At 37.1% G+C, this 132020-nt stretch overlaps 1 protein-coding gene across 1 annotated transcript; it reads left to right on the plus strand.

The window, feature by feature from the left end:
- Positions 1–24654: 24654 nt before the first annotated feature.
- On the plus strand, positions 24655–120358 carry rtn4r (reticulon 4 receptor). Its single transcript, XM_002932103.5, has 2 exons — positions 24655–25376; positions 118417–120358. Exons 1-2 carry the CDS (start codon positions 25355–25357, stop codon positions 119853–119855), a joined length of 1461 nt encoding a protein of 486 aa, XP_002932149.3. The 5' UTR covers positions 24655–25354; the 3' UTR covers positions 119856–120358.
- Positions 120359–132020: the final 11662 nt, after the last annotated feature.

The following is a 132020-nucleotide window of genomic DNA, read 5'->3' on the forward strand; positions in this document are numbered from 1 at the left end:
AGCTGTACTATGTTACTATGAATTGCAGAGGAAAATGCCACTGTTGAGCCCAAGGCAATCAATGCCCCTTACTCTCAATAAACTTCCTTCTCCCACCTCCCCATGTCAGTGAATCTGTGTGGAGAAGGGATGTACATAACTGCCATCTCTCCTGGCACAGTGGGTAGAACAGCACTCTCAGTGCTCACAGGCAGACAGGTTAATGTCAATATGCTTTCTGCTGAGAATGGGGGGATCTATGTCAGTTCTATTATCTGTTCTCAAGCAATATCGTGTAACAAGATTATCCTGCTGTACTTCTTGTGCCTCGTGTGCTGGCTCGCTCGCACCAGCCCTACTGGTGACACCCTAGGCTTATACTCGAGTCAATAAGTTTTTCCAGTTTTCTTAGGTAAAATTAGGCACCTCGGCTTATACTCGGATCAGCTTATACTCAAGCAGCGCCGGATTTCTAAACGACGTGCCCCGAGGCCGCCCCCATTCGGCGCCCCCTACCGCTCCCACCCGCCGTGCGAGCGCGCATGCGCAAACCACCTCCTCCTCCCCTGCCGCCGCGCTAACGCACATGCGCATGTGCCAAAGTTAAAACTCCCATACAGAGCAGTGGGGAGAGGTCCCCATTGCTCCGTATGGGAGCAAAATTTTTAAAATTTGCGTGGGTGGGGCGGCATGCCGCCCCTATGTTTATGCCGCCCTAAGCCCGGGCCTTTGTGGCCTCGCCACAAATCCGGGCCTGTACTCAAGTATATATGGATTCCATTAATCCATGATTACATTCTTGGCATATTAAGGCTGGTTGTATGTGTGGCCAAATTTCTACAAAACGTAACTTACACTACATTTATGCAGTAGCAGTTGCAAAGTAATAATTAATTTACTATTTTTTCCCATTGCAGCTCATTGTGTTCATGAGGGGGAGATTGACCTTACACAATCGCAGCAATGCATAATAATGTGAGCACTTTCAGCATGCGTTGTCAAAATAATATGCGCTCAATCCTTTAGGAGGAAGTTCACTGAGTCCATTGTAGCAGGATTCCTCTGTATCAATGGACGTACTATGGACGTAATATTTAAAGCTGATTTCTATTAAAACCTTATAAAGACAAATTTATCAACTTAAAAGATACCACCTTAGAATTTGGTCGTTTAAAAATTAGTGATGAATGAATCTGTACCGTTTTGCTTTACATTAGAAAAATGTACAAAATGGAGAAAAATTTGCAAAATGCTGCTACAGCGTGACTTTTTTGATGCATGAACTTATTTGATGCCACTGCAACTTTTTTGACACAACGCAACTTTTTTTCTTCACTCGGCTATTTTTTGTTGCAGCAATTTTTTTCACCCGTTTCGTGAAACAATTTGGGAAAAGCAAAATCCATGCCTGCCAAAAAATTACGCTCATCTCTAATCAAAATGAATAACAGTGACTGCAGAAGACACAGGGACTGATGAAACTATTTAGGATACACACAGGTCTGGGAATTGTGGGTCTAAAAAGATTTTGCTGGAAAGAATAGTATTTTCAAGTCATATCTTTAAATAACTAAGCAGAGTGATATAGAAAAACTAAGGAATCAAATATAATCATCTGTTTTTTAGTTTCATTCTGATTTAAACACTAGCTGCAAGAGTAATGGGGCAGGAGATGGATGTCAGTGATGCACACTTCCAACAAAGCATTTGTGTCACCCTCATACTTTTGTCTACATTTTGGATTTCCTGCCATAACTGAGTTCCTAGTCCCTCACCTACAAGGACTGAACAGTTAATTCTTAATCATTAAAAACTGGGAAGCTGTTTGATGAGGTGCACGTTTATAAATCATTGTTTGGGGGTCCAAAATAAATGAGGGGGCATAATAATTTACAGCAAAAAATGGTCTAGGGCTTATATTTCCCTTTCCGTTATGTTCCAGGGATCCCAAGCATTACACACATGTACATACATGCTGTAAAAATATAATAAGAAAAAGTAGAGAAGCCTTTAGTTATTCCTCAATAGCTGCCATCTTGGTAGCTTATTACACAGCATTTACAGCACTATACCCTCCACATCCTAAAAGCCTTAGCATGCTTTACACATTCACAAAGTAACACAGGATGTTTTACATTTAGATCCCTTGACTCTTCACTATAAATCCAATGATCACTAACGCAAGATAAAATTATAGACTAGATTATATTGTGTGCATGTACAGTATCCATACATACTTGCTTATCTCCTGGCCGCCACTAAAAATTTTAAATGGATCAAAAAAACATAGTACAAAGCAGCACAAGTCGATGCACTTCATCATGAGATGTTCATGCAGTTTGACTGTGGTAAGCAATATCATGCGCTTCCATGACATCAATCACTACACATGTGGAATAGCTTTATATATAGCAGATTACAGTAAAAGACTGTGCTCCCTCATTCATAATGAAACTATACTCACTGAAACAAACTCCATAAACCTTTCAAATAGTTGCACTTTGTACCACAGTTTCAAATAACTGATGTATGCATTTTGTAATCCATCAGTGAAAGGCAAATTGACCAGCTAATGCATATTTCATCCGCAGTCTAATTTAAAAGGAATCCTCATGTGCAACACATTCCATTTCTTGCATAAGGGAAATGTTGTGAGTGCAAATGTATGTATGTGATATACTAAATATTAGATATGCAATAAATCCGTAGTAACTTACTGAAGCAAAGTAAGAAAGAAATGGGGAGACACATAGGGGCCGATTGACTAAAGGTCGATAAAACGAGAGCTATTTATAGCATGTGTTAAAAATTTTATCACTTCTTATTTTTTGCGACTTAACTAAAAGAACACTTGTGCTAATTAAGAAGCAATGTTCTTTGCGTTATTTATCTCGCGATGACATATTTTCAAGCGATATATTACACAGCGCACAACATATTACGCAGCGCGTGATATTTTACGCAGCACGCAATATATTACGCACGTAGCAGTTACTTTCTGAAAATCACCATTTCCCTGAAAACTGGAGGATGTATCGCTCTAGGGTCAACACATACTTGAAAAAATATGACTGCAAACTCCATGTTGTGTTGCCAAAAGCTCACGAACCGCAATTTTCTTTAAGTACTGACTGCCCCAAGTATGCTTTTTTTGCGTATGCGATATGCGGATTAACGCATATCGCGTACACATGCTTTTTTGCGTATGCGATATGCGGATTAACGCATGCGAAATGACTTTGATAAACCAGTACTTATTTATCGCATGCTTTTTAACGCAAAAAAGCATGCGATAAGCGTTATCGAACTTTAGTGAATCGGGCCCATAGAAAGAGTTGCAGTAGGGGGGAGTAAGGACACCAGAAGTTTGAGATACTACAGATTGTATGTGAAGATTTAACCACTATAAATGCATAGACTATTGGAAACAAGCCTGGTAAAACATCCAGCATACAGTAAATACCACATAGTTTGCACACATATTTCATGATCATCACAGACAGTGAATCATCTATTAGACAGATAAATAATCGGATAGATAGGATAATAAAATTATTACTAGTTGAAGTTATGAAAAATTAGACAATCTAAAGTATGCTTAGTATTATTATTATCTACGTAAATGATTTCTTCTTACCAAAAGCGTGTATGAATCTTTTTGACAACACTACAGATGTTAATATAATTATTTTCCTTTTTCTTTTAAGCCACTTGTAAGCAGTGTCAGGCTGGGCCCACTGGAAAACCCGAGATAAGGGCCCACCCCCAAACGCCAAATCCCTTGCCGCGCTGATGATTTCCACTGCTGATTTTCACCCGATGCATTCTGCCCCCATCCATTTTCAGAGCATTATATTGAACTAATAAATATGTTACCTTCATTTAGCTCAGGGAACAAATAATCAGAATTTTCTAAAACAATTGTTTAAAATTACTGTTATACCACTGGTACAAATATGGGATCTGTTATCCAGAAAGCAAGCAAGTTGCAGTAGAATTCTTAATGAATCAGATGAAAGTGAGTGTAGGACGGGGGATGACTTTGACATGATTGGCCAGCTTGAAGTATATTGCAATATATGAACACACAATCTCTGTTTTGTTTGAAGGGGAGGGCATTTCTTGGTAGTTTAAGGCACAGAGGGCCTGATTCACTAAAGGGCGATAAAACGTGCGCTATTCTTATTGTGCGCTAAAATTTTTACCGCCGCTTAATTTTGGCGATTTTTCGCACGATTCACTATAAGCATACTCGCGCTTTTTTACGCGCGGTATTTCAATGCGATAAATAGCGTGTGCGGTATTTTCGCATGCGCTAATTGTCGCGACAAACCTATCGCATGAAATACGCGACAATCGGCAGCATAAAAATGGCGACATTTTGCCCTGGGAGAGCACAGAGTGCTAGAGAGGTGCTGTATAAAAGTTTATTTGCAAAAAAAACCCCCAAAAATTATAAAAATCTAAGTAAGAAAAAAAAAGAAGTGCTAGAGATAATAAAATGGGGGGGGGGGCATTTAAGAATATTTAGCCAAATACTTAGGGGTCTGTTTGCTAAAGTGGCTTAAATTAAGTTAGAGATTTTAGACACAGAATAAATGGCAAATATGTTATGGGCACTTTATTAAATGGGAACAAATATAATATTGCAATTATTCTGGCAACAAAACATTGGATTGGCAGTTATCACACTCGCCAGAAAATACGCTGCGTACTAATTAACGCAAGTTTTACTATTCAGCAAAATGGGCTAACATTTAACCCATATAGCATATTGATGCTGTTACTGATAAATGTAAGAGTGTAGGGGAAACTACATGAAAGTATAGAATACCATATCAAGGAAGGATAAATAATGACACATTACTCAGTTCAAAAGTAGAAAAATAAAAACTTTTACTTAAAATACTAAAATAAAAAAGGGGGGGAAAAAAACTTAGGGCTTGCTGCCCTTGAGTTCTCGCACGTCCCTCTGGATTTGAGCCACCTCCCCCCGGAGCTGGGCCAGCTCAGCTTTCACGTTGGCCAGGTCCTCCTGCACTGATGGTCCCGCAGGAGAACCTGGCGCCCAGCGCTTGGCCTGGGGGGAGTCCGGGGCCTGGGGGGAGAACCCAAGGGCCTGGGGGGAAACTGAGGGGAAACTGGGGGAGGAAAGAAGGGGGGGGGGTGTCTGGGGCCTCGGGGGACCCTGGGGCCTCGGGGGCATATTCACCCAATGGTCCTGGGGCCAGTTCTTGGGCCTCTGGGGCCAGTTCTTGGGCCTCTGGGGCTGCAGGTCGGGCCTCTGGGGCCGCAGGTGAACCCCTGTGAACCCTCACATCAATACAAAGGACACACAGACATTGTTAGCCAGGGCCCCCTAAAACATTTATGGCCCTTCCCCCAAATGACTCACACTATGGGCCGCTCCCTGCTGCTTCCCCCCTGCTTTAAACTTATTTATGCATATGTATTTGAAAATAGATGTGTATATATATATATATATATATACAATAGGAAGTGCTGGGAAGCTGCACACCATAAGGAACAATAACACCTGGGTGCCTGGGGCAAAACCAAATCTAGACAGGCATGGGGTGCCGGCACACACAGGATTTTCACAAGGAGTCACAAAGATGTGAAATAATATTCAGAGGTTTATTGTGAGCAACGTTTCAGTTCCTCACTGGCATTATGGTTGAACGTGATGGACGTATGTCTTTTTTCAACCCAACTTACTATGTTACTATGTTACTTTCATCATCCCTGACATTTCTTACATTTGTACCTTTAGTTCAAATTACTTGCTAAATCTTTTACTGAACGTATACTATAAAAGCATAATAAAGTACAATAATTACCTTCTCTAATTTCAGCGACCAGTTCTGGGCTCCTGCGCTTAAGGTCGGACCACAGCCGCCGGAGCTGGCGGGGGCCCACATCAAGGGCAAACCTGCCGAGCAAACCCTCTCTTAGCTCGGCCAGGATTGCCCTCTTCCTCTCGTGGACCCCTAAGTCCCCCGGAGGTGGGTGGTCATATCCTGCACGCAGGAGCACGCTGATAATATAGCGCCTCTCCCCTGGTAGCAAGTCAGAAACCCCAGGCATGGTCCTCTCAGTTTGGCTGAATGACACAAAATGGCCCCAAGTCGCACATGTCACGAGATTACAAAATCGCCACAAAATGTCCGCAATTCGCGAGATTACAAAATCGCGAAAAAAAAATATCGCCAAAATATACATAGTAATGTATTTTGCGCGAAAAAAATATTCGCCGCTACAGTACAGTATATTTTGGCGACAACATATTCACCTATATAGTACTGTATATTAGTAGCGAAATTCCATACATGCCAAGACTTTAGTAAAATTGAGTAAAAAGACACATACTTGAATAAATAACACTGTAAGTCCATATTTTTTTGGCAAAAAATCATTTACTGTACTTTTGTATAATTTTTCGCCTGCCTGTAGTAGGTGTTAATTTTCGCATAGCCGAATGCGATATTTAGCGCGCAAAAGTTATAGTGAATCATGCGATCGTATTCTTTTCAGAGCGGAAATTAACGCAAAACGGTAAAACTAGTGCGAGAAATAACCCATGCGAAAATGGCGATTTTTCGCACGCGATAATACTATGGTGAATCGTGCGCAAATTATTTTGCGTTTTTTAACGCGAAAAAGCGTGCGATAATTTTTATCGCCCTTTAGTGAATCAGGCCCAGAATGTCTTATAATCCTTAGCATATTTATGATAGGTGAGTGCAGAGGATTTCTTGTCTTTGTATGAATTTTGCGGTCACACCCTCATTGCACTCACGCCTAAAGGTTTAAAATTTAGTGATGAGCACAGCGCTCCCTTTATTTTTTGATAATGTCTCCTATACCTTTAGTAATTTTCTGTTTTAATTAATGGTGCAATCTCAAGTTATGTTTTGCTTCCTTAATGTGCTGAGAGCAGGCTCTGAGTCCTGCTACATGTAAACATATATATTGCTATGGTGCTCATTATACACCCTAGATATAGTAGTGGACTTTAAACAGTTTTCAGGGAACACCTAAGAGGCCAATGTTTTAGCAGTTTAATATTAGTGATTATGATGAACACACCTGTTTCCAAGCATCAATATTAAATCCTGGCCAGTTAGCATTCCCTTCAGATTGCTTTAAGAACCACTGGAACAGAGGGCATTGAGCTGCGTCTATTTTCTAACTGTATTTTGTTCTTTTATCAAATGGCTCTGGGGTGCATTGATACAGAGCATACGTTAGCATCTTTTTAAAGTTCAGGGCAGGGTCATGTTATATTGAGTACAGAATTCTGCATGCTTTTAGATAGTTGTAAAGTGCATGTAAATAGCATATTTACAAAGCAAGGCTAAACAATCTGATCTTTGTAAGGCATTCTCTTAATCTGATAGTTGGCATGATAGATATAGATAGATAGATAGATAGATAGATAGATAGATAGATGATAGATAGATAGATAGATGATAGATAGATAGATAGATAGATAGATAGATAGATAGATAGATAGATAGATAGATAGATAGTACCGCTCATGTGGGCTTAGTGCAAAAAGAAAAAAAAATTATTGAAAGAAATCCAGTGTTTCGAGCACTAGCAGTGTTCTTACCCAGGGACAAACCAGGTCCAACACACACATTAATGGCTCTCGCCAGTGGGATGGCACACGCTGCGCAGGTGATTTCGGCAAATCTCCGAAATTGCCTCGCAAGGAGATTAATCCCCATGTGCCAGAGCCCTAAGAGAGAATTGGCACCAAAAGTGGCCACAGTAACCAAGGAGGCCAAGTAAACAAAAAAGTGAATCAAAAAGTAAAAACTAGATAAAAGATAGAAATCTACATGTTACTGCCAACCAATAAAATAGTGTTGCTTCTTGTGCAAGGTTTCAGCAGATTACAAAGTGTCAAAGCATACAAAACACATTACAGTGAATGACAATGTTGCAAATGATAGTAAACAAGCAAGTTGTAACAGTGTGAACAAGCACCGGACCTGCAGGCCCACACAAGGTTACAAAGGCCCGGGGTTAGGGCAGCACAAAGTAAGGGGTGGCATGCCACCCAGCTGCACCTGAAGTTTGCTCACACCCAAAACACTGGGGTCATACTTTTGCACATACAAAGTTACTTAATTAATGAACACTTTTTAACACATAAAACTATGCGTTATGTGTTAACAACCTGTAGTGAATAGGCCCCATAGTGCTGTAGTGTGGAATAAAGTAACTATATAAAATTATTGTCATATCATCTGTTGACCATAGGAGAATAAAAAGAGGTAAAAAAGGGTAATTTAATTTAAAAAAAAAAAAAAGTCATTTAATTTAAGCAACAGGCAGTATAATAATTGAATGTGGTGTCACTAAATTATTTTATTATGCTCATGTTTATATGAGTATCTGCAGTAGTACCCAACTGCATCAATCAATATTGCACTGCTTATGGCCCATGAAGTAAGGATTTGTAACCATCCATGGTGATTTGCCATGTGTGTGTGTACATTTCACAAGGTACTGTATAAGGTACCTGCCTACATTATTGACCCTGGGTGCATGTAATATCCCTTTTGCCTATTATATACCAAGTGATGTCACTCACTTTATTAAGCTTTACCTGTTATTGTATCTATAACCTAGTATAGTTTTCTTACTTTGTGTGCACTTTCCCCCTTTTCTAGTGATATGTTTACTTATTTAGAATTAAGGAATAGAATCTGTCATTTGGGATAGCTGCCTGACCATCTGCAACTGCGCTGATTTACTCTTTATATATAAATCCTGTGGATTTTAAATGAATAAGCCCTTTTCTAATTGTACCATATGTCACAGGGCATATTACAAATGCCTATGAACTTACTATCCTAGCTACTGTACCAATTAAAGATGTTACCAGTTAATAGATGAATGCATTTACAGATAAGTGAAGAATGCTAAGTGAAGAAAATAGCCACATCAGTCTGTCTGTGGCAATAGCTTTGTACAACATGCCTGTGACACATGACTGTGATAAGATTCTGTGCTTCTGCCTGTCTCACTGCCTCTTAGCGACTCAATGGCTAGCTCGGAGGGAGGTAGCCATTGAGTGAAGGTTGTGAAGCTGTATATATGAGGACATACAAACATTGGTTCAAATCATGACCAATCACAAAGGGTCACAAAACCCTGCTGAATAATGAGGCCCTAAAATAAAAGTCTAAAGTATGGTGTGCCATTATTATTATTATTATATTCTGCATCCTGAAGTGATAATGTCAGTTATATGGTTGATGGATTTTCCGATCAATGCAAATAGAAATGAATTTTGGTAGAAATCTTTTAACATTGTATTGCCTTGATGCTAATCTTCGGGTAATGGTCTGCTTCATTATAAGTATAAAAAGGTGATGACTGTTGGACATGAGCCTATGTATACCTTGATTTTACAGCATTGCTCATTTTGCTTGCTCCTTGATATTGGAACCAGCTGGGAGCTATATGTTATAAGTGAAGCTTGTACTTGGAAACAAAATATCAAAAATAGCATTTCTGGCTCACTCAAAATGGCTTCTAGTATTCTATAATATAGCTTTCCTAGCCTTCATCCCTAATAAATACCCTGTCTTTACCATTAGTTGACCAGGATCAATCACTGTTCTCGAGGTGAGATGTAACAACTAGAATATTTTTCTTTTACACTTTATGCAGATGCTGTAGCTGCAGTTTAACAGATGCTGTGAAAGGCACTGAAACAGTTTCAGTAAAAGAATAGTGCTTTCTCCCCTTACAAATCCTTCATCAGTGTTATACATAATAAAATGTTTGGTATTCTGGACAACAGAAGCCAGTTTTGCGGGCTATAACATAAGCACATTTTTAATGTGGAACATATTCGCACAAAGAAAAATCCAGCCTGCAGCAGTTCATCTTCTATCTGTAGTACAAATCTTTTTTAAATTTATAATTTAAAAGGGCTTGCAAAATGCTCCAAAAAGGCTTCTTTTCTATTAATGATTAAAGGAGTCCTTTGACTTAATGGAGAAGATTAAAATATGCTCAGCTATGATCATACCATCTCATTTATGCGATCAATGGTTGAGTGGGGAACAAAGCGCGCCCACCTGATCAGATAATTGTCAAACACCATATTCTGGGTTTGTGTTACCGAATTGTCCAAATGTTTCTGTGCACAAACATAAAGAAAGTCAGTCCACTAAGCCAGGCCTGTTGGCAAAGGGGTTTCTTCATGATAGCACATGCATTATTATCTAAAATGTAATGAATTTTTTCTCTCAGTTTGTCAATGCATTACTACAAGTGTTATTTTTATAAGTGTTTCTTCACAGGAGCTAACAGAAGCTTCATTACATTAATATAATATAAATGACAAACGCGACATAAGCTTTTAGTTAGAAAATATAATTTGCCCTCCTCTACTTTTTTAGTCGCTTTGTTTGTATTTGTTATAATACTAAAGGTTTAGGTTATATTGCAGATCTGTGCCTTTATATATTAGCTTGTGGCTAATGAGTTTTGCGTGTAGAGGATGGGGGGTCAGGAAGTCCCCTGTTTAAAATGTAATTGGCCAAAGTGGTTATTGTTAATAACCAGGGTCTGCTCTCCTATTGTTTATTGTGGTTTATAACCAAGGTATATACTAGGCTATATAGCTAAATGCCAGCAACAATATAATAGCCTAGAAACATTTCTTTACTGCAGCCTTGCTTCCCTATACATCTCACTAATGAATGAGTGGTTCCGAGATAATTATTTCTAAGGTAATACATTAAATTCTTGCTGTCAATTAGCTATCTCTCTCCTTCATTTAAAGTAAATCAATTTTCTGATGGTGAGCATATGAGAACTAAACCAGTACAAAAAAGAAAGAATAGGTAATTGTAAAATCTAGCTAATTAAACAGACACTGACTAAAGTACGGTGACATGCTGAATGGCAGCTTAAGGTGTAATTGAAGGGAAAGTAGTTTTCTAAATGGGCCCAAGCTACTACCTATCTTGAATGTTTAAGATGTCAATTAGGAGAAGCCTCCTTTCTAATGCTCATTGAAAGTGTGAGCAGACTGGGGAAAAAGCAATTAAAATGAAAACACAGTAGTGTTGCTCATGGGGACATGTTTCAAGTGCATGCAGTTGTGTGAGCTTTCACTTACTCTGCACTCATGGCCATGTAAATGGTACCCTAACACCTACAACTAAAACAACAAAACACTACCTGCAGATTTGGGGGCATTTTTTAACTCCAATGCACTGACTATATGACTAATTAACTTAGGGTGACAGCATACAGGGGGATTTGTCAACCATGGAAAATATGTGCTACCCACAGGTGATAAACCACCTGATATACCTTAGCACCTGGAACAATGAAGATCATGGTATGTAAAACACATCGAGTAGGCAGTCGCACAAGTTTCAACTCTGAGCGATTATCTGATTGGTGTGCTGGCAACATGACTCTTAAAGTGACAGTTGTCATAAATGGCTTGGGCAATAAAAGGCACAGTCTGGGTAGCACAGGATAAACAAATACAAAATATAAGGCAGCCTGCATTCACTTCTGGGAAGATGATCTGCTTGAGACAGTATAAAGGGAGTTAATCCTCTTCATAAAATGCCTGTCTTTCAAGATGAAAAAGTCCAAAGCTGTCAGTTTCTTAACCAGTCTTTTGCATGCATTACACAAGTGAAAAGCCATCTGTCAAAATCCTGTAATCAGACAGAAACAATGAGACTGCAGGTCAGCTTTGTAAGTTAGTATGCAGCCTCATATTAAATATACTGAATTACTTAATCAGCATATTCTAGGGCATTCTGATAATTTTCCTCATTGTTGCTATTTTAAAGTAGAGATCTGCATATAAGTTCTTCAACAGCATTGGTATATAGTTTTATTCCACGTTGGCCATTATTATAGCTCAGGACACAAGGGCCAAACATTTTTGCAGGACCCCATTATTGTCACACCAAGGGGAGATTTAATTACCTCTATCCATCAGTGGTCGGGCACCCAATTGATGATGATCTGAGTGAGTTTTTTCCCCAAGCAGATTTTGGCAAAAATGAAAAGCTTTTAATATTCTAAATGGTAAACTTTGGATTTTTGTTCAAAACCCTCTTGTGAGAAAAAAAAACAATCCATAGCAATTGGTAAAAACCTATATGACATCAGAAACTTACTTGTGTTAGTTGACTGGCTATGGAGGGCTAAAGGTAAGCAAATGTGCCCCTTAGAGTTTTTTTAACGTAGACCTATTCATCATTCATCATTCATCATCCTCCTTTACACAGAAAAATAATGTTTTTTTCTTTTTAGAAGTTCCAACTAAGCTCATGAGGGGCCTCAGGGCCCTGGGCGCAGGTAAAGTTGGAATCCCTCTAGTTACAACCCTGACTGAAAGATGTACTTTATTTATAATAAATATTTATCTGACTTCACAGGTACTACCACAATTCTTGCTGAATATATAAGAAATCCTATGAAAAGTTAACAGAAACTGTTTCAAATCACTACAAAAGCCATAATAAATGATAATACGAACCTCCGTGTTTTTTCAAGCGCTTCATGAAGTAGTGCTGGTAAGTCCTGTGTGACCATAAAGACTTTATGTATATATATATATTGCATTTCTGATGATTTAATGTTGGATCAGACTGTACACATATACATAAATATTTAATACTTTGCCATTAGAGGTGTAATTAAGGTGCATCAGGTACATCAGGTATGCTCTAGGGGCCACCAACATATAGAGATGCTTTTAGCTCTGACCACATTATGTATATTTAAAGCTATAATATAGATGCCTACTGCTACATTTTCTTAAAACACAATTCATTCTCCTTGTTATGCTTTTGTTACTTTTAAGGAGTGTGCTAAATTACCCTGATAAGTAGGCGCATATCAGCACAAGTACCTTCTTCCTAATACAATGGGGATTATGTTTTCTGCATTGGGATTCAAAAAACTGCAACTTTTCACAAAGAATTCAGTTAAGTTCTTACCCTTTTGTTATGTAATTGAGTCCCTTAAACTTGGACCTTGGACAAGGTCCATAAATAACTGCATAACAAATCAATTGGAGTCAATAGGTGTTTTTTTAATATACCCAAGTCATCAATTTTGAGTATTCTAACTGTATATGCATCCTAGATATTAAGATAAAAGTTTTCCCATAGGGCCAAATGCAAATGAAACTTCTCTAAAATAATCCTCTCAGCCAGGAGGGGGTCACCAACTACTTTCTAAACTATAAAGACTGGGCTCCCACCTACCTATTTCAGACTGTAGTGTTATGTCATGTTACAATTGACATTCATTTGGACACAGAAAGCATCAAACTCTTTTAGTGACCACATTCTCATCTGGTAAGAGGTCTACGACTACATTTTGTTCACAAAATACTAGTCCCACCAGTCTGTCTGAACAATTAGTTTTAGGCATCCCATAAGGTAGAACAAATGTAATAAAACATATAACTAGCGTTGCCGAGCTTTAATCTGTTTACAGAAAAATCAAAGGTCAAAGAAATTGCACAATTCTATAGCGATGGGGCACCATGGCATTAGACAAAACATGTACCAAAAGGTGCTGAGCTTCATCTTTATCCAAAAACTTACAGGACTGCCTATCTGACCACTAAGAGTACATGGCTCTGTAGTGTCAGAGAATTACTTGCAAGCACATAGTTGCTAAGGAGAAAATATGGTCTAAACTGACCAGTGATACTGCAGTATTCATTACTATAGTAAAACTATAGTAATGAATATTTTTCAATGCAGATTATTTTAAGACAGAACATCAAAATTTCAGGCCAATGCCAGCTACCTAAGCACTTCTATTAATGCTGTTTTAGAAGACATTTTAGGGATTTGTTCTTCTTCTAATGCTTTGTTTTTCAGTTTTAGATAGTCTGAACATTTTGGGCCATTTTATTATAGCCCTTGTACTTACTGAATGATGGCTCTCTCCCTTCTGATTTTAGTAATCTAAATACCCTCTTTTTCCTGCCTTACCTTTTTATTTAGGTATATTGATTTCGCTTTTTTTCATCTCTTTCCCTTGTTACCCAGGTGTCTTCCCTTATAAATATATTAAACAAGGGTTTATACACTGACCATTTCTTATCAGTGTCCTTGGCAGAGAAGATTCAATATCGAGCAATGTGTATATCCTGTAGAGCTTCATTTAGAAGGCTACATTTTACTTTTCTGAAGTTTATGGCTCTAGTAGACCTCATTTAACACTGTTCTTAAAGTTTCTTTCAATGTTTTCAATGTGTCTTAACACAGCAAATACCATTTTTTTCCCATTTTGTCCAACATATTTGATATATAGGTATTTCATACTTAAGGAATAAATACGGGCTTTGTTATAATAGATAGCTTGCCTACAAGATTATATATATATTTAATAAATAGGTCCAATCCTGGAGCACATATCCTGTTTGCAAGTGGAATACATTTTTTTGTAACATAACCTAACATTTGTTCTATAGGTTGTTGTTTTTTGAGTTGGAATTTATACATCCTGCTTGTGCAGCCGTGTTGAACACAAACATTTGAATTGAATTGTTTCTCTGGCAGACAAGTGCCTTTTATACACAGGAAGAAATGACCTTTTAATAATTTATTTGCTTCAATATTCTCATGTATTGTAGGGTGAGCATTATCTCTCAGAATTCAAACGTCACAGTGAGTCACGTAATATGTGACATCACTGGGCACCATTATACATTTATGACATAACTAGACACTATTTATAAAGATATATTTTTACATTTTGTTCATGGTTTTCATGTGTTATAATATGTATAAAGTTTAAATCAAATCCCCATATCCCCATATTCATTAACACATATTATTCCTAATATTATTCAATTCACAAATTCAGATACTGCACTAGATTAGAATGATACCTTTACATTTCTTAAATTGTATTATTGTTATTAATATTTCATGGATGTATTTTTAGTATTAATCCACCTCTGACATTATTTGGATTTTTTCTCGCTCAACTTACCAAAATTTCTTCAGTTGCGTTGTTGCCAATCTAATTTCCAGTATGTAAATGTTTCTATATTGTGTGTAGTTACAAAATAGAACAAAGAGGGAGGTTTGGAGAGATAGCCTTTTGCTTTAATAGATATTCCTTAGGGCAATTGCAGTGATTTTTTTTGGTGCGCATTCAAATGTGGATCAATGCCAGATATATCAATATTGACTTCTGACACTGTAGAGCTCAAAGGGGTCTGGAATTTGTATGGAGCCCGGGGACCGGCACACAAACAGGTAGGGACATGCCAGTCCCCCAAAGCAAAATGGGACAGTTTCGCTCATCACTAGTATTAAGCTCTATACTCACATTTTGATAAATCTGCCCCTAATTTTCACCCATTGATAAATACACTTAATCCCATAGGAATAAATAGAAAGTAGCTGCATTTTTCTGTGGTGAGCTCTGTTTCACAAAATCTTAATGTTTCGTCCTTTGAGATCAGCATGTAACATGCATGTATACTGCATGTTGTCTTCTGTTTCTCATGTAACAGAGTTAGATTTAGATTTCTAATAGCTTTGTTTTATCATTGGTGTGTGCTTCCGTTGCTTAGACAATAAGTCAGTAGTACCCACATTGTTCTCTTAACTGGTGAGAAAAGGCCAATCTCCTTCCATCAATCCTGTCTTGTGTGTGCACTGACAGACACAGCATAGACCATTCAGTGGCACACATGGGATAGATTTTGGTGCAAATAGCATTTGTTTCAGAGTTGAAATCTGCCCCATGTGTGTGTTGCAGGACCAATGCCGTGCCTGTCTGTGTGCACAAAAGAAGGGGCTGATTGGAGAATATTGGCATGCCAATTAAACAGTGTGTGTCACTTACATTCGAGCTAGCTGTGTTTAAAGACTCAAGCTCCTGCATGAAAAGAGACAAATGCTGAGAGGGGTTTAGAGAAGAGCCAACTTGATTATTTCAGAAATGGTAAAGTATTTGTAATAGAACATAGAAAGCTTCCATTACATAGCTCATGTTACATTTTGATTTTCTTGATAGTTACCCTCAATTTGCAATTGTTCTCAAGGGAGTTAATCATGGGACTGTGACTAGGTGCCCTCTTAGGAACCAAACTCAAAAGGTTTATGCTTTTGGAATGTTTTCCTTAAAGGAATACTGTCATGGGAAAACAAGTTTTTTTCAAAACACATCAGTTAATTGAGCTTCTCCAACACATCCTGCATTGAAATCTGTTTTCAAAAACACAAATAGATTTTTTTATATTACATTTTGAAATTTCACATGGGGCTAGCCACATTCTTTATTTCCCAGGGTGCCACAGCCATGTGACCTGTGCTCTGATAAATTTTACTCTTTACTGCTGAGCTTCAAGTTGGAGTGATATCCCCCCCCCCCCCCCCAGTTACATGGGAGTAGGAGAAACAATAGGTTACTTGGAAGCAGTGCTAATATGTAGCGCTGGCTCCTTCTGAAAGCTCAGACTCAGGCACAATGCACTGAGATGGCTGCCTATACACCTATATTACAGGTAAATAAAATACATTTTTTGGTCCAAGAATAACAATTTAAATGGTAGAGTGAATTATTTGCTATGTAAACAGTGTAATTTAAAAATAAAAAACACCCCGAAAAAATCATGTCAAAATCCCTTTTAAACTGCACTGTTTGGACACTGATTTTTAGGGGATGTGTAGACACTATAACAGTCTGTATCAGGGAATTAGCTGCTTCTTTTGGCAGAAATTATTCTAATTTCTTATACTATGGAGCACACCCACCCATTTTGATCATGATCACTACCAAATAGAGCCTCCTGTAAGCTGATAGTGTGCATAGAGGCTACCTAATAGCTACTCTTAGCCCTTATTTGGCACCTCCATGAACTTTTATGATGCTTGTGTTGCTCCCCAAGTCTTTTTACATTTGATTGTGGCTCAAGAATAAGAAAGGTTGGGGATCCCTGGTCTATAACATACATACTGTACATCCTACAGAGATGTCTGCCCACCACTGCCATTTCCTACTGTTTGACCGATCTTCATTTTGTCATTTGGATCAAGATTTTACCTACAGCAACTGGCTTTCTAGGGCAGGGGACATTATTTTTTTCCAGGAAAGACTCTAGTTTTCCTATATTTGTGGAGTTAAGTATAATTCTTTCCTCCTGGAATTAATTGAGACCACTTCTTAGGTCATGGTCTGCAGCATATGCTTGATAATCCTCAAATGTTAGCTATTGTATAAGAAAACAAAGCATTACATTTCTGCAGAGCCCTAATGTAACTTAGAATTTCACTGCAGGAACAAACCTGGTTTGTTCATCTAGTCTGTCTATTAAACATTTCATTCTGCATTGTTTATGTCCTTAGAATTTTTGCTATCGGTCCATGTATTTGTATCATTCCCTGAATTACTCCCCAGCCTATCTGCAGGAAGACTATTCTGTTAAAAAAAGATTTCTTTAAAAAAAGGTTCAAGCCATCATTTTTTCTATATACTTGAATAAATATATTATATGGCCCCTCTTTAATCTTTCTTCTAAGATGCAAACATGGATCACAATACTCATTTTATGCAGACCCCCCCAATTCATCCTAAGTGCCCTTTTCTAAGCAGTTTCTATTTTATTAATACCTTAATGCATACTGGGCCTCCAAAACTGAATGTGAAATTGAAGGTGCTGTCTCCTGTATACATACTGTATACAGTGTTAATATTCCTACTACTTACTAAAACCATTCCCCTGTTTTCTGATCTTTTTCTTTACATTTTGTATATGAAATAAAATGTTTTTACAGTGTGTTTTATGATCTATGCATTTATCAAAACTGTGGTTGTTATTACTTGTGGTCTTCAATGGAAGTAAAATTACTTAAATGGTGTGTTTTTTATTTAAATGTATTGCAGTAAAGGGAGCTGCCATGCAGTACCAAGTGTATATTAAAACACTGTTGTTCACTGATTCAACGCTGGTATTGAATTCTCTGATTTTCATCTGGGTTTTCCAATGCCTGGCAGGGACATGCAGCATGAGTGATTTGGTTCCACAAGGGAAATTATTGTTAGGTCACAGTAATGAAACATTAAATAACCAATAAACTGAAGGAAGAAACAGATATTTGACAGCAGCAGTTATTTTTATTTTTTCACATTTCATGAAACAGAATAGGAACTTTCAAAAGTTTGCAGCATTTTTCAGATTATAATGTACAAAATATCTAATAGCAGTCAAGAATGAACAAGATGAGTGTTTATATCACTGGAGGCCTCTCCTATCTCACCCTATATAAAATGATTTTGCTGGGGATAGGCAGCCTGCATTGGTCAGTAGACATTTTTATAACTATAACAACCTGATTTATTATATTTGCTTTTTCAGAGGAAATTATGATTGATAATACATGGGGCTAAGTTCATTAATGTGCACTGTTAATTTAGTGTTTTTGATGTCATACATGAAAATCACAGAATACAGCTTAACATTTGTATTCATTCATTTATTATAGGAATAACAACAGGAATAAGGCATTAAAGCTTTGTTTATTATGTAATTCTGACCCTATTAAAGGAACAGTAACACTAAAAAATGAAAGAGCTTTAAAGTAATAAAAATATAATGCACTGTTGCCCTGCACTGGTAAAACTGGTGTGTTTTCTACAGTAACACTAATATAATTTATATAATAAGCTGTTGTGTAGCCACGGGGGCAGCCATTCAAGCTGGAAAAAAGGAGAAAAGGCACAGGTTACATTGCAGATAACAGATAAGCTCTGTAAAATACAATAGTGTTTTATCTGTTATCTGCTATGTGCCTGTGCCTTTTCTCCTTTGAATGGCTGCCTCCATGGCTACATACCGTGTTTCCCCGAAAATAAGACACTGTCTTATATTTTTTTAAGCTCCAAAATATGCACTAGGACTTATTTTCAGGGGATGTCTTATTTTTCCATGAAGAAGAATACAGTACACATTTATTCCATTGTTTGGGTGGGTGTCTTATTTTCGGGGGGTGCCTTATTTTCCGAGGGGGTGAAAAATCGGGGGGGTGCCTTACTTTCGGAGGATGTCCTATTTTCGGGAAAACAGGGTAGCAGCTTATTTATATAAATTATAGTAGACTTTCTAAAATAAACACACAACTTTTACCAGTGCAGGGCAGCAGCACATTATATTTTAGTTACTTTTATACACTTTCATTTTTTGGTGTTACTGTTCCTTTAAACCAACTTAGATTTCAAGCAGAATAGTATACATAAATGCAAACTAATGCAGATGTCTATGAAGATTCTCATTCATCCAGGTCATGATATACAGTATCTAGTAGAATTAAGTCTAAAACAACTGGACTTTTCTGAGTTTTTCTTGAAAACGTTTCACCACTCATCCGAGTGGCTTCTTCAGTTCAAATGACTGGTAGGGAATTCCCCGGTATTTAAACTCTTGATGGTAGTAGAGTCACAGACATCCAATCACAATGGTTCCATTGAACTTGTTCAGTTAGGTGTTAGCTGAAACTGACAGGTGTAAGAAGGTATGATCCAATCACAATGGTACCAAGATTCTCATTGATGAAGGTGTTAATCCTTCAAAGTACATGACTGGAAGTGTGAACTGTTGTGAAACTGCCGGGGTAAGGATGTCAACGCGCCATTGTATGTTGGTGACAAGCGGTGACCTATGTCTCAATACCACTTACTTCAAGCACAAGGAAGTTTTCTATAGACAAAAACATGGCTGTGCCATGGGTTCGCCTGTGTCTCCAATTGTAGCGAACCTTTACATGGAAGAAGTGGAAAAGAAAGCCCTGGACACCTTCAAGGGAACAACACCAAGTCATTGGTTCAGATATGTGGATGACACCTGGGTCAAAATTAAAGAACGCGAGGTTCCAGCCTTCACCAAACACATAAACTCGGTGGACAAAAACATCACGTTCACAAGGGAAGATCTGAAAGACAGCAAACTGGCTTTTTTGGACTGTGCTATAGTTATCAAAGAGGGGAGGGACCTGGATATTGAAGTATACAGGAAACCCACCCACACAGACCAGTACTTGCTGTTTGATTCCCACCACCCTTTGGAACATAAACTGGGTGTAATTAGGACTCTAAATCATCGGGCTGAAACTGTGGCATCCAATGCAGAGGCCAAGGAGAAAGAATATAAACATCTAAAAGGAGCTCTGAAAACTTGTGGGTACCCAGACTGGGCCTTCATCAAAACCAAATCAAAGACCAACAGAAAGACCAGACCTACAAACAGAAGGGAGGAACACAGCAGGCGAAACAACATAGTCATTCCATATGTTGCTGGAACATCAGAAAAACTTAGGAGAATTTTCAACAAACATCGCATTCCTGTGTTTTTCAAACCCAGCAACACCCTGAGACAGAAACTGGTGCACCCGAAAGACCCAACACCCAAGCACATGAAAAGTAATGTGGTCTATGCTGTCCAGTGTAGTGAAGAGTGCTCAGACTTATACATTGGGGAGACAAAACAACCTCTCTGTAAGAGAATGTCCCAACATAGGCGGGCAAACTCCTCAGGACAAGACTCAGCGGTCTATCTACACCTCAAAGAAAAAGGTCACTCTTTTGAGGACAGTAACGTGCATATTTTGGACCGAGAGGACAGATGGTTTGAAAGAGGTGTGAAAGAGGCCATTTATGCCAACCTGGAAAAACCATCCCTGAACAGAGGAGGGGGCCTGAGACACCGCTTGTCACCAACATACAATGGCGCGTTGACATCCTTACCCCGGCAGTTTCACAACAGTTCACACTTCCAGTCATGTACTTTGAAGGATTAACACCTTCATCAATGAGAATCTTGGTACCATTGTGATTGGATCATACCTTCTTACACCTGTCAGTTTCAGCTAACACCTAACTGAACAAGTTCAATGGAACCATTGTGATTGGATGTCTGTGACTCTACTACCATCAAGAGTTTAAATACCGGGGAATTCCCTACCAGTCATTTGAACTGAAGAAGCCACTCGGATGAGTGGTGAAACGTTTTCAAGAAAAACTCAGAAAAGTCCAGTTGTTTTAGACTTAATTCTACTAGATACTGTAAACTAATGCAGATTTTCACATTATTAATTCAATATAATCACCCCCTTAGTCTTGTTTCAGTCTGCTGCTCTATAAAAATGGAAAGCATACATCTTAATGATTTCCAATGGGCAACCTCTGCTTGTAAAACAGCCACCATGTATACCAGCCATACATGAAGGATAATTTATTGTTGGTTTTAATCATCTAACATTTCTCAATATTTTTCATTTAAAAAATCGAATCAATTCAATTCCACGATTGTCCATGATTTACTAAAATGTCTGAACTAAAAAATGTCACAGAAAAGTTGTAAAACTCAGAATTTTTCAACTTGTCACACCGAAACCTCTAAATTTTTGTAGAGCTTCGAAGCAAAGAAGGATCCTCTAGGGCAGCGTTTTTCAACCGCTGTTCCGTGGCACACTAGTGTGCCGCGAGATGCTGACTGGTGTGCCGTAGGCAGGGCCGCAATTTTTACTTTCAAAGGGGGCCCGGCGATGCTACAGTTTTTCTTAGTAGCTCGGGCCCCCTTTAATAAAATCCGGGCCCTGTCATTGGTTGCGCCCCGTGTGTACGGGTGACGTCAGTACGCACGGGGCGCAACGTTATAAAAGGGCCTGTGTGCGGTGGCGTGTAGGCAGAAGTGCAGAGGCGGCGCGCCTGAGGGATACGAAGATGCTGCTGAAGCCACCGGAGAAGCCGCCGAAGAGCAGAAGTAAAATGCTGCTGGGCACCAATGTATTAGGGGGGGCCACGGGGCACACTGACTTATGGGGGCACTGCTGCTGGGCACCAATGTACTAGGGGGGCTGGCTCTTGGCACCAATGTACTGGGGGGCACTGCTGCTGGGCACCAATGTACTAGGGGGGCACTGCTCTTGGCACCAATGTACTAGGGGGGCACTGCTGCTGGGCACCAATGTACTAGGGGGGCACTGCTGCTGGGCACCAATGTACTAGGGGGGCACTGCTGCTGGGCACCAATGTACTAGGGGGGCACTGCTCTTGGCACCAATGTACTAGGGGGGCACTGCTGCTGGGCACCAATGTACTAGGGGGGCACTGCTCTTGGCACCAATGTACTAGGGGGGCACTGCTGCTGGGCACCAATGTACTAGGGGGGCACTGCTGCTGGGCACCAATGTACTAGGGGGCACTGCTCTTGGCACCAATGTACTAGGGGGCACTGCTCTTGGCACCAATGTACTAGGGGGGCACTGCTCTTGGCACCAATGTACTAGGGGGGCACTGCTGCTGGGCACAGAGTTAAATTTTTTAACATTTTCTAATGGTGGTGTGCCTCGTGATTTTTTTCATGAAACAAGTGTGCCTTGGCCCAAAAAAGGTTGAAAAACACTGCTCTAGGGAAGGGCAGAGACATCTGCCATTGATTTCTACATGATCTTGGCAAGTTTTAGCTGGTGAATTGCCGGAATCCGGATTGTTAGCCTTTTAGGGCTAAAAAATTTGAAGTGAGTAAGTAAGTAAGTGAAGTGGTCCCCTAAGTTTTCATCTGAAGCCCCACACACACACATATAGAGGCCCATTGTGACAAAAGGAACCAAATATTGATTTGCAGGGCTGTATGTAAGAAAAAAATCAATTTTTCTACTGATAGAAGAACATATCAGTATAACTATGAGAGCCCAATAACATTAAGAGGACAAATACGCATTTTCTCCTTTTTTTCTGTCTTCCATTTGTTATTGTTTAATTAATTGTATCACATTGCAGTAACTGAATGCAAGTAAAATTATGTTACAAAAAAGATAATTACCATATGCAAGCTGCAATTTATTGAGAGTGCAGACTGTGTGACTGTAACTACACTATGCTAATAAAACAATGTCATGTAAAACATTAAAGATTTTCAATAAAATATGAACAGTCTCACACAAAAGCGATATAGTAACCATTTCTCATACTTGTTCCATTAAAGGTGCATTAGACAAGGGGTTATCTTAAAAGTGTGCCGGACAGAGCAAGGAAACAGGTTAGAGAGCCTGTGACAAGTCTCAGGGCACTGGCAGCAGTGGTGTTGTTGCCTCGGTTCTGCAGAAGCACTTGGGTATTCTGAGATCCTATCCTGATATTCAGGAGTTTGCCCAACCAGATTTGATTTCATATCCTAGTAGAGGGGAACCTTGGGCAGTAAGTTGGCACATTCTGACACACAAGCGCCTACAAAATACCAACTTACATTGGTACAAGAACTCAAGGTATATTCCTCTGTTTGTCTTCTAACCATTTGATGTCCTTGCCAGCTTAAAGGTCATTTAACTTGTCTATCAAAATTAGCTATACTGTATATGTTCTGACCTATGTAGGAGAAACCACTTTATAGGTAAAAACTCAAATCTCAGAACATAGATGAGTGATTAGGAAGGGCCCAGTGTCTGACCCAGGATGCTCCCTGCAACCCAAAGCAGTTTTGGAAAAACTGGAACTGGGATATCTAATTGATGGCACTCTTCTTCTGGTGGAGACTGAGTACTTATTAGTGAAACAGCCATGATTCTGCAAAATGGGGAACAAAAATTGATACTTTGGGAAAATGTAATAAAAGGTGCAAAGTTTGCTCAGGTGTAGCAAACCATAGCAACCAATCAGCTGTTTGCACAGACTTGGCACCTTTTCACATGATAAACCATAAAAAAGGTGCACTCATTGATTTGTGTCTGGCCCAATAGGACTAATACAGAAACACAACAATGCAATGTTTTTTCCAAAGAATTTTTCTATCATTAATGGCGTCTGCTAAACATGTGCCACAATCGTGTGTGATACCGATACGAACAAATTAGCGTCCTCTTTGATGAATCCTTCATTTTTCTAAAAACAATTTTGTGCTAATAGCTTAATTTCTGGTTGGCAAAGGTACAGGACACCGGCGCTGGGCCAAGTCATTCATGCGCTCAAGGCAGAACATGCTCATCTGCAACTCCCCCCATCCCTATTTGGCAGGTCAGCGCACACATTCCCATGGGGGTACTGGGTGGAGGAGTGTCACGAGACAGTAGACAGGTTGTAGAGCCACAGGAGCTATAAACTAGGGGGTAGGCAGAGAGTATTGATAAGTGCCTGTCACCCCCTCCCCGTTGCGCCCTAGGCACAACCCTCTTCTGACTACCCCTAGTTCCTGCCCTGCAGAGCAAAAGGGGCACATTTCCGCTTGCTGCAAACTTCTAAGGAGTGTGCACAGATGCTAGTCCCTGTGAATAGAGTTAAGAGCGATTGAGATTGCTGAATTGCAAATTTTTCTTTATTTTTGTAGTTTATTTTTTTGCAAGTTTTACATTTGCTAAGATTATCAATCATCTGAGACTGCAATAAAAACAAAATCCTCTTTTCCAGCCAAATGACGGTTTAGTATTTAAAACATAATGCTGTCGCAATATACTAAAAACCTTGCCACTTTCCTTTTGTTGCCATTGACTTTATTGTGTAAGTGCAGTAAGTTGCACATCTGTTGAGTGTTTCAATCAGCCTGCCCCTGCAGAGCCCAATCCTGTGTGTGCATCAGCCACATTGGATTCTATTTGCTGTCCAAAAAAAGCTGTTTCCTAGAAGGGGAGGCAATTAATGTCATGCAAAACTCAGTCTGCCTGGTAGATCCCATGCTCTGACTGTGCAGCTCACTCCACCAGCTCTGATTTGCAATGTTTTTCATTATCCCAGTTTGTTTGCCGTTTCTGTGTTCGTTCCCTCCCATCTGGTCTCTCTGTCTCTTGTAAATCGGATCAAGCCTGATTCCCCTCACGTCAAACCACATGATCCCATAAAACATTCATCACCTCTCAATCCCTGATCCAGCTCCATAAAACATTCATCGATGCTTTTCCTCTCGCTGCTTTTCCCATACAGTAGAGAGGCAGGCGAGGATCAGTGATTTCAGCACAGTGTCTGACAGCCACGGGAAGCTCCCTGCACGCTGGAGCAGTGTGGGAAACACTGGGACTGGGACATCTCATTAATAACACTTTTCTCTTCTTCTGGTGGGGATTAAGTACTCATTAGAGAAACAGTTATGATTCTGCAAAATGAGGAACAAACAATGGATACTTTGAATGGATTCTGTGCATAAGCTGGGAAGATTTTAATACATTACATTTGCACCTCCAAAGACTGAAGGAGACTGCTGAATGGGGAATTTTCTTTGCAAGATTTCGTTTTTGGAGTGTGATTAATTTTTTTTTCTCTAATAAGTTTGACATTTTCTGGGATTGTCATTATTCTATTTTCTCTCCCTATATTCTGAGCCTGCGCACTGAGGAGCATTTTAAAGAACCTAAAAATGAAGAGAATGCTTAATAAAGGTAGGGTGCTTTAATGTATAAGTAATGACTTGCTCTCTGCTTGTATCTGATGGCGTTTGATGATTTTTGTAGGTGCAGTCTGTGTATTCGTGACTACTTTGCACTGTCCATGCTACTAATCCATAGGATGCTCGTGGGATATGTATTTGTTTTTTTATTATTTTGGATTATTCTAGTGGGATGTGTGTTGCATAATCTGAATTTGGGTTACTTACCAGATAGGGAGCATAATTCTATTTGTTTACTTTTTCTTGCACGAAAAATGACTCCCCCAAGTACTTTGGTTTCCAAAAGGCTGAATATGTATTTTATTTCATTGGTATTATTATTTTGTGGAGGAGACTGCTGTGACTTACTTAATGCAGAGGTGCTACAGTGGTAAGAAAACAAGCCTGATTATAAGATAAGGGTTTCTAAAATGTCTTGTTGTGCCCTGCTCCACACAACTCGAGTGCAATCCACAGCACAAAGTAGGTCAGGATTCCAGAAGGACGCTAGGCTTTTCCATTTGGGAGAGACGTTCTGTTTCTTGCAGTCTATCTATCCCCTGGGTGCTTTTGCCTGTAGTTCCTTGCTTTATGTAGCATGATTAACTTGTTTTTATGTTTGATGATCCAGCCTGGGAATGAAATTATGCCATGCAACACTTTCCTGAACATAGCCGATAGAGTGAGGGAGTAAGTGGCTTGTTTTGTGTCGTGTCCTCTACGACTACTTTTAGCCATTTTTTTTTTCAGTGTCACACAAATTTTTGCAGTTCGGGTGCTAAAAAAGAAACTAGAACTTGCTAATAAACTGCCTGGTGTCTCATGCATAAAGATAAGGGAATGCTGGATATCACATTGCTGTATGTCTTTAAATGAATGCATTACTAAATAAAAAGATGGTAAATTTAATGTATTTACTTTCAAAATTCTGTATTCAACGGGGGAAATGCCTCTTTTTCGAATGCAGAATTAACAGCTTTGTGTTTGTCCATACAATATAGGTTTTATTTGGGAACCTGTCTTACAGACATAGAACTGAATTTCATTTGCAATATATATCCCCCAGATTTGCAGACTGAAGCCTATTTCTGATTTGATATCTTACAGATTAGGAGTTCTGCAATTTTGTGGGTTATGCAATAGTTCCCAGTCAGTGTACTGTAGGGCTGCATATTCAACCTGATTGATTATGCACAAGGCAGACTGTGCACTCAGATGGGCAGGATTCAAGAAGTCTGGATGGCTGTAATGTAAATGCACTGCCTAAATAATAGAGCCAACATTGACACGTGCCTGAAAGTTGAATTTTGTAGACGAGAGACAGACTTCAAGGATTTCGTCTATGCTGAGATGTCGGGTAACTTGTAATACAGTAGTGATATATATATTTGTGGGGGGGGGGGGCAAAGGTGTATATGGGTATATATATATATTACTGTGAGTGTACATTCAGACATACAGTTATGATTACTGTGAGTATACATACAGATACAGACATACAGTACATACATATTATGACTGCTAGGATGAACATCAGGAAAAGATGGTGTGTGTGTGTGAGAGAGGCAGGGAGGAAGTATACACACCTTAACATGCAGCACTTTAATGAGGCATCAGCCTTCGTTGCCTTTAATAAAATACATGCTCCATTAAGGCTTTTTAAATCCATCTAAAACTTTACTTTGCCTTTATTCATTATTCCAAAAATGTGCAATGGAGCTGGAATACTGTGTTTATTATTTTATGGTATTATTGAAACCAGACAACAGAGCTATACAACAAATTAAGTTGCTACGTGCCCTATATTTAGAGAGTCATTAGGAACTCATTTTTGAGATAAGTCATTTTGATTTCTGGGTGTAAGGGATTAAGTGGTAACAGGCTGGAGAAGCCTCCAGAACCTGCATTTAGGCCTAGGGCATGTTACTCATCACCATTCAATACATGGGGGTGTTCTTGGTGTAATTACACTGTGGCCATTCAGTTTAATGTAGCTAATATTACTATATTATTTCACTAATTATTTGCTTTCAATGTTCAGCAACACATTTGTAGTCCAAAAGAGCATAAGACACCAAATGAACATAGGTATCTTCTTCATTTAAAGAACTACAACTCCCGACAACCAGTGCTGTGCCTACTGAGAGAGCAGAACATTTTTATCTGCAATATTTGTATTCAGATTGAGGGGTTTCTTTGTGTACCTCCCAGAGCTACTATGTGCACATTTAGCCTATATGCAGGTTTTGTGCATACAGCAACAGAACAGACTTATTAGGAATGCTCTCTGCCATGACTTGCATATAAATAACAATATGCTATGAATGTTAAGCGTTCGCCCACACTGGCCTGCCTGACTTCATGTTATAATGCTTTCTATTGAACTTTAATTATGCAACATTTCATATTATTGATTTGTCATTTGTCTGTATGAAAAGGAAATGGGACGTCAGATTAAGAGTGCTGGGTGTTTGAGTTTATAAGTAAAGCTCTGTATTTTTGCTATATGTGTGAACTAAAGCACAGTGACAGATTTTCCAGGTCTTATTTATCACTTTCTAAGTGCAAATGAAGCGCTGTACTAATAATAGTCTAAGGGAAGCCTGCCCTTTATAAACTTCAAGGTTTTTCTCATGTTGCTGGTTAAATTGTGTTCCAGTTGCAGTAAAGGCTTTATTTATGATTCAGTTCAATGCTTTTTCTGATTCCATAACCTAGCATTATCAATAAGGCAGCAAGAAAGCCAGCTGCAGGGGAAGTCTCCCTAGAGCATATATTAGCAGTTTGACAGGGCAGACATAGTGGGGAGACCCTTCTTTCCTTTCTCGGGTTTCCTTTAAAGGTTTAGTTCTTCAAAGCTGTTCATGCACACATATTTTTTTAATTGATTTATGATGTTTTATGATGGAACTAAATCATTATCTATGGATTGATCAACCAATATGGATAAACAAACCAATCAATGGCCCAAATACCAAGCTAGCCAATAAATACACAGGTATGTGACCAGCTTCATTAATGCACCTTTCCAATGCCTCTGGTGGGTTTACTGATTTACTATAAATGCTGGAGCAGCACATTTTTACATATAGGCAGCCTCAGCCAGTTTACCATTATCTTTTATTTTTTTTTAATTGCCCCTTTATCCTTGCACGACTTTACTTAAAAAATGTGAGTTACATCAGTGAGCCACCACTTGTATATCTGGCAGAAATCAGGGCTTTCTGATTTAATATTAGGGCAGTGTAATTGGATGCTATTTTACAGATACTAGGTTAAATGTGATGGGGACACAGAGGACACTGTGATGTACTTTTGAAAGTTTGAGGACAAAGGTGTTCAGGACACTGCTGATACTTTCCAGTGCTTTAGGATTTCTTCTGGGGTCAGATAAGCTGCGGATCAAAGCCTTTAGGCCCTCCATATTCCGTCAATGACTATAGCATTATTACTGGGGTAAGTAAGATGTCCATATTACACCAGTAAAACATTAGAATATTTTACATGGTATATTCTGCCCTCCATTCTCTAGCTTAGCTACCTGCATGTACCCTGTGGCAACTGAATCAATGACTAGCTTTCATCTTATCATACCTGCAAAACAGTTTAGGCAAAATAATGTATAGGCCTACAGCTTAGTGTACTGGGAGCTGCCCTTAGTGGGATCCATCTGTGTTAGACACCTCTGTGCTATGGGCTCCCCAGAACAGCAGTTAAACCTAGATAAGGGTGAGGCTCCTTAACTTCCCAAATATTATCTTTTGGCTGTGTAAGCATCCCCAAGCAGCAATAAGAATAGTGTCTGGGAAGGAACAATGCTTGCTGGATGTCATGTAAAGTAGGGCATGATGGAAACTGCAGTATTAGGTACTGCCTAGCCTGCTGTATAGCTAACAGCTAGTATTTACAGGTAGTAGGTGTTAATGGGCTATGCCCTAAACAACCATATCTTGTTTGAAAAATACAGACCCTCAATTTACTCCTGGTTGTGTTTGTGTTTTCAGTTAACCTTAAGGAAAAGATATCTATATACAAAGTCCCTGAAACAGATGTACCTTACATAAACTAGAGACATACAATATAATGTATGATCAATAACATGAAACCTATGATTACCTTTCAAGGAAATAATAGTCAGGACAGCAACCTAATCCTTTAGCAATAACATATTGCTTAGCTGCAAGACCTATAGACTGTATGTCCAGGCTTGACTGGAGTTTGGGGATCAAATTTAACTGGTTGCTGCAAAAAAGAACAATGTTGAATGTTCAGTCCCCAATAAACAACAGAAGCAGAATATCTCCTTGCTCACTGGTGCGTTTTCAAGTACTAATCGCCTGTTGGGAAAGTGCACCGGATGCAATTATCATTTTATCGTTAAAATGAATGGAATTACAATTTTGTACATCATGCCCCGTGCTCAGTGAGCTGCAAAATGGCAAGGTAACTAAACACTCAGAATCTCTCCATGTGTCATTGCTCTTGTAAGCTGTGTTCTTTTATCTCTAGTCTAAACAAAGCCCCACCCTGTCTACTGTATTCAGTGGAATGTTAGAAATAGATATTTTTCAGAGTTTGGTATGGATCTTGCCCACCTAGGGCAGACTGGTAAAGGAATGGCATGTTTATAAGTGAGCTCCATTGAGGACTGAATGTTCGATGCTCCCTATCTGTTACTGCTCCCACACAAATATAACCTGCCTTAACAAAGGCATCCTAATAATCAAATAACCACACTGAACACAGAATCTTGTGGCAAATAAGAGGGACCAGAGGCCGCAGCTTTATTAAGCAACATTTAGAGTAAGTCTCCTCCACCAAATGCGGCCCAGTTAACACACATGTACGGTTTAAGAGTATCCACCAAGGAAGATTCCCTTTCCCTGTCTTCTTTCTTCTCCTTCTACCCCATGGTGGTCCATGGCAACAGGTTTCCACACAAGCCTAACCGTACAATCACAGCCTACTAGCCTGGGCATAGCCCCCACCCTCTGGCGCTTTGTCTGTCCTACAGCATTCCGCTGCTCTGCATTCTGATGTACATTAGGTAACTCTTGCTAGTGACCTCTGGCCTGTTAAAGAAGACTGAAATCTGTATAACTTCAAAAAGGGGCTTGGGAGGATGGTAAAAAACACAAAAGCAAAAAAGTTATCTGGCCCATTTCCTCCCATCATCAAATTTTAGCCCCTGATAGCCCGCTCCTTTCACACCTTGGGCCAAGGGACTGGGGGGGCAGCTCCCAGGAGCATTCAGCACCCCTTCCCCTGGCAGTCAGTAACATTTAAATCCCAAGAACAATAGGCCTCAGGGGCCTCAGGGGCCATTTTGCAGCATCTTTAGATCTGTTTTACTGTATTTCCTCTGCATATGCCATAATCATTTTCTTAATCTATCAGCCAAAAATACGCATTGCTGTAATGTTTTGGTGGATGGATGGAGAATGTTTCAACCAAGTTGGTCAACATAGTAGCTCCCAATACCTTATATAACTGGAAATGTCCCCACATTGCACCATCTATTTAAATAGATATAAAAAAGATAAACTGCATGAGCTTTAAATGAATTTACTTCTCATACTTTTTTTTGCTATTAGTTGCTTTCCAACAAATGCACAGATTCAGAAGTGCTTAATAAAATACTGGGCCTACCATGGCTCAGTAGTTCTGCAGTGACGGGCTTTACAAAACAAGAATTACAGAGCAGATTGGACGCCTGTGTAAATCAACTACAAGCCGCTAAACATCTTTCCAACATGAGGTTATGTAAACTAATTTGCGATCTGACATGCAACGCTAGGTTAAATAACTGAAATCGGAGACAGGGCTCTTTGTTTTAATACAGAGAATTAAAACAACAGATGTTGAATATAGAATAAAAACTCCTTAGTGGGGGGCTTGTAATTTTGTGGGTGTATTTGCAACTGAATTGCACCCTCACTTAGGCTAAGTGCACATCGTTTGGAAAATCCTGATTTGCAGAAAATATAACATAGACATAAAGCTCTCCCAATAGAGAGCTTAGTGAGTTGGTTCTTTTTCAATTTCCAGCCCCCTGCTAGAGCAATAGGGGTCGCTGACAGACCAGGACCTGGAAACTGCCTTCTCTGTATGAGAGCAGGAGGGCGGGTCAAGACGTGTGACTGCCACATTAATAGCATGACACTAGTTAGCACTGCACATAACATACAACATGCAAGCAGAGTAAGCATCAGTTGGTAAGTACAGTGCATAGAAAAGCAAGGACATATGGAAAATTATGTCGTTAAAAAATCTATACATATGTGGATAAAAAGACCTTGTGTGTGCAAACATTCTGCAAGCAAATGACTAGCACAGAAGCCTGTTTTGCACATTAAACAACAATGAACACAATGCTACACTGGTTGCAGGGTAAATGGCTTAGCCTTTATAGATTTCCTCAATGTTTAAAATCACTTACAGTGCATTAGACAATTCCATTCAAAATTATGTGTGACTGTAAATTTGCATTATGCATGAAAAATGGTTTAGAAAATGGAAATAATGCACAGCATGTCAAACCACTTGGTTTTTATATTGGAATTAATCAATCTTTTATATTTGTATTGCCATCTTTTAAATTGTAGCTGGATTTGTCTACAAAGCTATATTGTGTAAAAATCCCACTGGCATTCTTTATCCATTTATCTGGCCATTGAAGCCACCTAGTGTTCCCAGATATATATAGTAGTCAGGCAATGTGCGCTTTGTACTGTATGTCCTTATTATTGAGCTATCACTGTTTAATGCAATAAAAAACCCAAACAATGATTCCATAAATTGCATTCAATTACATAGTAATACACTTCCACCAGCAGGTAAAATAACAAGGACGTGAGTATGCAGTATGCTTGTTAGTAGGTATGCATTATATCATTAAAACTGCAGGCTTAATTTGATGTTTACATTCTCCTGAATAAATTAAATAAAGTATTCTTCTCTCCTCAGAATCTTTCATTCCTATCATTCCACCATGCATTTCTCATTACTGATACAGAAAGAGCTGAAATTTAATTATGTTTAATGATTACTTAAAGGATCACAGATTTAGCAAGCAGTCATTGCCTGGTAAAGGGAAAGTTTACTGTTATGAGTGAAATGTGGGGGTTAAAAATGCTCAAAACAGAAAGGAAGGTTAGAGATGTAGGGGATACAGATAGCGTGAAGGGAGGAAAAGACCTTAGGGAAAATCCTATTAGAGAGCAGAGACGAGTATTGACATGAGAAATCCTCTGTTGCTTGTCTGAAGGCAGAGGAAACTACATGGAACTAAATTAGTGTAGGGTTCTGGTGGGCTTCTTTCCACAATGGTAAGCAAGGGAAGCTGGGAAATACCGCCTTCAGTCAAAACCCTTATAATTTAGACAGTGCAGGGCCCAATGATTTATTATATGAAATATGATATATTTGTTAGTACAGACAGGAATGGTATCCACTTTAGCACTGGTAACATGCAGTGAATGTTCATGGTTTAAAGGCCAATGCCTGCCCCATGATAACATTTAGACTTGCCAGCTACTCCATCAACAAGTTCCATATCATCTGCTTATTTACATCCATATAGTCCAGTAAGCAGGCTCCACTGATATTGGGGTCCTTCAGGCCCCAACTGGGATTCAAAATAGGCCCTGGCATAGTACACAGAGGCCCAATCAGCCCCCCACCAGCATAATAAATAGTTACTGTCTATGGCATCTTACAGCAGCCCCTCTGGCATTGCCCCTAAGTAACTAAGGATTTTCCTGCCGGCAAAACATATGCACCTGTATAGCTGCAGTCTACCTACACCGTGGGGACCCTGAAAAGCATTTATTGCAAATAATATGGCCCCAGTCTGGGGGCAGATAGGAAAGGTACCTTGCAAGATAAGCTGGTTGAGAAACACAAAAAGACAAAATGGGAAGATGGCTTAGAGTGTTTGAGGTGCAAGACCAAGGAAATGAAGTATCATAGCAGCTGGAAGATTTGCGTTGGATTTCTAAAGATCACCCTTAATGATGAAGCAGCAACAACCAGTCATTGGGCAGGTGATAGAGAAACAATTGTATTCTTAGCAATTAGAAGGAAATTTTGTTTATGAATATTTTATCATGTCTGATGGAGTGGAACTGAGAATCCTTTCCATTTGGATATACATACACACATACTCTAATACTGCTAATGGAGAGCCACCAAGAACTAAGGAGAGATTGGGATTGTCTTTCTTTTATCCACTGCTTTCTAAATTTGCTATCTCCACTTTTTAGCAATACATGCCTCGCCTCTCTTCCATTGTTTGACATGTTTTCTTTTCTTCTTGTCTCTACCTTCTCATACTTTCCATTTCCTTATTCTTCCTTTACTGTTTCCCTCTTATATCTTTTTTGCTGTTTTCATTTTCTTTTGTATCCTCCTTTTCTCACCTCTACGTTCTCACTATTCATGTCCCTAGTTATATTAGAATAACATTCCCAGTCATTAGGGGATATTCATGACCCTGGGCAGGGTCGGACTAGGGGGTGAAGGGCCCACCGGGGCCCGTGCCCATAGCCGCCCATATGGCCCGCGCCCATAGCCTCCTCCCCCAGGGGCCCCCCTAACCCCCCTCGCAGGGCCCCCCACCCGACGTCCTTCCCCAAGCATGTAAATTTAACGCGTTGGAGCAGGAGCGGTCGGGCAGGGGGAGCGCCACAAGGGTCGGGTCTAGTCCAACCCTGACCCTGGGGGACAGAAGTACAAGAGCACTAAGAGGTACAAGAGTATGCCCCTTAGTGCTCATTTCACAAGTACTTTTGCCGCCTACCAGCTGCACTCTCCACTGAGTGCTGGATGACAAATTTGACACTAGGTGCACAAATCAGCACCAGGATGCACATCTCAGCCCTGCAGACCTGCTGCTCAGGAGGGGGGGCACCCATGTACTGCCTTTATTGAATATTGAACTTTGCACACTGGGTCATAGTAAATGACCCCTTTTGTGTTCTCTCAACACAATAGGGCTCATTTACAAGTGCAGATTTCAAAGTTGCCATGGTTTTTTTACCCACAATGCAGCGGTTTCCCCACAATTATTGTAGGAGCGCCATGGTTATGCATCGGACACAATTGCGGCAGATACCTTAAAAGAGAAATCTCAAAATGTCATAATTTCTTAAGATGAAGTCTGTGTTATGTTCTCTTCTTTGTTGTCTTTTTTTTTTTTTTTTAAATGTAAGATTTAGAAGTGAATTTGTATTCTTTTCCTTCTTTAATGTTTCCCAGTAGCAGCTCAGTAAACCAGATCAATGTTTTTAAACTGTTACAGTCTAATACATTAGCCCCTACTGAGCATTCTCTTGGAGCTTTACTAAAGTCTGCAATAGGGCAACTGTTATAACTGATACATTACTCTAAAGCTTCTAAGAAATGTATCAGATATTAACTGTTTCGACTGCTAATCTATTTTACAAATTTCAAATGATATGAAAGAAAATGAAACAATTTCATTTTAATACCCAAATATGAGAGAAATGTTAGAAAATAGCAACAGAAAAAGAGCCATTATATGAGGTTAACAGTTGGAAAATACATTTTGTGAAGGTAGATTGCCCCTTTAAAATTTAGGGAGAATGTAGAAGATGGAAGATGAAGAAGATGAAGAGGATTATACTGCCCACCAAAATGATAGAAGTACTTGTATTACACTGATACTCTATAGTGTTTTTGAACCAGGTCTTTCTTAGACTCTGCGCACGGTGTCCTCTGAGAATATAAAAATATCTGCACAGCATGGATGATGGACAAAATTAGCTTTTTGTAATGAAAAGAAGAAGCAATACTTGTTGGCTGATATAATATAAACATGTCCAGTTGCCCTGTTGACCAGATTTCAGTGTCCCTGATTACCATATGTACTTGGAATTCTCGCCCTGTATTAGTTGTACTGGCAGATACATAAGATAGCTTCAAGAAAGGGATAGGTTCCTTTTTAGCAAGTGAGGAAATACGGGGTTGGAGTCAGGAAGGAATTTTTCCCCTCAGGCAAACTGGTGATTGGGTTTTTGCCTCCCTGCTATCAGTTGGACAGGTTATATATTGACATTAAAGGTTGAACTTGATAAACATTATTATTATTATTAACATTTATTTATAAAGCGCCAACATATTCCGCAGCGCTGTACAATAAGTGGGTTTCATACATTGGACATACAGAGTAACATATAAAGCAATCAATAACCGATACAAGAGGTGAGGAGAGCCCTGCCCAAAAGAGCTTACAATCTACAAGGAGAAAGGATTGAGACACAAGGTATGGGAATGGGCATGACCAGAGTTGTGAGAGGTGTGGCACAGGGTATTGCTAAACTAGATTAGGGTAAGCCTCTCTAAATAAATGTGTTTTTAGAGATCTCTTGAAGGCAGAGAGATTGGGAGAAGGGGGGCAGCCCTTGCAAAGTCTTGAATGCGAGCGTGTGAGGAGGGAATGAGAGAGGAGTTGAGGAGCAACATGTCTTTTTTCAACCTATGTTCCTGCAGCAATAATTAATTCTCTCCAAACATTATTATCTATGGGAAGATTTTACTACTGGGACTACATAAAAATACACTAGGAAAAATACCTTATGAGGAAAGGATATCTTACAGTCTTCACAGCAGTGTCCCTTGTCCACAAGGAATGCAGAAGATCCAGTACCAATCTCACTCCCTAACGGGTGCAGGAATAACTTCTCAAACAGTCACCAATCTTTTATACTTGGCCTCATATTAAGTGCTAATACCAGAAGTAAGACTGTGTCCAAAAAGCTAAAATTTAGTATTTGAGCAATATCCCTACATTGTGTTTTATCTCATTGTAATTTGACTAAAATGAGCTTTCTCTTTGTCATCCTTCTGTAATGCTTTGCCCATAATTTCTATTGCTCTCTATTTTACAATCAAAAGAGCACACATTTTAACCATATTTGAAGGATTTTGCACTTGCAGTACTTGGTAAATGGTGTTATCCTTTCAGTCTTACACTAGGTGGCTGTCTTGCCATTTTTCTCATGATAAGCAAGTTATGATTTTGAAAAATAATACAACTCATTATAAGGTAAAAATAAAAACCGCCTGCACAGTGAAAATATAATAACCTACATAATTTTTCAGATCAAAACAATCTGTGGAAATATCACTTCATCCTTACTATTTTACAATCCACACCCCCACGCACACACTCTTGTTAGTATCATATTTAGTGATAATACATGCAGCTAATTGGCTTGATAGCCTAAGCATATTTGGAGGATCTTGTGCTAAATGAGATCCCATTTCATTTTATATCTGCAGTTTTTTCCACATTGCTGCAATGTACTTGAACTCACAGATGAAGCAGAGTTTACTGATGTAGCTAGCATCCATGGCAAAGCGCACCCACAGTATTCATTCAGTTGGTAAAAGGATGTGGATATTGGATGCTTCAGTAAGGTTTGCTCTATTCTACACACATTGAGCAATTGATGGACATGTTTTAATCAGTGTGTTACCCCTGTAAAAATGGATACTAACAATTTTGAGGTCTTGGGGTTTAGTGGAACCTTACATATATTTTTAACCACAAAATGTCCAGCATTCCATGTTCCACTGACAACCTTTGCTGGATGGTGTAGTTCAGTATAACCTGAAGGTCTCCAGGTTAACCAATAGCAGCATTGTTTATCCAAAAGGTAAACATTTTGCCCCCAAAAAATCCTTGTTTGAAGTTACAATCTTGCCACTTCAGAGACTAGGGATTATTAGGCTACATTCTGTGACCCCTGGGTTGTTCTGCTTCTCGCAGTATGCAGGTCCAGGGGATGCTCTAGACCAGTGATCCCCAACCAGTAGCTCACCAACCTCTTGGATGTTGCTCCCAGTGGCCTCAAAGTAGGTGCCCATTTTTTGAATACTTGGCTTGGTGGCATGTTTTGGATGCATAAAACCCAGTGTAAAGCCAAACAGAGCATCCTGTAGACAGCCAGTCCACATAGGGGCTACCAAATAGCCAATCATAGCCTTTACATGGCACCTCCAGGTACCTTTTTCATGCTTGTGTTGCTCCCCAACTCTTTTTACATTTGAAGGTTGCTCAGGGGTAAAAAAGGTTGGGGATCCCTGCTCTTGACCCAAGCTCCCCAACAGTGTCAGTATGACCCAGGATATTATCTAGACCAAAATATTTTGATGGGATGGAAGAAATCTTCAATCCCAACCTTATAACATATAAATATCTGTCATTGCCAGATATACTCACACAGTATACAATGTGGAAGGTGAGATTTAGATTACACTTTCTATTTTTATCAATTGCTTGCACCTCTGGCACCCCTGGCACCTCTTTTGTATTTGTGCTAATGTCAATGTGTTTTGTTGCATTTTTTACCAGTGGCTAGGTACATCTTTACTGTGGCTAAAGACAACCATCTTCTGCCTTTCTTACATGTTGAAATTGTATGATATAGTCATGTTATCCGAGTATTCAAGAAATGGTTGACTGATACACATAATGGTTATAGAGCTGTTATGACCACCATATATATATTGTGAGACACATGCAGACATCACCATTTGTTGGAAACTATCTCATATATCAATATAGCAATTTATCTGTTTAATGTTTCCCATCAAATGCTTTGCATAGGCTGAGAAAGTCTGTATTGGGGTGTCATAACATGAGATGGAATGGATGCATTCATTTTCATATTTAGTAGCAGAGGGAAGCTTCAGGCAAATTACCTGTAAAATAATTTATAAGATCTGTGTTTTTGTTGAATCTAGTTTTTGTGTTCAATTATTTTATGAGATTTCCTTCAAAATGGCTAATTCTGCTACTCAGCCAAAAGAAAAGTCTTAAATAATGGGGTTATTTAATAAAAGGGGAAACATTTGCTTCGTCTTGCTGCCTATAGCAACCTGCATGTAGCATTTACTAGTCACCGGTTTTTAAAGAAAATGTCTTATTGGTTGCTATGGGTTACTGCACCTACATATGGGGTTTAACGTGCTGCTACTATTCTTAGATATAAACTATAAAGCCATAGAAATAAATGCAGTTAAATAGCTAAAATGCATAAAGCTGAATCATGAATTAAGCTTTACATGGAATAGATAATGTTGTTTCCTTTTTCTCTGGAACTGTACATTTTGTACAACTATCATCAGGAAGAATAGGAGAGAATGAAACACATTTCTCTAAGTGGTATACAATATCTGAGATAGTGACAAAGGAGTTTCTATATATACATGCATGGTCAGAACTATTTTGGGATGTGATGTGCAGTGACTAGATATCATTGTGTTCCTACATTGGAATTACAATATTGAGCTTTCCAGAATAGGAGGAGTGATTCAGTGTAAGTCAAGCCACAGGGCTAACAGGCTAAACACAGGTTTGGTTCCTGTATCAGCTGTCTGACCATAAGCAATTACTGTGCTCCAGGCACCAATTGTGTAACATCAGAAAGGCAGATACTTCTATGCTGGAAACCATCCGTGTACAACACTTTGATAAGTATTGCATTGCACTCTGTATCTTGTTATTATGATAACTATGTATCTGAATCTTCTGTGGCATTTAAAAACCTGTGTGTGGAGTTTCCATGTTATGTAGTTAAGAAAGCTTTCTTGGGCATTTTAACATATTAATAACTAACTAAAGAAGATAAGATACTATAACTCCATATGTTACTCATTTTATACAGATAATCAATCTCTGCACTGCAACATTTCAAATAAACAGGTTGAATTATAAGGTACCCCTATTGTATTTGCACTGTACAAGCTCATACATTGTATTTATTTGTTATAAATGTATACTTACTTTCTTTTGGAAATTATGGGCCAGATTCAGTTCCATGAGAAAACATTTTTTTTGTTTATTACATGAAAACTTATACTCCAATCAATTCATAAACAGTGACGTAAGTTTTTCCTCATTGAATTGCATCTGGCTCTATGGGAAAATCTGGAACTGATTTATGAGAGCATCAAATTGAATGTGAATTATGCGTTATAATATATATATTAACGGAAGACAGTGAAGGGGAGCCACTTTGGTGAGTTTTGGTTTTAAAAGGACTGATCTAGGAAGGAATTCTTGCAAAAACACCCTGTTATCTATGCTCATATAAAATCATAGGGTACATTATGCTGTTCCTTGTCAGTGACATGCTATTACCTTACTATATAAAATATTTCCTATATAAAAGACAAGAGGAATGTGTACTCTGTAAATGATATCCTTATAAACTGTATTTAGTCATGTCATGAGTTATAATCATTTCATTGTCATGTAATTTGTTTCACATGACTGAACCTTGTGTATTATAACAAATAATATACACCCTGTTGTAAATATAATATTAGAAGTCCCCTCGGAGTTCCATTACCACTCAGCCTTCAGCCTTGTGCCTTTATTTGGTCATGGGATAAATTAGCGACTTATAATAGCATTATATTTTACAATAGGGCATACTTTATTCATACTGTAAAATATATGCTTATAAGCAGTGCTTAGTGATGTCATCGGTCACACTTTAAGTGATGTCACTTGCATTCCATTTCTACTTTATTTAGCATATATCTCTTTGGACAGCATAAGTTATTTTTGTAGCCCAATAAGAATTAATGCTAAATGAAAAAAAACTCTACAGGTTAAATGAACGCAGCATTTAGAGGGACGTAGTTTATCGTTTTCTTCTGTTCTTGCTACAACGTGTACGTGTGGTGGTGCCTGAGTAGCTGTTACAACTGGGCCTGGCTGCTGACATTGTACAGTACTTGTATACATATTATAAGCTTGCTCTGTAGGCAGGACATTAAAATAATTCTCAGAATCATATATACAACAATAACCATGCCCTGGGCAAGGTGGCTGAACTCATGGGCTGAAAAGTTCCCATTTTTCCCTGACAGTTTATTCAGTTGTATGCATACACTGCTGGGTGCTAATGAAAAGGCTAACTGCATAATGTAATGAATCATTGTATGCAACACATTACAGTTACCAAATATGTTTGTACTGGTAATTAATGTGTTTTTGCTACTGAAGACCTTGTAGATTCAAGCAGCCGACACAGCAAAAATACCTTATTATGAAACCTGTACTGTTCCATAGATATGAGACTTTTAGTGCAGTTTGCTCATTCTAAAATGTTAATTGCCATTTAATTAGCAATTGGTACAGGTATGGGATCCTTTATCCGGAAAATTACCATCTCCCATAGACTTTATTATAAGCAAATAATTCAAATTTTTAAAACTGATTTCCTTTTCTCTGTAATAATAAAACAGTGCCTTGTACTTGATCCCAACTAAGATATAATTAAACATTATAGAAGGCAGAACAATCATATTGTTTTTATTTAATATGTAAATTATTTTTTTAGCAGATTTAAGGTATGGGAATCCAAACTACGGAAAGACCCTTAATCTGGAAAATCCCAGGTCCCGAGCATTCTGGATAATAGATCCCATAACTGTATTACAATAATTAGTAGCATAAATGCAACTCAAATACCTTGGCACATTTCACTTTCACACTTGTATTTATTATTTTACTGCATTTTCCAATAATAAAACAAAGAATGAAATATTCCAGCCATTTGTTTGCTTTGTTTTGGCTGAGGTCTTGAAGACAAGCAGCATTGTGAGTTTCAAAAGTTGACTTCAACTCTGTGTTTTTCATTAAAAGGAATCTGATAACCTGTATCTTTCAAACATTTTTTCAATAAAAGGAATGTTGTAACCTGTATATTTTAACCTTTTAAGCCTTGTGGCTATAAACTACCTTTAACATAAATTCATCCCTTTCATATTGATTTTAGTGGCATCAAAAGCCCCTCAAACACATAAACTCTGCACTGTGCTCGGAGCCTGTGTGTATTCCTAACTGTATACCAGCAGCTCTCTGCAGGTTATCAGAAATGTAACAAAATCCCTTCTACAAAGAGGCATATTGACCTCATGCATGCTCAGTTTATACCTTTACTGACTGTGTGTGTCACTGTACTTGTTGGCTTCCAGTATATCTGTATGTCTGTCTTACTCTGGCTGAGACTGAGACCCATAACTACTGCATAGAGCTCAGGCATATACAGCATCTCACTCAATAAGCTGTGGCTGGCCTGTATGCTAGTTTCTCACACCTACACCATACTTTTTAAGCTAAATAAGTTAACTGCTACAATATTTATTCCCAGTGATGTCTAAACTGCAGTTCTCCAACTGTTGTTTAACTATGATGCTAAGTTCCCACCTGCTTAGAATCACTATTCCATTCATGGCAAACACCTGGTATAACTGGGACATTTCCAACCCTTTTTACAGTTTTATCTTTTACAGACCATTTTCTTGATTGATCAGACATTAGTGCATCATAAATAACCAATTCCTTTCTATTTTCCTTATGTTTCAAATGTACCCTGACCCTTTAGACTGTAAGCTCTTGCAAGTAGGGCCCTCTAATCCTATTCTTGCTCTGTTAACCCTTGATCGTTACATTTTTGTAAGATCCCTGCTTGTTACAAATTAATGTAAAGCTCTGCTGTATTTGCTAGCGCTATATAAATAAATGATGATAATGATTTGTAATGTAGAACAGACATATCTCTAGTGGTTGGATCACCATTTATGATTACTTGTATGTATGTATATCTTTATTTATAAAGCGCTACTTATGTACGCAGCGCTGTACAGTAGAATTCATTAATACAGACAGGGGGTTAAAGATAATGGATAAATACAAAAGAACAATTCTTTATATCTATCTATTTATCTATCTATTGAGAGAGAGAGAACTATTGAATTAAACATAATTAATATACATATTTAGGGTACATATAGAGAATGTACGTTTGACCAAAATCTTTACACTGAAAATAAACCTTTATTGGCGTAAAACTGCATTTTAGCTTCCCAGGTTGCAAAGTGGCTTAAGGGAAATTTTTGAACAGTCTGTGAATGGATTACCTGCTAAATACTCTTGCAGGGTGAAAACTGAAAAAAATGTGGAAAAAAACATGACCTTTTCTTATTGTTGTACAAATGACAGCGTCAAAAAAACCCAGAGATCTCTAAAACCACGAAGCAAGGAAAGATCAACCAGCTGCCAAAAGGACATCGGCCATTGACTTCGACATGATCTCAACAGGTTTTAGTTGTTGTTATTTTTGCTTTTTGCTTTTGAAAACCCACAAATCATATAAAAAAAATCAAGTGTTAGTAAATTTCCCCTTTAATGTCAATGCCAACGGCTGAAATTATGGTCTTATCCCCAGAAAGGGTAAAGAAATAGAAGGCAAACTTTGGTCCTGTTATAGCAACTAATATCAACCATTAAGATAATTTTTGTTAAAAACACCTAAGTAATAAATGTTTTCTGCCCACTGGTTGCTGTGCATTTCTAGAACTGGAGTACACTTTGCCCCAGCCTCCCCTCTCCGTGCCGTATTTTGCCAACAAATTTCAAAATGCATTCTTATCGCTTTACCTCTGTGTGAATAATTGTGCATATTGCCATTTTTTCAGCTTAATAGAATAAATCCTTTGTGCCCATTATAAAGCAAATGCATCCCCTGTAATTATTCAAGTGGCAACTGTTATTGCTTTACTGCACTAATACAATGTACAGACCAATGTACAGACTCCCCTCTCTGCTTCCTTTTTTCTATTAAGTAGAAAAGTGCCCCTCTTTGGAAAGCTGGCCTAAAAAAAGTTCATAGGTGCCATCTTTTGGATCTTCGGATCTAATTCTTTCTCTTCACTGACGGAAGGAGCTTTCTGCATAGTTTGAACTGATCCCAGACTAGTTCCAACTGCACATGCACCAGAAAGCTCAAACTTGCTGAAAAAATTCCAAAGACCTAGAAGATGGCACCTGGGAGGAACCCTGTGCTACTAGGCATCTATAGGTCATTTTTCCAGACAGGGACACTTATGCACTGGGGAATAAACCTGGACATTGAGGGGTGATGAGTGAGAAGCCATTTTTCAGCAGACATTCCCAAGCTGTTTTCCTTCCATTACATTATATAATTCTACTTTGCCAACCCTTGGTGAATGCCCCATTGAAACAAAATTGAGGTCATACTGCATCTACTTCCAGCCAGCTACTAAACTAAAAGAAACACTGTGGAGTAAAGTAAAGAAATAGTACGCCTGAAGCCTGGCTTATTCAGACTTTATAAGGGAAAACATAATTGTAGGCACTGAGATTGGCTGTCTGGTGGCATCATTCGGAGTAAGCAGGACAGGCTAAAGCTGAACAATCATTATTAGTTATGATTTTCAAAACAATTCAGCAATTAAAGGTTGACATGTTTCACACACATAAATAAAAAATATACAATGTAAATTTGTGAAAGTGATTTATTAAATATTTACAACAATCATTACCCTTTAAATTTGAGTATTTTCCATCTAAGACAATTTAAAGTATTTAGTATTAATAAAATGTAAAAATAGCTTTTATTCTTGAGGATTTTCTATGCAGTAAGCTTTATAATTTATTTACAGTATATTCAGGGTTATATTGTATCACAATATCAGCTTTACTGCACCTTAGTACCACCCCACCGTGTTAACTCTATTAAACTATTACCTTGCTCATTTGCCATACCCCCTCTGGTGCAGCCGGCCTCATTACACACAACCCACTGTGGCTAACCCTTAAGCTCACAGCAACCACCGAAAATAAAAAAACTGAAAAAACAACACATACACAACTATAAAATACTCATAAAAATCATGCATAACAGACATTTGTAGGTGCTACTGGCAGTTTAAGGGTACTGCAAACTTGGTGCATTTGGGAGATTTCAGCAGAGCCAAGAAAGCTGCAATATAGTGCCCAATAAAGTCCCCAATAGGCTTGCACTGAAATCACCTGAAATCACTTGTTCCTGTACTTGTCATGCTATAGTTCCCTGAAAAACAGTACTGGCACATGTCCAACAACTATTGACTGGCAAGCACTGGCACAAGTAATTGTCAGGTGATTTCAGTGTAAGTCAAGGGTGCTATTCCGGAAACTTTGGCACATCTTGCAAAGCGCCAGACAGTTCCTCATGTGCCATGTGCCTGATTGTGATTGTGTGGGTGGATAATATATAATAATAAATATAAAATAAGTTTTGCTTTCAATGCACTTGTCATATATAATGAGAAGGGAGAGAGAGAGAGCTGTGTGCAAACATAACTTGTAACTGTCAGGCTGTCACTTAGCAGTAAAGCAAGTATCCATTAATGCATGAGAAAAATAAGAATATATTGACAACCTAAAATCATGAACAAGCAGCAGAAAACCATAGGTGTAAAGGCAACTCTTTATTGCACTATACTTAATTTAGATATATGCGGCACATATATGATAAACTGTATTTCCCTGACATTGATACATCACTGAGACTAAATGAAACCATGAGTTACAACAGTGTCAGTGTAATTCTTTTTTATTGGCGTTATATCAGGTTACAGGATATAGATAGTCCATATGCCAAGCTTTAAGAAATTGGTATAGATTTTGGCGAGGCATTGAGATAGATGTTCTTCTAATAGCCAATTATACCTCACTCTTTACAGTGATTTATGTATTTTATTATATATCAGTATTTATTTATGACTTTACACATTATATTTTGTTTAGCTCCCTGTATTTTTAGTCATATCCAATGGCATGATAATCATTAGAATATTATTCTTTGAAAGACTCCAAAATTGTATAGTGGGAAATTTTATCCTATCTAGGCATGTCGTGCCCTATTGCAACCATGGTATTCCCTAAACTCCACCCATTTTCCAGTGTCACTCCTTTTTCAGTTCATGGCAAGGGAGAGCGCCACCCAAAGTAGGGCAGATGGAAATTCCTCTTTAACCACACTGACCTGTACAGCCTCTGTATTACAGTGTAGATGAAAGACTTTTGGGAAAAATATTGCAAATAATCAGTGTATGATAAATCTCCTTTAATATATATGTGGTAGAGCTCTAAATCTTATAGTACTGATTAGCTATATTCTGAATAAATATTTGTCTTTTATCAGACAAATACAGCACTTTTCTGGATTGAAAACTCTTCACAACCACACAATTATTATTTTGTTTAATTTAATGTATTTTAGTGAAAAAAACATTATAAATATGCATCAATGTTTACTTATTGTAACCAGAATCAAAACTATGCTAGTTAGTAGTCTGTTGTAATTGTTGGGATCCCCAATTCTCCTATGAAAAAAAGGTGCTTATAGAGATGTCCTGTTTAGGTTCACTATCGTGCATCCATATGGACTACTACCAGGACAGAATCATATTCACACAACACTACATAAAGTTACTCATAGGTGCTCTTTTGAAATCCCTCTGCAATAATATTGAGTAATATACGACCAAATTGAATGTTACCCACCAATAATTGCTATAACAATGACAAATTGACTTTCTTCAGTACAGAATCAACTTCCTTTCCCTTACACAGTAGTACAAAGATGACCAACAGACTCAGGATATATGTTTACAATACATTTAAATCTATAAAACTTTGATGTGGTAAATATGGCTAAAAGGGAGGTTGCATTCTCTCATATTCTTGGTATTCTTGGTATCTTCCATCTAGACAAGTAGCCATTCAGCAGTTCCTCCAGTTAGTTTATATGGGCTAGTCTGTATGGCTGTATGCACATGCAGAAGTCTACATAGTGGAGAATAGACTGACAAAGGGATTTATAATAGATTACATTAACATCCTGGTGGTGCTTACATTTGTTAGTAAACCACTGTACAGCTAGTAATACTGTAATTTAATATATGACTTTCCCAAACATCATGGAGCGAGCATAAGTTGGAAAAATCTCCCACACAGAAATGTTTAGCTCTGTAACGAATATTGCTATTTCCTTATTTAAGTATTGGGGGAGATTGCTAAGGGGCATATTTATTATGCTGTGTAAAAAAACGTTGAGAAAATTTGCCACACATAATTATGCCATGCGTAAAATCTGGTGTTCGGAAGACAATGTTCTCCATTTATTTTACATAGCTTTTTACGCCATTTTTTTCAGCGAATTTGTTTTACACAGCATAATAAATATGCCCCTAAGTCTTATGGTACCATAATTGGTGGACACGTTTTATTACTAGTCAATTACATTGTGGATCTAAAGTTACAGGAAGACTTACAAGCCATATATTGAGGTGAAGGAGTGTTAAACTATAGTTTACGCTCACATTAAAAAAAAAACAGTGGGTTTAATTTATGAAATAGAGGAACAGACTAATCACAAAGTTGCAAAGATTCCCTGTTTGCCCAAGTGATTGTGTCTAATAAATAATAAAATAGATTTGTTGAAATTATACTTTTTAGTTAATTTATGAGTTAAAATTATTATCATTTTCTCTTTTGTGATGGTTTTTGTTATTCTGACACATTCTCAATATGGAGGGGGGACAGGTTGGGCTGGGCTATCAGTACAATGTATCAGTATGGCAAGATTGCAACATTTTCTCCAGAGCTCAAATGCCAAATCAATACAGTTCTTGAATTCTCTCGCAAAAAATAACTTGGTAGCTATTGTGTGCTCTGAATAAATACATCATTTTATCGATCTGCTACTTGAGCTCAGAATAAGCCAAAACATTCAGCTGGATTGTGGGAGTATTTGCTGCTAGCATGCTAAATATAAATAAAATAATGGGGGAGTGATCTGTAATTAATTTTGAAAGTTAACAAAATATCTATTCTATGTAAAATGACCTGTTGTATCCATATATGTTGTGGTGTTAATTGTGTCTGCTACCACTGCATCTTCATTTTTTAGTATACAATGTCAAGAGAGGTTATGACACGAGGCATTCTTATTGCTGCTTTTATTTGAGCCTTGTCCCATAAAGGATTTTTATATTACAGTTATATGTTTCAGTTTTCTGGTAGCAGTAATTAATAATTAGTGGATACATTGACTCTTGGTGTCATTCAGTGCCACAAGGCTTCCAGACACTTTCCTTTTATATGTGTGGCTTGTATGCTTTAAGACCTCTTAGAAAGAGACATTTTGTAAACGTTAACTAACCATGTCCAACCCTTCCCAAAGCCCCCATTGCACTACCCAATGGCAATGACAACTTCTCCTCAATCAACATTTCTATATTAATTAAGTAATTTCCCCTCTCTTGACCTTTGCAGTTTCCAAGATACCATGCAGTAGTTTCCCTTTATTTATTTATTTTGTTTCTTGTATTAGTACTTGAAATCTAGTAACATCCTTTTTATGAAATGGTAACCATTACTGCACTCTATACTCAAGGTCGGAAAAACACAACAATAAAGCATAAAGGAAACTCAGAATGGCACTCTATTTAGTGGGACATTCGCAGGAGTATTGTATTTCCCAAGTGCATTAAAGCTTGCATTCATCAATACAAAACCACATCTGCCATTATGCCGTGCAGACCACTGGTTTATCTAAAATGTTACTGGCTTGCATAATGTGTTGTCTGCAAACACAGAGAAATCATTTTCTTTGCCAACTTCAAAGATAGTAATGAATACATTAAAAAAAGGGACCCAAGGAAAAAACCCCTGAGATAATCCACTTACAACATTGTCTGAACTAGAAAATATTCCATTAATCACTACTTTATTCCCTGTATGCTTCATTCATATTCCTGTCCAATTAGTTGGCCACAAGCATGCAATCCCACAAGCTTTACAGAAATCTAAATAGATGATATCCTCTACAAATCCAGGTTTAAATGTCTTAGAATTTCAACAGGGAAAGCTATTAATTTGTTCATTTTATATATCCATGCTTGTTCAGGTATAATATTGTTATTGAAACTGTATACCAGAATACAATTTCTAATAACATTTGTAATAGCATTCCCATTGCAGAATGTCAAGCTTACAGGTCTATAGTTTCCTGGGCTAAAAAATATATTTATATATTTATATATTGCCAGATCTGCAATTTGTCTTTGTGACATGTCTGTTCTACTTGCTACTTGTACTATATTTAGAGAATTACATGTATAACATGTTCTCTTAAAAAAAAGAGGGCCCCATGTCTGAAAAGGAATAATAATAATAAGGCATCAGAAAAAGCTGTTTGGAGAGGTTTCCCCATAAGTGCTAGTTTTCATATAACATTCATATATAAATGATTTGTACCCCTTTCAAAAAAGTTGCTCTTTGTGCCTTTACATTCCTATGCCTCTAATGTTACAGCCCTTGAGATCCATATCTACATTTTGCAGGTCAAGTATTAATCAAATATTTTCAAAATGTTTCATCAGCAGCACATTTTGCAGAGCTTTTGTATTAATTTATAACAAACAAGCGTCTTACAATAGTTTTAACAAGCAAGAGTGACACTGTAGAGAAGTGTTTTGTTTTGTTTTTTGTTTTTTTTTTTAAATATATATATAATAAATATGTCTCTTGGTCACAATGCCAAATGAGAACACTATTCCTTTAATGTGTTCTTGGTAGAAACTTGGACTATTTGTGCAGATCATTTTTGGGGAGGAGGTGGCACCTGCTTAATACACTGCTATTTGCCTTCTTTTTTAATTAGTTATACTCTTTATGGGATATTAGATGCTGAGCAGTGATAAGCGATTCTGTCCCATTTTGTGTTGCCAAAAAATCTGCAAAACTACAAAAAAAGTTCGAAACGGCAAAAAATTCACCAGCCGCGGGTCTTTTGTTGCGCACAACTTTTTATTTACGCGACCATGCCTATTTTGGCACAACCATGCCCATTTTGACCCGACCACATCTATTTTGATGTGACTGCAACTTTTTTTGACGCACAGTGGTTTTCTTTCGCTGCAAATTTTCGCGAAACAATTCCCCAATGGCGAAATTCGGAAATTCGCTGCAAATCCATGCCTGGAGAAAAAATTCACTCATCACTAATGCTGAGCAAATCATTGCTACCTTTTCTATTTTCCTTCTCCATTTGTTTTAAAAAATGAGTTTCTTAGCCGTTATTTATAATTGGAGGGTTGCAGCATACTTCCACATGATTTCACATTTTAGACCTTTTTTAATTCCATGTGGATCTCTATAAACAAGTCCTTTTTAATAGTCACTTTAACCCCTATAATGAGCAATGAGCTTAGTCTTACTACTGCAATGGTACAAGCCTTAGAATATAGAAATACTGTATCTGTATGACTTCTAGTTATTTTCCAATGATTGCTCTTGTCTGGTCAAAGGCCAACAGTCATCAGATAGCTAGGGAAGGGGAAAGTAGAGGGTCCTGCAGAGACAGGTGGTGTCCACAAAAGAAATCATTGGCTTATTTCTAGGTGTAATAAAAAAAAATGGTATTTGTAGAATAGCTTAAATAATAGTACATCATAATGAGAAATGAAAGACAATATCTATGTATAATACTAACTAGTATCTTTAAAAACAGATATATAAGACTCTGACCTGTGGTGTCATATAAACTGTATAAACTAAGCAGGCTCATCTTACTGGCAGCAGCTTCCTTCAGGGCTAAACTTGGCAGCAAATGACCTCGGCAGCTGGAGAAATAATGTATAGCATTAATGTGCTGTTTCTTTTTATGAAATTCACTCTCAAAATGAGATCAATACATCTCCTGAAAGAGTCACTCCTAGGAGATGGGTGCTGATGGTTCTTTGTGTTGCATTATGTTTCTGCTGAATCAGTAATATCATTAATCAATATTTTTATTCATTTTTTAACACAGACAGCGATGATGCACAAAGAAACACCTGTATTCTCTCGCCACACTACCCAACGGAAGCTTCCGCAGCTTTGCACTTGTCTTTTTTTTAAACCACTAACATTATTATTTTTATGCCACTTTGGTTTTTTAAAAGGTGTTAATGGGATCTTATTGACAGACCACAAGATGTAAGTTAACAGAACAGTTTATTACCAACAGGAACAGCAAATGGAGCTCACAAACTTGAACGTAGTCCAGACACAAATTTTCGATGTAAAAGTAAATCTTTCAGAGATGTCTGATGGTGAAATGGAATTTTCCCTCTTTGCACCTTCACATGATCAGTCTATATATCTATCTCGATCTATCTTTCTACATAAAATGGATACAGCTTTCACATAACCTACAAAAGGGGTCTCACATTTACACTGGTGGCAGTACCATTTTCCATTTTCATTAAAGTTTATTTGTACAAACAACACATTCTCAGTACAGTAACTGTATATTTGCCCCTCTGATTCTTTCCAAGGCTCCAGTTTGCTAGAACACTGACAGAGATAATTGGTGGATACAATTCCACCATCTTTCCATGTAGGAAACATCGCTGCTGCCATTATTATTATTTGTTTTAGTTTTTTAGAAGATCAACAAAAAAACACAGCTGTCCAAGAAGACCTAGGGGCCCCCTTTCAAGGGCATTTAAGGAATCTGGGGACATTAAAGGAAAATGGTGTACGAGCATGACCAGGCAAAGTAATTTATAGTTCTGTAGTCTAAAAGGGATATGTTTTCTATTGTTTGTTTCTGTGTGCAGAAAAGGTCCCCTCTCTTTGTTTATAATCCTGTGTATTTGTAAGTTATCGTAGTTCCCCACAAACCATTTTATGATTTGAGAAAAAACACAGCAAAAAAGTGAACGCGAATATACTTGAGAATATTGTTGAGAACCAAGAATAGTCTGTATTTATTAAAGGAAAAATTCTCAAAAAAGTTGCAAGAAAAACCTCAGAAGTAAAAGCTGGCAAGGTTCAGTGAGAATGGTCTCTACCAACTTTATTTATTTTCCCAGTTATTAAAACAATTATTTTTTTTAGCCTCATTGAAAATGAATGGAACAATGTGATTCTCACCAGCGTGCGACTTTTTTTCCTTATACAAAAAGCCTGTGGGGAAAAGCCTGTCGTGTTTTTCTTAAATGAGCTAGCATTCGAGAAGAAAAGTCACAGTTTTGTTATAGCGATGCTGAACCTTTAGGCTGGTGCAGTAAATTCAGTATGTTAAATGTGGCATTTTTAGCCATATTCATTTTTAGGGTTTAGTTCTTCTTGTAAGAAAGGACTTATTACCGACCAATGAAAAGGCTAAATTGTGTGCTTATCCCTTTTCCAATAAGATTATAACTAGCACTTATATTGTTTTGTTTGCTTGGTTATATATGGCCAGAATACAATAATCCTGTATATATAAATTGTGCAGGGCAAAAATATACTTTCCATTTAATGGTCTATTACTAACCTTCTCTGTAAATACATTCTTACATTTTAGTGAGGCTGCAGGAACCCAGTGAACGAGGATCAGTTAGTGATAGCATAGCTCCTGTTATAGTACATCCCATGGGTGTAAGATAGTCAGGACTAATGAGTAAGAGCAGCTCTGTGCTCCACTGAGGAGAAGTAGTGGAGTTAGTATTCCCCTGTGTGGTCGGGCTTAAGGTATAGTATATTTATAAAAATATTCTTTTTAATGCTTCTATAATACATATATACTTTTAGTTTTGATCATGTTCCCCTATAGAAGGACTTCCTATATCGTTTCACTCTACTTTATGATTCTATCTGAATTAATAGTAGTGCAAAATCTACTTTGGGCCAATTACGGTGCAGCTATTAGGCAAATGGCGGCTTACATACATAAATGTTCTTTGTAACTATTTGGAAATATATGAAAAACTCTATGACAAAAGTATATATAAGCATTTTCCTTTAAAAGTTCTATGATAGTATTTATCAAGAGGTATTTCTTTATACAGTATAAGATATATGAAATATATTGCTCTGTTTTTCTTAGCCAGATTCTTCTGACAATCTATCTAAATTACTTTTGTGATGAAAAAGCCCCTCAGCGAAACATAGAAAGACACATTATTTATTGCAAGAGAAAAAAAAATAACAGTTTACAAAAATTCCCCCTTAGTCATTTCCTGAACAATCAAAGGGTAATTATGGAGTTATATCAATTCCTAATGTAAGAATAGCAAAGGGAAAATGTTTCATGCATAAAAACATATAATGAAAATAACATATATAAATATTATAGCCAGTTAGACAAAATACAACATGAAGGCATATGGAATAATTCATTGAAAAGAAACAATTATTAAATGGAAAGAAAGAAATACGATATTTACATGCCCTTTACAAATGATTAGATTAGTCAAGGAATTGTCTGAATAACAGTCTAGCATTAAGGCGAGGATCTGTAATTCTACAGCTTATCTACAGCTCCCAGTCTTTTATAAATGCCTAACTCTCAAGAGATTGTTGACAATGGTAGTTTGGATGGAAAATCCAGCTGTAAAAGAAATGGGAGTAAATCTTTATGTGTCTGAGATCTTCTACTGCTAAATTGTCTGCAATGGGATATTCCAAGACATTGAAGAACTGTATCTACATTTGTGCTAATGGTTAGAGAAGGTAACAAGATTGCTGAGATTAACTGTGGCAAACTGAGGAGGCAAAGCTATATCAATCTGTACTGTATATACAGTATAAGAACAGGTGAGCAAACTCTTAGACTGTCAATTGAATCATTCCTGCACTGCCATCACTGTGGGAGACAATGACACAGGCATAGGTTCTATTATCCAAACTCTTAGGAACCTAGGGGTTTTTCCAGATCTTTCTGTAATTGGAATCGCCATAATTTAACTTTTCTAAACATTAAATTAAACAAAACCCAACAGGATTGTTTTGTCACCAATATGAATGTATGCATTTATATGCATACAAAACTTCCGAAATTGGGTGGGTAAATGTAAAATGGCCCTGGGACATAGCCATGAACACTTAAAATAAAAAAAACAAAATATGTGCCAATCATGTGCAATTAAAAATAATTTTGCATAACCAAGCAACCTTTATCAAGCACAAATAATTGTGCTCTGTGCTAATTTTATATATTACCCCCACTGACTTTCTCCTATAGTTCGTTAAGGAAATTGTTGGAACACAGTGATCTGAGTGTTCCTTGAAATGCAAAAGGGACCCAACGTCGCCCTCTCACAGCAATCACAGTAATCAATGTAACGCCACCACTGTTGATTGAATAACATGTGGTTATACACAAATTCATATGCATACATTCATATTTTTTTTTAAAAATGTTTAATTCTTTGCTTATAATGGAGACTATGGGAGATGGAGTTCCCATAATTTGGAGCTTTCTGGATAATGGGTTCCTGGATTAGGGATCCCCCACCTGTAATACATATATTATTATAATGTTGTAACAAATTATGCATTTGTAATATTGTTCCTAAATGGTTTACAATGTCAAAGATGTTGTGGCTCTCTCAAATCTCCATAAATAGTTGTTATAGGGGGGGCCTATGTCAAAAGCACATTTAATCAAACATAAAGTAATTAGCAACATCGTAAGGGTTATTTATAAATGCAGCTGCAAGTGTGGTTATGATTAAAATGGACTCAAATTTGCACATATTGATGACATTCATTAAAAGTATTTGTGTCCAAATAGGCTTCTTGCTCCTATAGCATGTATAGCTGTGCTTAGTGCCATTGTGTTTATCCCAACTTTACTGCTGTACAAGAATAACTATTTACGCTGAGAAACCCAGTAGCTTCTGCCACCCAGAACATGGCAGTAATTCCAAACTGGCTAAACTGAATACATTTGTCCTAAGTAGCAACCACAGTAAAAAAGATGGTCGCTCTAAAGCAAGTAATTATTTTTTTACCATTTCAAAATGACTCAAAGGCATGCAAACAATCCCGTAGCTAAAATGGAAGATGTTTGAATATGGAAATCAATTGAAAATCATTGTATTTTGTAAGACTGTCATTTAGGGAACTTTTGATTGAGAAATTGGATTTAATTGCACTGGTTATAGTTTTGCAGTTTTGAAGAAATATGAAAAATGGCAATCACTCTGTGTTTTTTTTAATTGTTGATGATTTTATTTGACAGACTAAATATAATTAGAGTTTTCAGTAAGTTATGAAAATTGTTCTGCTGATCATTGAGCGATATGGTGTTGGCAGCCTTCCCTAGCTGTATCAGAAACTCATTTTCATAATCTATGGCATTAAGATGTGAATATTATGCTTTTCCTTCTGCATGACAAAGCTTAAATGGTCGTGTTTCCTACCCATTTGTATTCTAACCTTAATGAAAAATTTACCCACAGATGGTTTGATCTGGTCTATTGCATTTGTTTCCAGAGAATAGATAGAAGGAATGTGGAACAGAAAAGTGCGGTTATGTGGAAGCTGCTATAGAGTTCCATTTATATGAAGTCTCAGTTATAACTTTACAAATGGAGCTTCTGTGTGTGCCCTTTGCTAAAATGCTATAATGCTCTAAATATGTGCTGAGTGATGCTTTTTTTCTGCATTATAATCACTCATATCTGATATAATACTGTTGGCTTTAAAGGTACACTTTTTACCTAATTGCTACTAACCCTTAACAACGCAGTTTCCCTGCACAAAGTATGTGATCATTTTAGATCATGATATAAAAAGTCGGCACATTCAGAAGAGTTGAGCAGCAATATTGCTGAGATCTGGTATGGGTTTATGATGTTGAATAAAAACCTAAATGTTTGAAACCCCATATATAAAACAAGTTAGCACTACTTACTATGCAGTACTGATTTTCTCTGTAAATAAATATAGGCAGTTGTGCATATTTTGCTTCCATTGACTTCTATATGACCTTGCAAGCTTTTACATGCTAAAGTTTTACATTTACTATTTTCGCTTAAGAAATACAAAAAATAGCTTTTTTTAAAAAATCATTATTTAATTTCATAATTTTGAATGCAAAAAACACTCAATATCTTTTGGTGTGTCCTATAATTTGCAGCCCTTCAGTAAATACTCATCTCATTGTTGTTTCCTGCCAAAAATATAAAATAGAACTTGCAGGGAAAAGGATGTTATAGATAGTGTATAATCCAGGGAAATATTTGCCTGAGCATTGCAAAGAAAATAAAAAATCAGAAACACTGTTAATATGTACCACTAGGGTAATGAGAGAGTATCTAAAAAAACACTTAATAATAATTTAGGGCAATGACATATAAAGAGATTATATATCACGGGGCGACTAACCTCCCCTGAATGCTTTCCAATCTCTGGTGTAAAAAAATATACGCCATCTTGGCTTTCCGAAGTCGCCCGAAGTTTCCTTATGAGGAAACTTTAGAAAGCTGAAGTGGCGTGTATGGTTTTTTCCACTGGCAATTTACATTATTACAGGGGAAAAGCAATCAGAGGACATTAGTCGCCACCACTAAAGAAGAATAATTGCGGAGCCCTAAAACGTGACTAAGGGAAGCCGTGCATTGTGCCACTTTACTGCCCATAGGTATTTAGCTGTCACTTCATAAACTGAAATACAGAAATAAGTGCCTTTAGAGAAGATAAGGGAACTTGTCAGTATAGTGGCTAGTGAATCCTCATTTAGTAGAAATGTGCAATAATAAAAAAAAGTATAGTATCACTGCCCTCAGTGTACCTCAATACAGAGGGAATTACCAACTCCTGTTTATTTTGTAGACTTACTTATTGGCGAAATAGAAGGTACATCCAAATCCTTCACTGATCAGGATTGTACAGGAAAGAATCAATATATTTCCCTTCTTAAAGTTTCCCTTTTCTCTACACACAAGGACTCCAGACTGCCTGGCAACTTCCTTTATTATAAGTATTTAATCCAAGTTTTCTGTTTGGACACCTTTCCAGTGTATATACAGGTATATATATATATATATATATATATATTATATATAATCCAGTATATATATATATATACACATAACTTTTGGTTCAATAAATTACCACTTTTTTCACTTTGCAAGACCTGTACAATCTTATATGACATTATTTATATATATATATATATATACATACATTATCTTGTGTATTTTGATTTATCCCACCCTAATAACATCAATACAAACTGTTGTATGATAGCTCCTTATATGTTTAGCATTAACATACAACACAACTCTCACGGGGCTTATTATATAGTTTATTTAACCAATGTCTTGGTCCCCTGAGTCCTTTCTCAAGGTCTTTGGATGTCACTGCTATAACTATCTTACATTAGAACTCAGTCAAGTGCAACATCCTGTGCTAAGTCTTTTATACACCTAGATGATTATGTATGTTTTCTCCTACCATAATATTTGTTATACAATATCTATTTTTAGATTTTTAGATGTATCTAGATGATGATTAATGATTGTTCTGGGAACACTCATAGAGTATCATGTAGCCTTTTAGCCAATATTTGTATCTTTCGATTTATCCCATCATATCTCAATAAAAAATATCATAATGACATAATGATTATGTATGTTTATTATGTATGTCTTACCCTTTAGAATTTTACTTACATTTATGATTAATGATTGTTTTAGGATCAATATTCATAGAAAACCGTGTGCCCTTTTTGATCAATATTTCTATATCTTTGTTCAGTAATATATTGGCGAAAGCAATAGAACTCAGCTTTTCATGCTTTCATTGTTCATTTTCTTAGTAAGTTTGACCTTTAGTCCTTTTAGATGCTTTATAAAGCTTGCTTTAAAATGTATAAATACTATATTCACTATTAGCATCTCAAATGGATTTGTGATCTGTTAATAAGGCAGCCAGTGGTAAAATCCAAATAATAAATATTCAAAAATGAGCCTGTAATGTTTCATGTACAATTACTATTATTTTTTATTATATTTAATGGTCTGCCAACTAAAACTGACTAGAAAGAATTAGAAAGCAGGGTGTTAACATAAAAATGAATCAGGCTACTATATAACTACTACAGGCTACTATTTAACAATGGATTTAAGTAGTTGTCAGTGAGACTTTGCATAGACATGCTTTTGTGTTATGTTTTTATGTTCACAAAGGGATCATACAATCTACATTTTAACCCCCCTTGCTCCTTCACACTTTGTATACACAGAGTGTAGGAGGGAGCATGCAGGATGGCAATTGGGCTTAACAATATACAGTATAGCAGCTGAATACAGCTTGTAACCTTAGCGCTATTAGTCAGTGCAGCGGCTGTGTGGAGGAAGCAGACTCATGCCCAAAACATGTGCAACTGCAGCAAGGTAACTGCTAAGTAAGTTGGGGCAGCACAGCACAGAGTTGATACAAGCGGACATTCAAAAAGCCGGGTCTAAACCAGGTAAGCAGTCACACAACACGGTACCAGGGAAAATACAATTAGCAATTGTCTACTAACAAACCTACAGTAGGTCATTCGCTAGTAGAAACCAAACAAGCACTTCACAGGAACATACACTTCAAACCAAAATTCACTGCACACCAAATTGATCTGGCAGTTAGTCAAAATTCAGCTGAAGGTTTAAAAAAACCTTTGCAGAATAGCTGATCAGCAGCAGTGTGTCAAGCTAGACCATTAGTTAACTCAAGCAGCACTAGTCCCCATTAGCTGGCAACCCTGACATTTTGTTACCTTCTATCAAAATTCTGAGTCTTTATTACCTGTGACAAAGAACAAAGCTGTCACATAAGTCTAAACAAACCCCTGGGGGGTGACTGAAGACTGGTCTAGGTGTGCCTATAACATCCACCTTTGACTTTGGGCCTGGCCTTCAGCTACTAGGGTGCCTCCAGGTCTTACCACACAACTACCCAGCGATTCCCATAGGGGTAAGCATGGTGCCAATCAGAAACTCAGAGAAGGAATTGGCGAAGACAAAACTAGACATAGCCAAACAGGTTGGGTCAGAACAAGGTAATAATCTTAGAATTGTGAGGCAAACTTGAAAATAGGAACAAGCCAGGGTCAAAACCAGGAACCATCACAAGGGACAGGACCAGGGAATCAGGAGTCAGGGAACAGAGCACCCAGGAACAAGCTAACTTGGCCTACCAGGTTCAGACCTGGGGATTAAATAGATGGATAATTTTGAGCACCTGTGGTCAAATTAACAAAAACTGAAACAAGTCATGCCAGCCTGAAACCTCAAGGATACCAAATCATTGAACCAGGACCTTAGCTATCTGCTCATATAGAGCAAAGCTGTTACAGACTGCACACTCCTGATTCAAGTCTAGGCAGGATAGTACAAGGGCATTACAAACATAATTAAGTGCTATTGGAGTTGTTCTTGTATCAACAACCGAATTGCCATAGACTGGACAATACAGATTAAAGTGCTTTTGTCTATAGCCAACCAATCATCAGTTAACTTTATACAGTGTACTACAAGTTAGAAAATTAGAGCAAAGATCTGACTTGTTACTTTTGCCAGTATGCTTTGCTAGACTTGCTATGCCTACCTAAGGGTGAAGCATTGTCTATTTTAGCAGCCACGTCAAGTAGCTGCTACTAGTAGCTCCGTGTGTCTTCACCCTAAAACTGCTGCTCTCTAGGTCTCCAAAATCTTTAGGGACCAGGGCTCTAGAGCAATTGTCACTATTTGCACCCATTTAAGAAGAGTTCTGCTATTATAAATACATTTTCACTTTCCTGCAGCTAGTAAAATGTTTGACTTTACAGAACTTAATGACTCTGTACTAAAATATATATATTCTGTAGCTTTGTTCCAAAGTAATGGTTTTTCCTTATGTCAGCTTCTCCAGTATAAAGCCACTGTTTTCTTTTATTCTGCTACATTTGTTTTCTTATAATCTATTATTTATATGTTTTGTATGTGTAGAGAAAGGACTGAGGTTGAATATAGCATAGTCATTGCTATTAGTGAGACTTGATGGAGGGGTAGAATTTTTTGTATTTTAGTATTTTTAGTACAGGTCCAAGAACATTAACCTTTTCTGCATGATATGCATATACTGAAATCCCTTCCTTTCAAACTAAAGGCAGTATTCCTTAGCTGTCTATTCCAAAATGCACCAACAATGGATTTATGATGATATTCATTACTTGATCTTTGAGCTTTGACATAATTAAATCTCTTTTCAGCTGCTTTGGACAAAAGCGTGTCTTTTACTTATCAGGAAGGATAAATAAATTATAGAGCATTTTACTAGAGCAGTGTCTAAAAATGTCATCATTTGATACCTTGTACTGGATTTAATGATCTTGAGTAGAAACATACAGAGAGCAAAACTGTTTTCAGAGTATCAGTCAGACAAACGAATGTGTCGCAGTATTTGCTGTCTCTGCATTTATACGTGTGTGATCAGATTTAATTACAGGAAGATGGAGTTCATAAAGAGTGTCTTTTTCCAGATAACATGAGAAAAACAGGAACTAATCCAACTGAAATATTACTGCCATTTTCATAAACAGGAATCTTTTAATTATAGATTTTCCGCTAAGCACATTAGAAAAAAAAAAAAGTGGTCATTTACGACCGCAAGCAGAGTTGAACTCAAACACTTTTCCTCATAGTGAGTTGCAGGTTAAACCCCATTTATTAAAGGTACAGGTATGGGACCTGTCATCCAGAATGCTCGGGACCTGGGGTTTTCCGGATAAGGGTTTTTTCCGTAATTCAGATCCTACCCTAAGGGGCACATTTACTAATCCACGAATCCGAATGGGAAAAATTCGGATTGGAAACTAAGATTTTGCGACTTTTTCGTATTTTTTTCGTAAATTGTCGTGACTTCTTTGTAGCCGTTACGACTTGCTCATATATTGTCGCGACTTTTTCGTAGCCGTTACGATTTGCTCGTATATTGTCGCGACTTTTTCGTAGCCGTTACGATTTGCTCGTATATTGTCGCGACTTTTCCGTATTGAGCGCTCGTAAACGGCAGGCAAACCTTTCAGACTTTGCATGATTTTGGAAGCCTCCCATAGGACTCAATGGCACTCTGCAGCTCCAACCTGGCCCAAGGAATCCAGATGCTACCATCACCTCCTGATACGGTAGTAGCTCCAGGGTTCCCTTTGCACCCAGCATCAATAAAGAATCAGCGCAGACATCACACACACCAAACAAGGGAAATTACGCCATGTGAACTGCTATACAACAGAGTCCGATTTGCAACAAAATGCACGCACACATGTTTATTTTGGCAAGTCAGACACAACTGCAGCAAGCACAGTGCAACTGCAACCACAACAGGAAAAAAACATAGTCATTGCGCTCGATATTGCACTTTGCTCAGTACAATTTCTGTTGAGAATTACTCTAATGTCATTCTATACAACTTTCTAATACACATTATTTAAAACATGTCAGTGGTTTGATTGTTATTTGCAAATGCAATGGCTATTGAAAATGTGTAAGTCCCTTTCTATTCTCTGCTGGCTCTCTCGTTGGAAAGAATGTTTAAGAAAAGAATTGGAGTCTTGATTGGAGGATAGCTGGCTTTTCCTATATAGTTTCAGAACAAGCAGTGGCAGCCTGCCAACATACCACATATGACTCCAAGTTCAAGGTAACACTATGGGAAAAACATGTTGCCAAGCAACTTGCTTTTCCAGAAATGCTCTTAAAAAATTGTCTATAGGAAAATGGTTGATGTAATTAATTACATTCATTAATGAAAATTTCTTAGAACTAAAAATTCTATATTCTAAAAAAATCAGATTGAATTACAAAAGAAATATATTGTAAAGAATGGAAAATTGACTATAGAGTTTACATAACACTATGACTAAACAGTCCCTTGAGCCCAATGCATTTAAGCTTCATAGACCCTTCCACATGGGAGGAAGATGGAGGTAAAGGAGCCAGCAGTCCATCTAATTGTCATTACTATGGAGTAACCCGGATTATATATTATTTTACCTTTAACTACTTCTTTAGGAAAATAAACTGAAAAATAAACTGATAAAAAGAAATAGAAATCATTTTTTAAACAACTGTTCCACCTAAAGCAATCGCTGCCATAAATCAAATATGTTGTTTTGACAGACCAGCAAGTTGCAGATTCTATTTAAGAGAAATGAATTATTCTTGTATAAATGTTCAACAGATTGGTTTAGAAACTGCAGATGGTAAAGGTAATTGGGCCACTGTTAAAAGTAGGCTGTAAAAGCTCAGTCTTTGTGCTGCTTAGCTGAAAATAGACTTGAAAAATGCTCTTATGGGTCTAGAAAACCTTTATATTCCTGCTGGTAAGCCTGAAAGATAGTCAGACCTTTGTAGCTGCTTTGAATTTTTATGGATTACACTAGCAGAAGACAAGTTTATACCTTGTAAAATTAACTGAATCCATCCTTGTTAGTATATGGAAATAAATACATGGATGGGCATTATATTTACTACCTGCCTAATTATGCCTTGACTGATTGTGCTCATTTAACAGTCCTATGGGGATCTAACTAGAAAGAACCTGACAAGCTTTCTATTTTTTCAAAAGCCAGGAACAAACAAAATTGGACACAGAAAATGTGTTAGTTTGGGTTTTTTGGCATCAGGTTGCCTGGGTATGATCCTCTGCCCTAAATGTAACCTTGATACCTAGGAGATTATTAATTTAAATACCCTATTACAATTAAACATGCAAACCATTAAACTAAATGTACGACAGCTTACAATACTAACAGAAGGAGCTTAATTTTTAATATGATATTTTTCATAAATACTGAATTTCCAAATTGCCTGTATCCTGGTAAAGAGCATTGACAACCTTAGTTCTTCTTTTATAGAAAACACCTCTCTATAGGAATCATTGTAAGCAATGAGTACAAACCCTTCTACTCACTGCTTCCAACGATTCCTATAGAAAGGTGTGCTCTACTCATTGCTTCTAATGATTCCTATAGAGAAGTGTGTTCTACTCATTGCTTCTAATGATTCCTATAGAGAGGTGTGTTCTACTCATTGCTTCCAATGGTTCCTATAGAGAGATGTGTTCTACTCATTCCTTACAATGATTCCTATAGTGAAGTGTGTTCTACTCATTGCTTCCAATGAGTCCTATAGAAAAGTGTGTTCTACTCATTGCTTCCAATGATTCCTATAGAGAAGTGTGTTCTACTCATTGCTTCCAATGAGTCCTATAGAAAAGTGTGTTCTACTCATTGCTTCCAATGATTCCTATAGAGAAGTGTGTTCTACTCATTGCTTCCAATGATTCCTATAGAGAGGTGTGCTCTACTCATTGCTTCCAATGATTCCTATAGAGAGATGTGTTCTACTCATTGCTTCTATTGATTCCTATGGAGAGGTGTGTTCTACTCATTGCTTCTAATGATTCCTATGGAAAGGTGTGTTCTACTTATTGCTTCCAATGATTCCTATAGAGAGGTGTGCTCTACTCATTGCTTCCAATGTTCCTATAGAGAGGTGTGTTCTGCTCATTGCTTCTAATGATTCCTATAGAGAGGTGTGTTCTACTCATTGCTTCCAATGATTCCTATAGAGAGGTGTGTTCTACTCATTGCTTCCAAATATTCCTATAGATAAGTGTGTTCTACTCATTGCTTTCACCTCTCTATAGGAATCATTAGAAGCAATGAGTAGAACACACCTCTCTATAGGAATCATTGGAAGCAATGAGTAGAACACACTTATCTATAGGAATATTTGGAAACAATGAGTAGAACACACCTCTCTATAGGAATATTTGGAAGCAATGAGTAGAACACACCTCTCTATAGGAATCATTAGAAGCAATGAGCAGAACACACCTCTCTATAGGAATCATTAAAAGCAATGAGTAGAACACACCTCTATATAGGAATATTTGGAAGCAATGAGTAGAACACACCTCTACACCTCTCTATAGGAATCATTAGAAGCAATGAGCAGAACACACCTCTCTATAGGAATCATTAAAAGCAATGAGTAGAACACACCTCTCCATATGAATCACTGGAAGCAATGAGTAGAATGCAGATATCCTGTAACAGGGAAGATTGGACATGTCATGCAAGTGTTACCCAAATTCTCATATTGGGGGTCACGCATGTGAGCCTCTTGACTTGCAAAAAAATTCCTTCCTTAATTCCGGAATATCATCAATTTATAATAAAATTACGCTCCGGAAAAAAAAAATATTCCCTGCTTACTTGCACGTAATGACGATATAGTTAGTAGTGTGGAAAAGGAGATTACAGCAAGCATAATCTGTAGACTGTGAACTCACATCCTTGGCTGCCATCTGTATTATGTACTGTGCCTCTAAAATAAATACTGCATGAGCCTGAAGGAAAAAGTAAGCCTAATATTCTGCTTAAAGACCCATAAAATCCTGGTAAAATAGAGGAAGATTAGAATGAAATGTGAATGTGTTCACTTACTTGCATTACATGTCATTGTTCATCAGAAATGGAATTGTCTGGCGTCAAAATTCTAGCTCTGTGTGATCCTTTATCAGATACACTGTGAGCTGTTTAAAAGTAAAAAATGCATTGCTATACAGCAAAATGGAATTGTTATCACCAAGTGAGGACATTTATAAATGAAATGACTAACCAAGGGTGTAACCTCTATTAGGTAATGATCTGGAGAATCCTACTAAAATCTTTTCAGAACCTAATATATAACAGTAAAACAATGACAGACCTTTGCAAGGAAACTAGAGGGATCATTTACTGCCTTTCACTTCTTCCTCTGTACAAATGGATTGCATTAAACGCAAATAGATATCTCCTGATTAGGCATAGGGCAGAATAGATAAAGACTGCGGCACATTCATGCTACTCCTGCCAATTTAAAGTTGAACTTGCTGCTTAAAATTTCATACAGGAAACCAGTCCAGTTGGATTTTTCATGGATAAAGATGGTAAATGCTGTAAGCTACACTAGCTGATACATGGGTGTCAAGCACCAGCCATTAACTATTCTTTGTACATCACATTTCTCTTAAGTAGAAGCAATTAAAAACCATGAGGATAATTAACATAGGGCCTAAAGTGCATCAGTGTAGTTTGCAGTTAGCAATTTATTTCTATAAACCTAGAAAATTAAAGCAAAAATCTCATTGGTTGTTATGAGGAACTGCCCTGGTGGTTATATAGTTATTTATTTGGTAATAGTAAATCAGCAAATGTGTCTTGCACAGGGAAAAAAAAGAACTTCTACATCAGAAAAAACATTATATACCTACTATATAGCATAGAAACATCTGGTATGATCATATGATATTAATCCTTGTCATTCTCTTTTCTTTGTTTCAACATTTAAATATTGGTTTTATCATAACAAAGAAAGAGTTGTTCGTAGTGTTTGTCCACTGGTGCTGGTATAACTATTCTCATTTTTCTTGTTTCACTGGTCCTTTACAATGGCCTTGAAACTCTAACTGCAAATCATTATCAAAAATGTATTGTTACACTACCAGAAGTATGCAACTTTGGCAGAGAATGGAAAAAAACATTTCACTAAAGAAGTCCAGCAATAACTGATCATACTGAACAGACAGAAAGATGAGATGGAAAAGAAAGCAGATACCCAAGTGTCATGAAGCAAGGGAACAATGATAAATAACTTCCCAGATAGCTGAGATGGAGATGCCCTTCCCTGTTCTATTAATGATGCCTGGAACATACTTTGCACTTGTCTGTCTGTTATATATATTGTGGTTCTATGGAAACTGTCCCTGCCTTTTTAGAAATGCTTATTTGATCAGACTGATAAACAAGGGAATATGTCAGGATGTAGGTCACCCCAACCTTGAAGATGCAGAGCAGCTCCTTTAGGAGTCTAAACACAAATAGAAATAAGGGGATATCAAAATCTACATATTTTTATAAATGCTACTTTGTCATGTAATTTTAGACATAGGGCCCGATTCACTAAAGTCCGAAATGAGGAGTGCTATTTATAGGCTGATCCCAGTGTTGTATGGGCAACCTTTTTAACTAATAATTCTTGCCCTGCTCATCATGCCCACTACAAGATACATGCTGCATGCCAAGCTAGATATCTGCTGGAAAGAATAGGACTCCTGATGAAACTGTATGGCAGGATTTCCTCATCATTATCATGCTATTTACAGTATGTCCTTTATAGAAAAGTCTTATTTCTTGCATTCATGTTTGAATCCAATAGCTTTGTTTTTCAGTTATCTTTATTAGATTCATTTATATGTCTGGGTTTGTTTTTTTTTGTTTTTTTGTTTTTTTAAATGTCTGTTCTCTAAAGCTAGATTTCTGGGACCAGCCCTCGTGCAGAGTTTTAGGATACAGAACTTAAGGATAAAAACAATGAGAGCTCCAAGGCTTTAGTTCAAGTTTTAGGGGCACACTGGTAGAGCCAGGAGTCTATGGTCAGTTTATAGAAGATAAATACAGTCACTCTTCTAGGTAATAAACAGTTTGCTCACTCCTTCAGAGGCTTGCCCTGATAAAGGGTATAGATTTGGACCTAGGAGTTCAAATGAAGGTTTGTTGTTCGATGTAATACTCTAATTTAGAGAGTATTACAGCCTGAAGGAAAGAAATCCAGCTCCAGAGCTACATGAGGCTTTTTTTGTCTGTATATAAAATGCTGTTTTTTTATATCATGTCCTTTGCATATAAATGTATTTTATATGGGGTGACTCTTTGCTACTCAGCTGCCATGGCTTGAAGCAGGATTCGCATGGTACTAATACCAACTGGCGCAGGCAAGGGTGGCAAACATATATTCAGGGAATGGCTTGTGATTAACGACCTGATAGCACAGGCTAGGATAAAACAAGCAAGCAAGTATAGGTATGGGATCCCTTATCCGGAAACCAGTTATCCAGAAAGTTCTGAATAACGCAAAGGCCATCTCCTATAGATTCCATTAAATAAGAAAATAATTCTATTAAAATAATTAAGTTTTAAAAATTGGTTTCCTTTTTCTCTGTAATTATAAAACAGTACCTTGTATCCCAACTAAGATATAATTAATCCTTACAGGAGGCAAAACAATCCTAATAATATAATATTTATTCAATATTATTCAAGACTAAAGTTATGGAGATCCAAATTATGGAAAAATCCCTTATCTGGAAAACCCCAGGTCCCGAACATTCTGGATAACAGGTCCCATACCTGTACTATGAACAAGAGCCATGGACACAGTGCAGGATCAAGAATTAGAAAGGACGGCAGGAAAGATTCAGGCCAATGAATAAAGATCTAGAGCACACAGAAGAACTAAGCTTGTGAGATATATAATGGACAAAGCATGATAATCTCTTTTTGAATTCATACAAAAAGATATTTCTAAAGGTGTGCTATTATTTTAGTCTTTCTCAGAACGTATAGCCCATTGAAGTCACAGGACAAAGTCATGCAGAAAATAATTTATTATATGAAAAACTGTGTAAAAAGCTGCTGCAATGCTTTTTACAAGTTAATATCTACAAGTTTTATACAAAAAATACAAAACTCATCACACAGTGTTATAAATATCTGGGATTTTGCATGGTGATTTTGTGGGATGCTTGGTTTTAACACCTTTTTACAAACTTTAATATACTCTTTAATCAGTCTAGGTGGGCAACAGAAAGAGGGTCTATGTAGCAGTAACAGGGTTAACTGCCAACTACAGACTTGGGGAAATGGGTACTGCTAGTAGTTGTAGCTCTGCAGCAACTTGAGTGGTAAAAGTTGCCTATTTCTGTTTTATTCATTATTTTAACCAAGATGTGTCATTCCCTCATAGAGATGTGTCATTTTTTCCAAAGCTGTGTAGGTCACTTCTCCAATTTACTCGATTTTGTGAACTGTTTCTAAAGGATGAGTATTTGGCCGCCTGTAAGCCAGAATTTGCAGAACTCTTTATGAGTCAGAATGGTGATTTTACAAATGTCAAAAGGAGCCAGGGATGGTATAAAATCAGGTTATTCCTAGGAAGGAATTTAATTGTAACCTGAGTCAGAAAACTTTACAGATTGAACACGTCTCTCTCTGCATTTCTGACTCAAATCACAGGAAATCAGCAGTAATATTGTCAGGAAGCTTATTGTTTGTGTTCCCATGAAATCACATCAAGCAATAATCATTTTCTCGACAGTGAAAATTGCCATATCTCTTTTTACATTTGCAGTACTTAAAATGTTAATTTGCAAAGCCTCGTATTAATTTGCTGTTCTTTTGTGCCACAAGCTATATATATCTCAGACCATCGTCGTCGTCTTGCTATAACATTGCAAAGACCGGCACAACAGGACATCATTGTCACAGATCCTGCTGTACAAGACAGTATAAGGGCACTGATAATAAGATCTAGGAGTGCTATTCTATTAGAAAAATCCACCATTGCTGGAATAAATTGGACAGCATAAAAAATAAAATTCTAGAGGCTTTCCATCTACAAAGCTGCCTATCACCAAACACTGCACACAGCAACATGGAAGATTTAATTAAAGGGAGCATTGGGGAAAAATAATATGCCAATCCATGCAGGTGCACATAGAATCTGCCAGCTTAGCTGGCAGATAGAGGGCCTTTTAAGTGCAAAACACTGAAACTTTGTATTGAGTGTTTCCGCAATGATGGGTATCAAGCAGCTCAGAATCTAGAATAGCTAAGACTGGCGAATACAGAGAACAAACACTTTTTAAGTGGTGAATACCTCACAGTCTGAAATATATCAGTGGCTTTACAGGCCCAGAACTATAAAGAGAAATAGAATTTATAAGTATAATTAAGTGAATAACAATGTTATAGATATCTGTTTATTGTTCCTAGTTCATCTTCAGCTTTGCATAAATATATAGCCTTTTCAATGGATAACAGACTGTATTAGCCCATTAGTATGGTTTTGCAGATATTAAAATGGACAGTTGCCTAAATAGCTATTTGATAGTTCTAGACAACTGAAAAAAATGGAGATCATATTTTTAACTATCACACCATGATGTTACTGCCAACAGTGTTGGACAAGATACTGGTAACAGTCGTTGCAAAATACAGAAATGGATGTTTCAGAAAACCAAAGTCAATAAACCAAAGAAATCTGGATTAAATACAAGATGTTTGGAAAGGCTGAATTATTAAAGACTATCATTAGTATCTAAGCTTCTAGCTGGATTCAGCCCAAGCAAGTGAACATTGCCAGAAGTAAAGCAAGTCTTGTGATGCTGTTTTGATTAGACATTAGCATAGCTTTTGACAGTGTTGATTAGAAATATATGTTGAAAACACTTGAGGAATTTGCTGTGACAGCTGCAATTTGAAAAACCAATGCTTTCACAATAAGATGAACGCTATGATCTAATTGAAGGGATATGTAAGTGAGTCTACAAATATAAAGGCAGGGGATAATAATGATAGGATGCCTTCCCTTCTGCAGTGGGCACAAAATAAGAAATACAACTACTGTAGCTGTGTTTTAATTAAATGAAAATAAGTATTTGGTTACATCAGTATCCAGCAGCAAGGTGATCTGTTGCTGGGCATATTAGCTAGGATTAGCTTATTAGGAATGTATTGCTAGAGATTGAGAACAACAGAGAGATTCTGTATGCTCCCCATAGGTATCTCAGTCATTCCTCTATTTTTACCATCGTAAAAGTAGCATTAAACAGTATTCTGGCTATACAGCTGCAGCTTAATTTAAGTGACTAGAACCTGCCTGATACAGATTCTAGTTCCCCATAAGGATTACTACATCACAAATGCTCTACTTTACCATGAAGACATCACTGTGTGCTATCAGGTCCAGGTAACAGAGCCAATGTTACTACATCTGTAGCATCATTTGGCAACAATGTTTACTCTAATGAAAGCAATGTACATATGTATAATAATCAACTGGAAGCTCTATGTCTTAGATTGTCAATCTATATTTGTTCTAGTCCCACTTTCCTCTGCCCATTATCTGATTACTTTTATCTTCCACCTGTTATAAAACACAATTCATACCCTAATCATGCTGCTGTGTGTTGTACTAAATAGTGCAACAATGCAATCATGCAAAACAGTGCAATGTAAGAATAGTTCTTCATATAAATTTGGCACAAGATTTTCTTATTAATTAAACCCTTGCTCTTTATAATCCCTGACACAAATTAGTGGGTGGAAGGAGGGGCTTAATGTTGACTTAAATTACTGCAACTCTGCTGTTTTAGCAGTGTTTCATGTAGATGGGAATACGAGTAAAAACAAAACCATCCTTCATTTACCTTTTTAAGAAAAATAAATAATGTATAGTCAAATGAATATATTTTTATTACCAGCTCACATTTTGATTAACTTTTAAAAAACAAGGTGGTTCCAAAGTGTTGTCTAGCTTGAGTAGGTAATTATTTTGGGGGAAAAAAAGCTTTCCGAACATGGAAACAATAGACAAGAGTTGATATGCCTATAACTGGCAGGCCTTCAGAACCTATATGTGGTATAAGGGGCAAACACTCATTAAGTTCAGGGTTTCCAATGAAGAAGGGCCTCACTCTCACTGTACACACCTTCAAAGTTAAATCACTTTATTTTGTGTACTAGACAGATCTTGCTTTCCCCTATTTATTCTTCTGTCTTTGGTTCCTTTCTGCAACTCTCTATTGTGCTCCATATAATTAAAAGGTACTTATCGAGACAATAGATTTCGCCCATCTTAGTGCGTGTGTGCCCATTGCAAATTATCAAAAGATCCAAGTAGCCATGACCCATACAAAGTATATCTTCTAACTTTAGCTGAGTCACTCAGCCTCTGTATTCCTGAGGCCAGTGTATTAAACATATAATGGAACTTACTTTGGCCTTGATGACTTTTATACAGCTATAGATTATTTCCAGATGCATCTTGTAGGTGAAAGTTTTTAGCGTGGGCAGGGAATTACCATTAGACAGTGAAAGCCTGCAGAATTAATATTAGATATGCCATGCATATTTAATGCTAATAACAGTCAATGCCTTTGTTATATTCCCTGCCACAGGGTGTCTGTGATCATAGTAAGTTTTCATTTGCAAGAAATCCTTGACAGTTAACTGCTTCTATGTCTGACCCAATCAAATATTCTGGCACAATTCTCTCAAGAAATTATATATATGAGAAATGGATTAGCAAGAACTTAAAGGTCCATATTTGTCAAGCAGTCAGTAGTATAAAAGTAATATGTTGTGTTAAATCATCAAGCTTGGCTATTAGGTTGTGAGATGATTTTAGAGGCTTCCAGTAAAGCAAAGAATATGATAGATCAACATTATCTTTATTATTCAACATAGTGGCCTCTCTATTAAAGGGCACTGGCAATGCACCTTCCTTTATAAGGAATGCAACAAATAAGGCAGTCCTTCCTGCTATAGAGTTTTGCTGTTACAGCTACCAGAAAAAGGCCATGACCATGAAGACTTTGTAAGGATATTATTAGGGTTGTTGGTAACAAGAGAGGTAGTGGCCAGCCAGCCTGAGACTGTGGCAGCTTAGGCAAGGCTAAATTTGCAAGATGGTCCTGTAATATCTTCATAAAATTTAGAGCAAATAGAACAAAATGGTAATAATTATACATTAGACATCCTTCCAAAACAGTTTTCGTTAAATAATGAAGGCAAATTTAATTTTATGTAAGTTTTAAATATATATTTATTATAAATTGTCAATAATGTATAAGTTAATTGTAAATATAACTGCACTTGAAAGTAGTACAGACATTCTTTATATCTTTCTGTTCTCTGCGCTTACTGCAGGGTTCTGTCATTTGAAACAATGAAGTAATTCTCCTGCAGGTCTTTTGGTCAGCTGACTTGTACTACCTTGTTTTAGGAGCCTGAACCAGCAGGGCAGAGAAAAGAGAAAGAGAGACATTTACAAATAATCTCCAAACCATTTACAAGTTTTAATTGATTTATGTTGGAAAGTTGCTTGGAATTACAGCTTCTTTCATTTCTGTTTTTTGCATGTTTTGCCCCTTAATATTTAGGACAGGATTAAAAATAATGTATGCTGACTCTTCAAGAGTTAACAACGCAAAAGGGCCCGGTTATATTAAAAATGTAATGTAGTATATTCATTCAATAAAGTTATATGGTAAATATAACCAAGGTAAAACCTAGTTTAAAGTAAAGACTCAGCAGGTCACAAAGGTGGTCCAGGTGTGTCAGCCCAAGACACTCAGAAACAGAAAGGTGATGGACACTCAAGGGCAGAAAAATATAGTGAAAAAAACTATATATTTAAGAATACATATCTGGTAGAACATATGGTTTCATGCTGGGTAGAACAGCCATTCTTTCTGCCACTTTTAACTGCCCACTCCCCACCCACTGCCTGTCCCTTGTCTGTGCTCCCCGCTCACCGCTTCTCAATATCCTCTGCTTCCTGCCCACAGGTAAAAGAGTGGCTGGAGAGGAAAGATTTTTATTTTTTACTATTTTTTTTAACTTCTTAACTAAAGAGGAAGCAGACCCTGTGGTCCGGCCCCCTGCAGACGTGGGGTCTGCTTCCTCTTTAGTTACACCAATGGTAGCACACAACCATAGGTTTGATGATTAGGTGGCTGTAGTGGATTACTTGAGTGCCTATTGCCTTTCTGTTTCTTGACCTATATTATTAGGCCAATCAATTTTATATCGCATGTTTTTTTTTTGGAAGAGATAATTATACCACAGTCATCTAAGATAATAACAGGAAACAAATTCAGGGAATTTGCAGTTCTAGTTTACTACAAACTGTTATGAACAGAGTAAATTAAACAGAAATTAGTATGAGTATTTAGTATAAAACATCCTGTGTGTGTTTTTTTCATCCCTTGAATATCTCATTAAATATGTCTAGTTAGTGTTTCTGTTGGCAGCTGCTTATGTTAAACAACTGACTTGTGCTCGGTTGCATTACAAGATGGTTATGAATGGTATAGCCACAGGTTCAGCTCACAGTACAGGTCATCATTATTCAAAGAAGTCTTGTTGTTGGCTGAATATCCTGTACACTGCTTACACTGCTAATAGATTTTTTGTTTGTTTGTTTTCTATATTAACTAACAAAATCTGCACCTTTGGACATTGTTCTTGCAATATTCTGCTCATCTAACTTGAAGTCAGTTACATCTGCCAAGACCTGCTTGGTTTCCCTGTGGACATTATTGTTATGAATTTGCTGCCAACTCTTCAGAGTTATTTCTGACACATTATTGTCGTCTGTGTGGACTTCATTAAAACCTGCTAACTTTTATAATGATCCCTTTGCAAAAGTGTAATGGTATTGTTTAGAGGTGTATGTCTAATGATATTCCTGTTCCAGGACTTTAGTTCTTTAACAATAACTTTATATACAGCTATATAACATTTCACCATTGCGTTTTCACTAATGGTGAAAGTTTTTATGAATTTGTGCTGTATGAAGTGTTCTCTTTTGCTGGGGAAAATGTCTGAGAAAATGCTTATTGACTTCAATGCTATTGGAATGAGAAAATACATCATTGACTGTAATGCATTTGTAGTGAGAACATTTTTAAGAAAAAGATGCCCATTCACTTGAGTATTATCAAGTAAAGGCTTGAGAAAAAATGGAGTGAAATAGTTCCTGTGGAAAAATGTCCTTTGACTCCAATGCATTTGGTGTGAGAAAAAACAAAAAATGCCCGATAAAACACTTATTGACTTCAGTGCTCTTGGAATGAGAAAATACGCCCATTGACTGCAATGCATTAGGCTGAAGAAGAAAAAAAACCAATTGACCCCAATGCATATTATAAATTTTGAGCGAAATGGCCCTTTTTCACATGTCCCATGAACAGTACCAAAACGGCAAGTAATAACAAAGACCTAGCATAGAATAGTATGTACTACTACCTTTATTAACTCATTTATATATTTATCAAGTACTTTACAGAGATTTGGGGAATGTAATATGTATCACTAATGGAAAAATGGTTGCAATGGACTAAAATGGACTAAAAAGACACTTTGAGACAAATTTTGCATTTCTAGTGGCAGTAGGTTTGTGATTGTGAATATTTTAGTTTGCACAAGTGCGCAGTGTATGTAATAACATTTCTTAATGAAAAAGTCTCTATTTTTCTATTTAAATTAAAGCCATTTCAAGCAGGTCTTAAAAATTCACAATGCACAAATAAAAGTTGCAATTCAATAAAAGTCTATTGAAAAATATTACATTGCCGAATGCAATTTTTTCTTCTTATTTGAGCGCAATTGCTTCCCTTAGTAAATGTTATTACATTCCCCCTTTTGGGTTCATATAGTGGATTTTTTCCCTGATAGGGCTGCTTTTTAAGTAATTGTTACTTGAAGATCCTAAACCTGACTGTTTTGCCAACCTGACTGTCCCTTCCCAACCTGTCAGTTATAGCTTCTAATGCTCAGCGCCGGATTTGTGTTCTGGGCGCCCCAAGGCCGCCCCTGTTGTTCGCCCCCATCCTTTGTGGCCTCCCCAGAAATCCGGGCCTGCTAATGCTAACGGACTACTGCTGCACAAATATGGCAGCCTCCTCATAGAGGAACACAGGGGAATCTGATAGGTAATGTAAAAGCATCAGGAAAATAATGTTTAGGCAACATTATAAATAGCAGGCTAGAGAGGCAGGCTGTTTGCCCAAAAGAATCAAACTCTGTCAGCTGGCAACTAGCAAAGAAACCTCATTCAGTGCAGCATGAGCATAAGTTACAATGGGGATAAAGAGCCAACATTGGGGATGAAAATAGAGTTTGTATCACTAAAATACATTTGGGGCATATTTATTATAGTGTGTAAGCCAACATCACCAGTGATGTTGCCTATAGCAACCAATCAGATCTTTGCTGTTGTTTTCTAACTGACTGTTCAAATCTAATTGCTGATTGGTTGCTATGGGTAATTAATGTGCCCCTTTAAGTGTACACACACTTGTTCATATGGACCACAGAGAAAATGACCCATTATTTTTCAGGGGTTAAGCAGCACTGTTCTGTTCACACAGCTGTAAAAATGTATAATAATACATTTGCTAACAGTCTAGTGACCATAATAACCAAATACCAGGTAGCATTTAACAGTTGTCTGTGTAAAAACAAACATCTGATTATTTCTTATGTGTTACTTAACTTGGGCCAACTTCTAGCCTTATATTACAGTACCACATTAGCATGGAAAGCTGTTCTTATTGGACTATGCAGCATTTGGCCTGGCTACCTGCAGGGTGCTGCACAAATAGAAATAAACAACCCCTCCTGACTATTTTCTCTTGTTTAAACTCTGTTTTATTTCTTCTTAACTCATTTTTATTAAAACTTAATATATGGTATTTGTTATTTTACCAGGTTTGACTGATTGCCATTATAGCATCATATCATGGTAGAAGCTGATAGTAGATGCTTTTGTCTGGAAAATAGTGATGATCTGTCCCTTTTTGTTTTGCCGAAAAATTCCCAAAACAAATGAAAAATTTGCGAATTGCGGCTACCACAAGACTTTTTTGACGTGCTCAATTTTTTTAGAAGCGTCTGTGACCATTTTTGACTCACCTGTGCCTTTTTTGATGCAACTTTTTCCTCACTCTGTGAATTTTTGTCGTAGTGGATTTTTGTGTTAGTTTTGGAAAAATCTTGCATTTTGCAGTGAATCCATGTCTGGCAAAAAAATGTGCTCATCACTACTGGAAAATAATACACTTGAAGTGGCCAGAGAACTGTTCAGTTAAAATACAACACTAGCAGGAGTCACACCAATTCAATGAACTGAAAACATTTTCAGAACTGTTCTATTAACACATCTGCACAGCTCGTTAAAGCTGAATATATACAGAAATATTACTCTTTGGCATCAGAGATCTGTTATAGAAAGAACCTTTTTGTGTATAAAGATTAGAATTTTTTAGATTTAACTATTCAAACATTACAGTGATGGATGTTGGTTGGTACCCTGCTCAGTTCATAGCAAAGATGATGGGCGCTTCTGTGTCTCGGCCTGTCTGGGGCAGCAAACTTGGTGCCACTTCCTTTAACTCCCCCCATCTTATATTCAGTGTTTAGACCAGGGCAGGGAATGCCTACCCACGGCTCCCAGTACCCCTTGCTGATTTAAAAAAATGGTGATGGACGGTAATAAATCACGAGAAAGGAGAATAATACATGTTCATAAATGCACTTTTATTTGACACCGCTTTTTATATAAAGAACTTTACACAGTTAAATAAATAGGGCACCTAAAGGTAACCCATAAGTACAGGTATGGTGTTTTCACAGCTAAGGACCATTTGCTTATGGCCAATGTTGTTCTTGTAGAGTTATGCTTTTATATTTATGTCCTGTATAATTGTGTGTTGATCATTTTCTAATTTAGATCAATGATGAACTGATACCACGTTCAATTAATTAGTGAGCAAACATGTGATCGTGGGATTTGTAGTGATTTTTTCTTTCATTATCAGTTTTCTTTACATGATCCTGAAATGTTAGAAATATTCCCTATGTTTGTTTTCAGCTGATAAATGAAATGTATTTGTATGCAGCCAAGAGAGGGGTTTAGTAATACTCCAGGGCAGGAACTAGAGCCAGAGCAAGGGTTTTCATGCAGAGCCCCGATATAAGTGCCAAGATTTATTCAAGTAAACACTAAATAATTGCTTATGTTTTTGTACCCAAGATTAGCATTACCCAGTCATTCGGTAATTTTAGAGTTTTGAACTACACCATAGAAAACTGTGCCTTATGATACACAAGCTCCATACTTCCAGATAAAATCTGGATTCTTTAAGAATACCTGGTGGTACAACATAGTTACTGTGGAGCATTGGCATTTCTAGGGATTTCTACTCCTTTTGTGCAAGGGCAAGGCCTCTAATATAGCTACATCTCACCCCTTTGCCCTTTCAAAAGAGATTCAACCTTAACCTTTTCTCCCACACCTTCAATGATAGTTCCTTTTATCCTATGTAATTATTGCTTTAATATTTTTTCTGAGCTAGAGAAATGGATTTCCCATATTATTTTTCTTCCACTTTAACCTAAAAGTTTGACCTTGCTTATTATATGCACCACCACAATGTGCAATAAACAGCCATACAGAGGTTATGGGTTACATGGCGTAGCATTCCATTCCAGATGATGGAAGCCTTCAGAAAAATTGGGAGATTAAGGACATTTGAGAAGTGTTTACCTTTATCCTCAAATAAAAGTCTAATATAAAAAATGACAGGAAATACTGGGGAAATATATTAATCTGTTGTTACCTAGAAAATATTGTGTTTCCTTTTTTAATATAATATTCTGTTCCAGTGCAAATAATGCATCTCAAAAAAAGGGAAGAGAGAGAGGTTTAGCACCATAAACATTGAAAATCATGCAGCGTTGGCCTAAATATTTTATTACATTTACATAGCACAGCACGATTTTATTCTCTTTCTGTAAATTGTCATTTTTGTTTGCAGTGTGTGTCAGTGCTACTGAAATAGCTGGAGGCAGACAGGCTTATATTAAGGTTCTGTACCTGAGCAATCCTACTCTTTCTTTCAAACCATTAAATAATGTTTCGCCCAAGTTTTACTCGTGGTTAATTAAGAAAAGGTGGTATTAAAAATGGTGTTTTTTTATAACATTTTGTTACTAAAAATAGAAAAAATGTCAACACTTTGTTTTAGATTTTGCATCGCTTTTTATTGTCCATTTTCTGACAGTATGGTATATGTATGAAACTGAATTTAGATATAATTAATAATACAATAAAGTTGGCTCCTTTATATTACTTTAATCGTTGACAAATGAAATCTTTTTTAGTATTAATTTAGCTAAAATAGTCTACAATACAAGCCATTAAATTTGTGGATATTCAGAGCTGCATTATCAACAGCTAAGAGGCAAGATTCCAACTGTCTCCATGGTAGCAAACCACAAATTAGTGCTTGTTGGCAGATTTTTATAGGATAATTAGTTCGCATTGTGCGATATCAATTAAAAGTTAGCTCTTTCTTTACATAAAAATCAATGTTTTTGTTTTTTTGTTCTTTGTGCCTTAGTGACATGCTAAAATATTTTTACAGTGCCGCTGAGGTGATGGGTCTCTATGGCTGTCAGAGTGACAGATGCTGCGCAGTAATGCACAGCTATAGGAGGAGACAAGGAATATAAAAGAACCATTTTTATCCATATAATTGCTAATTGTTAACAAATAAATATTTCTATTTTTTTAGGGACTATAAAGGAGTCTCTCTCTTTCCATATTCTGGCTCGTGTTTCAATGAAAGATTTTTTGTAGAATACATTTTAAATAATTCTTATCCAGCAAAGGCCGTTCCTATGATCTTCTCTTAGGTATAATCAGGGAAAGAAAAGCTATCTGAATTTACTGTCCAGCAGTTGCAGAATTACACATCCCAGCATCCTCTCTCAGAAAGAGAATGAGACAGGACTAGGGCTGTTTTAATAAATGGGTAAAAGGGGCCCAGGGCCCAATAAGATAGGTGGCCCACTAACACAACTTTCATATAGGATTGCCAGAAGCACCCTGCAGAGATAGCAGATGCCTTAATTTTAAAGATTACAAATGTCTTGAGGAAGTGGGGTCCCACCAATAACGTTTTGCCCAGGGCCCATTGGTAGCCCTGGACAGAACTTTGCTCCCTATTAAATCTTAGTAAGGGGTAGGGTAAACAGAAACACGATGGGGGCCATGTTAGGCTTATCCAATCTTGTTGATCCTGGGCCAATGATCAGATCAAAATAGTATTCCAATCCACACTCACCAGCACACCTTGGACTTTCCGTGTATGTTCCACCTGGTGCACAATATTTAGAGTGGCCTCAGCACCCTTCACTATGTTCCAAAATGCACAAAAATACTGGCACAACAGGACTTCTTTAGACATGTCTAACGAAGGGGCGTGCCCGAGATATGTTACACGGTTGCTACTAATAAACAGCAGGGTTCATCCTGCTTAAAGATGTCCTGTTGTGCCAGTATTTTTGTGCATTTCAGATCAAAATGGTAGTCTAGACAGACCTGGCTGGAGAGAACTGACGAGGTCCTTGCCCAATAGAATTTCTGACCAAATAGAAGTCCAGGGGGCCTAGATTTTTACCTACATGGGCCAATATTCTGCCAAATGGGTTTTGTCAGCTCTTGTATTACTAGTTGAACAGTTATTTTACAGGAGTGTATGAGAGAGGGAATGTTCAGTAAGCATGAAGGTAGGACCTGGTTTTTAGGTTTCAAGGAGTACAAATTGGATCCACCCTAGTAGACTACTGCTGGAATTTGAATATTTGGGTAGTGTTACAAGTGTTACAACCTGTATGGATGCTGTGTTTTGCAAGATATATTTTAAAAAAGTCATGAACTACCAACTGCAGGCAACCACTAACTTTATCTATTTCCATAATACTATTCTCTAGCTAGGCTCTACCCCTTACATCCCATGATTTCATTTGACAATGTCATATGTCACTAGTGAATACACCTGTATGTTGTATTAGAAAACTATGAGCAACCATTTACTTCTGTTCTGAGTCTGGCAAAAGATTTTGGCAGTCCCAAAGGACTCACTAATGACTTCTTGACAGACGTTTTGGAATTAGTTCTTTATGACTAAGTACAGGTAGTTTTATGTTTGTCTTTTATCCATGAACACAAAGACAACACTACAGAAGAATTAGTTTGTGCTTTCACACATGCCATTGGTTTCAATGATATGTTGAATGTTCTTATCTAATGCGTAGTCTGTGTTTTAAGATCTAAGTTATGATTATATCTGTATATCGAATAAGAAGCGCAGTTGTAGCTATTAAAACATAATATTTTGCTTCATATCACCATTTTCAAGTCTCTGTATCCTGTGTTCTAATCTAAATATCTTTTAATCCAGGAATTGACCGTTGCTATTATCTGAAATTATGGCAGTTGAATGGAAATGTCCAGCAGAATGGAAATACCGACATGATAATAAACCTTACAGTGTCCCATTCTTCAAATTAAACTTTATATACTTTACCATTGTGCCCAAACATACCATACATACGCCCACAGAGACTACTACAGGGACAGTTTTAGGATGGATAATTTTCCCTGGGCACCCAGAATAACACTGACCTCCTGGCGGTGAAAAATGTTGATAAAAGCACAAAGGGCATATTATATTGTTCAAGCATTGCAGGTTATTTCTAGTTATAGAATACATCAGGGATGTCTAACATACAGCCCTCCAACTATTTATCTCCCAGGATCCAAAGGCTAGAATGCTATACTTATTATATAATCTGGAAGATTACAGGTTGGACACACCTAATTATTATAATGCATATTTTCTCTCAATCCCTGTAATGCCAAGTGCCCCATAATCTTCAACCTCAGCTCTGGACTACTGTATAGTGTTTGGGTTTGGGCTGTGGTTTTTAAGATTTCCTAAGGAAGTGCAAGTAATTTGTGATTTCCTGTCTGAGAAAAGGAATTTATCAGTTGCTGGACAGTGGTGAGAACTAGCTTTTATTCCTCTGCTCATGATCAGAAGAATACAAAATCTGAAACTGTTGTTATGACTTTTCTTCCATTTCATGTGTTTTCCATCTATTTTATACAAAAAATTAGCATAATCACAAGACAGATATGGAATGCAGCAGATGTTTTTCAGATGCTCTAAAGAACCCTCCACTGATTTACATGGTCTCTAACAAACTCTAACAGTGACAGAATGATGTCACAAGGAATGCCTTTTTTAAGATCTTGTGTTAAATGATTTTCTTCTTATACTTAAAGTGTACGATTGTCCCTTACCATATGGCTTACTTTATACTCCATTTGCTTTATTATTTGCTACATAATGTTATTGATTTTTGCAACATCTGTTGTCAGCGCTCATTCCTAAGCAAACGTATTCCCCTAACTGATTGTTTAGTCTCATTCCATATGGGTGAGCTGCCTGCTACTCCCTACATACGCAACCTCTTATACATTCTGGTCAGTCTTACTTGAGACTTCCTCTCAACTTGAGTAGAACCTAGTTTTGTAACATTTTCTTTGTATATAATTGGTTAATGAACATATTATAAGACTTATAAGTCTTTATTTTTTTATCAATATTGTCTCTGTATAGCTATAAAGCTATATATATATATACAGGGCCGCTGCTGGCCAAATGGGTGCCCTAAGCAGAAATTTACTTTTGTGCCCCCTCCCCCAAATATTACGGAAGTAAAAATAAAATAATAAAAAAAAACACCTACTATAGGGGTCCCACACACAGTGCCCCCAATTGCCCCCATAGACAATGCCCCCATAGTAAGTGCCCCCAATTGCCCTCATAGATTGATTGAACTATCTGGGACAGCGGGATGCGCTATAAAAACTGTCGGGACAGTGTTGGGGGGTATATTATAATATATAAAAATGTTTTTTTTTTGGAGCAGCTGGGATGGTGCCCCCCTGGGAGTTGGTGCCCTATGCAGACTGAGTACTCTGCTTATAGGGAGGGGCAGCCCTGTATATATATACAGTATATAATTCATACATTAGATTTTAGAGTATAAAAAGAGTTAGGAGCAGCCACAGCAAGCGTCCCCACACCCTGCCCGCTCCTCACCTCTGTTCAAAAAAAGGTAGACCATCACCAGCGCTCTTTGCCCCCCCTTCCCCGCACACGCAGATGGACAATAACAGGGTCATGCAAATTATACATGCCCAGCGCCCCCCCCACCATTGCGCCCTAGGCACATGCCTCTCCTGCCTACCTCTAGTTGCAGCCCTGGTTGGGATCAAGCACAAGGTACTACAGTACTTTATTATTACAGAGAAAAAAAATGTTGTATTTGAAATAATTGATTAAAATGGAGTCTCTAAGCGATGACCTTTTAAGAATTTGGAACTTTCTAGATAAAGGGTTTCCAGATAACAGATCCTATGCATGTATCATCAATATAAGTATATATGACTACTTGGTATAAAAAAAAATAGTATTCTAGTGAAAACATTTTAAACGAAATTTATGGTTTGTGTATTTGACATTTATTAATATTGGGACATGGGTATCATGCTATCATGCTTAAGCAGAAAGTGAGTTTACAGTGAGATATTATGTTTAATCCAAATAAGAGAACCAATTTTGAGCACCAATTTTGAGCAGTTTGATATGCTGCCTAAGTTTATGGGGAATCTGATAGGATGGATGAACTATTAATTTCTTTGTTGCTTTGCTGGGAAATGTTTTCATGCACTTGAAGCTGCTAAAATGTTTTGAGTTCAGTATTACATTTAAAATTAAGGAAATATGTTATTCATATAAGTGTTTATCACAAGCATGTTGCTGATTTTTTGTACTTCTGCTAGGATAGATATTATAGTACAACACTGACAGATAGTGATCAATTTAAATATAAAGTCATCAACATACTGCACAACAGCTTTTTTTAAGAAAGTTCTTCCTTATGTCTATGATTGCATTAATTAGATTAGAGAAACTTGTTCCTTGCTTTAGCAAAAGCATTCTCCGTGGACTGCAAAAATAATATATCTGTACTGCTACAGATCATGAACATAGTCCCTTTATGCTCTTATTTTCTCTGGAGACTGCCTAAACCATAGCAAGCAATATGGAGTCCCCTCTCTTATTTGTTTCACTGAAAATATACAGAAAAGGAATTTTCTGTTCCTACTGCATTATACCGTCATACATTGCTGTCTATTTTAATCCTATGACACACCAGGGATTTTAGTCAGAACAATTTGGTTTACCTAATATACAGCAATGGAAAGTATTGCTCATCGCTCTGGATCAATAATTGGTTCTGGTCAATAATCAAGAGTCTGGGGTTAACTAAATTGTCAAAATGCATGAAGGGCTAGAGGAAAGCACAGGAGCACCACCTACATAGCCCTACCAGCTCTACATCTGTGCAACTCTGAGCCCTGCACCTAATGAGTGCCATAAGCAAGCAGAAAGCACAGGAGTCCCTAGATACTTGCATTCTCAGTGTTCCTGGCATGTTTATTCTGAATGACGCACATGCTACGGGGCATGCCAGGGGAATTTAATGTGCCACCCACCTCCTGTTCATACAATATGCAGTGCTGCCAGATGCAACCCTATTGATTCCATTCTGGGAGAGCAAAGTGTTGTGCCTCAGCATGAAAAGCAAACTGCATTTGGGAAAGGTGCTCAATCTTTTTAAATATGTCTTTTGTAGTGCCATTTTAGGAAGAAAAAAATAAATAAATATATAAATAAATATATATATAATGGAGTGCTGGGGTAATGTGTATAGTATATAATACAAGCCAATCATGGGATGAGGTGCATTTTTTGGATATATTTTTATATATATATATATAAAACTTTGACAAAGGCTGGTGTTGCAGCCGAAACGTCAGTTCCCTTGCCTCTACAATAAAATTTCAAAATTGATCCTAAGACCTGCGTGAGCGGTACCTTTCTCCAAGCATCTGCAAACATTTTGTTGGGACTGCACCCAGGCACACTTATCAACTTTACACGTGAGTGCTGGCTTCTGCTGCATATTATATATATATATATATATATATATATATTATATATATATATTTATCTAGAATGAGCCTACTGTTTTAAGGCAAAATGTGTAACTAATTTCAATTTATAGTGTTTCCTCTACTCTCCTATAGCACCACAATTGCTTACCGTGAGTTCAATTCTAATCTAATCTGCATTAACTTTTTATTATTTTATTTAAAAAAAAGAACACTGTACAACTCAACCAGCCAGGAGTGGGACTTTTCATTTCTTATTCATGTAGAATAAATGTCAGTTTTATAGTTGCTGGTTTTTACAAGAAAAAAAATAAACTCTGTCTCTGTCACTAAAATTGTGAATTGGTCATTTTCTAGCTTTTAGTTACAATAAGTTTATAGCCTTTGTATTGCACAAATATTACTTCTTGCATTCAAAGTAATATTGCAATAAGATTGTTTTGGGGTTATTTATTTAAGACTTACAGTATAATCATTTTCAAAGTATATATATGCCAAGGGATGCTGTGTGCTGCTCGAAGATACTATTTTGCACCCTGATGCTTTCAGTAATACATATCCTTTCTTGAGCTTATGCTTTGAGTAAGTGAAGTTGAGAATGATGCTGGATAGCAATGTTTATTGCAAGCATGCTACTCCCTGTAATGAGGCTCAATATATGCTCAGTTGGAATCTTGGCAGGAGCACATATCTTTCTTCCAACTCAGCAACATAAAAATAAACAGAATGTTCTTTTTAAGAACTAACAACACATTAAGAGGGCGTGAAATACACCTCATGTGGCCACATTAACACCATAGTTAGCCTGGTAAGCTCACACATGGTTATAAAGTCATATCATGGATGTTGGTGCATGTGTAGCCAAGTTTAAAAATCTAATGTGAAAAAAGGTGTTAACTTGAAAAGAAAAACATGCTCAGCATTTTATACCACTTCACACTAGAAATTCTTTGCCGCCTGAATTAATAACTTTGTATTCAGGTCTCAGGCGGTGCAAAGTAGTGTTGCCATTTTAGATGACAGTCTGATGTAAAAGAAAATACACACCTTTATAAATAGTGCAGTCGGCTCTTTGTAATAGGAAATTTTCATCATCATGATACAGATGGATAAAGACTAGCTACAATAGAGCTATAGAAATGTTACTTTTCTTTTGCACCACTTTTTACACCCTTTTGAAGTAAACGACAAAGCTTTATAAATAGGAAACTGAAGGGCAGATTTACTAAAACGCTAACAATTCTAATTTTTTTTTTATTTTAAGCTTTGAGTAAACGTGTTTCCACAATTTAATAAAAAGTCTGAACTGAAAAAGTTGCAAATATCTGAAATCTAAAGGCCTCCTATTTAACCATATATTCTGTTCCCAGTTTAAATGTTCTACTTTTAGCCCCCTTCCTGTAAAACAGTATAGCATAATACCAATAAGACCAGAACAACTACTTTAAATTAGTCGTCAGATAGTAAATACTCACCAGGATAAACATCTGGCCCAATATTCCTGAAAGAAGCTTTGCAAAATAAACTTGATGGATCCCAGAAGAAATATTCTAATGTGCAGACAGTGGCCAGATTTTGATACCAAGAAATCTTGGCTGTTTATGAATGAATGTCCTAAAACACGTACCCCCATATGTAATAAAAGGCACTGCGTTTGCCCAGAAGCATTAATCCATAGCAACCAATAAGATGTTTGCTTTTAAACAGGTGACCAGTAAATGCTACCTGCTGATTGCTTGCTATGGCCTTGCTATGCTTGCCATGGGTAAACTTAGGGGCACATTTACTAACCCACGAACGGGCCGAATGCGTCCGATTGCGTTTTTTTGGGAATGATCGTTATTTTGCGATTTTTTCGGAAACTATCGCGACTTTTTCGTTACCAATACGATTTGCGCGAAAAAACGCGAGTTTTTCGTAGCCATTCCGAAAGTTGCCCAAAATCTGGCGATTTTTTCGTAGCGTTAAAACTTGTGCGAAAAGTTTTGATTTTTTCGTAGCGGTAAAACTTGCGCGAAACGTTGCGCCTTTTAAGTTTTAACACTACAAAAAAGGTGCGACTTTTCGCGCAAGTTTTAGCGCTACGAAAAAATCGCCAGTTTTTGCGCAACTTTCGGAATGGCTACGAAAAACTCGCGTTTTTTCACGCAAGTCATAATGGCTACGAAAAACTCGCATTTTTTCGCGCAAATCGTATTGGTAACGAAAAAGTCGCGATAATTTCCGAAAAGTCGTAAAGGCGCCGAAAAAATCGCAAAAAATACTAAAAAGTCGCAAAATGTTCGTTTTCCAATCAGAATTTTTCCAATTCGGATTCGAATTCGTGTCTTAGTAAATCAGCCCCTTAGTGTTTTTATTACATAACTCCATAAGAGGCAACTGTTTATTCAGCCACAACAGTCCCCAAATAACAAGCTGTTCCATGCAGTGTGAGTTCCGGAACACAGCTCCAGTTGCTTTACTTCCTCACAGAGCAGAGAACCTACTCTTATACCACAACTTTTAATTATGGGTGAGGCTAATAAGACCACACACCTGAGCAGACCCTTAATTTCACAGCCCTTTGTGCTCCTTCATAGAAGATTCGGTAAGGGATATACCTTCCTTCTGTGATAATCATGTTACAGTATGTAATGTTTTATATATAAATAAAAACTGACCAAGTGGTTTACAAAGAAGAAGACATAAGGGGAATGGCCAGTTAGTTAAGGGGAATGGCCAGTTAGTTTCATCAGTCAGATATTCATCTGCTATAAAATCTTCTGTTTTTTTCCCACCAATAAATCAAGATTATTAACTTTAAATAACATTACATTGAAAACATATATTTTTTACAAATACAATTTTTAAAAATGCATTATGCATAAAGGTGGTCTGAATAAAATATGTCTTCACATACAATGAAAAATTGTATTTACTGTATATTTACTGTAAGAATACATTTACATGTGATGTATTTTATCATGTACCATCTGTTCAGTAAATTGCCTTATTAGTCCTAGCAAATAAAGCAAGTTAAAGAGTGTAATATAGACTTTAAATGGCAAACTTGCCTTTTTCATAATTAGATCAAATACAAGGACAAATATGCCTTATTTATAATTGGATTAAATATAATTTTCTATGATTACTCTTTGCAACAAAGCATAGAATATTCAGACAATGAGCATTTATTTGTCTGCTTATGTAAATTTATATTGGGAGTGGAAACTGCTATATTAATTACTCTATTAAGGCTGTCTACCATATCTCATCCATAGGGCCCTAATGAAATAATGCAATTCATTTAAAATATTGTTATTAGAAAATTGTAGGGTATTTAGTACTTTAATGCATAGATTGGTACAATCCTTTTTTCCCAGTTTACCTCAGATCTTACTTGGATGTAAGAAAATTAATAGGAAGGTAGAAGCAATCACTTAAAATCTACATGTCTGAGGGGTTGGATACATTATAATAGTCCTCTTAATAAGTTATATGTGTGTTTTAAATGAGTAAATAAATGATTAAAATAAAGTAAAAGGCAAATATAGAGAACAAATTTATTGCTTTACTTGCAAAGATCAATTTCCTATTTTCCTATCAACAGAAAAAATATGTGCTTATAGAATATGGTCTGTTGTAAATGGAAATATTTTGTTTATGGGCAACTCTCAAACTCTCGTCATGATACTGATAGTCATGGCATAAACTTACACAAATGTACTCTTGTAGCGATACATGGTTATTTAGTATTGCATAGGAATCAGTAATAATATTGGAACAAATTCCCATTTGTTCAAATTGTAACATATTTACTTAATATTTTTCTGTCAAAAATGATATATATGCCAGAATGTTTATGCCAAACACCATTCTGTTCAATGGGGTGTTAGATGCAAATAGCAAGCGAGGATTACAGTTCTAATTGAATCGTCAGAGGGTTCTGTATTGGGTCTATATATATATATATTTATATTCATATATATATATATTTATATTCATATATATATATATTTATATATATATATATTAGAGTTTGAGGAGCGCATTGAAAAGAGTTTTTGTTTTTGCCGATGATACAAAACTATGACAAAACCAGACATGATGGATGTGTTATTCTTAAAGAGGGATCTATGTGAGGGATGGTACTTGGAATTTTAGAAATATTCAGGTTACTTTTCCCCATACATAACATAGCAGAATCCTTGTAGAAGAAGGACTTAGTACTAGTGGACAATACAATATGCTTTAGCAAGCAATACCTGTCAGCAGCAGAAAGGGCCAGCAAGATAAAAGCACTGAATTAAAAAGGAAGCCACTAATTCTTACCTTTTATGAAAAGGGTAAGGATCCATGTAGAATATACAGTGTAGTTGTGGTCTCCAATAATTAAAAAGGATATTAATAAGATAAATAAAGTACAGAGAAGAGTGACTAAGCTGGTGTTTTGTTTGCTTTGCATTGTTTACAGTGGAAAAGAGTCATTTAAGTGGTGACTTATTCATCAGCAGAAAAATCATGTTGGTGCTTAAATACCTTCCATGAACATTCTCTTAACTATTATAATTCATTGAAGTAACCTTTTGTTATTAAGCAAGATAATCTATACAATGTGTATTGTTGTTTCTTAATCTATTATGTCCTTTCAACAGACCTACACAATACAGTCACCAGAGGGAACACAAAGCGTTATCGTTTCAAGGAAGTTTGAAGAGTTGCACATTCCATTTATAAATAAGTGGTTGGCCAATGAAAATGAGTTTAAACTTTAAATGAAAGAAAAATGTAAAATGGAGCAAAAAAAAAAGCTATACAGCAAAATACAAATACAAATCATAAAGGAAAAATAATAGCATGCATTCAAACACTGTAAAAACAAATGCAAAAAGCAATAAAAGCACACGCAGCAATAGATGTAAAGGTAATAACATCTGACAAGGTATAAAACTAGATCACTAAATATATGAATTCTGCAATCTGCACTCAGTCCAGTAAGTGTTTCTCTTAATCGGATTGATATAAAAAAATAAAACTGTTGCTTTTAGCCATTTCTGAATGTTCCCCAAGGATCCTGCAATAGAAGGCAGGGAATAGCGGAATGAGAATTGATGGGATAAATCTATCTAACGTCAATACTGGTCATTTGTTTTTCAGCAGTGAGTTATTTGTTAACCAATGAAAAGGCAACAGGAATACACCATTGACGAACAGTTTGGGAGAGTAGATACAAGAGGTTTCTGTGCCAGCACAAAATAAAACAAAGCAGATTAGGCCTTTTTTATATTCCAACATACTGGAGGGTCCAGACACATAAATAATTGCATATGGTTTTTTGCATAATACTCTCACTTAGTCACAAATGACATTAAGCCTTTATGTCGACAATTGATTGATCTATCTGACTTGAGGGTTTATTTTGTTCATTTACACTATATGAAGTCAGTCTATTAATCTTTTAAAAGTTCTGTCAGTTGGACCCATAGTCTAACTATGGAATATTAGTTCTCAAATCCTACTTTTATACAAAAAAGAACAGTAGTAATGGTCAGCTGATATTATTAAAAGATGTTAAATATGAAACAGTACTTTGATCATTAATAGAAATGTGCAAAAATGAAAAACCAATGCAGCAAACAGTTTTCTACTTACAATTCTAGTTCAAATATAAAGGCATTATTATTTCTGGTTTTCAGTACTGATGCCCTGACTGTATTATTTTTTTTTTTTCAGAACTCATTACAATAACCTTTATATTTTTTAGCTCTATTCATATTTAGCATTTTCTTATTAAAGAAAGGATAAGGATTTGTATACATATAAATACTTGTAAAGCAGCTCTGGATTAGCACATTAATACTGAAGTCCTTATGAATTCAAGTAGGATGTAATAATTACTTCAGTCTTCTTTTCCTTCTGTAAGTGTGGATTAGCAATGTGGATAAAGCTTCATTTGTAAAGTATAAACATGCCTGCAGTTTGGCATATGCACTGCTTAGATTTTTGCTTTCAGGTTTATAAACTTTGCTCCATTCACCTGTACAACTGCTGCTGTCATTGTGATCTGTGTGATGAGGTGAAACCATTAAGTCAGCTATGGCATCTGTTTTTTTAACATAGTCTTGATGTAGCTGTCTATAGCTATCAATCCACTATTTTATAGTAGAGACTACTTGATTATCGTTTGCTGCACAAAAATAATTCAAATGGTGGACAGATTAGGTAAGAACCTGAGAAAACAGAGTTTTTACTGTATTTCAGAAACAACAGCCATTGCAACAAAGTACTTGTGCCCTGGAACTCTATCTTCCTGAAACAACACTTTGCTGCTCACATTTCCTATAATCTTTTCTTTAACTGCTGTGTGTAACTTTTGATTCAAAGTAGCATAATATTTTGATTTTATCGCCTCTCCACAATGCACTTTGTCACTCATCAACATTCAGCATCCCCAAAAAACAGGGTCCACAATCTTGCTAGGAACATAAAACTTCATATGGTCGGGTGTTCCATGAATTTAGCATTGCTTGGACTGCTCTATGGGTATGGCACTAGTCAATAGTAAGCAGTATTGTATTAACATCTATGTGAACGCAGCCACATGACTTACACAGCATGCTTGTGGTTCCAAAATTGTGACTTTTTATTGAGAGTGTTAAACTATTCATTTTATGGTATAAGCAGCCATTTGCTTACTGACTTTTTAAATACAATAATTAGCTTTTAGGGAACAACTACAATGCACCAGGCCAATATGGGAGTCTCCTAATACCATCAATATTTCCTCTACAGATCCAGGGCTGCAGCAGAAGTGGTTATTAGTGATAAGCTAAATTTTTCACCAGGCATGGATTTGCTGCCAAATTCTGCATTTCGCCATTGGTGAATTTTTTTTGTGAAACACCCTTAAAAGTTGGGCATGAAAAAAAAGTCACAGTCGTATCAAAAAAGTCACAATTGCACCAAAAAAGCAATTTCTTGAATTTTTCACCTTTTTGTGAATTTTTCAGCAGTTTGCCGAAGCAAAATGGGACAGATTTGCTCTTAAGGCTGATGCCACACGGGCGTATTCTCAGCAAGCCGAAAAACACTTGTCGAGAGTACGCCCCACTACTGTAGATTTACCCTACCTTGTGCCTGCACCCGAATTAAATATGCTCAGGTGCAGGCACATGTAACTCTTATCCACCAAAAAACGCAAGACTTCATATCTTCGGCGGATATCGGCTACATATGCCTGCACCTGAGCGTATTCCATTCGGGTGCAGACACAAGTAGGAGCGTATGGCGCTATTTTCAGCAAGCAATTTTTGGCTTGCGGAAAATATACGCCATACGCTAAGCGTGGCATTAGCCTTACTAGTGGTTATACTGCAGCAACTGCTTGTCAAGTGTAAGTGAATACACCTGACTGTTAGTAGAATTACTATGCATGAGAATAAAAGGCTGATATCAGTAACTACTTAAACCCAGAACAGCAGTAGCACAAAATTATCCGACTATTATATGTGCAGTAATTAAACTCCTGTTAAAAAAATGTGACTCAAGCATATTACAATAAATAACATCTTAATGATATAAATTAGAGGTGCCATACCTACTGCTCTACGGCTCCAGCATCTGGCTAAGGACTATGGGATTTAAATTAGCAAGAGCTTAAAGGCATCTGTGAAATATCTCAGAACACTAAGAAATTATAATGTTGTGGTGGACAGTGGGAAGAAATGGCTTATTTGCCAGTGTCAGAAGTGTAATTGTTACTTTACAGCGCAGTTTAATGATGCCCAAAGGTCTAGTACTCAGAATTTGCTCTTACAGTTTAATAGGTATTACACAGCTGATAATGCACTGCGCAGGCTGGAGGTACAAAGCAATCTGTCAGCACTCCACCAGAGAGCAGAGAACTTAAAATGTGCATTTGTGGCTTCATTAACACAGCATAGCCATAAATATTGATATAATGCCCTTGTACGGGTTACACAAACATATTGGGATCGGCAGTCATCTGCCCAGGTCTACTAAAGTTTATTTTACATCAAACAATATTCACATTGAATTTCCATTTGCCCTGCACTGGAAATTAGGGAAACTGCTTAATAAAAGTATTAGCATTAGACTTTATCATTTGCTTTCTGAAGTGCAGAGAAAGAGAAGGAACCAGAATAAATTTTGCCGGATTGTACATTATGCATTTTGTACCAAAGTATCTATAACGAGCTTGTACTACTTGCTCCTTTTTTTCTTCGTGACCCACCCATGTTACCTCTGCTGCGTGATTCATTACTTCTGCTGCAGCTATATCTTCCTTTAATGTCTCTAGCTGAATAATAATAGGAAGAAGTGCCTCTTTACTAAGGACTGCAAATCAGCACTTTCCATTCCCACGTCTCTGGTTTTCTTCTCCTTTGGATTATGAGCTCTCATGGGCAGGACCATTAGCACACCCAGCATACATTAATGATCTGTAATCCCTTTTTTAGTTTTGCAAGTGGTTATAGGGACAGCATCCCTATATAAACAATTCTTGTATGTGCTTATTTTTGTAATGCTGAAGAAATATTACAACATAGCTGTAAAAGATAATTATTTGCCATTATTTTTAAAACTGTTTTTGCTTGCATAAAGAAACTTTTCTCAAGCAGTCATGTGACCCTTTTCTTTCATTCTGTTCAAATATGCAGCCCAGTTATCCTTTATTTAAGAGACTTCATACAGTGGAGGAAATAATTATTTGACCCCTCACTGATTTTGTAAGTTTGTCCAATGACAAAGAAATGAAAAGTCTCAGAACAGTATCATTTCAATGGTAGGTTTATTTTAACAGTGGCAGATAGCACATCAAAAGGAAAATCGAAAAAATAACTTTAAATAAAAGATAGCAACTGATTTGCATTTCATTGAGTGAAATAAGTTTTTGAACCCCTACCAACCATTAAGAGTTCTGGCTCCCACAGAGTGGTTAGACACTTCTACTCAATTAGTCAACCTCATTAAGGACACCTGTCTTAACTAGTCACCTGTATAAAAGACACCTGTCCACAGAATCAATCAATCAAGCAGACTCCAAACTCTCCAACATGGGAAAGACCAAAGAGCTGTCCAAGGATGTCAGAGACATAATTGTAGACCTGCACAAGGCTGGAATGGGCTACAAAACCATTAGCAAGAAGCTGGGAGAGAAGGTGACAACTGTTGGTGCGATTGTTCGAAAATGGAAGGAGCACAAAATGACCATTGCTCTGGGGCTCCACGCAAGATCTCACCTCGTGGGGTGTCAATGATTCTGAGAAAGGTGAAAAAGCATCCTAGAACTACACGGGAGGAGTTAGTTAATGACCTCAAATTAGCAGGGACCACAGTCACCAAGAAAACCATTGGAAACACATTACACCGCAATGGATTAAAATCCTGCAGGGCTCGCAAGGTCCCCCTGCTCAAGAAGGCACATGTGCAGGCCCGTCTGAAGTTTGCCAATGAACACCTGAATGATTCTGTGAGTGACTGGGAGAAGGTGCTGTGGTCTGATGAGACCAAAATAGAGCTCTTTGGCATTAACTCAACTCGCTGTGTTTGGAGGAAGAAAAATGCTGCCTATGACCCCCAAAACACCGTCCCCACCGTCAAGCATGGGGGTGGAAACATTTTGCTTTGGGGGTGTTTTTCTGCTAAGGGCACAGGACAACTTATTCGCATTAACGGGAAAATGGACGGAGCCATGTATCGTGAAATCCTGAACGACAACCTCCTTCCCTCTGCCAGGAAACTGAAAATGGGTCGTGGATGGGTGTTCCAGCACGACAATGACCCAAAACATACAGCAAAGGCAACAAAGGAGTGGCTCAAGAAGAAGCACATTAAGGTCATGGAGTGGCCTAGTCAGTCTCTGGACCTTAATCCAATAGAAAACCTATGGAGGGAGCTCAAGCTCAGAGTTGCACAGAGACAGCCTCGAAACCATAGGGATTTAGAGATGATCTGCAAAGAGGAGTGGACCAACATTCCTCCTAAAATGTGCGCAAACTTGGCCATCAATTACAAGAAACGTTTGACCTCTGTGCTTGCAAACAAGGGTTTTTCCACTAAGTATTAAGTCTTTTTTTGTTAGAGGGTTCAAAAACTTATTTCACTCAATGAAATGCAAATCAGTTGCTATCTTTTATTTAAAGTTATTTTTTCGATTTTCCTTTTGATGTGCTATCTGCCACTGTTAAAATAAACCTACCATTGAAATGATACTGTTCTGAGACTTTTCATTTCTTTGTCATTGGACAAACTTACAAAATCAGTGAGGGGTCAAATAATTATTTCCTCCACTGTATAACCTTTAATAGTACATTTGTGATTCTTCCTTTTTCCATGCTTGACAGATCTCTGTCTCCTTATCCGGTATCCTGTTATCCAGAAAGTTCAGAATTACGGAAAGGCCATCTTCCATAGACTCCATTATAAGCAAATAATTCTAATTTTTAAAAATGATTTCCTTTTTCTCTGTAGTAATAAAACAGTACCTTGTACTTGATCCCAACTAAAACATAATTAATCCTTATTGGAGACAAAACAATCCTATTGGGTTTATTTAATATTTAAATGATTTTTAGCAGACTTAAAATGTGGAGATCCAAATTTCGGAAAGATCCCTTTTCCGGAAAACCCCAGGTCCTGAGCATTCTGGATAACAGGTCCCATACCTGTATTACATTTTAATCCAGTGCTGTCCAGCTATCATGGAATCCCATATATTCAATGACAAGGAGACTTAGTAGCAAACACAAGTGCTAGATTGTACCAGTACCATTACCTGTTGCAACTAATCGGACCTATGCTTATTTTTTATCTTGCAGTAGACTGTTCAAAGCTAATTCCTGATTGGTTGCCATTGGCACCTGCACTTGTGAAATTTTTGAACATATGTTAGTTAATGAGCCCAAAGCTCTGGTCATTGTGACAAGGGGGTGTCTTAATTAAAGCTAAATAACTTAAGAGGGAAAGGGTGGGAGAAATATACAAAAGGTTAACCAAAGCAGTGCACAGAAAAGAATGGTTATCCAAATATACAATCCTAGGTTGTCAACATTTTCATATCAAAGACCAGTGCAAAGTTTATTATAAAACATATATATAAAAATGGCATGATGCTGTTATCCATTTAATGACTGCTAATATATTTAATGCCATACCACAAATACAAGCCTGAACATGTAAGTCTACTAGCAGTTAGTCAGGTTTTATTTAGACTACTAAATATATACTCGTGCATAGTCTAAAGTAAAGATAAATATATATTTATTTCAGTCCATTAAAAACTACATTAACCCCATATGGATAGGTTTTATACAAAAAGATTGCACCTGAGGAATGTGTGTCATTTTTGTAACCTTTGTTACTGTGTTAATATATTAGAAAGTTGCTTAAAATTAATTTTTCTTTCATTATTTCATTTATTCATTATTTGGGAAGGTTTCCCTTTTTAGTGTACACACAATATCCTTAAATAGAGCAATGCATAAATAATACATTTCCATCTTTAGAATAGACAAATGTCCCTATGAAATGATGCAGCCAAATGTTCTCTTATTCCCAAGTCAACAATAACAATAAGAAGTCTATTTATTGACATTATAATTGATGGCTTGGAGACTTTATAAGGTCCCATTTTATTTATGGGATGTCAGGAAAAGTGAAGGTGGCCAAACGAGAGCGCCACTGAAAAGAAATCAATTGAAGATGCAGTGCAGCAAGCTGGAGTGCCCAAGCAAAGGCTGCAGAATCTACTGACGTTCTGAACCCAATACAGACAATTCAGGGGAAGAAGATATCACTTTGATCATTCAAGCTACTGGTGGATGGAATAATGAACTGATAAGTGCCTCTCAGCTGCCATTTAATAAGTCTGAGTTTCCATGTCAGCTGTCAAAGTCTGGACTGATGTTATAGACATATCTTGTTTCAGAGCCTTTTTATCCTAACAGGTACTGGTATGGCAGCTAATACTGGTTTAAGGGAAGCTGATTCTGTTATAAATCTGAGGTAGGACAGGTAGTGTGTGTGGTCAGTTTCTTCAGTTTCTAGCCAGTTGCCAGTTTAAACAACATAAAACTACTGGCAGGTATTTATATAAAAAATTTAATTATTAATAAATAAAGGTGTAGTTAATGCTGCTCCAGCTCATGTCTGAGTATTACTTTAATACTTACAGTAAATATTGCACTTGTCTGACTAAAAAAGGCAAGTTTTCCAAAGGATAACAGAAGATTCCAATAAATTGTTCAAACATTCTAGTATTGATCTGATCATGATGAACAAGAGAAGAAAATAGATTGTGCTTGGATGTGATGTGTTAATATTTGAACAATAAATCTTATTGAAAATCCTGAGCTTATGGCGTGACTAGTAATAATAATACAGATAATCATAACATTGATATGCTTTTGTTATGGTGCTGCTCAAGAGTTCTGGTGATAATGTCACCTAAATATATTACAATATAAAAATCCCTTTCCCAACATACACAACTACTCCTTTCCTCCCCAAATGGCCAGTAGATCCCCCAGAACTTTATCAACGGTGGACATTTTGTTTAAAATTGAATGCCCTCAAACATAATTGCAATAAAACACAAGAACAGCAAAATGTATAACAAACAACGTTATCTATGCTTTTGTTTGTTTTTACTTGTGGAAGTGGTTCTCTTTTTTAGAACCATAACTAGGGAGCCAATTTATTATGCACAGGATAGATATTCATAAAGGGTCCTTAGTTTACATGGTTTATTGCCATTCTTGTTTATTGGGATCTGTTTTGCTTACCTTACGCAGTGATCCCCAATCAGTGGCTCTGGGGCAACATGTTGCTCCCCAACCCCTTGGATGTTGTTCCCAGAGGCCTCAAAGCAGGTGTTTTTTTTAATTCCTGACTTGGTGGCAAGTTTTAGTTGCATAAAACACAGGTGTATTGACAAACAGAGCCTTCTGTAGGCTGCCAGTTCCATAGGGGCTACCAAATAGCCAATCACAGCCATTTTTTGGCACCCCAGGAACATTTTTCATCGTTGTGTTGCTCCCCAACTCTTTTTACATTTGAATGTGGCTCACAGGTAAAAAAAAAAAGGTTAGGGATCCCTGCCTTAGGCTCAGCATGGTAAATATACCACCATCTGACTGAGAATTGCATTTCTACCTGTTGATCATATTTACTGTACATATAAGAGGAAAATGACGATCAATAGTCTTAGCTGTTTAAAAGAAGGAATGTTATACAATCCTCTAAATTCTGTTACCTGGAAATCTAAGTAAAAGGTTTATGATTCTTCATGTCCTTAGTAGCAGGTCCTTAAACCTCAGCAACACTTTCTATAAAGGTTCTTATTTATCCTATTTAGAACATTATACACAGTACATATAGTAAAAGTTAGCCTTGCTAAGTTAATGTAAAGGTGAACAACCCCTTTAAATATACCTACATCCATCATGGATTTCTGGCTATGTATTTCTGGTGATCCTATTTACTGTACATATAAGACCTTCCAAAATGTGTTTTTAATTAAATATTTGCTGGAAAGATTATGACTAGAACCTACAGAGTATCCTATTTATTTTATTAGAGTATTTGGGTTCCACAATAGTAAAATGGGTTATCATTAAATAGTGATAAAGATGGTGGACATAATATCTAGTCAGCAGGTTTGTTTTGTACTTCGGAAATTCCTAGAAACCCAAATCAAGCCATGCAGTTTAGCTACTGAAAAAAAATGTAATTTGAAAAGAGGATTAGCATAATATGGTAGTCACTAGTTGTGTACAGAAAAGCAGATCAAACAGAACTGACAGAGGAGAATATCTAGTGGAAAAAAAATTAATCAAAATGTATTAAACAGTTATATAGCATGTCAAAACAACCACTGTTCCATCGATCCTGTAATTACTTGTACATCCAGCCACAAGATCTAAGCCTCTTTAATCTACAAAGGAAGGCAATGATACCCAGTTGGTGAGGAACTGTCACTAAGTGAGTCAGCTGTTAACTGTTGTCTCAGAAAGTATTAAAAAACAACAGTTGTGTTTTTTCTGACTCCTGTAGATTGAGATAATTGAGTTGACATAATTAGCTGCTGGTAAAGGTGTAACCAGTGGAGTAACAAATTACAAGCCTGCAGTTGCTGACATGATTTTTAAACCTCTTTAATGAATAACTAGCTGAGCCCCTGCCACATATTGGCTAGGCAGGTTATCATTTGGGCCCCATACATGGGCCAATAAGCTGACAACTTCAACTTCAGTTCTGGGACTGTGGAAATTGTGGTGCATTCCACATACATCACAATACAGCAGAGACAAGACATACTGTACTTCCTTGAAAGTACCCAGTAGGAGGGCACCGTAACGTTTCTCATATGTTTAGGTTTCCTGTATTTCTCCAAGCAATAGGCTTAGCTATTTAAAGTAACAGTAACATTGAAATAATTGAGTAAAAAATCAATGTGACCCTGCAATAATACTAGCTCTATCCTGTACAATGTTTATTATTTAAAATTATTTATTAAAAATTCTAAAACTCTGCTTCCTTTCTACACAAATAAGGCGACATTCACTGTGCAAGATCCACCATAGGGCACTTAACATCTCCTAGCCCTCCTGCCAGAACTGGAACTTTTTATTTATCTGTGTAAGTGCTATGAGCAGTAAAGGCAGGAGGCAGATCAGCTATAAATTTAAGGACCACAGAAAGCCCCATAAAGTCAGTGTGCTCTTCACTGCTCACAGCTCTTCCAGACATATATTATCAGTTGACTTTTGCCCTACTTGCTTGGGCTAGGAGTAGATGTCGAGAGACGTATATTGGATCATGCACAGTGAATGTTGCCCTATGGCAGCGGTTCTCAACCTGTGAATTGGGACCCCTTTGGGGGTCGAACAACCCTTTAACAGGGGTCGCCTAAGAAATCATAAGAAACCATAAGAAAACACATATTTCCGATGGTCTTAGCATTTATTTTATGGTTGGGGGTCACCACAACATGAGGAACTGTATTAAAGGGTCGTGGCATTAGGAAGGTTGAGAACCACTGCCACATGGCCTTTTTGAATAGATAGGAAGTTAATTTAAATACTGTAATAAAAGCATAGAAAATAACAAACTTTGTGCAGTATAGACCTAGTATTAGTGCAGGGTAGAATGTATTTTTTTAGTGTTACAGTTCCATTAAAAGAATCAATGTTATGCTTGTCGTGGTGCCTGCGCCAAAATATAAATAAGAAAAGCGTTTATGATTCTTCTAGTAGCAGGTCCTTAAACCTCAGCAACCCTTTTATAAAGGTTCTTATTTATCCTATTTAGAACATTATACATGGTACATATAATAGAATTTAGCCTTTTAAAACCTTGTAAGGCAAGTAAGTAAATGGCCACCCTGGAAACTCATGTAGTGTGAGTAAGGCACATGACAGAGAGAAACCAGCACTTAGCCATATATAAGGGGTCATTTTACAAGAAGTTTCATGTTTTTCCCATGTCTGTGTTGGTTTCTCCAAGTACTCTGACTTCCTGGCACAATCCACAAATATACAGATAGGTTAATTTACTGAAGAAATTGTTCATATTGTGTTGGGTGGTGTGATAAAGAGCAGTGATTCCCAAACTGGGCTGGTCCCCCTGGAAGACAGTGATGGGGACACTTTAATGGTCATTCATTGTAGGGTATAGGGTGAAAATATAGTTCCTGTCCTATTTATTCTTGAAAGTATTGTTCAAAAGACTTATACAGGAATAATTCCTTTCTCTGTAACCTTTTTAATAAAGTAACAAAAAAGATTGTCTAATAACACTTGTCAATCTAATGAAATGTGTTCAACTTCATTATAAACAAGAAAAAAAACATATAATATTAGGTTATGGGCCATTCCATTCTGCTCCAAAAACCCTATTAAAATCTTTGTTAATGTCAACCAATAAAAGTATATAGTCTTATAATGTCCCTTATGAAGCTTAATTAAGGCAATTTGGTCAGAATACAGTCTTTTTAAACAGCTCTGGACTTAATTTTGTTGGCAACAATAACAATTATGATAATGTTTTTGGCTGCAGACAGTTATTATATATTAAATTGCATGACAGATGGCATGACTGAAAACATGTCTAGATGAGGCAAAAATTACATTTTAAAAAGTATTTTCCTGTGATCAAGCTGATGTAAATGGCATCTGAATAATTATAATTTTCTCCATTTTTGGTATGTTTCCAGGTGGGAAGCCATTTATATGTAATTACCTTTTGGATAGCTATAATATTTACTCTAATAAGAAAAGAACATTTGTTAATTGAGAATTAAATTCGTTTTTTAAAATGCTCTTCTGCTTACATATTGGAATTAGGATCTGCTATATTTAGTATGGCTTTTAAATGCAGTGGGTTTACAGTATTTTTCAAGCGTCACTATACAATGACGTCGCTCCATCTCTAGCCCCTGTATTGCGATGCTTAACACTTCTGTTCTCCTCCAACTGTTTAAATACCCAATAGATAAAAAGGAATACATTTGCATCCCACTTGCTGAGCACTGACATTTTAACTTATTTTTGCACAATTGCCAAAGCTTTCATAAAATGCTAAGAAAATGCCATTATAGAAGTAATTTCACCAAGAATGTTTCCTAGACAAATATTTTTTCAGACAGGTCACCCATTACCTGCTATTCATTCAAATAATAAGACTATTTTGTTCCACATATTTGTTGAATAAGAAATGAAGCCATACAAGATAAAATGCAAAAGGCTAAAAAAAATAACTATCTATCTGTTAAGTGGTGGAAAGAAAGAAAGAAATATATATATATATTCAACAGCTAATAAGCTCACTCCAGGGTCTTAGCTTAAAAACTTGATCTTTATTCCAATATTGCCATCTGATCAACGTTTCGGCTCCGGCCTAGAGCCTTTCTCAAGATCTTGAGAAAGGCTCTAGGCCGGAGCTGAAACGCCGAAAAAGTTTGCTACACTATGCTTTTATGTAAATATGACTCTTAGGGGCAGACTTATCAAGATGTGAGTTCAGAGCTTAATACATTAAAACCCACGTTCTATTCATTCCTATGGGGTTTTTAGAAGTGTATTTATCAAAAAGTGAGTTCTAACTTTCACCCATTGATAATTACACTTCTTAAAATCCCTTAGGAATGAATAGAACGCGGGTGAGTTTTTATGTATTAAGCTCTGAACTCACATCTTGATAAATCAGCCCCTTGGATTTTATAGATATAATAAGGCTATGTTTGGGGTAGAAATATTAATAAGGTTATAATATATTTAGAATTAGAAGTGAAGGTAACATTGTGTTAAAGATTAACATTTAAATAAAATAACTTAATATAACCAAAATATTAACACAAATAAAAAAATGCAAGTGAAAAGCAGGGTTGATGTTATAAACAGGTTTCAGTTAATCTTGGCATTTGAAAATAAAGAATATATTTTAGCAGAAAACACCACACTCATGGCTTTACTCAATATTCCACTTGACTGCTTTCTATTATCTTGTACACACAATTAGGGACAGATTTGTTACAATGTTTAGAGCTTACATTTAAACTCACCCATGTTTTATTCATTCCTATGGGACTTTTAGAAGAGTATGTATCAATGCGTCATAAATACGCTTCTAAAAACCCCATAGGAATTAATAGAATGTGATATCTATCTCCCTCAATCTTGACTAATGTCTTACATTGTGTACTAAATGGAGACCTCATACAGAGAATGACACTCTCCCCCCCCCAGGCACCCTCCAATGCCCCACTCTTCACACCCTCCCCATGCCACAAGTTAGTCCTAAAAGTGTTTCTCTATGTTTACCTTGTTTATAAATACAGTTCCACAGCGGGTTTGGCAGGCACCATGTTTTGCATCCAATAACAACTCTGGGAAAATAAATATAAAGAATTAGCTCCAGACTAAATGAACTAAGCAATTAACTATGTTACTCCAGATGTGATTACAAAGAACTTATAGAAAGATACTGTATATGAAACTATAAAAATAGATTAGTTCATGGAATTTAGGAGTGTAAAATCAAGCCAAAGGAAGAGAATATCTATTATACACTTGTTTGCCTCTTTAATTAGGAAGACTGATTCATTTTAGGTATAATTCATCATCATATCAAAGTATAAAGCCTTAGAACAGTATTCAAACAGCGCACAAAAATGGATTTTGTTTCTATGGGGGTAGGGATTAAGATAACCCGCCCCTAAAGGTTTCTCTGCCATTGGCAGCATGCCAACATCACACAATAATTCACTACACATTTTCGGCATCTACAGAGTGATGACAGTCAGTGTTGTCAGACTAGAAAACATGTCTTCTGAACCCCTTAAGTCCTTAATTAAATGCTATACATGAAGTGGTTCTTGTGGGTTATAACCCTATTTAAATCCAGTAAATGGGGAGCCTAATGAAGATTTTCAGATTTATACAAACACAACATATTACTTTCTTCTGCTGTTCAGAACTCTGTGTTCTTTACATCTGAACACCATATTTTGTACATTGCCCTACGTTTCCAGATGGCAGATTTCTTATGAAAAACCAGATTTGTAAAGCCCAGTTTATGTAGATGAGACATTAGGGCTCATGTATGGTTGCAAGTGCAGTTGAGGTCCCTGCAATCTTACCTTCAATCAGTTGCACGGTAATCCACTTTCATTAAAGGTACTTGCATCAAAACAAGCTCCTTGCCTTTCTGTATAGTTGTGCTCAGTGCCGCCACCTCCAGAGCAGGCAGTAGCTCTAGGGTTCCCTTCATGCCCTGTGTTGATTGGAGCAGCACACTTGTGTCCTAAGAACTGGGCACAAACACCAGAAATTATATCAGACACACCTCTGCATTATTGCATCTGATTAGCAACTAAATACATTTGCACTTGGTGGTAATTTTTCCAAACCTGCCATAATTGACACTGAGAAAAATGCTGCATTGCAGGAAAACAAGGTGATTGTACTTCAAATTGAATCTTGCTCACTGCACTTACAGACCTACATGTCCTTATTGTCACAGAGGTGACATTTCAGTTTTGTGACCACTAACAGAAGGGCCGAATAAATTGGATCTTAAGATAATTAGATGAAAGATATTAATAACAGAAGCAAATAATTAAAAATAGCATCATTTTAGAAAGATTATAAAATGTAGATGACAAAGATTAATTTAAAGCATAAATAAAAGGACAAAATGCAAAAAGAAGTAACTTCGTCTTTTCAGGTCACCCCTATTATTTACTTTTGTTAACGTTTCTGTTTAGTCAGTACCAAGGTTTCTCTGACCTCAGGGAACAGGGAAGTCTATCTCAGACCTTACTGTGTGTTTGAGCCATAGCAATACATCCGGGTAGCAGATAAGATCCTATGAAGTAATTCCCCCTGCACACACCACACAAATATATGTTTTATCATAGTGCAGCAGGGTTTTTGCCTAGTGCCAATTATTATAAGCAAGAAAACACCACAGGACAGTCAGGGTGCAGGTGTGCATCTTAATATCTGTTTACCTTTGTTTGTAATTTTGTATTTTTTCACTGTTGGGTCTGTCTAAGGCCTTTAAAAAACACCTTTTCTCATGCTGCAATAAGGAATACAGTTGCAAGGTTACTTAGAATATGCTGAAACAAACATTTTCCATAAAAAAGAATAATGGAAAGTTATATTTATGGAACTAAAACACCTAAATAAAAAAGACCTTATAACAACCCCAGTTTTTTATTTATTTGTTAAATATAAAAAACATTGTAAAGAGTACATAACCTACCTGGTTTATTTGCCAGATGTCAAAAGGTATAGCAGAGTTAACTGTATGGGTATGAAGATAATTTATGGGTGTGACCTCTAGGACAAATGTCCTCCAGGGTAAATGCTATCACTACAGGGAGCAGATCTGTACAGAAAATTGTCCAATGCACTCACACCTCCCTACTAATAGGTGTTATCTCTGTACTCATTATATAATAAGCCATGGTTGTATAGTAGGTTACGAGACCTGCAAAGTGTTGGATTGTTATCATCATTTCCTCATTCTTTAGCGTTTTGGGGATGTTAGAGGCTGTACCTGGCTCACCTGTGCCTCCTGACGCTGTGCTCTAGTCTGGCATGTTGAGCAGAGTGCAGCTTTCCCTGGGGCACTGGTGTTTGTAACATGGGCAGTAAGAGACACACTCTTGCAGCCCTTAGTGCTCTAGCACTTGCACCCTGGGGAAGCGTAAATGAACACATTTATCTGTTCATGTGTTAAATAGGCTTCCTATTGTGAGTCCTATGCCTGTATATCACAGCTAACTGATTTGACATGTTTTATGAACCCCCTGCGCATTTAAGTTTCCTCAACACAGAAACAAATATGTGTATTTTTTAGTTAGCACTAATCAGTGGCAAATGTAGGTTTTTACAGTTATATTGACCCAATACACTGGAAATGGTATGTATGAAGATTAAATTAATACAACAAAGGCTTAAAATAATAATAGATAAATACAAAGTATAACAATAAATACAAATAAACAGGTACAGTTGTAATAAGTTAAGAATCAAAGAGACAAGAGGATAGCAGTCCCTGCCCCATAGAGCTTACAATCTAGATGGGAAGGTAACTTACAAACACAAATATAAGTGCTCTAGGTCACAGCGGGTGACACTACAATATAAGTGCTAGTTCCCAGATCAGGTGCTGGGCGAGTGCTCCAAAAGGTAGTCTTTAAGTTTAGTTTTAAAAAGACTGGGGGAGGATTCTCTCCGGAGGAAATCAGGGAGGGCATTCCAAATGTAAGGGGCAGCAAGGCAGAAAGGTTTAAGGCGGGAAACAGCAGTAGTAGTGGGGGGGTGGGCCATGGACCACTGTTTTTTTCCCAGTGTCCCCGCAGCCCAGTCCCACCCTGTGTGAAAGTGATTTAGTGGCTAAGCTACAGCCACAGCACAGTCAGTCATCCCAAAGTCCAGTGCATGCTCCCTGCCTCATGAACTTAGTAAAATATGAAGCACTAACAAAGTAAAGACAAAATGTTGAGTTTGGGAAGGTGAAATCTGTGAGTACAGACAGCATGCCAGTAAAATATGGCATTTTGAGGAGGGTCTTTAAAGTTTAGAACAGAATGTAAGTTGTTGCAATGAGGGCCACTTTAAGGTACCAACAGGCCCTGGGCAAAATTTCATTGATAGATGAATTGGTGATAGAACAATCCTCAAGTACGTGACATTCGATATATTAAGGCAGGCAATGAAGAAATGGTCTGTGCTTACTGAATTAAACATGGCCGCCCTGGACCAACAGCCCTGGCAGCAGAAAAAAATTCAAAATGGTAATGCCACAAGAAAAAAAGACATATTAAAGTATAACCATACTGTAGAACTCTTGCAGTGGTCAGACCCTTTGTGTAGCTTCCATCATTCCCAGCCTCTGTCAGGTCATCCCAATGATGTCCAACAATAAGAGCAACCATTTGGGATTTTAACCTTAGCAAAGCAGCTTGCAGGTAAAATATAGTGCCTGTTTTAAATGCACAGTTGAAATTCTAAATTGATCAAATGAGTGTAGGACAGGTCAAATGAAGGATCACTTTGGATTACTTGACCAATTTAAATATAATGAACTATAAAGATAAAAAAAAATCTAACTTTTCAAAAAGTAAGAGCATTACCCAATGTGCTTATGCTGAAGTCCAGGTTGGGCAGGGCACATTTTTCTGGTAATCTTGACAATGATATTAGAGTATAATTAGGACATCAACTGCGTTCCACAACAGTTCTAATGTTTCTGCCCCGAGTCTTTCTTGGGATGGCTCATGGATTTCTGCAGCAAAGCGCTCATAATGGGACAGAAAGGCAATAAATAAGAAATCATTTCTAAAGTGGCAGTGGAGTGGCCCCTGCATGGTGGCTACTTGTAGTATAGTCAACATGATTGATTTTTTACAGTTCTTTTGAAAGCCCTTAGCTGTTTTCTTTTTTTCTGCAAGTGAAGTGCTGATGCTACAGCAGTTTCAAGAGAAGTATGAGAGGATTAGCATACATTAGTGAATGATATGCCATAGCTGCAGCTGAAGGTGAGTAAATCGTAGGACTACAAAGTCATTATGCACATTCCTCCTGAGAAAATTAATTGTTAAGTGGATTAAATGTTCCAAAAGTACCTTATAAATTGACTGTCTTGATTAAGGTCATTGTTAGAGTTCAAATGTAGAATTTATTTTAATGCCCACATCTTTCTTTCCTGTGTATAGCACCACAGCATTAATCTTAGCTCAGTAAGCGCCTTGTTTAATGGAGGTCTCAAGCACTTTTGTTCTGAAACCTTCTTGACAAGCAATGGGAATTCATACCTAATAAATAGAGCTGCACAACATTATTACAAAAGGACCTTAAAGGGGGAATGCAGCTTCTAACTAATAAGACAAAAGAACAGCATTTTGCTATAGGAATTTATTACATTGGTGGTATACTATGTTAAAGCATGTAACCTAGAACTAATAATGTAATGCCTTTATTTATGGTGACGGAAATTATCCCTAGGCATGCTATTATACATTAGGCATTATGTGTAAATTACAGGCATATTTTTTGTTGCATATGCATGCAGTTTGCAATATTTCCCCATAAAAATCGTGTACTTCCTATTATAATACTGAAAAAGGCAACAATTCTTAATTAATATCTGCTAAGCTTTTAAGGTGTTTTGAGGTGTTGATATATTTCAGCACCTAATTACATGTGATAACTGTCACCAACATTTTCATTTGTAGCTCTCAAGGCGATTGCTTCTTATTCCCTATATACTGTATAGTTGTAGTGCTGTCTAATATCTTTGGAATTCTGCCCAGTTTAGCCCTTATTGTGTGATACCAGTTCGCCTAAGCACCCTAATTCTAAAGATTCATATAAGACAGAACGGAAAACATTTGCTAATTCCCAAAACCTTGTCCACAGCCACATATAAAAATGTAAACTATAATGTAGTACATTTGAAAGAGTTGGTTCAAAAAGCAAAATGAATGCAGCTTTAGAGAAGATGGTTGACAGCTGCATGGCTGGAAGAGTATGTGAAGTCAAATTGATCAGCACAGATACAGTTAGGGAAATATTCAAACCAGGGAGGGGGTTTTCACCTTTTTTACACCAAGCTTTTATGTTCTCTGAACAACCATAAGCAATATAAGCAATGCATTTGCTGTGTATCAAATGTGATGATTAGTTTCCTGGAAATATCTGCAAATATCATTGCCTTGTGAAAAGGAGATATAGCTAATGCCCCTTCCGTGCTAGAAATGCATTATGTTCCCTTTCCCATTTTAGCAAAATATATCTGCCCCGTGATGGAATTAAGTAAGGAATAAAAAATTACTGCAAAGTCATTGGCTCAAATTTTAAACACCTTCAACCATTCAAAAGCAGATATGGTTGTATAAAGGGGCAGGGTCAGTCCTATCCAACGAGCCGTCCTGAGGCAGCTCTCAATATGCTGCCCCCTCACTTCCCAGTGCTTGCTTTGCTGCACCAAAGGTGGTCCAGAGGGGCTGCATTGCTAGTGCAGAGAGCGCAATTGCCCTGTCTGCACTGGAAGAGCCAAATCTCCAGTTTAACTACCGGAAGTTGGCTCTAAAAGCTGCTCCTGGTAACTTGTTGCTTGCCTAGGGCACAGTTTTCACCTTGTCTCATGGCAGGAGCACCCCTGCAGAGAAGAAGATGGGGGGTCACTATATCTTGCAAAGCAGACCAAGGTAGTAATAGCAGCATGTAAATAATAAATGTTCCTACAAAGTCCTAGCAAGGTTATTTCAATTGTATTATAATCACATGTATTATTAAACGTATTGAAATTATTACTTCAAGGTATGCTACTAATTTAGCTATCTCTAGGCACAAGTGGGAGGTATTAGAGCTGCACATTACAACATTTCCCATACTGCTTATATTCTAGGTGTTTTGGGACATTAAGATTTCATGTTCATAGTGTTCATAGTGTTCCCATTAGAGCTCGATTCTGTATTGGATCTGTTCCTGCTTTCTAATGCAGTCCAGATGAGCCATCTATGCCATTTATGATTGGAAACTGGAAGCTCTGGGATGATCGTGCTTAACCTTTTTAAGAAGCTGTTCCTTTAGGGCCAATGCATAACAAAGGGCTGACTGCTGCCTTTTATTTCTCCTGTGGCTCTTGTCTTGATTGCACCTGCCCTGTAAATCTGCACTGGGGGGTAATATGTTTTAAAGAATAGTAAAAACTCTTGACAACCAATCTGAAGTGAAGGAATGACCACTATAAAAGTGTTTCTATTGTCACATTCTGCTTGTTATGCCTGAATTCAGTCTTTAATGTTAGCACACAGCAACAGTTCCAGTCACATGAAAGACTATTGGTCATCCTTTCTAATGATAGTTGATGAAAAGTAGAGCAAGATATGTTTATCTACAGACAGTGGGAGATGACCTGTACTCAGTAATTAGTGAATGACAGGTTCTCATTTGACATTTGAGCGAAAATCTAATACCTTACCCTTTACTGGCCTTTGAACCTATTTGCTCTACCCTTATTATATATAATTAAACACTCGTCATCTCAACAATACTGGAATAGGTTCCATGATTGACAGTTTTCCCCAGCACATGTGTTGAGATGCATCATTCTATTCTGGAACTGCCTAATCCCAATTATATATCTGTCCACTGCAATGTAGCGAGGCAGCACATCTTGGGTTAACAATAGGCTGGGATATGATGTTAGAAAAAAGCAATTCTTATATATATATATATATATATATATATATATATAATCCGGTATCATCTTATATTTCTTCTAAATGCAAATAATGATATATCTCAGCATCTTTGTACATTCTATGAGAGCAATCTTCATTGTTTACAAAAGAACTTTGTCTGAATCAGGCCATTGTGTATGCCTGTATATAGTGTGCCCTATGCCAAAATCCACTAGAGAAGCAGAAGGAAATGCAAGTGTTCTACTGAGCTCTTCTACTAAACTACTGTATCCACTGCTTTGGCTTAGTGCACACTGTACCTACCATAAGCCACTGTTTGGTGTACTGTGTATTTATAATTAGTTTTCCAATATTACCTGCCATGCACACTAACCAAAGTCTCTTCTGAAGCCAGATACTGAACCTGCAAGGTCCGTGCATCATTATCTTCCTGCTGACATTGCTTCCGTGCCAACAGCTACATCTGGTTACCTGGCAATAAAGGACCCAGTGCTATCTTCCCATAATATGTTTCATGATCAGAATATCAGTTCTGCAGAGTCTTTAGCAGCATCACATGTGGGCAATATATTATTATTACAATTGGCCAATATTGCCATCTAGTGGAAATATTAAATACTGTTTAATGATTAATCATGGAAGCTAGGAAATCATACCCTGTATATAATTTTGTAGTACAAAAACAATCCTGTAATGCTAGATTTGTTCACCAAATTCATTCCTGATGGGTTACTCCTGGCAGATCAGAGGTTATAATCCTAACCCTTTACATGACAAGCCTTTGCATCAATTGACAGATGATATTCCTTAAGCTGGCCATACACGTGGCGATCTGTCGATGTTTCGTGCGACCATCTGAAACATCGTCAGATCCGCCACACACCATTCAGGGCTGAATCGGCAGGTAAGGAGGTAGAAACAATAAGATTTCTACCTCCTTCTGCCGATTCAGCGCTGAAGGGAGATTTTGGTCAGGCGCCTTCTATGGCGCCCGATCAAAATTCTCAAACTGGTCCTATCGGCGAGTCGTCCGATATCAGCAGCTTCCTGCGATATCGGTCGACTCGCCGACATACCATACACGCACCGAATATGTTTCGTACGATATTATCGGTGCGTGTATGGCCACCTTTAATCTGAGCAGCACACAATCACTTATATGGGTGCCAGTGTGGTACTGTAGCCCTCACATCTTGAAAAAAAACAGGGAGCTATCCATTGCATTGCTGGGGATTCCCCCCTACTCTAATTCTATGTGGATTATTCACTTATGGATCTATTTCCACTTACACTGCTCAGAGGATTGAAAAGTTGCTTATTATGCTCTCCGGACATTATACTCCTAAAGAACCTGAACATAGAATCGGTATAAGTGCTGCATAACTTGCTGGCTCTCTATAAATGAATAAAGATGGTTGTTGCTTGGGGCATCTTTCTAGAATACAGTTCTTTTAAAGTGGCCATACTTGATAAAAAGCCACACATGGCCTGAAACGTTGCTGTAATGCCCTAAGAAGTGTGCAATAAAGGCATTTTAAATAAGAATGGAACAGCCCCGCTTATAGACTGTTCTTTCTTGCGCAGAACAAATGTGCCAGGCGCAACACTCTCTTGAGCTGCAATGATGCTTGCATTGGGGGAAAAAACAATTGAACATGAAATTGCACTTTGCTCACTGTGCCTGTTGACGTAAATGAGACGCTTTATGTTCTAAAAAGGTGCCAGTCCTTGACAGAGAAAGAAGCTTTTGCAGGGAATGTAATGACAGTCATAACCACAAAAACTACTATTCTTCATTAGACAGGGTGCTAATGGGTTTACACAAAAGGGCAAAGTTTGCTACAGGTCTAGTAGCCCATAGCAACTGACCAATATGTAGCATTTATGCTTTAGCTGATGAAAGCAAACAGGAGTATCTAGACTTGGCCTTTCCTTTTCTTTCATTATCTTGTTTTCTGCTGGCTATGGGTTTTCAAAACTTAAAGGGGTAGTTCATCTTCATAAAGCATATTATATTAAAACATTATGCCACAAATAATACCTCTTTCTAGCTCGTATTTTTTCCTTGTGCTTTGCAACAAAGCAGTAGAAATTAAATTCCTCATGTGTGCATTTTTATTTTCTTATTAGCCTACATGCCCTAAGGTTCTCCCTCTGAGATGAGTGACATGCACTGACACAATGTAAGACCCTCAGCACTTTAGCGCATTAAGCTTGCTGAGCATATCATTTCACATTTCTGTATTATGCCTTTTAGCTTTTAATACAGTGAATCCTTATGTATAGGACTGACATCATATATAGGATTATTTTGTTTGCTGGTAGAACAGTTTGTCCATATAGGGGTCTGCTGTGGGGGAGTAGATGCTTTACCCTAGATATGTCCAACCTTTCCAGTGCTCATAATCATAAAGGCTCATTTAAAAACACATATTGATGCTATTCTCTACTTGCATCAAAAACACTCCTTACACTTTTACTTTGTTGTACACAGCAAATGCCCATTTGTTCATTACAAAGACCATGCAAAAGTGTGCCTATTAACACAAAGGAACCCTACCGCTACAACAGTGAAGTTGTGCAAAAGACTTACAGCTAAAGAATCACATGCGGAACACCAGAAGTGATGCCTTTCCCCAGTGGTGTACCTTCACCTGTCAGAGCCCCCCTGCAAGAAATCTTCGGGAAACCCACACACACTCGACCCCCTCTCCTGACCTTCCCTCTCGCTTATGTTGCATTGTGTGTACAAACATAGAGATTTGCTTCTGAAATTACATGCAGTACTTGCAGTTGTAAAGGAGCCATATGGTGTATAAGCCATAGGCATTTGGAAAGAAGATAATCCAGGTACCTTGGCCAGTGTAAAACTCTCCAGCTACTTCATTGCATTCTAGTCTATGTCTTATACATTGTAATTACTGTAGGAAAGGGGCAGCTATAACCCAAACAACTTGAAATGTAAGTAGTAGTGTGAGTTAAGGCATGCATTAACTACTTGGTACTGAATCCTCTTTGACCATATATACATCTTGTATTTTGTCCAGTGCCACCCCCAAGCACCAACATGCATGTGCAGGAAGTGATGTAGTCCATGTGAATGATAGGAAGTAGCATAATACCCATACACATTGTGTCACTTCCTTCCACACACATGCAGTAGGTCGTTCCACAGCCTACCTGGAACTCCCCCTTCTTCCATCACTGGATTTTGGCAAATATCTGTTGGTGGCAGGGCGACTTTTTCTTTTGTACCATAAGTACTTAATGGTAAATATGGCCCTGCATATATAAAATAATTTAAAGGAAAAGGAAACTTAGTGTGCCAATTTTTTATGTACCCCCTGTTGAATAAAATCGCTTAGTTTCTACCCTGGGCTGGCACTTTTCTTTAAAAAAATGCCCTGTCCTGGAATACTTTCCAGCAAAGCACTGTGCTGCCATCTTTTCTTCTCCCAGGGACATGCTGTGCTGTGTACGAGTGCTGTAAAGTGATTACTACTGAACGTACCCGGAACACCATATGCAATATTAAGCAATTAGAGGTAATTAACAAATGGACACCTCTCGGTTATTTTGAGTTACCTTTTCCTTTAAAACTATGTGGATAAAACATAAATATATATCTGAATAATATTGCAGATGACAGCTGAGCGAGCCAAATGTCCTCAGTGTGACACACAGCACCTGTTTTTTTCAGTGTGATTCATTGTCCAACAGTAAAAAAAAAGAGCTTCCCTCAATGATTTATCCTCTAGGGCGCGTGTCCTAGTAAGAGCAATGCAGCTGACAGAAGCACATGGCTGAATTTATGTTACAAAAATAATAGTACGTATTTAAATTGCTCGCAGAGCCTCCAGATAATTGGTAGTAGTAGGTTTGCGTGCAATGCCATCTATCTTCTGTTGTGTTTCAGGGAATTTGCTTATTACACAGCTAAAAGCTTTAAGATTTTGTTTTCGGTTGCAGAGTTGGAACTTGGCTGTTAATTTAATTTCTTTATTATGATTGCTTCATTTTTACAGTAACTTGAGGGCAACTGCGCTGTAAATTCATATTCATGAAAACCAAATAATCAGCTTTTCTGGTCCATCGTTTATGTTTCATTTTAATGAAATAAATACTCAAGACATAGGTGGTATCAACAAAGAAACACAGCGTGACTAAAAGGATTTAAAACTATGAATAGGGGACTCTGCAATAGGAGCGAACTGAGAAATAGTCCAAGGCAAACTTGAAGAGATACTGTCATGAACTACCCCTCCTGCCGCCACCCAGCACTCCAGGACCTGAGTGCGACTGAGGAGCAGGTATACGCAAATGAGGTGGCTGCCATAGGGGCGCCCTAACTGTAAATCTGGGGCTGGTATTGATAATAATTTTAATACATCTCTTTGTTCTGCCAGGGGGCAAATATTCATAACTATGTTATCCTCATTTATAAATAGTTAGGTGTAGTAAATATTAATGAGCCCCTCAGATAAACCCATTTCTGAACTCTGAACGTTGGGAACCCTGAGGTTCCTGGACTTCTACATTCCTCAACATAAAACCAAGTTTTAAAGTATGCTAGTATCTGTAGTCCAGCAACATCCAGTAACCCAAGGTTAAGGTCAATGACAGACAATGAAATTTACCACCTATTCTACTGTAAGCAAAAAGTAGCATTCAAAAATACATTTTGAACTAGAAGAGAGGAGACTGTTGCATTTAAAATACTTTACATGTAGCAATCTGGTGTAATTGCAAATAAATACAGAAGGATCAATAAAGATCCCCAGCAGCCATTGCCCTAAATTCAACCTGCTTTATCATGTGGTTATGCGGCTATGATACTAACGGTATATCTAGAAAACAGGACAGCTTGTTTGCCAGAAAGGGAATAGAAATAGTCATCCAGTCACTGAATGTCAAATTAGTTACCATCATCTCCATAGTCTCTATTCTTTGCTCTCAGTAATGACTGTGTGTACATAAAGGGCCAGAATCAATTCAATGAGTAAAACTTAATTAGCTTCTAATTCAGATTTCCCCATTGACTTGTACTAGTGAAGTCAACCGCAAGATATGTTTTTATCACTGAACTGAATTTGGCCCTAAATATGATTTATTATCATTATCGTTACCAAGCATTTTAAAGCACCAGCATATTTCTGAGCTCTGTACAATAGCAGAGAAAAACATGATACACACAAATACTGACTGATAAAGGAAGTCACTGATTATTAGAGCTGCCAATCTAAAGGAAGTAAATCTATTTTGGTCTGGTGATGGTGACCCTATAATGTGGCACCCCCATTTTTTGAAGCAAGGCAATAAGAGTGGTCCAAACATTGACTATTACCCATCCTCCATCCAGCCTGTGCTTGAACTGAAGAGAAGCCTTTTCATCAGGAGATAACCACAATGTTTTGGCATCAAGTGGGCTAGAAAATGTTTACTCAGATGGAGAAAGGAGGTCTAGCCCACATGGTAGGGATCAATGGACTGGGGGAAAATTTAATTTGGTAAGGATTAATCAAGAATGAAAGGGCCTTTATGTTTTCTTTTTTTACCAAGGAAGGAAATCAGAATGCATAAATGGACAGAAGGCCAACATTGTAGAGGTTTGTTTCATTTTCAGTGTGTTTTCCAATTTCTGGGCCTCATAATGTTCATTACAGGTTTTATTTCACTCTGTGTGTTGGGTATATTGTGTTCTGTTGCAGCTTATACGCAATGTATTATTGTATTTCACTGTGTTAGATGCACTGTGCCTCCCCAGAGATATTCTTGGGTTTCTTGAGCTCTGTGCTTCTTGTACAACACTTCATCAGCTTTGCTGAGTTTTATTTAATTTTGCTTGAGCTTTGCGGCTCTTATTTACACAGTCCTATTCCTGATTCTAAAAATCATTAGGTTTCATAAACTCTTGATTTGCTTTGTGAGCGTTGCCTTTATTTTGCCTAATTGTATAGCATTGCTGATATTTCTCTTTCTTTGCAAATCAGTAAAGGTTATTATATGCGTTGTGTTTTATCTCAAACACTTTCCTCTCATGTATACCTTATTTATTTATGTAGTGAATGAGATGGAAGCAGACCAGAAACCGCAGAACTAATGCTGCAATTTAACTTTTATTAGACACTACGGGGCCGATTCACTAAAGGTCGTTAATGCTTAACGCATAGGGGCCGGTTCCCTATAGGTCGTTAACGTTTAACGCATAGTTTTATGCATTAAAAAATATTTTTTAATTAAGTACTGATTCATCAAAGTAATTTTGCATGCGTTACTACTCATATTGCATGCGCAAAAATCTCATTATCGCAAAGTGTTATATACATCACATTGCGGTAATTATCTAATAGAAATAATACTAACGCATAATTCACATATTTGAAGCGTTAAAAGCATGAAATATTGCAATAATTAGTGTGAATATTAACACCTACTTGGAGTAGGTGTTACTCAAAAAACATTGCGGTTCGTGAGCATTTGTAAAGACAAGATGGAGTTTGCAGTGGGATTTTTGGTAGATTGTGAAGAAGAGAATCAAGTATGTGATCGTCCAAGAGTGATGTATGCTCAAGTTTTCATATTCAGAATGATAGTTTTCAGAAAGTAACGGTTCCGTGCATAATAGCGTGCGCTAATATTGCATGCTACGAAATAACACATACATATATTGCATGGTTTAAAATATCACTTAAAAATATGTCATCGCAACATAAATATATATAAGTATAAAGATATATATATATTTATATATATTTGCAATCGGTCCGCACTCCCTCTTTTACTCACAGAGTCTTTCTGGGTGCTGCAAATAGTTGTTCCATATGTAAATTTCTCCACGAATCATGCGCACTCCAATTCCAAATATTTGAGGGTATAACATCGTGAACAAGGTCCTAGACCTGGACCGAAACGTTGATGTAACAATTATATATTTATATATATATAAATACAAGTCAATTCTAAATGCAGCTTACTTAGAGAAACTGACGCCTAAAACATTGTATTGATTTGCACTTGAGTAGTGCATTTGCTCCCACTGTACATGTTTTTTCCAAATGTGTCCAGCCAATGCAATATAAAGAAAAAATTGTTTGGGTACACTTTGGAGATTATTAGCCCCAAATCTGATAATTTCACAGAAATGTAATTGCAATTGTTACTCAGCTATAGATATATATACTCAGCCTCTGATATTATCTTTAGTATTGACTCCCTGTCACTTCTTGCTATATACTCCCTAACCAAACAAGATAAGCCCTTTAGAGCTGCAAGTGTTGGACAGTGGCCCCCACAAGCAAGTTATACAGGTAGGTGAAAGCAATGTTTATATTGATAATTGCAAATATTGTGGGTAAATGAAGGTAGCACCTAATCTGAACACAGCTCTCACCCTACTAAATCAACCCCTCTGCAGGAAATTCATGGATGCAGCTTAGTTTCAAATACAAATTGTTTCTTTTAATATTCATGAATATACAGCTTTGCTTTTAAAAAGAAATCGTTCAACATATCTGCAAATTAGCAGCCAATACAAATTCTATTTCTTATCTACTCTGCTTCTAGCTTATTCAACAGGTTCATAAATAGCATTTGATTTTAGCACTTAAACTGCCATTTGATTCATTTATCATGTTTGGTAGATGTTGGCCTTAGTGAGATTAATGAAAGGAAAACATGTTGCAGGAAAAAAGAAGGATTATCTCTGCTGGAATGATAGATTGTGCCTTAATGAGGAGAGACACTGCTGTTCTGGGAGGAATAATGCCTTTTTTGGTTTCACAGAATTGTAAACTGTAGAAAAGCAGACCATATTGGTTTCAACGTGTGGGTAATAGTAATTGTCAAAGGGCAAGCTAGAATATAAGGCATATGGTAAAGAAATAATTGGTAAAATACAGAAGCAGCAGGATTTGCTCCTTAGCAAAACAGCTAATCAATTTCTCAGAAAAGTATATGAGCAAATGTAATACAAAGCAACAATGTGCTGCTGTTAACACTGAGCTAGGGCCGAGCACTGCAACATTTGGTTAGTACCCAAGGCGCATTTATAGTGATGAATGACGCTCAAGACATGGCATTTGAAACAATAGATCAGAAAGTATGTGACAAGCAGAAAGATACCCAATCTTTTTGAAAGGGTATCAACTCAGCAGCACAGTTCCAAAGCCTGCAATGTAAATTCCCTTTTCTATACCGTAGTGCTTCTGCCTGCAGTGGTCTGCACTCTCACACTATTCCAGATGCTCTCAACAAAATTGGTAAACTGAAAAGAAAGTGTGTTGTTTTGCTTATTATATTAGTACACAGACTAAAGATTTCACGCTGTGTTTAAGGCTAATCATGCTGCAAATATTGTCATATAGTCACTAGAGAACTATGCTAGGTCGTGAGTTGTCAACTTGCCATATTCCAGCTGCTTGTGTATGAAAAGCTTGTGTTGTAAGATTTGTTGTTGTGTTAATTTCTGTTGTGTTATGAAACTGGACACATTCTGCCCACAGACTGGCAATGTGTGGATTTTGGAAAATGCCAGAGGGGCTGCTGTAAGATGCATTGGGCTGGTTGGGGCTGTTTGGGACTCTGTGTGCATGAAAGGGTCAGGGTCTATTTTGAATCCCAGTCAGGGCCTAGACACAGTTGTGGGTTGTTCTAGGATATAGCAGAAACAACATTTTTCCATAATTTCCTTTTCTGTATTTTACCATTCAGCTCAAGCTGCTATGTGTTTCAGTGAAACTAATAGATTTGCAAGAGATTGTTTTTCCATATTGTTTACACTTTGCAACATTCTTTGACAGTCTTCTATGACATTTGCACATAGGCTTCTGTCGCAATGGTGTTAATCACATATTAAAGAGGTGAAGGTGTAGCTTAGATGGCAATGGGGAAAAAAATGAGATACTACAAAAAATCTACTTGTAGCGGTTGAGCCTGAATGACCATGTTCCTAGTACCAATGCACCAAGCGCCCTCTTAATGTGAATGAGCAGTCGCACACAGGAGCGCAAAGTATAGAGTAGACTCACTGAGGGCCATCAAAATATACTACCATACACTCAGCATGTCAGTTTTGATGTGGGCACTTTTGCAGATAATTTCCTAACTAGTGCAAAAATATTGTTTTTTAATTGGCTGCCATAGAACTTTGAAACAGCTATAGAAAATGCAGTAATGCCTAAATATTGCATTGTAAGAAAAAACAGAGCAAATTTTACCTGTTTTCGTTGTTGTTGTTTTTTATTTTACTAGGCAAACATTTGATACAGGTATGGGACCTATTATCCAGAATGCTCGAGACCTGGGGTTTTCCAGATAACAGATCTTTCCGTAATTTTACTAATTAAGTTTACTAAAAAATTATTTCAACATTAATTAAACCCAATAAAGATTAATTATATCTTAGTTGAGATCAAGTACAAGGTTCTGTTTTATTGTTACAGAGAAAAGTAAATAATTTTTAAAAATTTTAATTATTTGACTAAAATTGAGTCTATGGGAGATGTAATTTCCATAATTCAGAACTTTCTGGATAACAGATTTCCAGGTAATAGATCCCATATTTATATTAGAAACAATTGCAACCTTTATTCTAGACATCTATCAACAACTATGATCCAGAACTCAGCTTTTTTGTGTATCTCTTCTTTCATCTTTCTCCTGAATCTAAATGTAATCAATTGGTTGGGTTTTTTTGGTGGGGGGGGGGGGTTTATCTTAAAGAGATTCCTTAGTATGTAGCACTGTACATTTACAGTATGTGCTTAGGTCATTTATAGCATTAGTAAATCTTGACCTTAATCCTAAGAGTATATCTTCTGTTTTTTAGGCTTTAAGCTCATGTCAGAAGAAGAAATAAATTGAATGTATAAATTAAAAACAAAGGCAATGCTTAGTTGTAATCATGTTGGATGTTGTTAGAAAACATATTTTTATTATTTAATTAACAAGTTTGGTAAAATAGGTTCTGCATGGCCTGGGACCTTGCCTACACAAAATAAAAACAGCAAAAAGTGTTTAATAAGGTTACATGCCTGGGTGCAGGAGTCAACATGTAACTTCACTCTGCACTCACAGGTCTTTAGTGAAAAGCAAAACATTTATTGAACCGACATGAGTGCGGTGTTACATGTTGTTTTATATATATATATATATATATATATATATATATATTCAGTGTATCCATAGTATTTACAGTATATATATATATATATTCAGTGTATCCATAGTATATACAGTATATATATATTTTTTCAGTGTATCCATAGTATATACAGTATATATATATATATATATATATATATATTCATTCAGTGTATCCATAGTATTTACAGTATATATATATATATTCAGTGTATCCATAGTATATACAGTATATATATATATATATATATATATTCATTCAGTGTATCCATAGTATTTACAGTATATATATATATATATATATATATATTTTCAGTGTATCCATAGTATATACAGTATATATATATATATATATTCAGTGTATCCATAGTATATACAGTATATATATATATATATTCAGTGTATCCATAGTATATACAGTATATATATATATATATATATATATATATTCATTCAGTGTATCCATAGTATTTACAGTATATATATATATATTCAGTGTATCCATAGTATATATAGTATATATATATATATATATTCAGTGTATCCATAGTATATACAGTATATATATATATATATATATTCAGTGTATCCATAGTATTTACAGTATATATATATATATATATATATATATATATTCAGTGTATCCATAGTATATACAGTATATATATATATATATATATATATATATATATATATATATATATATATATATATTCATTCAGTGTATCCATAGTATTTACAGTATATAAATATATATATTCAGTGTATCCATAGTATATACAGTATATATATATATATTCAGTGTATCCATAGTATATACAGTATATATATATATATATTCAGTGTATCCATAGTATGTACAGTATATGCTACTGCATCCCTAATATATACACAAGTTTGGATTCTTTTATTGTGAACAAAATAAATAGAACATGCTGAACCGTGTTAGGGACAAAATATTAGGTACAAATATTTTTTAAGGTTTTAATTGCCTTTTTTTTTCTTTTCTTTTTAGGCACTAAATTGCTGTTCCTTGTGGCTTGCTATATCAGTTTCAAATTTAAAGTGGAGTGTTGTCCAGAAGCATGTTTGTGTTATAATGAGCCGAAGATCACATTCAGTTGTCAGCAGCAAAGACTGACTGCAATTCCATCCTATATTCCAGTTCAAACTCAAAGGATCTTTCTCCACAACAATAAAATAACTTTAATAAGGTCGACCAGCTTCACTTCCTGTCAGAACCTTACCATTTTATGGATTCATTCAAACAATATAAGTCATATTGAATCTGGAGCATTCCATGGATTAAACAAACTGGAAGAGCTTGATATGAGTGACAATTACAACCTTAAAACTATTTCGCCTCTCACCTTTAGAGGACTTGTCCATTTACATACTTTACACCTTAATCGATGTGGTCTGCAAGATCTGCCCCCCGGAATATTCCAAGGCCTTTTCTCCTTGCAGTATTTGTACATCCAAGACAACAACTTGCATTTTTTGCATGACGATACTTTTTTGGATCTGGGAAATCTCACCTTTCTTTTTCTTCATGGAAATAAACTTAATAGATTATCTGAAAATGTTTTTAATGGTCTGACAAACTTAGACAGGTTGTTAGTGCACCAGAACAGACTGGATATGGTCCACCCCAGAACTTTTCATGATCTAAAAAAGGTAACAACTTTATATTTGTTCAACAACAACTTGACAGTGCTTAGGGGAGAAATACTCGCACCTCTGGTATCGCTCCAGTATTTGCGTTTGAATGGAAACCAGTGGATCTGTGACTGCAGAGCCAAATCACTCTGGAGCTGGTTGAAACAATTTAAAGGCTCATCATCGGAGGTGGAATGTTATCTCCCCTCCAATTTCACAGGTGTCGATCTTAAAAAACTTCACAGCAGCGATCTTAATGGATGTGCCAATGTTTCATTGCATCAAATGAGAACGGGTTTCTTTGGGTCCAAGACCAGATCTGGAAAACAGACTGTAGAAGAAGTATGGGGTTCTGATGATCCAACAGAAAACTGTTGTCAGCACATAATTGATAGATCTCCCAGCTCTGGAGTAAATGGGAAGACCGGTCCATCGTCCCACACCAGCAGGCTCTCACCTAACAATCCTATTAAAGACAAAGAAAATATTTCAAAAACTAAAATTGTTGCTGGTTATGACAATAGGAAAAACAGAACCTTTAAGCAGATAAATGACTCCCCCTTTGGAACATTCACAAGTAAGGTAGATGGTTCCATAACCAAAACAAATCAAAACAATATTTTTGACTCGGTTGAACCATCCACAGTCCCAAATAAAAAGAAGCAAACTTGTTTAAAAAAGGTCAAGTCAAAATCCCAATGCCGAACCTATCAACCAGGAACTAACTCTGCATCACTGGCGACTACAAATCTCTGCTTTGTTACTTTGTTTTTGGTCATACCCATACACTTTTAAAATCTATATTTATTTTGATTTTGCATTAAAGTGATTTAAAGAAAGGACAATGGACTGAGAATCACACAATGTTACTGCAGAGGAAAAAAAAATATATGCTTAAAAAAAACCGCTTCACAAAAGGTGATTGGATATTTTTTTATGATTGTGTACTATGAGTTTATAGAGTGAAGAAATATTACTTTATTCCTCATAAATAAGGACACTATGCTGTAAAAAAAAAAAAAAGATATCTAAAATGCTAAACATACGTTTAGCCTTTATTTGTAATTAACAATGACTCAAAATGTACATTGTAAAATGCTGTTTGTCTGCTCTGTTTATGAAAATTCTAATTAACTGTACTTATTTCTGTCATTCAATGTTCCTGGGTAGTATTTGTTGAAGAATGCTATCCATTTACTTACACATGCTCCATGTATAAACATAAAGATATGCATTTTATTTTACCTGTGCTCAAATATAACTTCAGCCAAACAAATAAAAATGTTCTTTTTCCTAAATGTGATTTCATCCTAATGAAAACAAGTTGCATATCATAATGCTAATAATTGTTCTTTATTACTAAAAGAACATTGGATTTATTTGCAAGAAACTACAATTTGGATATAAATCTTGCAGAAACATGCATTATCAAATATATTTAGCTTATACTAAGAGGACTACTAAGGTGTATTAAACAATGCAAATATTTTACTACTACTACTACTACTAATAATAATAATAATAATAATAATAAAAGGGAACCATTTTTTACAGTGTGAATAATAGCTTCTAGGAACATTCTGTGGTTGTGAACATGCAAGTATAGTAGGGAAGATGGTTCTTGTAGCAGAGGGCATAATAGCCTCTAGACTATAGACTGTGACTATTGAACAGAAGGTATAGTAAGTGAGGCAGTGTCTGTAGAAGTAGGGATTAATATCCCCTGGTTAGGGATTGTGGTTGTGGGATATCAAGTACAGCAGGGGAGATTGTGTCATTGGCAGTGAGGATCAGTGGCATAATTATAGAGGAAGCAGACCCCGTGGGGGTGCCCAGATCTTGAGGTCAGCTTTCTCTATGGTATAGAGCTGGGGATGTAAGTGGGCAGCAGGGTGGTGGGGTGGGCCCACTTCGAAGATTTTTTTCAGGGGGGCATGACATCATGTAGTTATGCTGCTGGTGAGACGGTGACTGTAAAATGGCAGGTATACACTATAGTAAAGAGTACTGGTGCCAGTGGGGATAATAGCCTCTATAGCTGTGAGAAAGTAAAGGAGATGGTGTCGGTACTCATGTGGATAACTCATGTGGGGTAGGAATGGTAAGGGAGATGGTGCCTGTAGCAGTGGGCATAGTAACCTTTGGGAATGAGGTTGCAGTATATCTAGTATAGTAGCTTTGAGCCACAAAGAGACATATGATAAATGTGTTTTATTACAACACAACAAGTAATCTCAGAATAAATGGCTATATGGTCCAAGAACAAGACAAGGTATAAATACATAAATAAGGATTATTTACACATTAATAAGGTATGTAGGTTTGATTTCATATTTAAATATTCTATGCTGTCAATTCATGGATTAGGAGAAAAGCTCCATTATTTGAATTATTAATTATTAGTAAGTAATTATTAATTGAGGTGGGAAAAACAAAAACACAAACACTGGCAGCTCTATCTATAGTTTAAAGAGATACTTTCTATCTCTATCACATCATTTGCCACCTTTATTATAATACATTTATTTTATTTTTTGAATAGCTGAGGTTAAGATTTTATAAATTTATATAATTTTAAAATTCAGGGTATGTATTTCCACTATCCTAGCCAAGCTTGGTGATCTCCTTCACTGTCACTGTTAAATCAGCCACAAACTTCTCCAAGTGTAGTAAATAGTGCAGCTCTCAGATATTGATTCTGCTTTGCCTTTTCTGATAGTGGTTTGAATGCTCAGTGTGCATCTAAATCCCTGCCATAAAGCAACAAAGGACTTCGGTTTGCCAGAAAGGAAACAGAAATAGTCACTTAAGTACCAGAAAATAGGTTCCTCCATGCAATATAAGTGCCAATAACTTTTCTAGAAGTAAAGTCAAACTACACTACTTTATGCAATATTACACATTTTAAGCAAAATGATACTTTTTATTCTGGTAATGGTATCCATTTGACAAGTAAAATCCACAGAGGCACATTGTTACAACCAAGTGTAATGTGTTTGGAACCGTAAGTGTGTCCTAGCTAGCCTGATGTATTACAAATGCATTACGCTGAACTATCTATATTGACAAACCCACATTATCCAAAAGCAGAGGACAGCTCTTTATCCTAATGCAAGTTTTAATAGCCAATAATAGTATAAGTGAGAAATCAAAAACACCCCTCTGGCGTCACTCACACGGGCAATAAAGAATCATTTGCATTCACATTGAAGGTTCATTATGTAGTAAATAACTATATTCACATATGTGCCATCTTCGAGGAGCTATTTAAATTTTGAATGGTTGCTTAGGGTTGCTTCTATATTTTCCCACTAGACAGTATCTATGCATATTAGGATATCCTTTTTGTAGGCTACCATAATGAAATCTATTTATATTCATCTTGTCTAGAGACTTCTGCTTTTCTGTAGCCTTTATGTCTCTAATATCTCCCAAAACACATTTTAAATGTATGTAAGAGCCAACACATTTCCGAATGACTCCCTTTTGTCTGACAAGGTACCCACTGGAATGCCATTAACAGCCTGAAATGTGAGTGGTGAGCTTTCCTATAAGCAATTAATATACATTGAGTGTATGCATTATTTCTGCATTGTTAGAAAATTCATTAAAAATTTACATTGTCCATCTTTTATATAAATCATCAATAGATAAAATGCAGCACTGAAGTGTTTAAATGAAGGAAAATGTATAAATTAGAGATGCAAAGCAGAAAGAGCTCAAGAGTGTTCGTTCCCAGACTGCTGATGTGGTAGAATCCTCCAAATATCTGCAAGGAAAGCAGAAATCAAGCATTAGACTGCACTGAACAAACCAAAACAAATCAAATATAAGTCATTACATAATTTAAGTATATGATCTTAAGGACAGAAATTGGCATTGTTGTTTCAAGGAGACAGATAAGGAATAAAGCAGAACAAAGATGCATTACAGCAGAGTTTCTCACACTATCAGGTGTTGCCACCTTTGTTTGGCCCCTTACTGGCCAATGATGTGAGGGGAAGGGCTATAATGGGGCTATGACATGGAGGCCAATCCACACTCACCAGCACACCCTGGCCTTTCCACTCTGTTACACCTGGTGCACAGTGCACAGTATTTGGAGAGACTTTGGCACTCTCCACCATGTTCCAAATTGCACAAAAATACTGGCACAACAGGACTTATTTAAGCGGGATAAACCCTGCTGATTTTTAATAGCAGTAAACCATATAACATACCGGGGACACACCCCTTCCTCAGACATGCCTGATGACGTGGCGTGTCCTCGAAACATTATATGGTTTGCTACTATTAAAAATCAGCAGGGTTTATCCAGCTTAAATAAGTCCTGTTGTGCCGGTATTTATGACATGGAGGGAGAGGGCTATGGCATGGATGGGAGGCAGAGCTTCTAAACAATGGGGAAAACCAGAGGGACCTGCAGGGCCGAAGTGGTAATGAGCACAATGGAAGGGTAGTGGGATGAAGGCAGAATTAGAGCGGCCTGGAGGCACAACATTAGGGATTACAAATTTAATGGCAAGTACATTACTGGTAAATCTGTAATACTGGTCCTAGACTGGCTGGTATTTTACTAGCTAAGCCAATGAAATACCGGGCAGGTGGAAACCCTAGTCAGACTGGTCTTATCTGTGAAGCTTTCTTGGAATTCTGGTAATACCTAGTGCATCTCTCCTACTGCTTTGGTTTAAATCTGTAACAAAAATCTTTCTAAACCAGAGGTTTAGATATGATGATAGGCATGTGATGCCTTACAAAAATACATTAACAACCACTTAAATATAAGGAACCATCATCCGAAAAGATATTTTTTGTAAATCCCTGCTGTTTTAACATGCACCAAAACTACCAGTTCTCTGCTGCAGCTGAAAAATATTAATCTCCACCACATAAATTAGCCAGTCTGTCTACACACAAGATGGCCCTTGATTTAATCATATCTATACCACTTTTGATTTACAGCTTGAATTTGTCAGCCCAGTCTAACAGAAGGTCATTTTGGTTCCTGTTGTGCTGTCATCTATTAAAAAGTACCTGACAGGTAAGTGTGACGTCTGTTATTAGCAGGAATTAGAAAAAGATACTGGGAGAACTGAAGAAGCGCTGCATAAAGTATGCATCCCTTAAATATTTCTTCTATCACACTAATGTCTATACCAGGGATCCCCAACCTTTTTTACTTGTGAGCCACTCTCACAAGAAAAAGTGTTGGAGAGCCACACAAGTTTCTTGGGGATGCCAAATAAGGGCTGTGATTGGCTATTTGGTAGCTCCATGTGGACTGCTGGCCTGCAGGAGGATCTGCTTGGAGTAAAACTGTGTCTCTGTGCTTCCCATATGGCCCACCTCAAGTCACTGATTGGTTACTGACTGCTAACAGCTTAGAGCTGTTTTTGCCCAACTTTTTTATTTTGCGCAGTCTAATCTATTTTATCCAGTTTCATTTTTACACTGAACTGTTCCTTTAATAGAATCTGCCATCACAGCATCTCCCAGTAGGGCATTCCACAGTATCACTGCCCTCATCAGCACTGTAGTTGTAAAAAGCAATATTTTCAGTGGGGAAACAATATTCCTTGTGGCATACATATATATGTGTGTATCATAGTTTTCAGAAGAAGACAAAACATTCATATGTATAAGTCTGTGATTTTTACACTATCAGGGAAATCAAATCTCCCTGTAGGTGTTTCAGCAAAATTCATTGACTCTTACAAAACACGCACAGGGCTAGGGGAAATAAAATCAAGTTGTGTTAAACAAATGCTGTGCTCTCTCACTGTTAGAAAGGAGATACAATGTATTATTACTTGAAACGGCATAACACTGATATATAAATTCCATTCATTCTTTATACCTGCTGTGGTACATATAAACCATGGTCAGAAATATCAACTACAATTCCCAAAATAAATTTGGAATGCACTGAATCATGTACAATACTGAAAAAAACAAAATGTGCAGACTCACTATAAATTGCTAACAGCAGGACAAGCCCCTCCTCAGCCTCATAAACTCCACAACGGGGCACATTTATAATCACCAGGAAAATTTGCACTTGGGAAATAACCCATAGCAACCAATCAGTGATCAGCTTTTCTCAGCCAGCTGCCAGTATAACAATGTAAAACAAACAACTGATTGGTTGCCATGTATTACTGCCCAAATCCAAATTTGTGTTTATATATGACCCCCCCTTGTTTTCTGCTGTTACTTTAAATCATAAAATTTGCATAAATTCAATTAGAACCAAAATTTTATGATTGAAACTTTTACAAAATAATATGCAACTTAATTCCAACACCATAAATCAATGGTTGTTATACTCAGTTTAAGATTCCCTTACAGCTCCAGCTTTTGTTCATGGCCCCCTTAGCTAATACCAAAGTATTAAGTGATAATAACGTTAGTTTATCAGTTATTCCCAAAAGTATTTAGATAATCAAATAAGTGTTTGACTCAGATCATACACAAATTGGCCTTTGAGCCAGACTAAAGTGTGTAAAGTGTATTTATGGTAGCAAATAAGTACTGTATTACCAAATCTTACCCTGAGACCCCGCCTCGGTTGCAAAGCCCCCCCCTCCCCCAGAGGGCAGCACCGTAGTTTGGGCATCACTTCCATAACTCATCAAGACTTCAGTTCAGAATTCAGATAATGAATTTGCTCATCTCTAAATACATTCAGACCCAGTTGAAAAAACAAGTTTTTCCCAGTCTACACAAAGTGGCTAAAACCGTATGCACTTTACTTCCCATCAGGTTACAATTTTATATTAGTCTTAGCATAAGAAACTATATATATTTCATTCTTTTATTGATTTGATCTTTGCTATCATTCTGTACTGTCTTAATTTCTTTATGATACAATACAAGCTGTAACAGTAACCCAGCTAAGTGACTTATAATTGGATGTGAATACAATTACACATACCACTTTAAAGCCCATGGAACACAGATCTATATCTAATGCCTTTTTGGGTCAGAGCAGCACCATTTCCAAGTCTTGTCAAATGATGCCACTTACTTTCTACTTTTATCCCTCAGTTGTGAATTCCTATCCTTAAAACCTGCCAGGAAAACATTAAAGTCAATGGTCATTTCTTAGAGAAAAAGGAAAAATGTAAAGGGAAAAAAATATAAACACACACACACATATAAAAGTATGAGACAAAAACTCAGGATGTTATTAATTTTGTATGAATGTTAGGTCTGCTGAGCAGACAGAAAGACTGATATAAAGTTCAATATATTAATTGTGTCTATGTCCCATGAGCGCAGTTTTTGTACTTTCATGGTATAAAGCCATTACAGCTGAAATGTTAGAGGGTGCATATAAAATATAATGCATAGCGTTAGAATAAATCTTAAGATATTAACCCTCGGCCATATGCAAGTGAAGGAGTAAATGCAGAAAAAAAGATCCATCCAGTATATCCCCAACTATGGTAAATTAGTGGCTTTATGTTATTACAATTCTTTATTTATATAGTGCCTATCAGTGGCGTAACTAGTTCAGGCCAGGCCCCTCCCCGCAAAAGGTTTTCTCCAGGGTCCAGCGTGCATTCTAAAAGCTAACCCCACCACTCCCACTCACCAGATCTATTGCCACCAGCGGGGAGCAAAGTTTTACCTTCTGGAGGGGCTGAGGAGAGATAAATACCATATTGCACACCCCACAGTCCCCATATTCCTTGGCCCCCAACAACCACAGTGTCTGCTATATGGTAGTTACACCATTGGCACCTACAGTATATAGTATATGGTGCTTTACAGAGATTATACATTGTTCCCTGGCCAGTAGAGCCTTTAATTTGTAATTTTCTATGTTTGTGTCTACCTATAACTGATTTGAGGTTGTCTATGTTTTTTGCTTCATCTTACCAAGTTCTGGACTATCCTTCACTATAATTCTGGTTATAGACCATGAATTGAGCTACTCAGGTGAATCCTTTATATATACAATCTCTGTATACATATATTTATGCAGCCCTGTAGTTATCACTTATCATAAGAAGGTTCCGTCCCTGTGTGTTGGCATTCCCACTCAACTGGACATTGTTTGAGATCATTATCTGCAAAAGTAAAGTCTTTGGCAGCGGCATTCACAACAACATTAAGATACCCTGACACTCACTAAGGGCCTGATTCACTAAAGTGCGATTTAACGTGCACTATTTATAGCGTGCGTTAAAATTTTTACCGCGTCTTAATTTTGGCGATTTTTCGCACGATTCACTATAAGCATACTCGCGCTTTTTTACGCGCGATATTGCATGCGTTATTTAACTCGCGAAGACTATTTCAATGCGGTATTTGCTGGTACATGTGCTAAATTACGCCCGCGAATAGTCACCGCATATGAATGGTAGCTTAGAAATAGTGTATAAAAATTGTCGCTGCATATAAATGGTGTATATAAATATTAGCCACATATAAATGGTAGCATATAAATGGTATCATATAAATAGTAGATGCTTATAAATAGTAGCCACTAGTGATGAGCAAATGTGTTCTGGTTATCTTTAGTGAAAATTAGCAAATCTTTCGAAAGATCCACGAAACGGCAAAAATGTTGTGCGGGCAAAAAAATTGTTGCTGTGACTATTATTTTTTGACGCTTGTATAAATTTTTGTATGTGCGGTGAATTTTTGCGTGGCAAATTTTTTCAGGCGTTTCGCCATTGGCGGATTGTTTTGCGAAACGCATGAAAAAATCCGCCGCAAAAAAATTCAACGCACGTCCAAAAATTCGCTGCGAATCCATGCCTGGCGAAACATTTCATCACTTGTAGCCAAATATAAATAGTCGCGCAAATGAACGCACGACATGTTAGCCATACACGCCAATACTTGCAGAAAATTACTGTATTAAAAATGACTATTTCCCTGCAAACTGGCGGCTGCGTCACTCTAGGGGAAACACATACTTGAATAAATAACACTGTAAGTCCATATTTTATTGCAAAAAATCATTTACTGTACTTTTGTATAATTTTTCGCCTGCCTGTAGTAGGTGTTAATTTTCGCATAGCCGAATGCGATATTTAGCGCGCAAAAGTTATAGTGAATCATGCGATCATATTCTTTTCAGCACGGAAATGAACGTATGCGGTAAAACTAGCGCGAGAAATACCACTAATGTGGTGAATCTATTGGCAGTAAAATGCCAAAATTACTTTCCTTCTCCTTTAATAAGTGTCTTTTCATAGAAGCATCTATTAACTGACTCATTGTGAGGAGAACACTGTTTATTAACAGTCTCATATAGGGAAGAAATGCTATTTATTTCCTATGTCTTTCTACATTGATACAACATTATATTATTAGTGCAATTTGTTTAAATGTTTCTTTTGGAAATAAATCTATTTACACAATAAGCACAATCTCTGCCACTTTGCATGAAATGTATTAAGATGACAAAACTGTGGAGACATACCATTAAATTTAATGAAAGGTGCTAATATTGCTATCTATGTGAGTATATAACGAGCCCCCAAGGGTGATAAAGGCTCATATATGTTACATGGTTTTGTGATGCAGTGATGTTTCACATGGATATATATATATATATATATATATATGTTAAATATAACACAATACTAAATAAATGATGATTTTGCAGCACCTGCCCTGAGTATTTCGGTGGGGAATAAGAGTGTGTAGGAAGGTAAATGAACAGAAACCAGAGAAGCTGCACATAGACAACCAGAGATCTTATGCTGGAGCACAGAACAAAAAGTAAACATAGCATTTAATGGGCCACTTATAAACAGGAATTGACATTAAAAAACAATTCAACTGTACGTGTTTGTATATTACACATGGATATATGATATATCACATTGGTGATAAGAAAGAATATGTCAGTGTGGAAATACATATAAATTTACATTTTGTAGTTTATGAATTAGCCTACTATGCAGGGCTGTGTCAAAATTGTAGCAGCGCGATATCAGCTTTTCCACTCTATTCCTCTCCTGCTTTACTTCTTTACTTCCTATATCACATTCTATATTTTTCTGTTCTGCTCAGCAGTAAGAGAATTAAACAACATCCATCATCTGCAGGGCACCAAAATCCTCAGTTTATGTGCCTCCTGTGCCATAATGTGTATATTGCCAGTTATTATTTCTACAGCTCGCCATTTTCAGCCGTTTGCCTGACATTGCTTCCTATGCTCACCCCCAGGGGCTGATTTGAATTTATTCAATGTAGTGTTTTTTTCAGAGATTCCATGAAGTTGCAGCAAAAAAGTGAGCATTTTTTTTTTTAATCTGGAAAGTTATGCTCAGGCACTGCAGGTGCCCTCAGTGGTTCCCGTCAGATCAAATTTACAATATAAGAGGGTTACTAAAAAGGGTCGTAAAAGTCTCACACCACATCTGTGATGACCCAGAGCAGGTTGTAGCAGAACTAGAAGAATCTCTCCACACACTTTTCTCCTCCCCCTTAAATCCCCTTCCTGTCTCCACAACCCTTTTCACTCTCCACCTAGTGCTAATATCGCATGCGGAAAAAACGCATCATCGCAAAGACTTATTTCTAACGCATTGCGTTAATCAGCGAATAGAAATAGTACTTACGCATGATTCACAAACACATATGAAGCGTTAAACGCGCTAAATATCACATTAATCTGCGAATATTAACTCCTACTTGGGGTAGGCAGTACTTTAAGAAAATTGCTGTTCGTGAGGTTTTGGCAACACAACATGGAGTTTGCAGTCGGATTTTTTCAAGTATGTGATCGTCCTAGAGTGATGCATCCTCCAGTTCAGGGAAATGGTAATTTTCAGAACAGTAGTTTTCAGAAAGTAACTGCTACATGCTAATATGGTGTGTATGGCTAATATGGCGTGCATTTTTTCGCACGCGGCGGAAATGCATGCGTTAAAATATTGTGTAAAATCAGTCATCGCGAGTTAAATAACGCGAAGGACATTGCTTCTTAATTATGACACGTGTCTTTTTAGTGAATCGAGCGCTAAGTCACAAAAAATAAGAAGCAATAAAATTTTTAACGCATGCTATAAATAGCGCTCATTTATCGACCTTTAGTGAATCTGCCCCATTGACTCTAAACCTGACCTGCACCCGTCACCCCGCTATGCCCCCTACCCAGACCCGCTGCCCAACTCTCAATGGATTACTTACACCACACCCATGAAACTGGAAGTGACATCATTCTGGAGGCGAATCAACCAAGCAAAGGTAAGAAAAATTGCTTAATCATCAGGTGGGTGGGAAGGGAAAGACTTGCAGCTGACCCAAATACGCAGGCAGGGTACCCAGCAGACCACCCATCCGGTTGGTGAATCAGGAACTTTCTACCCAAATGCTTCATCCTTCTTACATTTACTGGTGAATGGGTGAAGAGCACCACAAGAGATGGCCAGACATTTTGCGTAATCGGATATGGGCCTACAATAACACGGTGTACGTCACTTACCTACTATTTAGGGTTGCAGGATACAAGAAAAGAAGCACCGGTGCCTGCCCTGTACTGCTGTGTGAGACCAGGCAGAAGGAGCAGGGGTGTCTCATACTACAGTGGAGCCCATGTAAAGTACATGCTGATAATAAAACAGACTTTTGATTAACTGAATGAGTCTTACATATATTCATCTTTACAATTCTAGCAATTGCTGGAAAAAATAACATGTGTTGATGCTTAGCTTTGGGGATGTTTCTGGAATCTGAAATTTCTGTGCAACTTGCTTAAAATCTCTGTTGTTTTCAGCTTTCAGTCTATTATAAATCATGCAAATATGTAAGTTTGGGTACACAAACATTGATTTTGGTCACACAAAATCAAAGAAGGGACGGATGTAGACTATCTGGGCAAAGGAAAATCGCTTAATACTGAAGACAAATTGGTACTTAGGAATATGTCCAAGGAATGAAAGCACATGCTCCATTCAGTATTTTGACCAGTAGATGTCAGTAACCTACTCTGACTGTGCTTTTTATCCAAATAACACTGTACTGGCAATCTGAAGTATAATAAAAATTAGCTACAGATGGATAAGCAAATATTTTTTGTTCCCTTGACATTTTGTGGACCATTGGGCATTTGAAGGACTGGTAAACCCGGAGATGCCATGCAATTACCCTCTTCTCCCAATATTATAAACAGTTTGATTAATGCTGTCTGGAGCACCTAGGAATATATTTCAGTGAGTGGAGCTGAAAATCCATACAAAATATCTTGTGCCATGCTTATACAGGCACTACAGGTTCTGCATTGCTTCATTTGCCAATGCATACAGAATGTACAGTAGCAAGCTGTTATGGTAATACAGAAAGAGATTGCTTAAAGGGGTGTAATATTACAGCTCCTTCCCACTGCCTGACCTATAAACTGCTGATTAGGACTTAAGAACCAGTTTGTGCTGCATATCTACTGTCACAGATGAGCGTGGTGTTCAGTCATCTATATGGATGCAACCCTGGTTTTGTCTTTGGGTTATATGGCATTTGTTCAAATATAAATATAAAGACAGTACCGAAAAATCAAGTGGCCATAGAACTTACAGTCTAAGTGGCACTGATACAATTTAAAAGACAGCAGTCTGTTTGCACTAGGAACTAAGTTTCTCTTGTACAGCTGTTAAAGTAGGTGTCAGATCAATTTTAAATCTTATTATTATATCATATTTTCACTCCTGTACTGAACAAATATGTTCCTATATATCAGAAATCCTTTTAGTGAATGTGATTTAATAGCCATATAACTAGCAGTGTGTCACTCCCAGCAGGGGAATGGGAAGCATTTGTGCATAGAGTTCCTGGACATAATGATATTAGTATAGGTATATGTGAGTGTATTGTGTTACCTACCTGTCTATACCTAAAGTTATGGCTACAGTTGCAATTGTTCATTTACTGAACATTTTTCTTATTTCAGTTCATCTGCAGAGGTGGTGGAGGAAATAAAGCAGAGCGAAAGAGAAG

This window comes from Xenopus tropicalis, chromosome 1 (assembly GCF_000004195.4).
Source record: "Xenopus tropicalis strain Nigerian chromosome 1, UCB_Xtro_10.0, whole genome shotgun sequence".
Taxonomy (NCBI): Eukaryota; Metazoa; Chordata; class Amphibia; order Anura; family Pipidae; genus Xenopus; species Xenopus tropicalis.

Excerpts from the sequence above, each read along its gene's own strand:
- rtn4r (XM_002932103.5), top strand. The coding sequence starts at position 25,355 with ATGAAGAGAATGCTTAATAAAG. Across the intron at positions 25,377-118,416 it reads GAAGAGAATGCTTAATAAAG|GCACTAAATTGCTGTTCCTT; the intron begins GTAGGGTGCTTT and ends TTTTCTTTTTAG.